The sequence below is a fragment of the Nomascus leucogenys genome, chromosome 11 (assembly GCF_006542625.1).
Source record: "Nomascus leucogenys isolate Asia chromosome 11, Asia_NLE_v1, whole genome shotgun sequence".
Classification (NCBI taxonomy): Eukaryota; Metazoa; Chordata; class Mammalia; order Primates; family Hylobatidae; genus Nomascus; species Nomascus leucogenys.
The window spans coordinates 33,776,140-33,920,318 of record NC_044391.1 but is presented as its reverse complement, the minus strand read 5'-3'; the positions used below and the strand labels follow the sequence as shown (position 1 = coordinate 33,920,318).

The 144,179-nt window shown below is 34.9% G+C and overlaps 1 protein-coding gene across 4 annotated transcripts; it reads left to right on the top strand.

The window, feature by feature from the left end:
- Positions 1-45,352: 45,352 nt before the first annotated feature.
- Positions 45,353-121,594, top strand: VWDE (von Willebrand factor D and EGF domains). Of its 4 annotated transcripts, XR_001116476.2 has the most exons (30): positions 45,359-45,633; positions 56,084-56,268; positions 60,478-60,709; positions 70,903-70,968; positions 73,757-74,004; positions 74,926-75,015; positions 76,574-76,718; positions 79,256-79,473; positions 79,716-79,789; positions 81,231-81,501; positions 83,659-83,867; positions 84,012-84,976; positions 87,061-87,197; positions 93,034-93,189; positions 93,310-93,414; positions 94,881-94,995; positions 97,051-97,301; positions 98,232-98,451; positions 100,086-100,753; positions 102,845-102,985; positions 108,398-108,493; positions 108,577-108,672; positions 109,685-109,780; positions 110,338-110,433; positions 112,065-112,160; positions 115,203-115,298; positions 115,392-115,487; positions 116,243-116,338; positions 118,899-119,002; positions 121,281-121,594. XR_001116476.2 is itself a non-coding variant. In XM_003252569.3 (29 exons), exons 1-29 carry the CDS (start codon positions 45,576-45,578, stop codon positions 121,293-121,295), a joined length of 4,773 nt encoding a protein of 1,590 aa, XP_003252617.1. In that variant the 5' UTR covers positions 45,433-45,575; the 3' UTR covers positions 121,296-121,594. The 4 variants fall into 4 exon arrangements, 3 of the variants coding, with proteins under 3 accessions (XP_030678943.1, XP_030678942.1, XP_003252617.1); XM_003252569.3 differs by lacking the exon at positions 100,086-100,753 and having other exon boundaries at positions 45,433-45,633; XM_030823083.1 differs by lacking the exons at positions 60,478-60,709; positions 79,716-79,789; positions 81,231-81,501; positions 100,086-100,753 and adding an exon at positions 60,879-61,035 and having other exon boundaries at positions 45,353-45,633.
- The last annotated feature ends 22,585 nt before the right edge of the window (positions 121,595-144,179 follow it).

Genomic DNA, 144,179 nt, shown 5'->3' with positions numbered 1-144,179 from the left:
TTGTCTGAGACTCAAGACCAAGTTCTTTCTACCTAGGAGCCTGTGAAATCAAAAACAAATTATTTACTTCAAAGATACAATGGTTGCACAGGCATTGGGTATACATGTCCATTCCAAAAGGAAGAAACAGGCCAAAAGAAAGGAGTGATAGGCTCCATGCAGTATGAAACCAACTAAGGCAGTTATTAAATCACCTTTGGCTTCCCTGGACACAGCTCATAGCAGCTCATAGCTACTCTCATGGATTGGAGTGGAATGCCTGTGGCTTTTCCAGGGGCAGGGTACAAGCTGCCAGTGGGTCTACCATTATGGAGTCTGGAGGGCAGTGGCTTCCTTCTTATAGCTCCACTAGGCATTGCTCCAGTGGGAACTTTGTGTGAGGGCTCCAACTCCACATTTCGCCTGGCACTACCCTAGTAGAGTGTCTACTAGGCTGCCAGGCCTCTTTCATGCTTGCATTCTGAGCATCTGCAGACTTAACACTACATGGAAACCACCAAGACTTATGGTTTTCACTGTCCAGAGCTGTGGCTCAATCTGTACCTGGGCCCCTGTGAGCTGATGCTGGAGCCAGAGCAGCTCGGATATAGGGAGCAGTGTCCCAGGGCTGTGCGGAGAAGCAGAGTCTTAAACCTGGCCCCCCAAACCATTATTTGCCTCTAGGCCTCTGGGACTATCATGGGAGGGGCTGCCTCAGAGATTTCTAAAATGCCTTTGGGACTTTTCCCCCATTATCTTGGATATTCACAACTGGCTCCTTTTTAGTTATGCTAATCTCTCTAGCAAGTGGTTGCTCCACAGCCCGCTTGGATTCTTCCTCTACCACAGGGTCATGCTGCAAATTTTCCAAACTTTTACACTCTGTTTCCCTATTAAATATAAGTTCCAACCTTAAGTCATTTATTTGCTTCTATATCTGATCCTAGGCCATTAGAAGCAGCCAGGGTACCTATTCAATGCTTTGCTGCTTAGAAATTTATTCCACCAGATACTCTTAAGTAATCAGTCACAACTTCAAAGTTCCACAGATCCCTAGGACATGAACACAACGCAGCTAAGTTATTTGCTAGCATGTAACACAAGTGACCTTTACTCCAGTTCCCAAAAACTTCTTCATTTTCACCTGAGACCTTGTCAGCCTGGACTTCACTGTCCATCTATCTCTATTAGCATTTTGGTCACAATTATTTAACCAGTCTCTAAGAAGTCTCAAACTTTCCCCCACCTTCCTGTCTTCTGAGACCTTCAAACTCTAGCAACGTCTGCTTGTTACCCAGTTCCCACGCCACCTCCATATCTTTACCTGTCTTTATAGCAATGCCCCACTCCTTGGTACCAATTTTCTGTATTAGTCCATTCTTGCATTGCTATAAAGAAATACCTGAGACTTGGTAATTTATAAAGGAAAGAAGTTTAATTGGCTCGTGTTTCTTCAGGCTGTACACAAGGAATAGTGCCTGCATCTGCTTCCGGTGACGGCTTTAGGAAGCTTATAATCATGGCAGAAGGTGAAGGAGAGCCAGTGTGTCACAAGGTGAGAGTGGGAGCAAGAGAGAGTGAAGGGGAAGTGGCACACTCTTTTAAACAACCAGATCTCATGTGAACTAATTGGACGAGAACTCACGTATCATCAAGAGGATGGTGCTAAACCATTCATGAGGAATCCCCCCTCATGAGCCAATCACCTCCCACCAGGCCCCATTCTTACATTGAGAATCACATTTCAACATGAGATTTGGAGGGGGCAAACATCCGAACCATGTCACTAATCATTTGCCCATTTTTTAGTGAGATTATTTGTGTTTTGGTTTTATGTGTTTGTTTTTTCTGTTGAGTTATTTGAGTTCCTTGTATATTCTGAATATCACTCCCTTGTTAGATGAATAGTTTGCAGATATTTTCTTCCATTCTACAGCTTGTCTCTTCACTCTGTTGATTGTTTCCTTAGCTTTGCAGAGCTTTTTAGTTTGATATATTACATTTGTCTATTTTTGCTTTTGTTGCCTGTAATTTTGAGGTCTTATCCATAAAATTTCTGCCCAGACCAACGTCCTGAAGCATTTTCTCTAAGTTTTATTTTAGTAGTTTTATAGTTTTGGGTCTTGTATTTAGGTTCTCAATTCATTTTGAGTAGATTTTTGTATCTCATGAGAGATAAAGGTCATTTCATCCTTCTGCATAAGAATGTCCAGTTTTCCAGCACCATTTATTGAAGAGGATTTCTTTCTCCAATGTATGTTCTCACTGCCTTTGTTGAAAATCAGTTGGCTATAAACATGTGGTTTTACTTCTGGGTTCTCTATTCTGTTCTATTGGTTGATGTATCTGTTTTTATACCAGTACTATGATGTTTTGGTTATTATAGCTTTATAGTATATTTTAAAGTCAAGTAGTGTGATGCCTCCAGGTTTGTTCTTTTTGAGCAGTATTAGTTTGCCAATTTGGGGTCTTTTTGTGATTCCATACATATATTAGGATTTTTATCTTCTATTTCTGTGAAAAGTGTCACTGGTATTTTGACAGGGATTACATTGAATCTGTAGAATGTATTAGGTAGTATGGTCATTTTAACTTTATCAATTATTATAACCTGTGAGCATGGGTTGCCTTATCATTTGTTTGCTCAGCATTTAATTTCCTTCGTCAATGTTTTGTAGGTTTCATTGTAGAACTCTTTCACCACCTTGGTTAAATTTATTCTAGGTATTTTGTACTTTTGTAGCTATTTTAGATGGAATTGCTTTCTTGTTTTTTTTTTTTTCAGCTAGTTTGTTGTTCGTGTATAGAAATCCTACTGAATTTTGTATGTTGATTTTCTATCCTGAAACTTTTCTTATTTCATTAAAAGTTCTAAGAATTTTGTGGTGGAGCCTTTAGGTTTTTCAAAACACAAGAACATGTCATCTGCAAAGTGGGGCAATTTCACTTCCTCTTTTCCTATTTGGATGCCCTGTGTTTCTCCTCCCTAACTGCTCTGGCTAGGACTTCTAGTACTATGCTGATTAAGATTGGTAAAAGTAGGCATCTTTCTCTTGTTCCAGTTCTTAGAAAAAAGGCTTTCGGCTCTTCCCCATTCAGTACAATGTTAGCTGTTGGTTTGTCATACATGGCCTTCATTATGTTGAGGTAAGTGTCTCCCACGGCTAATTTGTTGAGAGTTTTCATCCTGAAGAATGTTAAATTTTAACAAATACTTTTTATGCATCTATTGAGATACACATATAGTTTTTGTCCTTCACTCTGTTGATGTAATGTATCACATTTATTGATTTGCATATATTGAACCATCCTGGTGTCCTCAGGATAAATCCCATTTGATAATTATATGTTAACTTTTTGATGTGTTATTAGATTTGGTTTGCTAGTATTCTTTTTTGAGGGTTTTTGCATCTATGTTTATTAGGGATATTGGCCTGTGGTTTTGTTACTATTGTTGTGATGTTTTTATCTGGTTTTGGTATCAGGGTAGTGCTGGCCTTATAGAATGAGTTAAAAAATTTCCACCTATTCCACTTTTTTTTTAAAATTTGAGAATTGGTGTTAATTCTTCCTCATATGTTGGTAAAATTCAACAGTAAAGCAATCCAGGGCTTTTCTTTGTTGGGAGATTTTTGTTACTGATTTAATCCTTTTTACTTGTTATTTGTCCATTGAGGGTTTCTATTTCTTCATGGTTCAAACTTTGTAAGTTGCATATTCTAGGAATTTATTAATTTCCTCTAGGTTTTTCTATGTTAGTATATAGATGTTCATAATAGTCTCCAATAATACTTTGAATTTCTGTGGTATCAGTTGTAAAGTCTCCTTTTATTGTTTCTGATTTCATTTATTTGGATCATCTCTCTTTTTCTCTTGTTTTTTTACAGCTAATGGTTTATTGTTTTTGCTTATCTTTTCCAAAAGTCAATTTTTAAAAAATACACTTCTTGGTAAATTTTTTCAGTCTCTATTTCATTTAGTTCTCCTCTTATCTTTATTATTTATCTTCTTATACTAATTTTAGGTGTGACTTGTTCTTGCACTGTTAGGTTGTTTATTTGAAATCTTTCCACTCTTTTTTTTTTTTTTTTTTGAGACGGAGTCTCGCTCTGTCGCCCAGGCTGGAGTGCAGTGGCGCAATCTCAGCTCACTGCAAGCTCCGCCTCCCAGGTTCACGCCATTCTCCTGCCTCAGCCTCTCCGAGTAGCTGGGACTACCGGCGCCCGCCACCACGCCTGGCTAATTTTTTGTATTTTTAGTAGAGATGGGGTTTCACCGTGGTCTCGATCTCCTGACCTCGTGATCTGCCTGCCTCAGCCTTTCAAAGTGCTGGGATTACAAGCGTGAGCCACCGCGCCCAGCCTCCACTCTTTTGATGTAGGCATTTATTGCTATAAACTTTTCTTTTAATACTACTTTTGCTGTATTACACAGAATTTGGTATGTCATGTTTTCATTTTCATTTGTTCCAAAATACTTTTTATTTCCATTTGAATTTCTCCATTGACTCTAATGTTTATTCAGGAGCATGTTTTTCTATTTGATAAAGAGATTTTCTATGCCTTTGATCATCTCTTCTCTTTCTAAATCTCCCAAAATTTGAATATTTGGTCATGTTATTATGTCCTATATGTCATAGAGTCTGTCTTCATTCTCCTTTTTCTTATTTATTTTTGTACATGCATTTATATTTACATGTACATGTATTTATATTTATAATACACGTTCACATATATATTTTATATATTATAATACATATCATAATTATAATAATTATAATATATTATATATTACATATCATAATACATAAGATAATATAATAATACATAATATAATATATGATACACAATATATAATATATTTATATATTGTTTAAATGGATATGTTTATATATTTGTTGAAATATTCAAATATGTATTGTAATATATTATAGTATAATATTGAATATTATAATATTCAAATATATGTATGCTAATATAATATAGTATTGAATATTATAATATTCAAATATATGTATTATATATTATTTATTATCTATATTATTATTTTATATTATAATAAATATAAATAAAAAATTATATTAAGACTTTTCTATATTCATTAGAACTTTCTTCATGTACCATACATTTATTTTTAGGCTTGTTTTTTAGACATTTTATCATAATTCTAAAAATACAATATTTTGATAATCTAATCTATTTTTGTTTTCTTTTCTCCCTATCTTTCCTTTCTTTAGGCTGTTTGTATAATCCCTGATAAAATGACTATTAAAAGAATGAGAACAGACTTTTTTTAAGTATATTCTGGCTCTTTACTTTGGAAATTTTAAATCCTGGATGAGACAGAAAAATTGGAGGGCAAATAAAAATACTTTTGAGAGAAAGATGATAAGAACAGTAAATCCCCCTTTGCCTGTCACCTGACACAAACCCAAAGACACATGGGCATACCTGAAGCAGATTCCTTTAGAATTAAAGAGGAAGAAAAAGATAGATATATGGTCAGAGTGTTTTAAAGAGTGAATGTAGGGTAAGTCTAGACAGAAACATAATAATATCACCTTTTAGTAATGTATCCAGTGCCCCACATGACTATAAAGTAGCAGCAAGTGGGGCACTGGATACATTACTCAACGGTGATATTGTATTTCTGCCTAGACTTACGGGATATACACATCCGTGATGACCAAGACAAGAAGAGCAGATCCCCATGCCCTGACAAATCCTGGTCACTAAATAGAGTTCTCAGTGCTTAGAAAATACTGAAGCAATATGTCCACAAAAACCAAGCACTCTTCTGTGTTCCACAAACTCCTATGTCAAACACACACATGCACACACACACACACAAATATATTTATACAATATTCACATTTTTATATTATTTTATTATAGTATTTATTATAGTAACAATATATTTCTTTTTTTAGTGCCCTCCCCCTATTTCTGTTCTTTTGTAGACTCATCAGAAATAAAAGCATGGTACTACATTTCTCACTTCGCTATTTCAGATGGTAAATAACATATTGACATTTCAGTTGCTGCTCTCTAATTTTACTTAATTCTGTGAGTGTCTCAAATTTTAGAGTTATGTGTTACCTCAGAATTTACCATTTATTTAGTCTATATCTCTAGAGATTTGGGATATATTTTTTATAGTCTGAGATTTAAGCATAAGGTTATTTGTGAGTTAGATTTTTTTACATAAACCTTTTCATGTCATAGATTATTACCTACATACATAAAAATAAATAAAACAATTATACAATGCCTATTTGAGTCCACAGAGATCTCTCTGTTATAGCAACATAGTCAAAAGAAAGAGTATTGGTAGCAAATTTCTCCGATGCCCTCACCCTTGCAGGGCTGGATAGTTTAAGTAGAAGTAAGATTCTGGTTTATGGGTATGAATTATCAATGTGGCTGCTGTCTATTTATTTTTATTTTTTCTTTTAACATACAATAATTTTCACACAATAAATATATCCTCTTGGTATACAGTCCTGAGAGTGTTCATAAACATAAACAGTGTGTACTGAACTCTGCAAACAAGATACACATGTATTACCCCAAAATGTCCCTCTTTGCCCATTTGGACTCAACATATCCCCTACACCCAGCTCCTGGCAACTAATCATCTGTTCTCTGACCAGATAGTATTGCCATTGCAACAATGACATAGAAATAGAATCAAACAGCATGTAGCCATTTGAGTCTGTCTAGCTTCACTTAGCAGAGTACAACTGAGATTAATCCTTATAAAAGTGCCGTATTTGCTTTATAGCTTTAGGGCTGTCTGTTCAACAGTATTTCTTTTTTGAACACAAGCTGTCAGTATTACTTTTATATATTTGCAAGAAATAAATCATTTTTTATGTTGGAGAGAGTCATGTTAAAGTTTATTAAAATACAGCTTGGCAATCACCCTGCAAGCATGAATGAAGATTAATGGGTCCAACAATGAGGGGCATAGAGAGCAATGAATGTGACTCTGTGGAGACCACTTCTTTTGGCATGGAACTTATGACTTCTTCAACGCTGGATTTATTTCTGTTGATTCATTAAAGGGTCTGGTCAGTAAGAAATCCTGGGAAAGGTATCTTAGGAAGAAGAAATAGGATAAACAAAGAAATAGCAGTATAAGGACATCTGATACATTTGACCTCACAGTGTAATACATTGCAGTTACAGAAAGGAGTATGAATGAATCACAATTCTCTAATCTGTCAAGTGAATGGATTAAGGTGGATGGTCTATAGCACCTTTTTAGCATCTGATATTCTATAGTATAGACATAATGCCACTGAGTTGTGTCCTGCTAAACAAGTTTAATCTGCAATAGATTGTAGTGTGAGTTGAAAAACAATAGACAAATTCTTGATAACTTGTTTAATTATTATTTTTTAATTCATAGAGCCATTTGGCAATAACTGTTTATCAGCTTAGGTTTTCTCCTTTTTCAAAGCCGTTTTGTTGATGTATGAGTTATGATTAGCATGCAAAAAAGCTGGATTTTTAAAAAATGTATATGACTTGATTAATTTGGAGGTATGTATACATCTGTGAAACTATGACCAAAATCTATTTCATAAACGTATTCATCCCTACCAACTCTTGTTTGTTTTAAACATTTAAGAGAAAAAGTTGGAGAACAAAGTGGCTGAGTTTTTAAGCTTGGTCTCTCAGCTTAGGGGGTTGTGGAAGCAGCTCTGTCTAGTAAGACCAATCATGGGCCTTATTTCTAACTCCACTACAACCTGCTGAATAACTGTATCCATTCATACCATTGTATTCCTTATCAACACAATTCAGAGTTTTACCAGATTCAATTTTATCAGACCAATTTTTTTGTTTTAGGGTCATCAGTGACTCAGTTACTGAGCCATTCCCTGGGAATAACATCTTGACTAAACATAATCTTTATCTTCAAGGACCTCTCATTATTCAGTGGAGTAAAGACATGGAGAAATGGGGAATTTTCATGCAGTCGTTAGAGGTAAGAGCTGAAAATGTTAGGTATATGGTGCTATGGGAGTCCTTGTTGGTGGGTCAAGAAAAGACTGGAAAAACTAATATCTCAGCTGAGAGTTAAGCCTGAGTAGGTGATAGTCAGGTAAAAGGTAAGGAACAGAAAACCTTCTGGCCTGGGAAGCACTGTATAAAAGATATGAGGAAGAGCTTGACCAGATTAGAGAACTGAAAGTTGTTGAGTGTGGGAAAAGTGGTATATTCTCGTGGGAAAAAATGACAAAAATGGAGACGGGACCACTCTGAAGAGTCTTGTAGTTTTTGGACATGGGGCTTATGCAAAGGGCAATGGGGATGAACTGGTAGCTTTTCAACAGGAATGTGGGCAAAAGCAAGAAGAAAATTTAGACTGTTTGTAAACTAGATGAGAGGCTATGGTGGCCTAACCATGCAGTATCAGAAGGGAAGAAAATGAATGGAATTGAATGATGTTAAGGGAGCACAGAGGTTTTGGGGACTGCCAGGCAGTGAGAGCTGCAATGAAAAGAGGCAAGGATGACCTGAAGGTTTCCAGTTTAAGAGAAATGAGAGAATTATTCCTGCAATAGAAAATTATGAAGGGAAGTTTTTCAAGCAGTTGTGTGAATGGTGCAGGGTTGGACATATGCCCAGGGTTGGATATATTGTGGTCTGAGAGACCAGGAGGCAGCTCTTCAATAAGAATTTTAATCTATGAGTATGAAGTTAGGAGAGAGGTTTGAGCTGAGAGCTCTGGAAACATCATCATATAAATGGTGACTGATTACACAAGTTGGATAGAGTCAAGTGGCTCCTTTCATTTCTAAAATCCTGTGAATGCTGCAGAGAAAGTTTCTGACCAGATAGTATTGCCATTGCAACAATGACATAGAAATAGAATCAAACAGCATATCTTCTCCCTCCCATCTTTCTCACTGAGACCGAAGCTAGTGGGAGCACCTTCTGAGAATCACGGTCATTTTCATGGACAATCAAGAACTGGAGATAAGACAGTTAAGGATGTGTGGGCAGGGATGATGGGGCACCGTCCCTTCCAACTGATCCCTGTCAGGCTTCATCTGTGGGGAGCCCACCTCTGCAGTTTCTGAAAAAACCAACTCACCAACTCTTCTCCAAACACTTGTTACTTTCCGAGCTCAGAGGTGTCAAGGTACATCCTGTGAGTGTTCTCTCTGGTTGTGCACGGCCACCTGGACCTAATGCTGGAATCAACTGTAGGAGGGACAGGGCGCGTGGGCTGCTGCGGCTTGGGGAGGGAGGGAGGGGGGAGGGAGGAGTCAGGAAGGGGCAGCACAAAGGCTATGTCGCTGTCCACGGGAAGGGCCTGCTGAGCCAAAGAGTTATTAGCCACAGCTACCCTGAAGGTTTAGCAGGAACAAGCTGAAACGTCAGGGAAACAGACTGAGGGGGCCTTAGTGGCCCATCCTCCTTGTCCTGGCAGCCCTGGCACTGTGACCTCTTTGATTCTCACCAGGGCAGCAGTGGTGACTGGAGGAGCCTGGGTGCTGGTGCAGATGCCCCTGGCTTTGAGGCAAAGGCTGGTGGGATTGGAGGGTGGGAGCTGTGGGGAGAAGGGTGCTGCCTGTGGTGGAGGTGGGAGGCTGTAACTCTTAGATGACGTGTGGAAAGTCCCTGTCCATCTTTATGTCTAGATCTGATGATTGGCCCTGGCCGATGGCCGCCCTGCCCTATTCCTGCCTTTGCAATGGTCACTTTTCTCCACTGGTCTTTAGTTTTCCTTTGCATGCGGGCAGCTGTGCCGTCCTCTCCTTGGTCAGTTTTTGTTTGTTTGTTTGTTTTAGTTTTTTTTTTTTTGCTGATACTCTGTGTCTTAAGGCTCCTTCAGTCTGCTGTCAGAAACTTCTAATGGACCCTGTTAGGCTTCCAAGTAGCAAGGGAATTCTAACTAGTAGAAAGGATAATCAGACACTGACTCTTTTACAATCCCTTTTGCTACTTAAAGGGATTGCTACATTTATCTCCATAAAGGAACCCCTTCTCAGCTCCTTCAATCTAGTCAAAGAAAACATAGCTTAATATACAATTCAGTTAACACACACACACACACACACACACGCACACACACCCGTGCTCCTTAGGCATTTGTTCTTACTGTTTGGTATTTTATACTGACTGGAATATTAAATGAAAAGTGGTTTGCTCTTATTTTCCACATATTATGTTTTGCAAAAACTTAATCTGTCCGTCTATGGGAAGTACATCTGCAACTTAAAAAAATTAAGTGCAATACTTAACTGTTTAGGATATGATATTGCCTTTTTAATTATCCAGTTAATCTTAATCTATTTTATTATGGTTCATTTAATTTGTAAAAATGGAGTGCTACCCTCCCACCCATCATACCATTTTAAAATGAATATTAGACCCAAGTTATGAAGTCATATCATGCAAAAACACTCAAGAGTGTTGAATGGCTTTCTTTTTTCTAATAGAAATACCATGTCTTCACAAAAAAACTTCTAAAAATTGATGCATATTATATACAAAATATGTATCTATTATAATTAGCTAAAATATTTTGCAAAAATATGAGCACAATTTCAACAGAAAAGATACTTCAGTTTTTTCTACATGAAGACCTACCATGTTTTCTTAAAGATATTTTAAAAATACATCCATATAATATGGTAGAGATGCATTTATTACAGTTAGACAAAATATTAAAAAAATTAACCAAAATTTAAAAAGAAAAACACTTCATTTTTTACTATAGACCACCAGTCCCCTTCTTTTTAGTCTTAATATAAATAGCCCTGGTATCCTTCTGTTTAAGGCAAAGAGTGTCACCATGTTCTAAGCTTCTACAAAGGTAACAGGATAATTTCTATATGTTTAATTGAATAGAAATACGAGGGGAAATGAGAAGAAATTTTTGGTTACTAAATATCTATTATATTTAAGAAGCGTTACAAGGGCATTAAAATCTTTAGCTCGAATCCTCATTTAATTAAACTGAAAGATAGCTTCAGTTGAGATATGTTATTTACAAGTCATTAACTCCAGTAATATAAGAAGTTTAATCTGGCAGGGTGCGGTGGCTCACACCTGTAATCCCAGCACTTTGGGAGGCCGAGGCTGGTGGATCACGAGGTCCAGAGATCAAGACCATCCTGGCCTACATGGTGAAACCCTGTCTCTACTAAAAATACAAAAATTAGCTGGGCATGGTGGGGTGTGCCTGTAGTCCCAGCTACTTGGGATTCTGAGGCAGAATTGCTTGGACCTGGGAGGCGGAGGTTGCAGTGAGCCCACTGCACTCCAGCCTGGTGACAGAGTGAGACTCCGTCTTGAAGAAAAAAAAAAAGTTTTATCTTCGAGATGTGATATTGGCAAACATCTTATAGTGAATGCAGCTGACCATGGAGTCAATGACTGTGATAGTTACTTCTTAGAATATTGCACGTGTTTTCTCATTACTCAAAATGAGTTCGGTTTCAAACTACACTTCTTCTGTTGGAATTGTTAATTGGACATTTTAATCCCTGTAAGTCAATAGTGTTGTAGGTGGGATATTATTCATGTATCTTTCTGCTAGTGTAAAAGAGATCCCTTTCTAGAAACTATCCCTCCAACTTTTAAAATCTATGGCAACAGCTTTGTCATTATTAATCAATAACAAAGTCTGAAATACAGTGTAATTTTTTTTAATGAAAACCAAGCAACATTCATTAGCCCATACTTCCAGCTCTTGTGTTCTTACAGATAGGGATATGAAATAAATGTGGCTTGTTCTTATCTTCCAACCATCCTTACTTTTGAGCTCTGAGTTTCCCTATGCACAACCATCTACAGCATGAAAAGAAAACCATTATTTAAAACTGTTTGGATAAAATTTTGTCTATCATCTTGTTGACCTTAATCTGTTTTGAGTTTTGAACTTGTTAGGTTTTGTAAATAACAAGATTTTGGGCCAGGTGCGGTGGCTCACGCCTGTAATCGCAGCACATTGGGAGGCCGAGGCGGGCGGATCACGAGGTCAGGAGATCGAGACCATCCTGGCTAACACGGTGAAACTTTGTCTCTACTAAAAACACAAAAAAATTAGCTGGGCATGGTGGTGGGCGCCTGTAGTCCCAGCTACTCTGGAGGCTGAGGCAGGAGAATGGCGTGAACCCGGGAGGCGGAGCTTGCAGTGAACCCAGACCCAGTCACTGCACTCCAGCCTGGGCGACAGAGCGAGACTCCATCTTAAAAAAAACAACAACAACAAGATTTTGTGTCCTTTTTGCTTGTTTGTAGTGCTTGATGGTACTCTTTATGTTTTGCATACCCACTTAGGTATTTAGATTTATGTCTTTTGTCTTCTGCCATCTCAAATAATGCATAAAAGTGCATTTCTTCATTCAGCAATATTTACTAAACGTGTTGCGTGCTAGGTTTATATTTCCAGAAGGATGTATAATATATATAAACTGAATTTGAAAAAGAAAAAGAAATTTAAGTTCTCCAAGTGTTTATTTGTTTTCAAGAAATGGCCCATCTTCATGAAGGACAAATGTAAAACAACATATATGATTTTAAAAATTGCTTATATTAATAAGTAATTTGAAGATTATTCATGTGCATTGTTTAATCTATTCAATTTAGCATAAATTTTAAATGTATTTGATTGTTATTACAGAACAGGGTTTGGCAAAATAAGGTCCTTGGGCCAATTCTACACTGTCTTTTTTTGTACATCCTGCAGCAACACTGAAAAGGTCCTGGACTATGAACCATGAACACCAAGTCATAAATCTCTAGCACCTCGGTTTTCTGTTCAGCCCCCAGCATCTGAATCCCAGTGCTGGCCCTGCCTCTTTTTCATCATAAATATCCCTCATGAGTATAGATGCAAAAATTCTTTAAATAATTTTATCAAATTAAAACCAGTAATATAACAAAAGGATAGAATATTATGGCCAAGTGGGGTTTATGCCATGAAAGCAAAATTTTTTTTAATGACAAAATAAATCAATATGAATCAGATACTAATTAACTAAAAAAGAAACAAAAATAAATGATCATCTCAATAGACTGAGTGAAAGCATTTGCAAAATTCAAAATCTGTTTCTGCTAAAACTCATAGCAAACTATGACTAGAAGAAAATGTCCTCAACTTGATTATGGACCTCTACGAAACCCGACAGACAACATAGTGGTGAAATACTGAAAGCGTCCCCCTAAGATCAGGATCAAGGCAAGGATGGTGGCTTTTACCTCTGGTCTTAAGTTAGTGTTCAGAGAGGGAAAAGGATAGGGTAGCAGTTCATTTGTTGTTGCTTCTGCTCCTGCTGTTGCTGTTATTTTTAATATCGGTGTCATGTTATTGCAGAGCCTAGTTACTAATTCAAGTGTGAGAAAAGTCGGGAGAATTTATGAAGTAATTGTAAGGAAACAAAATTTCTCAAATTCATGTAGTGTATTGTTTTGATGTTGGTGTGGCTAGAATCTTACAACTCCAGTAAACTCAATTATTTATTGACTGAGTAAATAACTTAACTTGATAATTTGTGAAACATACTAAGTATCCAGTATGTAGTTGTAATTTAGATACTATGGCAAGTACAAAAAACTTGACTTGAGCACACAAATGATATATATGAAATTTTAGCAGACAAATTGATTTTTGCCTGTCTTCATAAAGAAGAAAAGAATGATGATCACCATTTAGTTATTATCATCAAACTTCATTATTATCTTTTGTTATTTACTTTAAGTAAACTCTTTGTTTTTCTACTTGACTGCCTATTCTGTAAATTTTGTGCATTTCTTATAATTTGCATTTACCTGATTTATACTTTTAATCACTTTGCTTTGGGGGCTTAGAACAAAAAGCACTTACATTCTTTATGGAATACAGCTGTAATGTATTCCATAAATCAACAATGTGACTACTTGTCACTGGTTATACAAAGGTATATTTTTAGAACTACAAAGATGATTAAGTATATTTGCCAATAGAAATGAGGTCCCTGCTACCAATGACTGAGGTGGTTTTGAATCAATGGGAAACAGAACATAAGTTTAGGAATAACAACTCTGGGGTAGATATGCCCCTGCAGGGTACCTTCCTTCTTATCTTCTGATGGTGAGAACAGACCTTGCGAACATGAGAGATAACTGATCCTCAGGCATGGACTGGGGCAACTCTACTGCATGTCACATTTATTTAGATTGTACATAAATACCTGATTCAAAACATTGCTTTTTTATTTTTTATTTTTTTTGAAATGGAGTCTTGCTATATCTCACAGGTGATCATGAACTCCTAGGCTCAAACTATCCTCCCACCTCAGCCTCCTGAGTAGCTGGGATTACGGAAATGAATCACAACACCTGGCAAAACATTGCGTTTCTCTTTGAACAAATGAATTGCTATAGGTGCCCAGTACAAACAAAAGCATGGCTCAGCAGGGCATAGTAATATTGCATTTTCAACAATCAACATCAAAAAGAGCACCTGGATCATAATCATGCTGTGCCTTCATTAAAAGGAGTAGGAGATTAGATAATGGGCTGCTGATACTAGGTCACTTCTTTCTTCGTTACTGCAAAGATAAATCTATATATCTATTTATGCTATACCTATGTCGATAGCTATTTATTTAGTTAGATATATAAATCTATGTCTTTCTATATATTTTGAAAGTCTGTTATTCAGAATGCTCTTGACTTCTCTCTTTGGCTGTATGAAATAGCTTATATTAAACTACAATTTCTTCTCAGACAACAATAAAAACCAAAATCAATAGCTGTTTGAGGCATTGTAGTACAACTAGGCAAACTGGATTTGAAGGACAAAGATGCCAGAGAGAGAAAAGTGCATTGAAATGAAACGTGCATTCACAGCAGTTATTATTTTTCAAGATTTTCTGCATTATGACACAAATACTTCAGAGGAGATAATTTATATCTTATCAGAAACTAATTGATGAATACTTTAGGAAATGGGTTATAAATCCTTCAGGGCTAGCCAGAGAGGGAGGTTTTGTTGTCAAGGGAAGGAGATAAGTTACCAAAAATAAATTTAACCAAACTTTACAATTTTGCTCAGGGATCACCAAACAAAAATGTAGAGTCCAGTACAAGAATCTGTTCATACAGCTTTTTATAAGGAGAAATCCTCTGCCTGTGACACAGTAATTCATAAAGCTTATCTGTTATCAGGGTGACAAAAAATTTTGTTTGGTAAATAATAATTTTGAAAAAATTACTTTTAAACCATGTAAGAAGATTTTGGCAAAAGTAGGTACTTTCAGTAAGCCTTCAAAATTAGGAAACCCAGATAAAATTTGGATGTCATATTATCATATGATACCTTTAGTGAAAAACAACTTTGGTCTTTGATAATTTAGCCATTGAAAGGCTTAATTCTATTGAAAGCCATTAAAGTCCTGATTACATAACATCATTTGTAAAAAGTCCTTGTTTCCTTAATGTGTACATTGTTTTGTTTACTCTTGTAGAGTATTACTTTGTTTTCTCATTTTGAACTGCAGTTTCTTCCTCTTCTACATGAGGCAAACATCAAACTTTTTGGGTGAACCGAGATGTGTAATGTTTTACTTGTCAACTGACAAAGACACTCTCCTGTATGACTTTGTGCACTTGGATGTTCAGTGTTAACTATGTTGTTAACAAGAGCTACAGTCTTATCCCACCCCTCTTTGGAAAGATCTGTGTAAATCCATGGGCTTGTTTGTTTATCTGTATTTATTGCAAAATAATGCCGAAGCACATATTTCTGATTCATGCTATAAAACTGGAGAGGTTTCTTCTTTAGGCCCATGGAGAAAAGCATGCAGCGCCTAGTCATGCTTATCCAATGAAGCTGATTAGGCCTGTACTTTCTTTTCCCACTAGCTCACATTTAAATTTTCATTCCTATCTAAAATTTAGTAATAGCTCAATTTATCAAGTGATTACTACGTGCAGGAATGGGGATAGTGGTTTTCATTCGCTATCCCATTTCACCCTCACCATAACCCTAAGACATACATATTTATACCCTTATGTTAGAAATAAGGGAGCAGAGACACATTGGGACCCACGACTAGGACTCTGGAAAGGTCCTCCCAGCCATAAAGTCTAAGCTCTTAATTTCTGCACAATCAGCTCAGACATCTCAAATCAGAAATCGCTATATTATTGAACTATCATTTGGACACTGAGGTCACAGAAACTATGCCAGACTTACTGAAGTCATGAAGATTTCTGATCCTCCATTCCCTCATCTAGAACCTCTTCAGCAGAAGTTGCTGATTGGCAGTTGTCTTATAGTGCTGTTTCTTTGGCTTGAACAATGTTTTTGTTTTTTAATTTTTTTTAAATAGTTACGGCTTTAAAATAAAAAGCATATTACAAACAAAAGAAGAAAAACAAAAGAAGATCTCTTTTTTTTCCAAGGAAAAAGCAGATTGGAGTTGTTCATGGCAAAAAAGTGAATAGAGTTTTTTATAGCAAAGTCTCAAGTGATGGCCAAAAGGGACTGGGGACTATGACTGAAAGAAAGAAAATAAGTTTGCTCCCTCCCCAAAGGCAGCCCCAAATCTGAAGATGGCTAGGTGGTTTGGAAACTATCCCCAGGTCACTGTGAGATTCACACAGCCATTGCTGAAGATGATAGATTCAAATGATGGAAGGATCTTGAGTCACTAGGTCACACGTAGTAGAGTCTCCCACACTCTGAACTGCTGGATTGTACTGAGACACGCTGGCAACACTGGAAATCCATGAAATGTGAAGACATTTCAGGTCTGGCTGATTTCTCCCAAATTCTTACAATTGAAACCCAAGCAAGGTAATACTTTTGCTGAAGCCTTCCATTCCTCAGTGTCTGGCAAAACACAAAGGAAGGAAGGTGATTCCTCCCAGAGGAGGGAAATTGCTATGATCTTAGTAAACAGGATGGATGTGGCATCTACATCTTGTAGAAGGAACTTTCAAAATCCAGAGAAGAAAGAGCATTACCCAGGGACATGGGCTCATGAATCCACTACTGCAGTCTGCCCTACAATTATACCTTGAAAAACTCATGTATGAAGCATGGGTTGTGACATGGTGCTGATTGGATCTCTTGGGTTCTGTAGGATCAGGTGTAGCCTCTGGTCACAGCTCACGGGCTAATCTGTTTAATCTGTTCTAGCTGTATTCAGCTCTTTCCATCCACACAATGTACTATACAAATAATAACCCTTTCTCTTTTGGCAGTAACAGGACTAAAATTCATGAGCACTAGTTTATAACACAAACTTCTTTTTAATTTCAACTCCACTGATGGTCGGTGCTGGTGCCAGGTACTTGGCTTGGTTTGAGGTAGAACGCTCACAATATTCCAGACAGGCAGTTATGGTTCACCAGTTGTTGGTCAGAGACAGAGCTGCAGTGCCCACACAGAGCCATGGAGAACCTACCGTCACCATAAAAATGTCCTTCTGGCTAGTCCTGGAGTGTCTGCAGTGTTCTGATGATGTTGTCTGGATCAGTCTTCTCTTGGAAATCTTGGTATATGCAATTTTGGTTGTTTTTATAGTATATTGCTGATATACACTGAAGGAATACAAGCTAGCTAAAAGATTTTCTGCCCAAGTTGAAGAATACAGTCATGTCAGTTTAAAGATTAGACTGAATATACATGCCTTTGAAGCCCTCAAGTCACCTGCAATGGAGACTAGTCCTCTAAACTTTTGAAATTTTGTGTTTGTCAGCACTTAATAAAGACGTGAACAGGTCCACATTTTCACTGGAAGATACAGTAGACCTTGACAAAGAACAGGCGGGAAAGGCCTCTGAAATGTCATTTAATAGAGTGATGATGGCTCATTTTCAAGGACAGATATATTCACTCAAAGAGACATCAAAATTCTACCAGTCCCATGATTGAGGCCAACAATATATGCATCTCCAAAGCCTGTATATAGAATAACATCAGAAGGGTATAACTAATAACTTTGATAAAACTGTACAGTTGTAGGAAAGCCTAAAGGTGCTTGTTCCCTTCATGTGAATGACAAGAAAGAGTGTAAGAACTGAAGGAGCAGAAAGAAATGCTTGCAAACTTTAGCACGTAAGAGAACAGGTTGTAAATGATAAGTAGAGCTAGCTAAAATCTCTGTCTAAACTGTGTTAAAGTGTGAAGAGAAGACTATATGAATGAGACAAAAGGAACCAGACTAAAACAGTAAGTCAGAAAATGAAGACCAAGAGTATCAGTCTCAAGCTAACATGAAGAAACTCATCAATACTGTTAAATTTTTCCTTTAAAAAAAACTTGAGAGAAAAAGAAGAATATTTAAAAGGTTATGTGAAAAAAATCAAATGTAGGAAGCACTTGTAGTTCAAGTCAAAATTGTCTAAGCAGAGTAAACACAGTGTTGACAATACACAGTTTGAAAGCTAGATTCAAAAGCTTTAGCTAAAGCATCAGTCACTGCTTGAACTACATCAAGAACGTGAAATGCAACTTTGCAGAAAATCAATAGAGAAGGGAATTAACTGCTTAGAAATAGAAACGTCCTGAGGTATATGCAAATATCTAAACTTTGACTTCTACAGAATGATGGCCAAAGACTTGGAGACACAATTGGAAAACACCATTTCCTTCATCAAAGTTGAAAAAATAGCTCAAGAGAGTTGCTTGGCAACTCTGTCAACTGAGAGAAAGCTCAATGATCTAAGAAAATCAAATGATCATAATAAGCAAAAATGGCTGAGTTAGAGTCTGAAATCCAGCTTTTTGCAGGTGACCTTTTAGAGCCTACTATTCTGTATGCAGCCTAGGGCAGTGGCCCTAGAGGGTCAGGGCATTCCCTGCATCCTCAAAACCCCAAGGCAGTAGGAGGGGTGAGCTGTGAGGGCTCAGGGAAGCAGGGAGATATGCAGGTTTGATTTAGGTTTAAAGCAGCAAACCCCTGAACATCCACAGGTAGAACAGGACATCTGATGTGTTTTCCCTCTTTAAAATAATTCTGATTCATGTCTTTTAGCTGAATGTGTTACTTGATGGTACGTTTGAAATTTTATATTATTTTAATTCCTAAAATAGTTTCCAAAATATAGATAGCTTTAATCTAATTTTTAAATATATAATATCAATTCTGGGAACTTATTAAAATTAAATCATGTAAGTATTGTTTTTTAATTTAATTAACTGACCCACTACTGTTTAAACCATAATTGAAGTTTTACATGACCAGGTGGAGACATCTAAAACATTAGAAACAGTTTCTATATTCTATGAATTGCAATAAGCAATCTATTAAAGTAACTTCATTTTTACCTCAATACTGACTGGCTTCAAAACAATACACAACACACACAAAAATAACAAACAAACAAAAAAACTATAAATACACCCTCAGTTGAACTTACTAGTGTTTTTATTAGATTAGCTCTAAATTCATAGGTGAATTTTGGGGAATAGACATTTTGCAAGCGTTTGTTTCTTATTTTGTTTTTTCTTTGTGACCTTTGTAATATTATTTATGATATTGTTTGATATTTAAATGTTTCCAAATTTTGCACAGTGACAATATTCTCTTTTGGACTTTGGACTTTACTTTATTTCTTTATTTTTTAGACAGGGTCTCACTTTGATGTTCAGGTTGAAATGCAGTGGCACAATCTCAGCTCACTGCAGCCTCAACTTCCAGGCTCAAGCCTGGAATATTTACGTCATCCTCCTAAATAGCTGGAACTACAGGTGTGCACCATCACACTTGGCTAATTTTTTGTTTCGTTTTGTTTTTTGAGGAGATGAGGTTTCACTGTGTTGCTTAGGCTGGTCTTGGACCTCTTGGCCTCAAGCAAGCCTCCCACCTCAACCTCCCAAAGTTTTGGGATTATATGTGTGACCAACCGTGCCTGGCTCGGGCTTAATTTTTGACTTGGAAAAATCTTCTGAATCTAATAATTAAAAAAAATTTATTTGTGTTATTTTTATTATTTTACTTTTTTATATTTGAGGTTTTGATCTTGCTCTGTTTTGTGTAAGAAATAAATTAGAAATTCAGCATTATTTCCTTCTCAAATGTTTAGCCATTTATCCCAATATAGTTTATGAGATGATTCATGTTTCCAATTATTTGAGAAGTTTTATTTCTTGCTTTCCAAATTCCCCTATGTATTCAAGGCTATTTACACCTAATTTTAAAGTAATTATTGCTTCCTAATATAATTTATAAGCTCATGGGAATAACTACCCTCCATTATTTTGAAATATTTCTTTCATATTTTTGATATATTTAACCATCTGGCATGTTCAGTACTCCCCACCCACATCATAGCAAACTTATTAATATTTAATTAGCGCAAATTTTATAGATTATTATAGGAAAGTGACTTTAAAATGTTGTTTTATTTCCACAAAATATCATACCTTCATATTTACTTCAACTCTTCTTCATATATTCATGTATACTTAAGCTCTAACTGAACCCTTCAGAATTAGATCATCTAAGTATTTTAATAGAATTAATTTTTCCACTACTACTGAAACCGTAATTGAGATTTTACATGACCAGGTGGTATTACTGAAATAGTGCAATGCTGGGAAAGTGTAGTCTGGAATAGACTACACCGTGACTTGAAACAACCAGACTCTTGAAAATGCATTTAACTATAGAAAATTTTCTATGCCTAACAGTGCCTAGAGGCAATTAGAGCCAATTTGGAAAGATCTTATGTATTAACTAGATTTTCTCTTTGTTTAGTAAGTATTTGAAGGGAACAATTTAACGGAGAGGACAAAGCAGTTCCGCTTTTTAGCAGGCAGTTTGGCGCCCTCATGCATCTGAAGCCAGGTCTCGCAGCTGGTGCCACACAGGCAGAGAGCTCCACCAGTCAGAGACTGCTGGAGCTCTGGCCTGGACTTTATTCCTAGCTCCCTTTTGAATCTGCTGAATAATTTTGTCCACTGAGGACATGGACCTATCATTTCACATAAGTAAAATTCATAGTTTTGCTAGACTCAATTAAATCAGGCAAGTTTGTGTTAAGTATCAATGGTGTCTCAGGCATTCAGCCAACCCTGGGGATAACGTTGACTCAGAAACAGTCATCTTCACAGACCTCGCAGTTTGGTGGATTAGACGGGAAAAGGGGGATTTTTAATGCAGTGGGTAATAGAGCTGTGAGAATGTTAAGGACAGTTGCCGTGAGAATCCTTCTTAGTGGGTTAAGAAAATTCTAAGGAGAATAAGATGTTACAGCTGAGGCTTAAGCTTAGATAGGAGAAAGCCAGGTAAAGGTGAAGAGAAATACTTGAGACCAGAGATCCAATATTGTGAGGAAATGTAGGAGGGATTGGTCAGTGTCCATAATCTCAAGTTGTTTACTGTGACTGGAGGGCTGTATTGGAGTAGGAGACTTAAAGAGAAATAAGGTTAAAGAGTAGCCAACGCTGTAGACTCCTGTAGGTTATCTGTGGAGCCACTGAAAAAGCTTAAAGAGGTGAGAGAGCACAAATAAAGAGAAGAAGGCGAGTTAGTGTCCTCATCAGCCTGGTGAGATGCAATAGTGATATAGGATAATGTATTGTCAGAGAAGGCAAAAAAGTGAATAGACTGCAGTGATATTAGGGAAAAGGACACGTTTTAAAAGCTGAATGGCTACAGGGATGAAGTAGAGCGGGTCAAAGATGTCTTCCAGGCTTCTGTTTCAGCGGAAATAAAGGAATGATTTCCTGAAATAGGAGATCATGAAGAGAAATGTTGAAGTGGGTGTGTGAATGGTGTAGAAGTCCTGATGGAACACATTGGTTTCCTGAGGTTTACGAGGCAGCTGCTCAATGAGCATTTGGATTTATAGGTCTTGACTCAGAGTAGTGGTTAGCACTGAACAAGCTTTTGCAATCACCAGTATATACACCATTATTAACCACATGTGTTTGTGTAAAGTGTCCTCTGTCTTCCATTTCTGAAACCTGTCATAGAGGCAGAGGAAAAGAGATCCTATTGTTGCAACATTAATATTTACTTCCTCCTCCTATCTTTCTTCCCTGAGGCCTAAGGTGACAGCAGAGTGTTATGGGAAGTATGATCACCTTCCTTGGCAAATCAGCATCTGAGAATAGATGGCAAATTATATCATGTGGCAATAATTGGTTAGCCGGTGATATGGTTTGGCTCTGTGTCCCCACCCAAATCTCATCTTGAATTGTAATCTCCACGTGTTGAGGGAGAGATCTGGTGGGAGGTTATTGGATCATGGAAGCAGTTTTCCCCTTGCTGTTATTGTGATAGTGAGTGAGTTATCACGAGATCTGATGGCTTAAAAGTGTTTGGCAGTTCCCCCTTCACTCTCTGTCTCTCCTGCCACCATGTAAGACATGCCTTGCTCTCCTTTCACCTTCCACCACGATTGTTAGTTTCCTAAGGCTTCCCCAGCCATGTGGATCTGTGTGTCAATTAAACCTTTTTTCTTTTTCTTTTTTTTTTTTTTTGAGATGGAGTTTTGCTCCTGTTGCCCAGGCTGCAGTGCAATGGTGCGATCTCAGCTCACTGCAACCTCCGCCTCCCTGGTCCAAGCGATTCTCCTGACTCAGCCTCCAGAGTAGCTGAGATTACAGGTGCCCGCCACCATGACCCACTAATTTTTTGTATTTTTGGTAGAGATGGGGTTTATGTTGGCCAGGCTGGTCTTAAACTGCTAACTTCAGGTAATCCACCTGCCTTGGCCTCCCAAAGTGTTGGGATTACAGGCATGAGCCACTGCACCAGGCCCATTTTTTCTTTATAAATCACCCAGTCTCAGGTAGTTCCTTATAGCAGTGTGAAGACAGACTAATACATATGGGAAATAAGAGAGGTAGAAATCTTGTGTTCATTTTTGTTATTGATTTTAAATTATTCTTGATTATGATATGATACATTAGTGGTATAATAAATGACTTCTTAGAAATTAATTAAGGCGTACTTAAGGAAAAGCAATACAGCATGATTGAATAAAACATATGGGGTAGGCAGAGTTTCCCTTGTCAAGATAAAGAGCTAAGATACCAAAAATATATTAAACCAACTTCACAGATTTGCTCAGGAATTACCAAACAAATATATAGAAGCCAGATCCAGAGCCTATATATAAAATCTTTTATGAGGAAAATCATCTGCAACTCATACACTAATCCCAGAATGTATCTGTGAGTAGATAACAAAGCCCATTGTTTGGAAAATAATTTTGAAGTCCAGAGAATATTAATTTTAAAGTATATAGGAAGATTTTTTTCAGAAATAGGAATTTTCAGTAGGCCTTGATAAATTATTTAACCCAGATGGAATATGGATGCCATATTGTTATTTGATAAGTGGAAAAATATGGTCTCAGATAATTTGGTGATGTGACATTTCATTTTAAAAACTAGTTGTTTCTTACAGGGTATATCTATATAGGCATACTTGTAGTATTGTAGCAAAATGGATTCCTGAGGAAACTGTTGTGTTTATATTAAAATAACTTGTTCATTATCAAAACAAGTTCATCTTTAAAAATCCCATATTGCTTTGTACACTTGTTATAGAATATCCAAAGAATTAGGAAAAATAGAAATTCAAATTATTTAAACTGAACTTGTATTTTGCTTTAAATGTTGGCTGAAAACTCTTCATATCAGTTTCTTCTAGATAAAATTGGCACTGAGTTTATACTCAAATGAGAAGGCTGAAAGGAGTGAGGAAGTGTTGTAGGTGAGTCTGAAAACTGAGTAATTAAGGTAGAAAAAAACATTTCAAAGAGCTCCTAGTTTAATAGATTGTATTCTCTTCTCCTTGCTTAATATTTCTGAAAAGCGAAAGCTTATGCAGTTGGTATGCATGAAAAGACCAAAATATAAATTAAAACAGGTCATTTTAACATTTTAACTTCCGTGATTAATTACGTCTAAACACAGACCACTTTCCCCATAATTTTAGGAGCTTACTGCCACCTATGGATATGACTGGGGTATTACAATTTTCATTAGTTAATACAGTTCATCAATATTTATTATCAATATTGAATATTGAGTTAGGTACTGGGTAATCACATATGAATGGCTTATAGTATATTGGATGAGATAAACAGACAAAATTTCAGCATGATGAAATAAAAACAAATGTATTGAGACAAGAGTAAAGTTTAGTTTTCACGATGCAGATATAAAAAGCAGGAACTATTAGGAGTGGAGGCTAAAGATTAGACACAGCTCAGATAATGGTCAGATGTGTAGATTACAGGTGGTATGCTATGAGTTGAATCTTGGTCATTTTGGGTTCATTTGTTGACGGTATGAATATGAAGCTCAGGAAAAAGATCAGGACTGGAGGAGATACATATGTATGAGCTGGTGGGTATGAATAATAGATAGATTTGAGAGTGAATGGAACATACGATAATATAAAGACAAAGTTTAGGTAAAGGAAAATTAGGAGAAACTAAGGAAACTGAGTTGCCCTTTTAATTATTATAACTGTGTCACATAACTCTTTAAAAAAGTGTATTAAAACGTATGGTTTCTTGTTTTACAGCAACCTAGCAAATGCTGATTCTAGAAAAAGCCAACTTAAAAAAGCACAAAAGCTTTGCATTATTTTTACTTGCCCTTGCCTCCCACCTACCCCGACTCAATGGCAGTTTTGAAGCCAGCAGCCTGCATTCTCAATAAAAGACCCTGGTTCCTGGTTCTGGAAAGGGCATAGTAGTAGAACTTATTCTTAAACATAAATATTATTACTTTATTTGGTAGTTTTGGCCTGTCGTGTAGCTTCCTGGAGGACGGATTCAAGGTATTCACCTTTGTTTTGTGCAACTCAGAATTCTCTTAGGGCAGAAAAATGGCTGAGCAGAGTACATTCCTCAAAAACATTATAAATGAAATGAAAAACTTCATGCCATCTGGGGTGAGAGAGTTCAGTTAACACAAATAATAGAAACTCTAAAAGCCTGGGGAAAAATGTGGAAAGAGTTATTTGGGGAAAATTAGGGCATTGAAAAGTGCTAGTATACTGTGGAATTTATAAAGCCACATACATTCCCAGGGAAAAAGGATGCTAAGAAGAGACCTGAGAAGACCTTCACCGCTGGCTGAAATTTAGTCTCAGAGCAAGCAAGAAGTGACAGATAAGGAAGCACTGTGAAGGCCTGGCCAACCATTGAAGCATTGCCCCAACATAGAGCCAATCTATAAAGCCTGGAAGAATTTTTTTCCTTCATTTTTTTTCTTTTTTTTTTTCTTGTTTTGTCTTTCTTCTTCTTTTTTTCCCAGGATTTCAGGAAAATCTCTTAAAAACACTAGCTAACCACAGGCAAAAAGAACAGAGATTCCTGAAACCATATATAACAAAGAATATAAACCATACAAAAACAGTACAGAAAAGTCACTAGATGAATAATCACAATTCTCAGAAAGCTACAGATCCAACATGAGGCATAAAAAGAACCTGATTTCTATAGTTAACACATTGTAATATTCAAAATGTGTAGTTTTCAACAAAAATTTATAAAGAATACTAAGAAATAAGAAAATATGGCCCATTAATTGGAGAAATTAGAAAGAACCTGATTTCTATTCCTGATGAAGCACAGACATTGGACTTACTTGACAAAAACTTTAAATAAAACTGTCTTAAATATGCTAAAATTGTTAAAGAAAAAAAGAAATTGGGGTTCTGTTCCAAGATGGCCGAATAGGATCTTCTCTGGTCTGCAGCTCCCAGCATGTTTGACACAGAAGACGGTTGATTTCTGCATTTCCAACTGTGTTACCTGGTTCATCTCACTGGGACTGGTTGGACAGTGGGTGCAGCCCACAGAGAGCAAGCCAAAGCAGGGCAGGGCGTCGCCTCACCCAGGAAGCACAAAAGGTAGCGGGATGTCCCTTTCCTAGCCAAGGGAAGCCGTGACAGACTGTACCTGGAAAAACAGCACACTTCTGCCCAAATACTACACTTTTATGGCGGTCTTAGCAAGTGACAGACCAGGAAATTCTCTCCTGTGCCTGGCTTGGCGAGTCCCACGCCCACAGAGCCTTGCTCATTGTTAGCACACCAGTCTGAGATCAACCTGCAAGGCTGCAGCCTGGCTGGGGGAGGGGCATCCGCCATTGCTGAGGCCTGAGTAGGTAAACAAAGTGACTAGGAAGCTCAAACTGGGCAGAGCCCACCACAACTCAGCAAGGCCTACTGCCTCTATAGACTCCACATCTGTGGGCAGGGCATAGCTGAACCAAAGGCAGCAGAAACTTCCACAGATTTAAACGTCCTGTCTGACAGCACTGAAGAGAGCAGTGATTCTCCCAGCATGGCATTTGAGCTCTGAGAACAGACAGACTACCTGCTCAAATGGGTCGCTAACCTCCATGTAGCTTAACTGGGAGACACCTCCCAGTAGGAGCCAACAGACCCCTCATACAGGTGGGTGCCCCTCTGGGACAAAGCTTCCAGAGGAAGGATCAGGCAGCAATATTTGCCGTTCTGTAATATTTGCTGTTCTGCAGCTTCCGCTGGTGGTACCCAGGCAAACAGGGTCTGGAGTGGACCTCCAGTAAACTCCAACAGACCTGCAGATAAGGGAATGTGTTAGAAGGAAAACTAACAAAGAGGAATAGCATGAACATCAACAAAAAGGACATCTACACCAAAACCCCACCAGTAGGTCACCAACATCAAAGACCAAAGGTAGATAAAACCACAAAGATGGAGAGACACCAGAGGAGAAAAGCTGAAAAGTCTAAAAACCAGAGCACCTACTCTTCTCCAAAGGATTGCAGCTCCTCGCCAGCAATGGAACAAAGCTGGACAGAGAATGACTTTGACCAGTTGACAGAAGTAGGCTTCAGAAGGCTGGTAATAACAAACTTCTCTGAGCTAAAGAAGCAGGTTCTAACCCATCACAAGGAAGCTGAAAACCTAGAAAAAAGGTTAGATGAATGGCTAACTAGAATAAACAGTGTAGAGAAGACCTTAAATGACCTGATGGAGCTGAAAACCATGGCATGAGACCTTCATGACACATGCACAAGCTTCAATAGCTGATTTGATCAAGTGGAAGAAAGGGTATCACTGATTGAAGATCAAATTAATGAAATAAAGCAAGAAGACAAGATTAGAGAAAAAAGAGTGAAAAGAAATAAACAAAGTCTCCAAGAAATATGGGACTATGTGAAAAGACCAAGTCTACGTTTGATTGGTGTACCTAAAAGTGACCGGGAGAATGGAACCAAGTTGGAAAACACTCTTCAGAATATTATCCAGGAGAACTTCCCCAACCTAGTAAGACAGGACAACATTCAAATTCAGGAAATACAAAGAACACCACAAAGATACTCCTTAAGAAGAACAACCCCAAGACACCTAATTATCAGATTCACCAAGGTTGAAATGAAGGAAAAAATGTTAAGGGCAGCCAGAGAGAAAGATCAGTTTACTCACAAAGGGAAGCCCATCAGACTAACAGCGGATATCTCTGCAAAAACCCTACAAGCCAGAAGAGAGTGGGGGCCAATATTCAACATTCTTAAAGAAAAGAATTTTCAACCCAGAATTTCATATCCAGCCAAGCTAAGCTTCATAAGTGAAGGAGAAATAAAATCCTTTACAGACAAGCAAATGCTGAGAGGTTTTGTCACCACCAGGCCTGCCTTACACGAACTCCTGAAGGAAGCACTAAACATGGAAAGGAACAACTGGTACCAGCCACTGCAAAAACATGCCAAATTGTAAAGACCATCAAGGCTAGGAAGAAACTGCATCAACTAACAGGCAAAATACCCAGCAAACATCATAATGACAGGATCAAATTCACACATAGCTATATTAACCTTAAATGTAAATGGGCTAAATGCCCCAATTAGAAGACACAGACTGGCAAATTGGATAAAGAGTCAAGACCCATCAGTGTGCTGTATTCAGGAGACCCATCTCATATGCAGAGACACACATAGGCTCAAAATAAAGGGATGGAGAAAGATCTACCAAGTGAATGGAAAGCAAAAAAAAGCAGGGGTTGCAATCCTAGTCTCTGATAAAACAGACTTTAAACCAACAAAGATCAAAAGAAACAAAGCAGGCCATTACATAATGGTAAAGGGATCAATTCAACAAGAAGAGCTAACTATCCTAAATATATGTGCACCCAATACGGGAGCACCCAGATTCATAAAGCAAGTCCTTAAAGACCTACAAAGAGACTTAGACTGCCACGCAATAGTAATGGGAGACTTTACACCCCACTGTCGTTATTAGACAGATCAACAAGACAGAAGGTTAACAAAGATATACAGGACTTGAACTCAGCTCTGCACCAAGCTGACCTAATAGACATCTGTAGAACTCTCCACCCCAAATCAACAAAATATACATTCTTCTTAGCACCACATCACTCTTATTCTAAAATTGACCACATAATTGGAAGTAAAGCACCCCTCAGCAAATGTAAAAGAAAAGAAATTATAACAAACTGTCTCTCAGACCACGGTGCAATCAAATGAGAACTCAGGATTAAGAAACTCACTCAAAACCACACAACTACATGGAAACTGAACAACCTGCTCCTGAATGACTACTGGGTACATAACGAAATGAAGGCAGAAAGAAAGATGTTCTTTGAAACTAATGAGAATAAAGACACAACATACCAGAATCTCCAGGACACTTTTACAGCAGTGTGTAGAGGGAAATTTATAGCTTTAAATGCCCACAAGAGAAAGCAGGAAACGCTTTTTCTCTTAATAAAAATATCAGCTCCCAAAACATTTCTTTCCTAACAGAAAGCAACCTAGAAAAACAGACTTGCAAGCATTGATATGCAAGCCACAGGCTTGCATATGTAAATGCAGGTGGCTAAGAGCCAGGTCAACCCAATATGATGGTTCCACTACTTTTTCTTTGTTGTCAAGAGTGCGGACATCATGGTGTTCAGCCAAGTAGAGGCCACGTGTATGGGTATCATAGCGACCAGCCAGGTAGCCACATTTACATATTAAAAGATTAGGGTGGGAGGGCCAGTTTTTTTGCTGGCTAAGTGAATGACACACCTGATCAAATCAATCCCCTGGGCCCTATGCAAATCAGACACCACCTTCTCGAGCCTCCCAATATAACTGCCAGCTTTCTGCTGGCAGGCAGGGTTATTCCATTCGGAGCCCTCCTCCCTCTGTACAGGAGAGCTGTTCTCTTCTCTCTTGCCTATTAAACTTTCTGCTCCTTAATCCACTCCACGTGTGTCCATATTGCTAATTTTCTTGGTGTGAAACCAAGGACCCTGTGTGTTTCCCCCAGACAACGGAGCCATATCACTATCAGACAAAATGGTTATAAAACAAAAATATGTTACAAGCTACAAAGAAAGATATTATATATTGATTAAAATGTCAACTCATCAAGAAGAAATTTGATATTGGAATGTGTTGAAATAGAGTGGTGGTGAGTCACTAAAGTTGGAGAATGAAAAGATGATGAATTCAGCAATATAAGAATGTCATTCATAATCTATGTAAATAACTCAGAGATATTTCAGATTCAAGGATAGAAACCTGTGGTCCAGATGCTGAAGTCCTCAACAAATGTAAGTAGACAGAAAGTCAGTAATGAGAGGAGGTAAAGAGTGTGTTTAGATCTCATGATCATCAGAGTTGGGAATCAGGATATTTTAAAGAAAAAATTTAATAAGAGAGACATTGAAAATTCAAGAGAATGCTGACACTGTAACTTTTCAAACTTGGTCTAATGAATGCTTTCCTTAGAACTGCAACACGGAGCGCTTTCCTCATAAGCAGTGTGGCCATACAGAGACAAGAGGGTAGAGTAAGGATTCAATGAAGAGTTTGAGGGTAAATGAGCTCAATTATAAAATGGGGTTACTGAGGACACAAAGAACATTGCTGGGGGGAAAAAGGATTAATTAGCAGAAGGAACAAAGAGACAAATGAAATAAGGTGGGGGCAACAGAAGGATTATTGGGTATGGCTAATATTTTGTTCAGGGGATTAGCTGGCTCCTTAACTTTGTCTTGGATATTGTCAGATGGCATTCAGCTTTCATTCCAACTTCCTGTTATTCTCCTTTCTTGTACCACAGCAGCTAAAACAATGAAATGCTTTGCGTCTACTACCTGCTCTAGGTAGTATTCCAGGTGCAAATTGGATTCCCACCATTTGACTTACTCATGTGGAATTTGAGAGGCACATGTGAAGCCATGTTCATCTTGTTGCTGCTTTTATGTCTCCACACAGAAAAGACTATGGAAAAGTAGGTTTTCTGTAGCAGTGCTCCATTCCAGTGCCCCGTCTTCAGTTTCATTGTGTCTAGGGGCATTTTAGTGAGGGTGGTGGCCAGATTCTGTTCCATTTTCCATTCACCAATGTTGTAGCCACTGAGAGCTGTATGAGTGTCTGTCTGCAGGGGCATTGAGAATTTCATCACATTCCTGACAAGGGCAGAGGTAGTAGCTCTCACATCAGGTCAGATCTTTGTACTCTGAAATGCCTGGGACCCAGTCTACATTATGTTTCTCAGCCCTTGCAATAACTTCATGATCATTCAATCCTTCTATTAAATCCCTTTCTACTTATAATATCACAGTGTTTGTTTCCTGCAAGAACTTTGACTAACACAGCCTTCTCACTATTGTTAAGTGACTCATGCATTATCATCTCTGTCTCAGCTGAGCACTGAACAAATCATGGCCTGCATAAGTATCTAAACAAAATATACAAATATCAATATTTCAATTCATTTGAAATGTTAATGCAATTAAGAGAGGTAAAAATTTAACTGTGTGTCCAATTTGGCACCTACTCTATTGCTTTTAGAGATTATCATTAGCAATAGGTCATACTGATTTATAAGAGCTGATCACTGTTTGGAATTGGGGTTTAAAGAGAACTATTAAAAAGATTTTTTTCTGCTAGTACTCCCAGGAATCTTCTTGTTCATATCCTGCCTCTATATAGTGTGCTATACATTTGATTTTAAGAAATGAAATCTGAACATAATAATTTATATTCTTTTGAAACCTTTCTTCATTTAATTCAGATAATATCCTCTATCATCTACAAAATCCTTTTATTATAGTGTGTTAGTGACATATGCTTTTTCATGACAGCCTGGAGTTGAAACTATTATTCAATAGAAACAATTTGTGGTTCTGAAAATATAATGAACAGGAAACTCAGTTCCCTAGTGCAAGACTAGGAATTTTCTTTGGTAGTTAAACGAGAAGAAAGAGGTGTTTTCAAAGGCTTCATTTTATTTGAAGTCTATCATTAAAGCTGTTGCTCAACATGATAATTTACAAGAATCTGCACGTTTCCTCAACATGACAATTTTGTTTGGTTTCATTTTACAGTAAATTATGTTTGTCTCTTTGCTTATTTTGAATTATAGTTTCTTCCTCATCCAGGTTGTGTCAGAATGTTAAAGGTGAAACTGAGATACAAAATGTTTCATGTTCACCTGGCAGATAAGCACTCCTATATGATTTGATTTCACATGGAGAGCTACAATCTCGTCCTTGGACACTTCTACAGAAACCCATATTGTTATTTTTTCTTAATTGCAAGCTAAAAAATTTTAGAAACAGTTCTGATTTATGTAAAAATTTTTGGAGACATTTATTCTATAGACTCAGAAAGACACAATACATACATGTGCATGGTCACACTTACCCATTGAAGCTAATTAGACCTGCGTTTTTCTCCCTACCTCATATCAACATTTTAATTCCAAACTAAAATTTAATAATAGCTCTGTTTATCAGGTGATTACCTTATGCCAGGAACTGGGCTAAGTACTTTTCGTTCACTATTCCATTTAATCCTGACCACTGCCCTGTGAGGTTTGCATTCATTTCTCTTATGTTACCAGTGAGGAAGCTGAGACATAACAGGGTCCAGAGCTGACATTTCCAGACGAGGTCTGCTCAACACAAAGTCAGCACCCATAACTGCTACATAATTAGCACAGTTTTCTTCCAAAATCGAAGATGATGTGCTAGTGAAAGTGCATTCCAACAATGGGGTCAGAGATCAAATGGCAGCCTTACTCAAGAAATGACAATTTCTTTAGAGACCATTATTCTAAGTGAAGTAACTCAGGAATGGAAAACCAAACATTGTATGTTCTCACTCAGAAGTGGGAGCTAAGCTATGAGGACACAGTGGTACAAGAATGATACAATGGATTTGGGGGACTTGAGGGAAAGGGTGGGAGGGGAATGAGAGAAAAAAGACTACACATTGGGTACAGTGTACACTCCTCAGGTGATGGGTGCACCAAATTCTCAGAAATCACCGCTAAATAACTTATTCATGTAACCAAAACCACCTGTTCCTCAAAAACCTATTGAAATAGAAAACAACAATAACAACAGCAGAAATAAATGACAATTTGTGTTCTTTCATCTCTTACCGATAAAATGAGGACTTTGATCTTGAGCAGAGGTTGCTAATTGGCAGCTGCTCCCTAGAGTTGCTTCTTAGGTCTGAACATTTCTTTTTTCTTTGTTTTAAACTAATTGCCAAATTTCACAATTGGAGTTTTTCACAAATGTAAAACACTAAAATTCAAAAAGAAAAAAAAGTTTTGGCTTTTATAAAAAAAGATTATCTGGCAAAATAGACCCAAATTCTGTCAGTACAACAATGAGCGGGTGGTAGCAGCTGTTCCCTTTACATGGCCAATGCATTCTTCATGCCACAGTCCCCACCTCTCCCAGCTGCCTTGCACCAAACCATTGATACACATTTGTCCCCTGACTTACCTCTGTGGACATCTAGATATCCATCCTACCCTCCAGCCATTTTTCAAACTTGTTTCTGCAGAGCTGGCAAAGCCTTTGATACATACACTTTTCTTTACATAGATTATTCCTAATCTTAAAATTAATCTAGATGACTTTTCCAGCTCTAAAATAGGTAACTTGGATTCAGATACAGATTTTTTTTGTATTTTTATTAGGCAGATTAGAAAATGCAATATTAAGGTAGGTTTGAAATGATTTTCAATTTAAAAAAATCATATATTTGGAAATTAAGGAAGAAAATTTGCTATGGAAGGCAAGTAGATAACAATACAAGTAATATTTTAGGGATCCATGCAGGATCTGCAAACTATGTCTCACAGGTCAAATTGACTGCTGTCTGTTTTTGAGAATAGTTTTATTGTAACAGCCACACCTAGTCATTTATGTATTGGCTATGACTGTGTTTCCTGTACAATGACAGAGTAAAATAGTCCCAACAGAGACTATAGTGTCTACAGAGCTTAAAATATTTACTATTTGGTCCTTTGGAGAAAAATTTTGCCAAACATAGAGAAAAAGTTGGGCAGTACCCATAGATCAATGATTCTGGCTCAGTTTGGAACTAAGTATTTAGACTTGCTAGGGCTAAGTGATGACTAGCATGGTGATTGTGACCATTTAGATCTCATATTCTAGTTGGTATATTTGCTCTGTCACAAACAACTGAACAGGATATTTCAGTCACTGTGCTTGTAAGAAATACAGAAATATACAGAAAGTATCTCTGTCAACCATTCAGTATTTGACAGACATTATGCTAAGTATTATACATAAATATATGTTGTGTATATTTATAATTTTATTTAATTTTTACACCACACCAATGATAGGTATCAGTATATTTTCATTTTTCAGATATTAATAGCTTTCATATCATGCTTAATGTCACATTTACACTTGGGCATCAATGTAAAAAGGTAGAGAATCATAAGAGCATATGATAGGAGGGGGGTTCTTACCCAGGCTTTGTGTTCAGGATAGTTTGCTAAAGGTGATGTATTGGCTAAATTATAAGAGGTGAGTAGGAGAAAACAGGAGAGAGGGAAACAGAGACAGAGAGAGAGAAAACAAAAAACAAAAAATCAGAGAATGACAGTGAGAGTGAGAGAGAGAAGAGAGAGTGAGAAAGAGAGAGAATTTGTAAAGGCCATATGCCATCTCTAAGTTTCCTGAACATTTCTTATAATTTCATTTTCCTCGGGCTACAATGAAAATATATACTGAGTTAATGGGTTTTCACTGATAGGTACATGATAGATAATAACAATAACAAAAGCTTCAGCCATTTATTGGACAAGTTCCGCATGCTGTACATGCTACAACTTCATGCGTATCGTTGGGTTTAATCCACAACATACATTTATTAGACAAGTACTGTTATTAACTATTTTACACATAAATAAAGAAGTCAAATGTAAATCAAGTATCTTGTCCAGAGTTACCTGGGTGAAAAGTGACAGAGCTAGCTGTCAAAACAAAAGTTTGATTTCAGGACTCGTGATTGTAACCACTGCACTGAACTTCCTCACATTGTTCAGTCTCTTCAGTATAGTGCAGTAGCTCTCCTAGCAATGGGGTCCTGGAAGGTGACTTTTCATGTTGAGATTTCACATTCTCCAAATGTGAAGATATATTGGGTTCAGAGAATCAGTATTGTCTTAAAGCCTTTCATTGGGTAGAATTTTAATGCCAAATGCCTTCCTGTGCATCACGCAGGGTCAACAGATTCACAATATTAGATTCAAAATATTATGTTACAGAGGTGAGTATGGCCATCAATTAGATAATCTTGAACACTTCTCTATTTTGGTATTAATTGGTTATGAGCCTTATTTTACTAATCAAGAAATAAATTTTATGAGTTGTTAAATAACTTGCCTAAAGTTATCTAGTTTTTAAAGTACTGGATCCCAATCTTGAATTCAGGTTTGCCAGTCCAGTAATTTTTTTTCATCTAATGAGAATTCACATATATGCACTAAATATTAGGAAATTCAGGAATTTAATTAAACACACTAAAGCCTTTGGTTTTCCGTTTAGTGTTATAAGCAGTATGAGAAGTCTGAAAGGGTTGCTAATAGGCAAATCATTCATGTAGAAAAATAGAAATATCAGCAATTTTGGTAAGATATTCAGGTGCAATATTTATAAGAGTTTTAGAATATTTTAGAGATTAACTTCAAGATATGTCATTCAAATTTTGCCCAAACAGAAATCTTTAAGATATTTTACTTAACTTTATTTCATGTAATATCAAATGGAACCACAAAAGACCCCAGATAGCCAAAGCAATCTTGAACATAAAGAACAAAGTAGGAGGCATCACACTACCTGACTTCAAAAGATACTACAAAGCTATAGTAACCAAAACAGCATGATACTGGCATTAAAACAGATACATAGACCAATGAAACAGAATAGAGAACCCAGAAAAATATCCATACATTTACATTACATTCCACTCATTTTTGACAAAGGTGCCAAGAGCATACATTGGGAAGAGGACAATCTCTTCAATAAATGGTGTTGGCAAAACTGGATAGCCATATGCAGAAGAATGAAACCAGACCCTTATCTCCTACCATATACAAAAATGAAATCAAAATGGATTAAATACTTAAATCTAAGACTTGAAACTATAAAACTGCTAGCAGAAAACATTGATAAAATACTCAAGGACAACGTTCTGGGTAAATATTTTTTAAGTAAGACCTCAAAAGTCCAGGCAAGCTAAGGAAAGAGAAAAATACAAATAAGACCTCAAAAGCCCAGGAGATCTAAGGAAAAATAGAAAAATGGAAAAAATGCTTGATTGCATCAAGCTAAAAATCTTCTGCATAGCAAAGGAAACAACAAAGTGAAGAGAAAACCTACAGAATGAGAGAAAATATTTGCAAACTATCCATCTGACTAAAGATTAATAACCAGAAAATATAAGGAATTCAATGGCAAAAAAACCCAAAGTCTGATTAAAAAATGAGCAAAAAAAAAAAAAACCAAAAAAAGCCTAAGTAGACATTTCTCAAAAGAAGACATACAGATGGCCCACAGGAATATGAAAAAATGCTCAACAACACTAATCATCAGAGAAATGTAAATTAAAAAAAATTAGATATCATCTCACCCCAGTAAGAATGGCTATTATCAAAGAGACAAAAAATAAGAAATACTGGCAAGAATGGAGAGAAAAGCAGAACTCATATACTGTTGGTAGAAATGTAAATTAGTACAACCACTATGGAAAACAGGATACAAATTCCTCAAAAAGCTAAAAACAGAACTTCCATATGATTCAGCAAGCCCACTACTGGATATACATGCCAAAGAAAGGGAATTTATATATTGAAGAGATATTTTTACTCTCATGTTTATTGTAGCCAAAAATTCACAATAGCCAATATTTGGAATCAACCTAAAGTACCCATCACTGGATGAATAGATAAAGAAAATATGGTATATATACATGATAGGAGTACTATTCAGCCAGAAAAAGAATAAAATCTTGTCACTTGCAGCAACATGGATGGAATTGGAGGTCATTATGTTAAATGAAATAACATAAAGACAACTATCATATGTTCTCACTAATACGTGAGAGCTAAGAAAGTGGATCTCATGAAGATAGAGGATATTTTAGTGGTTACCAGAGGCTGAGAAAGGTAGAGCAGGGGAGTGAATAAAGAGGGGTTGATTAATGGATACAAAAATGCAGGCAGATAGTGTAATCCCAGTTACTCGGGAGACTGAGGCAGGATAATTGCTTCAACCTGGGAGGCAGAGGCTGCAGTGAGCTGAGATTGTGCCACTTCACTCCAGCCTGGGTGACAGAGGGAGATTCTGTCTCAAAAGCAAACAAACAAACAAACAAACAAACACCACGCAGGCAGATGGAAGAATGTACCTAGTGTTTGATAAATTAATAGAGTGATTATAGTTAACAATAACCTACTCGAAATAGCTAGTAGAGAATAATACTAGTATATTCCCAGCATAAAGACAGAAAAATATTTAAGGTAATGGATACCCTAGTTTCCCCAATTTGATTATTATACATTATGTGACATGTCAAAATATCATATGTACTCCAAATATGTACATCTATTATGTATCAATCAAACAATTAAAAAAACAAAGAAAACAAAAAGCATCAAGTGGAGTGCATTGATATTTCTGAGGTAATCAGTTTTTAAAAAAAATACTTAATATAACATTGTAGCTAATACAGTTTCAAAATTAAATCATGGGGAAAAAACAATACCTAATGTTTTAATAAAACCATTCTAAGGAACTTTTATTTTGGAAAAGAATACTTAGAAGCTGAGAACAAATGAGAACAAATACTTACAAGCTGAGAACAAATTTTTTTCCATATTAAAACAAGTTTGTTTGGAGTACACCATGGAAGTGTTTTTTGTTTTTGTGTGTGTTTTTTTTTTTTTTTGAGATGGAGCCTTGCTCTGTCACCCAGGCTGGAGTGCAGTGGCGTGATCTGGGCTCACTGCAATCTCCATCTCTTGGGTTCAAGCGATTCTCCTGCCTCAGCCTCCCAAGTAGCTGGAACTACAGGCATATGCCACCATGCCCGGCTAATTTTTGTACTTTTAGGAGAGACAGGGTTTCACCATGTAGGCCAAACTGGTCTTGAACTCCTGACCTCAAGTGATCTGCCTGCCTAGGTCTCCCAAAGTGTTGGGATTACAGATGTGAGCCACCACACCTGGCTGGAAGTTTCTTAAACAATTAAGCAAAGATTTTTCTTAAAAAAATCTTTTTTTAAGAAAGATTTCACTTCACTTCTAGAAATCTACCCAAAATAATAAACATATAGGTTCACACAAAGACTTACATTCAAATGTTTATATCAGCATTATTCATAATGACCAAAAAGTAGAAAGAACCCAATATTTTCATTAACTAATGAATGAACAAAATGTGATCTAACCATACAGCAAAATATTACTTACCAATAAAAAGGAATAAAGCACTGATAAATCTATAACCCAGACAATATCAAAAAGTGAAAGAAGCCAGACACAAAAGAACATGTATGATTCTATCTATATGGAATGTCCAAAAAAAAAACGCCAATATATAGAGAAAGATTATTTGTTGCCTAGGATTGGAGGTTGGAATGGGGAGTAATTACAAGTTGGCATGAGGTTTATTTTTAGTGCTGAAAATATTCCTTTTTTTTTTTTTTCATTTGAGACAGGCTCTTGCTTTGTTGCCTGGGCTGGAGTGCAGTGGCACAATTTGGGCTCGCTGCAACCTCGACCTCCCAGTTTCAGATGATCCTCCAACCTCAGCCTCCCAAGTAGCTGGGACTACAGGCACATGGCACCATGCCCAGCTAATTTTTGTATTTTTTGTAGAAGCAGAGTTTTGTCATGTTGCCCAGGCTGATCTCGAACTCTTGGGCTCAAGTGATCTGCCCACCTCTGCTTCCCAAAGTGCTAGGATTACAGGCGTGAGCCACCAGGCCCAGCCAAAAATGTTCAAAAATTAAATTGTGGTCATGTGTGGTCAGCTCTGTAAGTATACTAAAATTCATTGAGTAATACACCAAAAACAGGTAAATTTTATTTTATATAAACTGCATCTCAACAGAACTTTAAAAAAATGAGATTGTATATTCTAAAATATCTGGCTCATTTCAAACTGAATTAGGGTGGGTTTTTGGGTCAGCAGGACAAAATTAAATATGCTTATATCTATGAGATTGTTTTGTAACTATAACTATCCATTTCTAGTTGCAAACTATCCATTATATTACAAGTTATAATTATGAGATTCAAAATGCTTTGTGATTTAGAAAGTGATGAAAACATAAATCATATAAACAAAACAGAAATGTCACATAGCTTTACCACCTGCTACAATGTTTTATTTAAGGCTTGTAAAAGAGTAAATAACATTCAAATAAAGCCATGACACTTACTAGCCAGAAACTTTGATTTCAAAGGCATTTTCTAATGTATACTTCAGATGCAAACATTGTTACTTTCTAGTATATATAGAGATAGCTGTTTAAAGGGAAATATACATCTTTTCCATCTACATTCAAAGGAACTTTAGTATTCCAATCTCATTTTAAAATCACAATGTGGAAAATGCTAAGTTGAAATAAGTTAATTTCTTTATTAAGAGAGCCATTTAAAAATTGCTTTTATTAAATAAAAATGTCAAAAACAAAACATCTGAAAAGTAATTTCTTAGTCTTCTGCAAAACATTTGGTATCATGGGTTTATTTTTCCACATTCAAATACTCCAATTTTATAGTAAAAAGAGCCTATTGCAATTATATAGTACAATTCTCTTATTTTTCTGGTGTGAAAACAATGCATTAAAGGTTTCTATTAATTTTTTTCCTGATAAATAAAATTTATGTTTCTACTTTTTGGGCTAGCTAAATACTAGTACATTAATGTGTGGTAGATAGCTGAGGTTTTGAAATCCTAGCTGTGGTAGACCAATAGCAACCTGCTAGTCCCCAATATGTCAAAGTGTAAATCCCAGGAGTTTGTGAATACATTATTTTACATGGTAAAGGAACTTTGCTGATGTGACTAAGTTAAGAATTTGAGATGGGAAGATTATCCTGGATTATCCAGATAAGCACAGTATAAACCCAAGTTTCCTTATAAGAGAGAGAAAGGAGGATCAGAGTCCAAGAGTGATTTAAGGAATAAAACAGAGGTCAGGAAGGAGAGAAGATACTATGTTGCTGGTTTTAAAGATGAAGGAAGGAGCTATGAACCAAGGAAAGCAGGAGGCCTCTGGAAGCTGGAACAGGCAAAGAAAGGAATTTGCTCCCTGGAGCCTTCAGAAGAAATGCAGGCATGTTAACATCTTGATTTTACCAGTGAAATTGACTTCAGTCATTTATATTCAATATTGTATTGATAGCCAAAACAATTAGGAAAAAGAAATAAAATGCATCCAAATAAAAAAGAAGTAAAATTATCTGTTTGCAGATGACACATTTTATATAAAAAACCAAAGCCTCTACTAAAAAACTGTTAGAACTAATAAATGAATTCCATATTCCATAAAATTGCAAGATATAAAATTAACAAACAAAAATCAGTTGTGTTTCTACACACCAAAAAGTATGAAAAAAATTTTTTAAAATCAGATTTACAATAGCATCAAAAAATAAAATACTTAGAAATAAATTTAATCAAGGATGTGAAATATTTGTATGCTTAGAACTATAAAATATTGATGAAAGAAATTAAAGAAGACAGAAATAAATGTGAAGATATACCATGTTCATGAATTAGAAAAATTAATATTTAAAAAATATTCATAATACCCAAAGCAATCTACAGATTCAATGTAATCCTTATCAAAATTCCAATGGTATCTTTCACAGAAATAGAAAAAAAGCAATTCTAAAATTTATATGGAACCACAAAAAACTCCCAATAGCAAAAGGATTCTTGAGCAAGAGGAACAAAGCTGGAAGCATCACACTGCTTACCTTGAAAATACATTATAAAGCTATAGTATACAAAACAGTATGCTATTAGCGTAGAAACAGACATATAGATCATTGGAACAGAATAGACAGCCCAGAAATAAATCCACCATTTACAGTCACTTCATCTTTGACAAGGTCTCAAGAACACACAATAGGAAGGTATAGTGCCTTAATAAATGATGTTGGGAAAACTGAATATCCACTTGAAGAAGAATGAAATTGGAACCTTATTTCACACTATACACAAAATCAACTCAAAATGAATTAAAGATTTAAGACCTTAAACTACTAGAAGAAAGTATAGAGGAAAAGTTTCTTTCTTATTGTATATATTTAAGGTGTACAACACTGTGTTTAGATATGCATATACATAGTGAAATGGTTACTATAATTAAGCAATTTAATACATTCATCATTTCAGAAGGTTACTTTTTCTTTTTTTTTTTGAGATGGAGTCTTGCTCTGTCTCCCAGGCTGGAGTGCGGTGGTACAATCTCTGCTCACTGCAACCTCTGCCTCCCAGGTTCAAGTGATTCTCCTGCCTCAGCCTCCTGAATAGCTGGGATTACAGGCGCCCGCCATCACGCCCAGCTAATTTTTGTATTTTTAGTAGAGATGGGGTTTCACCATGTTAGCTAGGATGGTCTTGATCTCCTGACCTCGTGATCTGCCCACCTCGGCCTCCCAAAGTGCTGGGATTATAGGCATGAGCCTCCATGCCCGGTCCAAGTTTACTTTTTTTTTTTTTTTTTTTTTTTGTGGCAAGGGCGCTTAAAAACTGCTATTTTAACAAAAATCCTGAAGACATCAGTATTATTAACAACAGACCTTATGTTGTACATTAGATCCCTACACTTGTTCATCCTACATACCTGCAACTTTGTATTCTTTGATCTGCACATCTCCTTATGCTCCCCTCTCCTCTGCCCCAATAACTACTGTTTTATCCTCTATCTCTTTATTTTTTTAAGATACCACATATAAGTGACATTGTGCAGTATTTTTCTTTTTGTGTCTGGCTTATTTCACTTGGTCTGAGCAATATGCATAAGCACAACCAAATATTTAATAATTTATACTTTCAAACAGGTTTTAGACAATATTCTTTTGGTTGTAAACAACAACGGCAAAACAAATTCAAAGTCACTTAACCTTAATTTATAGGCAGTGTATTGGGGGTATTTCGGGGAACTCCAAGACAGGAAACATAGGCAGTCCTCGAAAGATTCTGGAGCTGTTGAGTGGAAAGCCATCAGGAATTAGCATATCTCTCTTTCTGTCACTGTCTGTCTGTCTCTCTCCCTCCCTCTCTGTCTGTCTCTTTGTGTGTGTGTGCACGTGTGCACGTGTGTGGGTGCTTTTCTCTGTTTCTCTATTCTCACATGTTGTTTCTCACCTCACTTTCATTTTGGTTGTCCACTTTTGTCTTTTTCCTCCCTTAGCTGATCAGTTTTCATTACTCGACCACATTTATAGCCACATTCAATGAGTCCTCAATGTTGCCCATAGGTTATTGAAAACTGCGATGTAAAGTGAAACAACATGTAATGAAACCAGTTTTACTACAGACAAATTGATATCAACATGAATTAAATTACTATACCATATTTCTGGTCACAAAAACATCACCAACTTCTAAAAAAAGACCAAAATGCTTCTAATACTAAACAGTGAAATAAACTATACATACATTGAATAAAGATTAATGAAAACAAGATAATTATTTACCTCCTTACTCCAGTTCAGGATCACAGGTGGCCAGATCCTACACCAGGAGCTCAGGGCATGAGGTGTAAACCAGCTCTTTTCAGGAAGCCATCCTACCGCAGGGCGCACTCACATACCCAGCCACAGTCACTCAAGCAGGGCCTATGTAGACATGCCAATTCACCTAACACAGAGAGTTGAGAAGTGGAGGGAAAGGGGAGTACCCAGACAAGACCCACATAGACATGGAAAGAACGTGCCAATTCCACATAGACATTGGCCCCTGCTGGAAATCGATTTTTTCCATCAATGTTATAACAAAGTGACGTTAAACAAAATGACCAAGGACCTGCTGTATGTTTTAGCCTCTGCTTCTGAGTGTACTTGTGTTCAGCTCAAGTAAACCCTAGGAGCAATCCTATCAATTTTACATTTCTGGAAAAGGGCTCACTCATTTAGTAAAACATGGGATGAGGAATTCGTATGTTACATAAATACATATTTTCCAGGAAGGTTACTCCAAACTATGCAGACACTGTAATAGAGTAGTGCCAAGAAATGATGCACCTTTATATAATAAGATATAAGAGAAAGTATAATTATGTAGAATATTACCCTTGTTCTAATAACAGTAAACTGTTACATTCAACCATAATAGCTACTCTGGACAAAATGCTATTCTGAGTTCTCTTTCTCCAGATGCTCTTCCACGCTCACAGCCACACACAGGCATGCACACACACTTTTGATTCTTTAACTCTACGGGGTACTATTATTGTCATTTCTATTGTACAGAAAAATGAGGTTAAGAGGAGCTGAGTGTGCTGTTCAAGGTTACACTTCTGATAAATAGGTAGCAGAGGTAGAATTACAGCCCAGGTGTTTTTAACCTAGGGTTTGTGAACTTAATCACTGGGTTTTTCTGCCGCTTGAATTTGGTATTTTTTTTCACTCAAGCCCACATTTTGTAAATTAACCTGACAAAAACTGAGTTATCTCCTTTTCCTAGAAAATTATCACTTGAAAATTTTCTCCTATTAATCTTTTCTTTTAATTTAAGCTATACTGTACTTATTAGCACTTGGCTTCATTTCTTCTTCCCTCTGACATTCTTACTATTTGTCTCAGTGATATTTACTGCATTTTACAAGTGCTGTCAGTCTCTATATTGCAGGGTACCATGCATCCATTGTTTTTAATGTTCAAAAATATAAAAAAGAATTATACCAATTTTTGATTAACTTCACGAGACATAGATTAAAATATTTTTATTACTTTTTGTTTTCCATACAGTTCTATAACTAATTTTTTTTTTTTGATGGAATCTTGCTCTGTCACCCAGGCTGGAGTACAGAGGAGCTATCTTGGCTCACTGCAACCTCTGCCTCCTGGGCTCAAACGATTCTCTTGCCTCAGCCTCCCGAGTAGATGGGACTACAGGCGAACGCCACCATGCCCATGTAATTTTTTGTGTTTTTAGTAGAGATGGGGTTTCACCATGTTGGCCAGGCTTGTCTTGAACTCCTGACCCCAGGTGATCTGCCTGCCTCGACCTCCCAAAGCACTGGGATTACAGGCGTGATATAACTAACATTTAATTGGTACATTCTTGCAGATCCAAGCCAGGTTACTGAGACTTGAAAAAAAATTCTTAAGTTGCTTTTAGTTTTTTCCATCTTAACTTACTTGGAGGGAAGTTAGGTTTTGGTACAAGTCTATTGTAAACTCATAAACGCATAAACAATCGAAAACTGAAGAAAAAAATAAGGCCCACAATACTTGAAATTGTATTTTGATGGAAGTCAGATAAGTAATGTTGTCCTCCAAGAAAGTATAAAAGTTTACTACATTTGTATAGATACTGCTAGAAAATAAATTCACAAAAGACCTGCTATGATTTGATTCACATCAAATTACTTTGTTCCTGGTGATTTCACAAATAGATTGACAAAACTGACATTTAATTTCTGTCTCTGTTTTATTAGAATTTTTTAAGCAGAAACAAAAGACTTACTGTACACTAAGAAATCTCTGGGTTTTCATTGTGCCTACATTATATTGCCCTTCCATACTTAGGCCTTAAGATAAAAATCACCTGCCTACCGTCCACCAAAAAGTAATATTTTATTTTTAATCCAGAAAATTGGGTGCCCTTGCCGCACTTGAAAGAGGGCTACACACAAGTATTCTGTACCAAAAAGAAATTATTTTCCAATATGGGTTAATATTTTTACTATGGAGATGATAAGTTTTAAAATTTTATATGGTAATTTACCTTTTAAATTAAAAACAAATAATTATATACAATTAAAAAAATACTTGTTTATGCATTTGGACACCTCCTGTTTCCACCACCATGCCTAGGCCAACCTTGAACCTCCAAATTTGTGGGTGGAACCTTGGTGCCCACTTGGACCCCCAAACTATCCTCTTCAGGTAAAGGCTGTGTGAGAACCAAGTGCAAGGTGATGGATGGGAGACTCAAGGAATGAGACAGCCAGGGAAAAACTAGGAGAGTGAGGTTTCGTTTTCAGACATAAAAAGATGTATAATCAGTTGAAAAAAGGACCCTGTTCCTCTGCAGAGGCAACCACACTTCTGAAGACCTTAGACCTGGCATGGTGGCTCACGCCTGTAATCCCAGCATTTTGGGAGACCGAGGGGGAAGATCGCTTGACTCCAGGAGTTCAAGGCTCCAGCGAGCTGTGATTGTGCCACTGCACGCCAGCCTGGGTGACAGAGTGAGACCCTGTCATGAACAAAACAAAACAAAACAAAACAAAAACGAGGTTGGGGGAAGACATTGGAGCCCTCTGATCTTCTAATAACTCCCAGGTCAACCTTGGGAGTCGTGTGGCCATGTGCTAAAGCGTCCTGGGACAACTGTAAGAGCTCTGGGAATCACTGGCAAATACATGTGACAAACCTCATGGTTTGGCTAGTGTCTAAATGCAGTCCTTTCCACTTCTGAAAACCTGTCACAGAGGCAGAAGAAAGGGCATCTACTGTTGCAACGTTAGTGTCTACTCCCTCCTCCTGTCGTTCATCACTGAGATCTAAGGTGACAGGAGCATCTTCAGCGCCTTCGCCTTCGGGTGCAAACCAGCAGCGCCAATTACGCAGTTGGGAATCCGTCTGCAGATACAATCATGGGAAACTGCCCCTTCCAACGGAACCTCGTGAGGCTTCTTTTATGGGAGGTCCATCTGAGCAGTTTCTAGGATTACCAAGTTTTCATACAGCCTCTGTTAGAACAGCAAGACGCAGCGCGCCGAGAGCTACATCCCTGTAGCCTGACTCCTGGCTGTGCGACTGCACGGTGACATCCAAGGCGGCGGAGCCACTGCCAGTACACGCTGGGCTATGGGGACAGGTTGGGCGTGGCTTTCAGGTCAGCCGGCCGCCAAAATGGGAAGGGAGGAGTCGCAGATGGACTGCGCGAAGGCTCTATCCCAAAAAAGGACTGGCTGCGCCCCAGAACGAGGACGCGGAGCTTCCCTGTTCCAAGCAGGAGCAGACTGAGAAAATCCAAGAAAGGAGGCCCGAGGGGCTGCGGTGGTCCCATCCTCCTGGCACCCGCGGCCCGGGCTCTGCGACGCCCTTCGCCCCACCCGCGGAAGCAGCGATGCCTGGCGGAGCCTGGGCGCTGGCGACCGCGCTGATGCTTCTGGCCCCGGGGGAAGGTCAGCGAGGTAGGGCGCGCGCCGGTGGGCGTGCAGGGGCGCCGCGTGGGCGGTGGAGGGACTAGCCTAGACTTTTTGGATGACTTGGGGAGCGTCCCTGTGCGTTTTAAGGCAGCAAGCGATGTTTGTTCCTCACCCACCTCCGCTCTGTCCCTCCGCTCTGTCCCTCCGCTCTGTCCCTCCGCTCTGTCCCTCCGGTGTCTTTAAAGTGGTCGATTTCCAGCCTGTTACTCTTCAGTTGTCTTTTGCGCACATGTCGTTGTTGCCTCCTCTTACTCTACGATCGTTGGTTCTGTTTTTGGTTGTTTCCTGCTGTTATCCTGCTCTTTGAAGTCATTGTAATTTACTGTAAGAAACTTTCGCCGGATCTGCAACGTATGCTAGCCGCAAGTGGACCTGAATTCTCAGAACAGAGTTGAATTCCATACTGCACGAATTCCACCTCCAACCCGACCCTCAGAAATAATTCATTGGTGAACATGTTATCCCTACAATAAATCACCAAGTTAAGTTTTGTATATCCGTATTATACTGTATTATGGTTTTTGTATATATATGTTAGAATCAGTTTTGCTACTGTAAAAGAGGTCTCTGTGGAGCGAATACTCCCCTCCTACTTCTTTAATCCATGACAAAGAACACTTAGTTTAAACTACAGTGAAGTTAAACCAAAACTACTTTCATTAACCCTTCCTGCTTGTTTTTTGTGTTCATACAGATAGGAATATTAATGAAAGGTGACTTGTTCTTATATTGCAAGTTTCCTTACGTTTTTCAGAAATAAGTCTGATCTGTGTTCAACCACCTGCAGCTTGAAAAAACATTATGTACAACATTTATAACAGTCCAGGGTATAGTTTTGTCTTATCATTTTTTTATCTTAACCCATTTTACTGATGTAAGTTTGCTTTGTAAAAGGGAAATACAAACACTATCCCATACAAAACTTAAAAATAAAATATTAAAATCAAATTTATTATTTTCTGCAATGATATTTTTTCTGGTCCTTCTTTGGTTTGCTTACAGAGTTACTAAATCTTTATGAATAACTTTAAAAAATGCTTGTAATAACAGTTAGATACAGTTATAGTTAGATAAATATTTCCAGGAAAAAAATGACCAATGTTTATAAAGGAAGATGATTTCATGTTTACTATAGACCACATAACCCTTTTTTGCCTCTATATAATAGCTTTGTAATCTCTCTACTGAAGACAAATATTACCCATTACCAAGTTTTAAGTTCATAACATTGGTAACACTGATAAGTTCTTTATGTTTAATGGAGTAAAACTAGAAGACGAGGTGAATGGAAAATACATTTATTGAGACTTCTTTTTTTCAAATAGCTTTAGTAAGATGTTCATATACCATACAAATCACTTACTCAAAGTGTGCAACTCTATGGTTTTTCATTTTCACAGATATGTGTATATTCAGAGTATATTTACAGGTATATGCGACCATGACCACAGTCAATTTTAGAACATTTTTATCAATCAAAAAGAAATAGTATCCCCTTGGCTATCATGCCCCATGCCTGCTATCACCCTCCCTTCCTCCCCAGCGATAAGGAATTACTAATCTACTTTCTGTCTCATCGCATTTGCCTATTCTGGAGATTTTATATAAACTGAATCATATAATAGGTTGTCTTTTGTTACTGGCTTACTTCACCTAGGCACAGTGTTGTCAAGGTTCATTCATCTTGTAGCATGTACCAGTACTTCATTTCTTTTTAAGATAGAATAATGTTCCATTGTGTGGATATACTATATTTTGTATGTACATTCATTTGTTGATGAACATTTGAGTTGTTTCCACAATTTGGCTATTATAAATAATGCTGCTATAAAGCACCGAGGTACAAATTTTGTTTGGATGTATGTTTTCATTTCTCTGAGATATATGCCTAGGAGTGGAAATACCGGATCATAGGGTAAATCTATGATTACTTAAGGAACAGCGAGGATGTTTTCCAAAGTGGCTGTGCTGTTTTGTATTTCTGCAACAGTGTATAAAGCTTCTAACTTCTTCATGTTTCCATCAACACTTTTTATTTTTATTTTTATTTTTTTTGTATTTTTTATATTATACTTTAGGTTTTAGGGTACATGTGCACAATGTGCAGGTTTGTTACATATGTATCCATGTGCCATGTTGTTTTGCTGCACCCATTAACTCGTCATTTAGCATTAGGTGTATCTCCTAATGCTGTCCCTCCCCCCTCCCCCCACCCCACAACAGTCCCCCGAGTGTGATGTTCCCCTTCCTGTGTCCATGAGTTCTCATTGTTCAATTCCCACCTATGAGTGAGAACACGCAGTGTTTGGTTTTTTGTGTTTGCGATAGTTTACTGAGAATGATGTTTTCCAGTTTCATCCATGTCCCTACAAAGGACATGAACTCATCATTTTTTATGGCTGCATAGTATTCCATGGTGTATATGTGCCACATTTTCTTAATCCAGTCTATCGTTGTTGGACATTTGGGTTGGTTCCAACTCTTTGCTGTTGTGAATAGTGCCGCAATAAACATACGCATCAACACTTTTTATTAACTGACGTTTGGATTCTACCCATCCTCGTGGTTGTGAAGTGGTATTTCATTGTAGTTTGATTGTCATTTTCCTAATGGCTAATGATGTCAAGCATTTTAATGTCCTTATTAGAAATTTGCTTATTCTCTTCAGAGAAATACTTACTCAGATCCTTTGCCATTTTAAAAAATGGGTACTTGGCCTTTTTCTTATTGAGTTGTGTAAGTTATTTGCATATTCCAGATATAATTCTCTTATTGGATATGTGATTTGCAATTATTTTCTCCCATTCTATGGGTCGTGGAAATAATCTCCTGTGGATACTGAGGGACTACTTTACTTTAGTTTTTTAGTTGATTCCTTAGAATTTTCTATATGGAGATGGTATTACTTATTCCTTTCCAATCTGGATATCTTTTATTTATTTATCTTGGTTAATCCCCCTGGGTAGAATTAGCTATTCTAAAGTACAATGTGGAATTGAAATGGTGAGAGTAGACATACTTGTCTTGTTCCTGATTTTATAGGAAAGCATCCAGTCTTTCTTCATCACATAAAATGTAAGCTGTGGGCTTTTTGTATATATCCTTTAGTAAGTTGAGGAAACTTCCTTCTATTCCTAGTTTGCTGAGTGTTTTTATCATGAAAAGGTGTTGGATTTTTAAAAATGCTTTCCCTGTGTCTGTTGAGATGAACATGTGGATTTCAACTTTTATGCTGTCTATGTGGTATATTATAGTAATTAAATTTTAGATATTAAACCAACCTTGTTTTCCTGGAATAAATCTCACTTGGTCATAATTTTTATATATGTATGTTTTATGTTCTTGGATTCTGTTTGCTGAAAATTTTTTCACCCATATTCCAGAGATATGTTGGTTTATAGTCAACTTTTCTTGTTATATACATTTCTGGCTTTGGTGTCAGGGTAACCAGGATAATGGGCTGTAATACTGGGCTCATACAATGAGGTGGAAAGTGTTCCATCTTCTTCTATTTTTTGAAAGTGTTTGAGACAAATTGGTGGTAATTCTTTTTGAAAAGTTTGGTAGAATTTAGCATTGATGCCATCTGGGCCAGGTCTTTTCTTTGTGGGTAGTTTTTTGACTGATTTCATATTTTTACTTGTTATAAATCTATTTGGATTGTATTTTTCTTCTTGAGTTGGTTTTGCAGCTCGTGTCATTTTAGGAATTTGTCAATCTCATCTAAGTTATCTATAATTATTGGCATATAACAGTCATAGTATTCCTTAATAAGGTTTGCAGTAGTGTCCCCTATTTCATTCCTGCTTCTAGTCATTTGAATCTTCTCTCTTCTTTTCTCAATAAATCTAGTTAGAGGTCTGTCAGTTTTGTTGATTCTTTCAAAGAACCAGCTTTTTGTTTCACTGATTTTTCTCTATTGTTTTTCTGTACTCGGTTTCATCAATTTTATATCCAGTCTTTAAAATTTCCTTCCTTCTGCTTCCTTTAGGTTTAGAATGCTCTTATTTTTACAGTGTCTTAAGGTGCAAGGTTAGCTTGATGTTCATCTTTTTCTCCTATACCGTAGGTATATTCCTGTCTATACATGTCCCTCTAAGCATTACTTTAGCAGCATTCCATACATTTTGCTATGTTATGTCTTCATTTTAATGCCTCTTCAAGTATTTTCTAATTTTCTTTTTCATTTATTCTTTGACTCAGTGATTATTTCGGTTGTTTAATTTCCACGTATTTGTAGTTTTTTAAATTTCATTGTTATTGAGTTCTAATTTCATTCCATTGTAATCACAGAACATACTTTATATGAATTTCATCTTTTTGAATTTTAATTTTTATTTTATGTTATTTTATTTTTAGAAGTAGGATCTTACTATGTTGCCTAGGCTGGATTTGAACTCCTGGGCTGAAGCAATTCTCCCACGTCGACCTCCCTAGTAACTGGGTTTATAGGAACATAACACCATGCCCAACTTTCTGTTTAAATTTATCAAGGCCTGTTTTATTGTCTAGCAGATTGTCTATTTTGGCGAATATTCCATGTGCACTTGGGGAAAATTTATATTCTGATATTTTTAGGAATAGTGTTTATAGATGTCTGCTAGGTCAAGTTGGTTTATATTGTTGTTCTAATTTATATTTATTATGCTGCCTGTTTTTAAAATTGGTATTGAAAGTGGGATATTAAAGATTCCGATTATTATTGTTAAAATGTGTATTTTTTCCCTGAGTTTCTGCTGGATTTTGCTTCACATATTTTAGTGCTCCGTTTTTAGGTTCAGTTATGTTTACAATTGCTCTATCTTCCTCACAGATTGACCCTTTTATCATTATAAAGTGTCCCTCTTATCTCTGGTAAGACTTTTATGTTTCAAGTTCTTCTTTGTTTGATAGTAGTACAGCCACACCACCTTTCTTTTGGTTGCTGCTTGCAGGATATATTATTTTCTGCCCTTTTACTTTCAATCTAATTGTGTGCAGAAGAGGACCTCAGTTTGTCTTTTGAATGCAAAGTGATTTAGCAAACTAGTCACTCTATTTTCCCTTGCTTTTCAACCATTTGTGTTGCTGAAGAACCTAAAATTCTATTTTTTTTTTAAAAAATCTCAACTTTTATTTTAGATTTTCAAGGAGTACATGTGCAGTTTTGTTACAAAGGTACATTGCATGATGCTGAGGTTTGAGGTATGGATGATATTGTCACCCCGATAGTGAGTATAGTACCTAATAGGTAGTTTTTCAACCCTTACCCTCTTCCTTCCCTCCCCCTTCAGTAGTCTCTAGTGTCTATTGTTCCCATCTTTATGTCTGTGGGTACCCAATGTTTAGGTTGCCCTTATAAGCAAGAACATGCAGTATTTGGTTTTCTGTTTCTGCATTAATTTGTTTAGGATAATAGCCTCTGTTTGCATCCATGTTGCTGCCAAGGACATGTTTTAGTCTTTTTTATGGCTTCATAGTGCTTCATAGTGTATATGTATTACTGAAATGCCAGGGGTTCAGTCTATATCCTGCACAAAAAGCCAATCACTGAAACAATGAGTATTGCTAGGCAAGATGGCTTTATAGGGTGCTCCAGCTGAGGAGATGGAAGATCAGTCTCAAATCCATATCTCTGACTGATTAAAATTGGGTTTATATAGCAGGGAAGAAATATAGCTACATGTAGGAATACAGGAATTAGGGAGGAATACAGGAGTTAGGGAGGAATACAGGAGTTAGGGAGGAATAAGGAAGATGAGTTGGTCAACAGGAAGCTGATGATCAGTTAAGCAGTCATGATGGGTAGGGGTTTGGAATCTCATTTTCCAGATGTGGTAATCTGGTAAGTTTTAGTTCCTTGATACCATCTGGGAGGCCTGATGGTTGGTTTCCTGAGAAAGGAACTCAGATAAGACAGTTGTAACTTTTTGAAGTTTTAAGACTGGGAGGGTCAATTTCTATGTTTATTCAAAAGAAACCATAAACATCAGTTCTGTGGGACAATTGGACCAGTTTCAGGTATACTACATTTTCTTTATCCAATCCACTGTTGATGGGCACCATGGCTGATTCTGTGTCTTTGCTACTGTAAATAGTGCTGGGATGAACATACCAGTATATGTGTGTTTTTGGTAGAATAATTTATTTTCCCTGGGTATATACCCATAATGGGATTGCTGGGTTGAATGATAGTTCTTTTTTCAGTTCTTTGAGAAATCTCCAAACTGCTTTTCATAGTGACTGATTTAATTTACATTCCCACCAACAGTGTATAAATGTTCCCTTTTCCCCACAGCCTCACTGACATCTGTTGTTTTTTGACTTTTTAATAATAGTAATTCTGACTGGTGTAAGATGATACCTCATTGTGGCTTTGATTTGCGTTTCTTTGATGATTAGTGATGTTGAGCATTTTTTCATATGTTTGTTGGCCATTTGTATATCATCTTTTGAGAAGCATCTGTTCATGTCTTTTGCCCACTTTTCAATGGGGTTGTTTTTTGCTTGTTGAATTATTTAAGTTCCTTATAGATTCTGGATATTAGACCTTTTTCAGATGCATAGTTTGTGAATATTTTCTCCCATTCTGTAGGTTGTCTGTGTACTCTACTGATAGTTTGTTTTGCTGTGGAGAAACTATTTAATGAGGTCCAACTTGCTAATTTTTAGGTTTTTTTGCAATTGCTTTTGAAAACTTAGTCATAAGTTGTTTGCCAAGGCCCATGTGCAGAAAGGTACTTCCTAGGGTTTTTTTCTATGATTTTTACAGTTTGAGGTCTTACATTTAAATCTTTAATCCATCTTAAGTTAATTTTTTCGTATGGTGAAAAGTAGGGGTACAGTTTCATTCTTCTGCCTATGGCTAGCCAGTTACCCAAGGACCATTTATTGAATAGGGAGTCCTTTTCCCATTGCTTATTTTTGTTAACTTTGACAAAGATCAGATGGCTGTAGGTGTGTGGCTTCATTTCTGCATTCTCTATTCTGTTCCATTGGTCTGTGTGTCTGTTTTTGAATGACTACTATGATGTTTAGTTACTGTAGCCTTATAATATAGTATGAAGTCAGGTAATGTAATGCCTCAGGCTTTATTCTTTTTGCCTAAGATTGCTTTTGCTATTGGGACACTTCTTTGGCTCTATATGAATTTTATAATAGTTTTTTTTTCTAATTTTGTAAAAAACAACATTGGTAGTTTCACAGAAATAGTCTTGACTTTTTAGATTGCTTAGGGCGTATGGCCATTTTTATGACATTGATTCTTTTTTGTTTGTTTGGTTTTATTTTTGAGGTGGAGTTTCACTCTTGTTGCCCAGGCTGGGGTGTAATGGCATGACCTTGGTCAACTGCAATCTCCACCTCCAGGGTTCAAGTGATTCTCCTGCCTCAGCCTCCCAAGAAGTTGGGATTACAGGCATGCACCACAATGCCTGGCTAATTTTGTATTTTTGTATTTTTTTTTTTTTTTTTTAAGTAGAGATGGGATTTCTCCTTGTTGGTCATGCTGGTCTCCGACTCTTGGCCTCAGGTAATCCACCTGCCTTGGCCTCTTGGCCTGCCAAAGTGCTGGAATTACAGGCGTGAGTCACCACATCTGGCAGACATTGGATTCTTCTCATCCATGAGTATGGGATGATTTTCCAACAAAATTCTATTTTGAATGTCAGAAACTAGATTAGTTTTTATTTCTCATTACATTTGGGGATCAAAAGTGGTTTTTCTCTTTCTCAGATCTTTGAAGAAGTTATAAGATTTTAAAGACTAAAAAAATTCTTGAAATTCTTATAGGAATTCCTGTAGGATAATATACAGAAGATTTTGTAATTACAAATTCAGTTATTATGAAGTACCTGTCACCAAGGGTTATGCATGTTCATCTCTTAAAAATAAAATGATTTATTTGGCTTTTTAATATATTGTTTATTAACCAGTTCTGAATTTTGGAGAATTCTAGTCTTGGTCATTACATTAAACTGGAAAATAATCTAATACAGGTTGATCATTACATTAAACTGGAAAATAATCTAATACAGGTTACCTCATATATAGAAATAAAAAAAGGAAATTATTTGCATATGCTATCACTATGGATCTATTATTTCTAATTTGACACATTCTTCCAAGGTATTTGAAATTCAAGTACTGTAAATTCTATTATATATTACCCATCTTTCTTAAATCATATCAGGAAGAAGTCAGCATAAATAGAAGTGTAAATTTTAATGTATATTTTATATCTATTTTTTTTGAGGGGAAAAGTTTTATTGTCAGTTTGCCAGAAAGCTCTGTATATCATGCCATGAACTTGACTGATGAATGAGATGGGCTTGTAGAGCTATTCTTTTAGCATTTGTTGAGCAGAGTCCTCAGATCCTCAAATGAGAGCCCAAGCCATCAATATAATCCTCACTTAACTATATCATGCATTCTAGAGCTAAGGTTGGAATAAAATTTTGAAAATGTGGCTTGATTATTGCTAATAAGATTTCTAAACTTTCTATATAGTCCTTGAACACTGTAAATGAGATAAGTAGATTTTTAGAAAAAAGTTATGAAATAATAGATATAAAATATATGAATTTAAAATGATCCTATAAGGTAAATATTGAGTAAAAGTAAATAGATAAAATTTTGAGTTAAATATTACACAATTCTCTAATGTTGTTGATGTCACGCAGTGATTTCTTTTACACATCTTACATTTTCGGCTTTGTATTAGGGAACAATTATCAAAGCAGCTAAACCGGAATAAATGTAAGAACTACAAAGGTGCTGAGTAAGGAGGAATACTACACAAAATAAAGATGGAGTTTTTTTTTTTCCCAAGACAAAATTCTATTGTAGAAAAGAGATCAGAGAAAACATTTTAATAATTTATGCACACCTTATTAGGAATATCTTTCAAAATCTCTTTTTTAAAAGATTCTAACCAGGTGCAATGTCCTTGTTTTGAAGGGTATTAGAGATATTTCAAAATTAGATGAAATGATAGCACATCCCTTGACTCCTAACTACACATATTTTATAAAATACTTATTTCGTGTTGACATCGGAGCCTTTTGGGAAATTAACAACTGCGGAGGATTTAGAGACAAAAGAAAGAGGAGCCTTTTGTGTTGACTTCCAATATCTTGTACTAAAAAAAAAATTCTGTAGAGAGATCATTTGGAAAATAATATCTTTGTATAGTTTAATTGCCATAACTACAAACAAAATAAAAAGCAGAAACATAATTCTAATTATAATGACTTATTTTTCATAGGCTACACTTGTGAGATCCACTTGTAAATTAGTATCTCTTATTTTTTGTTCTCTTTATTAAAGTTGAGAAATTGATTTTGATTTATAAACACTTCTGTAATTTAAAGTTATATAATAAGTATTTGATAATTTTTTTAGTTAAAAGTTTTTCCACAATTAGGTATTTTTAGTGACTGAATTGTTTCTTTCACCTTTCTATTTCATAGATGCCATTTTTATTACAGTGTTTTCCATCGATATAATATAAACATTTGAAGATTTTCTATCAACTGTGCCAACAAGATACTCTGGTTTTCAAATGCAGACAGTTCCTTGTGGTGCTTATTATTTGAGTAATTTGGGAGCACAGGAGCCTCAAACAAGAGTTGCATTTTAGGATAACTGTTTCACTGCCTGCTCTTCTCTCCACTTTTAGTGCTGGAAAGTGGAGCTTTTTGTTCAGCCTCTGTGGATTTCATGGAAAAAGTATCTTCCAGGCCAAAGACTACTCAGATAAAAGGTTTCCTAAAAAAGACTAAAGAATTCTCCCTTTCGCCATGGGCTTTTCTTGTTTCCCCTTCAAACTTGCTCCCCTCCATCCCATTCGTTTTCCTGTGCTTAGTAGGCATACTTCCAAAATTTTGGAAAATAACTTTAAAATTTTTTAATGTTTTTCTGCATCCAAGAATGCAGGAAACTTTAGTTTGAAAGCACTTTACACCTGTTGAGTTAGCATTAGAAGATTAGTTCAGTTTGTTGCATTCCAGGATTTGGCAGAAATAGAATTTTTTAGGCGTGTGGCTACTTTGGGAGATACTGGTTGTAGAGAAACAATAGTGATATTCAAATCCAGAGGAACAGGCCCAAGAAAAATCCTTGTAGGTCCTGTGACTTGGCATCCTAACTCAAGAGCAACCAGCTCTATTGGTGGTTTGAATTAAATGAAAATAAAGTTCTTAAAGCTTAAGTGTTTCAAAAGTGCATTCTAAAGTGTTTTGTTCATTTGTTTATTGCATTTATGAAACATGCAAGTTAGTTAAGTCACTTATGACTTACTAAGAGACCCTGACATTTCAGAGGGTCTTTTGTGCAATAGTGAGTTTATTTGCTTTATTTTTTGTTTTGGGAATCAATTTTAATTGAGGACTGAACTGTGTCAACAAACAAAACACATTACATAAAAACACCTGTCTTTCTATACTAGCTCAGGAGTGCTCTCCTGGGGGACACCAGTTTCTTCGGAGTCCTTATAGAAGTGTCCATTTTGACTCATGGCACCTCCAGCAGTCAGCTGTTCAAGACCTAATATGTGACCACTCCCTCACCCCTGGATGGTATAGATTTCTCATCTTTGACAGACCTGCCGAGATGCCAACCAAATGTGTTGAGGTATGTCAACTCCCTAAGTACTACATGTTATTTTCCTTATGTGTTTTTCATATGAGAATTGTATCTTTTTACAACCAGCTTATTTCTCGTGCTAAAATGTTGTTTTAATTTTCTATTGAGTTTATCTGAAAGACTATTCCCACATTACCTAGTTTAATAATAATAGTAATTGTTAACGTTATGCTCCATGCAGTCCAGAAACACTTTTACCGACAATATCTTGTATAAAAATTTACAACTCTAGGATACAATCTATCATCATTATTTCCATCAAACAGTGCAGAAAACATATATTCTTAGGCATAGAGCTCTTATAGTCACAGGTACAGGTCAAAAAGCTGAGTTTTGAATACAGGCAGTCGTTCTCCAGGGCTCAGGTGCTTAGCTGTATTACTTGCAAACAGTAAAATACTGTGTGTCTAAAGTGCTTGTTTTTGTCAGTTGTTACCTGTCACTGCATTTCTTAACTGATGGAGTAAAACTTACAGGCTCAGCACCTCCTATTCTAAGACTAATAAGAACTCAGCCTGGCAGTGAAATCTCCAGGTATTTTCTGATCACAACTGAAAGACAGTGTACCTGCAGCACATTCAATACTCTGGAGGCATATGGCCTTATCTCACTGAATCTCCCTCCTCAAACCCCAAACTTGTGCAGCCAACATACCTTTTTTTTTTGTTTATAGTTGTGAACATATAAGCATATGTCTTTCAAACACATCAGGTTTAAATGGACAAAATTAAAAAGGTTTTGTACATGAACTCATATCGGATGTGTTTTATTCTGCAACTTAACTACATAAAGTTCACTCTTTTTACAACACGGTATGATTCTGATCATAGCACTGTCTTGTATAGTGAACTAGCCCAAGTGGCTTCTTTCATTCTTATTTCATTTGACAAATACATTTTCTTCCAAAATGCTTCAAAAAATAAGCAGAAGAAGAAACATAAAGTGTGATTTCTTGGGTTGTCCCTCAGCTATCTTGCATTATTTATCCAAGCCACTCTGAATTTCTATTGATAATTCTACTTATCCTTGGCATGATTTTCAAATGCAAGTTCCCCTAATTCATTCATAGTCCCCATTCATCTGATGATACTGTCATGAAATAGACATTATTTCTATTTATCATACTTTGATCAGTTATCCTTTCAGTTCAACTCTTATTATTGATACCACATTTTTATCCACATGATCTAGGGAATGAGACTAAGTCTAAATCTGTCAAAACACTAAGCCCATTAACTCAACATCCTAAGTTATATGATCAAAATGGTAAGAAGGGTTTTAATCTGACATTTATTTTGCAACTTATAAATTCCCTGCACTTGTGGGCATTATTGCATATGTAAACTCACTAGTTCTCTCAGTGATGCTTTGAGGTAGCTAGTGTGACTTCATTATAAAGATGTGGACACAGACACTAAGCATGAGTCACATGACCAGAGTCATGTACCTGACCTTCTCCCTTATCACAATCTTTCTCAGCTGACTGGTTTCTCAAGTGAGTTCTGCATAAATAGGTGTTCAGTTGTGATAGGTAGCTAATAGAGGCATTGTATTATTGAAGACATATGTCTGTGTCATGATTCCCAAATTACTGAAGTGTTCATCATCACTCGCAATTTTACCCTATATAATTATACACTTATTGGATGTGATTTCATGCTTAAAGTTGATTTCATGCAGCTACCATTGGCCCCTGGAGAGAGATCGCATCATATAAGATTATGTCTTAGCAAAAGGCTTGTTTTCCTTATTGTTATTCACATTTTATAAATACTGCAGATGCAGGAATCATTTTCATTTTTAAGCACTAATATAAAAAGATCTCTGGAAAGACATCGAAATTTTAACTATGTTTAATTTTAATGTGTGGCATTGTGGCTAAGTCTCATTATCTCCCTTTTGTTTATTTGCTCATTAGTCGCTTTTGTGACACTTCATTTGTAAGGAACTAAAAAAAATTCAGAATTTAAAAGTAAAGTTTGAGAAAATTGGAGGAACTTCACCACATTTAAAAATATTTGTGTTTTTCTCTTAAGGCTGATTTAGCTATAATTGTTTCTAGAACCTCACACAAATGTATAGGTGAAACAGTTTCCTTGGCTGTTTTCCTGGAGGTCAGCTAACCTGAGCAGGCTGTGCTCCAGGAGGAAGTGTTCCCTATCCCCACCCTCTCATTCCCTTTCTGTACCAAGACTTTAAAGCATTCAACCGGAAAATCAATAGATTTTTTTCTCTACAGGTTAATACATGTGGACTTACGTAAATTACTATTTGAAATGTTTTAAATAATGCATATGCATTACATAAAGCTTAGGAAATAAAGAACAGGAAATGAACAACATTTCTTCATAATCTATCCACACAGTCATAACTACTGTTATTAACATTTTGCTATTGTTTTATCTTATTTATATTTTGTAATGTTCATGTTATATGTTCAATTGAAAAACATGCCATTCTTTTTCAGTTACAGTTATGGCATTATCATTTTCCTGTTTGAAAATAATATTATGTCATACATGTATCATACTTATTTAAACCATCACCACATGTGTGGGCATTCAGGATTTTGCTATAATAAGTAATTCTGCAATTAGCAAATGTACATGTAATTATTGTTTTAATTTTAGTGTCTTTAGTAAGATTGATTTTTATAAGTTAAATTAGTAATGGTTAAAGTCTTTTTGAGGCTTTTGATACATATAGTTGTTCATTTAAAACATAGTGATAATTTTTAATTCCAATAGCAGTACATAAAAATGTCTTTTGCAACACTGAATATTCTCATGTATTTATTAGGCATTTGTGTTTCTTTTGTGAATTACCTATTTGTACGTTGTGCCCATTTGTAGTCTTAGAGTTTTTAAATGGATAATATTACTTGGTTAAAATAAAATAACCAATATAGTATAATTATACATAAATATAACACAATTAATATAGTACTATTTACATATAATTTTATTATTTAACTTTAATCTTATATTTTAAAAATTATAATTCAATCATATATATCAATATTTACTTTATGTTTTTCCTTTGCTTTTAAGCGTAGAAATAATAATAAGTATTATAACCTGGCTAACGATTTTTGAGCCATTACTATGTAGAAGTTGCATTGTACACATTACTTTATCTATACCTCACTATGGCACTTTCAGGTGGGTACTACTTCCACCTAATATAAAAGAGAAGGATGTTGAGTGCCTTGTCCAAGATCATGCATTTAGTAAGGGCCCTGGTTCTTCCCAAGTCATACATAGTTTCTTCTTATTTTTCCTGGGTTATTTTTCTATTTAATTCTATTTTTCATCTAAAAAGAATTTTGATAAATGACTTCAAGTGAGGTTTAAACTTTATTATTTATTTCTTTTCTTTTTTTTTTTTTTTTGAGATGGAGTCTCGCTCTGTCACCCAGGCTGGAGTGCAGTGGTGCAATCTCAGCTCACTGCAGCCTCCACCTCCCTGGTTCAAGCAATTCCCCTACCTCAACCTCCCAAGTAGCTGGGATTACAGGTGCACGCCACCACACCCGGCTAATTTTTTTGTGTTTTTGGTAGAGACGGGGTTTCACCATGTTAGCCAGGATAGTCTCTATCTCCTGACCTCAGGCAATCCGCCCACCTCAGCCTCCCAAAGTGCTGGGATTACAGGCATGTGCCACCGCACCCCACCAAACTCTATTATTTCTAAATTACTAAACAACTTTTCCATCACCAGATTTTGAGCAATACCTTCCTTCTCCCCGATTTTATTGCCTCCTGAACTATGCATTAACTTCTTGTACATACTATTTCAAGCAATTTTGCAAGAGCTTTCCAAGATCAGTTTATCTTTGTGTTATGTGTTAACGTAACTTCAGATTGACTTGTCTTATTTTAGAATGTATCAGCTATTTTAGTAAGGTATCTGAGATTTAATTTCTCTTGTTTACAATACAAATGTAATGAATGGAATAAATGTATTAATATTTACATTGAATGTGTAATTGAATGAGTATATTAATTATGAGATGTCTACCCTTAAATTTAGTATTCCTTAAAACTACTTTTCCTTGTATAGAACAGGTGCAAGCTATAATTTTTTTAATGATTAATAATATCTTAAGGGTTGATTAGAATAAAATGCAAAGTTGATATATCTACAATGGATGAAAATAAATTGAATTTTCAACTTTTGTTTTCTCTGCTACAAAAGACGAACCATTGTGGAACTCAGGCCCCCGTCTGGCTGTCTCTGAGAGATTCAGAAACACTGCCATCTCCTGGGGAGATCAAGCAATTGACAGCTTGTGCAACATGGCAGTTTTTGTTTAGCACTACAAAAGACTGCTGTCTCTTTCAAATCCCCGTGTCTGTAAGAAACTGTGGGAACTTTTTTGTATACTTACTACAACCAACTCAGGGATGTATGGGCTATTGTGCGGAAGGTAAGAAAACATCAGTAATTCACATGACTGTTATTCATGGAACTCTGCCATTTGTACCATTCTCTGGATAGGTTGTATTGAGTTAGTGCAAATCTCAGTAAGATACTTGGTCTACCATTATTGCTAGATTGAAGCTAAATTTCTGTTTACATTGGTCAGATTTCTTTAGGATTGTTTGCCAAGATTGTAAAGTCTCCCCAGATATTTGATGTGAAAGCATCAAAGCAGACATCTCACATTTTTCCACTGGACATAATGATTGAGTGTGTTAAAAATTCTTTGGTTTCCTCAAGTCTATTCCTCTTTTAATTAAAGGATGAAGAAGGGTGAGTAAAAGTTACCATAAAAATATCCACTTTATATTATTTCATCTTTCATTCGCCAATATTTATTGAATGTTTATCCTGTGCCAGAAATTATTTGAGGCCTTAGAGTTACAGTAATGAGCAAGATAAATGAGATCTCTGCCTTCATGAAACTTACATTCTAGTGGAATGCTTCAGACAATATCTAAAAATAAACTGAATATTATTCAAAGATTAAAGTAAATATCCCTAAGTCCTTACTATGTAAATATACGAGTAGATAATTAAATAGAGGCAAGGAAACGAAGCTTCTTTAAAGAATTACAAATATTTGTTGCTACTACTTCACCTAAAAGATTTTGAATAATTTCCCTCATTTTGATTGTTGGCTGCATTTGAGTTGTTTCCAAATAATTGGGCATGAGAAGGAAAAAAAAAACCTACTAATTTTACAGTGGAGAAATCTGGCAGATATTACATTAATCAAGTGATTGCAGTTAACTTTACTAGTGATAACGCATGTTGACATCACATGTCTCCTGATAACATGTAATAATAAGAGCACTTCTCTTTTGTAGTACTCTTCCCCCAAAAGCAATAATCCTAGTCTAATAATGAGAAAGTTTATATAAACCCAAATTAAAGAACACACTAACAAAATACCTGAATAGTACTCTTCAAAAATGTCAAAATTATGAAAAACCAGGAAAGAATAAAAAACGGTCACAGATTAGAAAATGATGAATAATGCAATGGGATATCCTGATTGGGAAAACTGAAAAATTCAGATTCATAAAATCTGAATACAGTCTTCAGTTTATTTCAGAGTGCAGTCCTAAGGTAAATCTCCTAGTTTTGACAAATATATCATGGCTTTGTAATATATTAACATTTGGGGAAGATTGATAAGTGCAAATTCTCTATTATTTTTGCAACCTTTATGTGAACCTCAAACCCCAATTTAGTTACCTGGGTTCAACCATATATAGGACACTGAAAGTTCTGGGAGATACTCTTGTAGGCAGTGTTATCAAAACAGACGAACACTTGATTCAGCAACAGTGATGATTACATGGGTAACACTCATGAACATTTTACTACTGAGGTTGTTAGACTCCCCAAGCTGGCCAACCCCAAATAACACAATTATAGCAAACAAGTAAAATCACTTAGTTGGTTATTATAGTAGTTAAAAGGAAACATAGTTTTAGGTTTTAATAACCCAATATATTTATATATGTGTGTGTGTGTGTGTGTGTATATACACACACATACACATAGATATGTATATATACACATATATACACATACATATACATAAATATGTATATATACACATATACATATAAAATATCCAATCTCAAAAATTATTTTTCTCATCGTAGCTTTGAAATTTAAACCAGTATTATTAGAAAAATTGATTCCTTTAAGTTTCTAGCATTCTTATTCTCAGAAATCTGTCTCTTAATGTCAGCAAAAATAATAATTAAAATAAGTTTTTTCCTATGGTTATTTCTTTGAGTTGAAAATATTAAAATAAAAATTTTAATATTTTGATGAGTCTGTAATGCAATCTTTTTTCTTAAAAACAATGACACACAATCCAATTTCACAACTGTTTTTAACTACTGTTTTTTTTTCCAAATGACATCTAAAGTTGATGTAATATATCATTATTGGCCATAATCTCAAAGCAAATAATGCATTATTGTCTACTTTACAAGATAATAGAAACTAAGAAAGATAATGTTCTCAACATAGAATTTTATTTCACTGTTTTGAAATACATACTATATTTATGGAAAACTGAATTGTTTAGATTTACTTTATCATTAACTGCAAGCCAGTAATTCTATCTTTAAAAAAGAAAGAAGACAAAATTATTGTGTATTATTATAATAAGATAGAAATAATAAACTTATAAAATGTATTAATTCAAATAGGTATTTATTGGCGGTATTCCACAAGTATAATAATAACGCACTAATCATTTCACACATATGTACTGCTGGAGTCATGCTTATTTTCTAATCAACACAGCATCTCCTTAGTACAGAGGGGTGACCAAAACAAATGTGGTCCCTGCCTACATGGCACAGAGTGTTCATGCAATTATAAATTGCAACTGATGAATTAAAAGATTTAAAAATGCTGTAGAAGAGAATACTGAAGGTGAGAGAGGATGAAATATATAATGAAGCGTCACCAGCGAAACGTCTAACAAAAGGGCATTGATGCTGAGAGCTGGAGGTTAAACTCTCCTTGGTCAGACAGAAAGCAAGGGGAAGAACGTCTCAAACAGCAGCTGCAGCAAGCGACAGGACCTAAGGCAATAAGAGTATGTTGTACTCACAAGAGTGAAAGCCGGACAGAAATATTAGATCTCAATGAGTGAGGGAGAACATAACAAGATGGGAGTTTGAAAGGGCAAGGCCTGATCATTTAGGGAGCTCTGCGTTTTGTTCTGTGTGCATTGAGAAGTCTATGGAGAATTATCCTGAGGGAGTGAGCTGGTAAACCTTCACATTCCATACACAGCTGCTGTCCAGCTAAAACTGGCAGTCTGTTTACTAAGAAAGGGCAGCATCTGTTCAGTTTAGTAAAGCTAGTGGCATTCATTAGGAAGGAGAAAATCCAGAGAGATGCATCAATCTTGTTGGGTGGCCAAGACAAAAGTTTTTGAAAAACTTTAAAAATATTTTTTGGCACTCTTGTCATAAAAAATATTTAATTTTTATAAATCTTCCTATAATATTGCCAAATATTTGTGGAAAATTCTGTGTTTCATAGAAAAACCAATCATTTATCTATATTAGTTTAAGAAACATTGACAAGTATTAAAAAAGAAAACGAAACTTTCGCACCAGAGAATAACACAAAATACAAATAATCACTTCACCAGAAATATTTTTTACATTGAATTTAAAAACATAATATTTAAGATTTGCATTTTATGACATCCCTTCCAAATTTAAAATATTTTCTGTTTTGTTAATGTCACTACCATCCACTCGATTTCCTAACCCAGAACATTCAAAAGTACCTTATAATCTCCACATTCAAGTCCTCTAAGTAATTAGGAGAAGGAATTCTGGGAGACAATTGTTATTTTTTACTCTTAATGTCTGTTAATCAGACATATGCATGAATTATTCTCTCTGATTTGCCGATAGAAGCTTACCTTGGAATACCACTTAGAACTTAAATTAGACTGCATAGATAGCAAACAAAAATGACGTCACTTAATCTACTAAAGAGTTTCTTTTTCTTGCTGAACAAATATCTGGAGCAGGTGTTCTCTGCTGATGGCGATTTGGCCACTTTACAATGTCAGGATGAGGTCTCTGAAAGTCACTAATCTTTTCCTTCATGGTGACAGGATGAAGCTCCAGTTTTAGCCTCTTTATCTGCATTTAGACAGGATAAAAGAGAAAGTTCAAAAGGTGAAAGAGAGCTTCTGCTAACTGAAATTTACTCCCTTTTAAGGAGCTTATTTGGAAAAAGCCTTCTTATCATAACTACTTTAGAAGAATTCCCAGGATCATCTTTATCTTCGAAGGCAGTCTATGAAATGTCATTTTTTACTTGGAAGTATTGCTGTCTGCAACCAATAGCCCCTATCTAGTTAGGAGTCATAATATTTAATTTTAAAATCACCAAAACAGCAAATAGTAGAGGGCAAAATTTCACTTTAATATCGTAGTCTCATGAAGATGTTTTGATTCTCACAGAATTCATACATATGTGTATATATTCACACAATCTACCTATCCCTAGAGCCTTCTAGAAGTCAAGGAAAATATTAATTCAAGATCATAATTGTAATCAAAGCAATTCTAAAAAAGGTTATATATTTGAAATATTATTTATTTAGAAGACTCTATGGAAATATACATATTTGTTATATTTTTTGTATTTCTACTTAGCAAGCTAGTTAGGTCCTTATACTACATGTGAAGTGTCATCGTATCAATTAAAGTTAGCCTATGTAGCCTATGAGAAGTTAAAAATGTATACTATATCCCCTAAAGTTTCCACTAAAATAAAACAAAACATTATAGTTAATCAGCCAACAAGGGGTATAAAATGGAATCATAAAATATATTCCATATTTTTAAATGCAGATAAAAATGAAAAATGGAACAAAGCACTAATAGAATAAATAGAACACGGATAGCAACATGGTGGATTTGAACCTTACAATATTGTTAAATAATTGTGGATATTGTAAGGTTTAAATCCACCATGTTGCTATATGTATTTATATATGATTTATATATATATTAGGTTGGTACAAAAGTAATATAAGGAAAATGAGTTCAAAAGTATAAGGATAGAAGAAGATATACATAGGTAACATTAATCACAAGAAATGTAGAGTGGGTTTATTAAATTAAGCATAGTAGACTCAAAACCAAGACATATTGCTAGGAAAAGCAAGGATCATTTCCTAATAATAAACTGTTCAGTTCAATAAAAGAATATGACAGTTCTAAATGATTAAACACCTAATAACAAATTCAAAATACATAAACAAAACTGAGAGAACTGCAAGGAGAAATAAACAAATTTGCGATTATTACTGGAGATCAATACTCATCTGCCAATAATTGATCAAGCATGTAGACACTAAAACAGCAAAAATGGAGGAGACCAAAATACTGTTTCAACCAGTTTGATCTAAATGACATGCAGAAAAGACTTTACAAAAAAGCAGCAAAGATGTTCAAGTAGATATGAAAGTATTACCATGAAAAACCATATTCCAAGCCCTAAATTAAGAAAATTAGAATATCGCAAAAATTGAAGTTCATTAAAATTAAAATCCACTAAGTGTCTATATTGAACAACAAGAAAAGTCGCAAATTGAAGACCCTAGTTTGTACATTAACTGATTAGAAAAAGAAGCACAAATAGACTCAGAGTAAGCAGATGAAAGAAACAGAGTAAAAATAAATGCAATAGAATATACAAAAACCAGAGAGAAAATTCAATAGAATAAAGAACTGGTTATTTCAGAGATTCAATAAAATTAATAATTCTCTAGCCAGTCTGATCAATACAAAAGAAAAAAAAAGACAGAAATTAACAATATCAGGAATAAGAGCAGTGATACAACCACAGATTCTGTATATAATAAAAAGTTATAAACAACTCTATGCCAATACAGTTGAAAACTGATGAAACAGACAGATTTATTAAAATATACAGACTACACATATTCATGTAACAAAACTTGCACTTATAACTTCTAATTCTATAAAAATAATATAAAATACACAGTCAACCAATGTTCAATCAAAAGTAAATAGATAACTTCAATGGCCCAGTATCTATTAAAGGAATTATATTTCTAGTTAAAAATCTGTCTCACAATGAAAACTGCATGCCCAGATGGCTTCAGTTGGGAATTTTTCCAAACATTTAATGTAGAAATAATACCAATTTTACACAAACTCTTTTCAGAAAAAAATGAATGGGGACTATTTCTAAACTTCTGTGGGGCCAGCATTACTCTAATACTAAAACTAGACATAGACATTAAAAGAAAACTGTATAACAATATCCCTCATGAATATAAATGCAGATGACATGATCACCTATTTTGCAAACCTAATGGAATCTATAAAATAGCTACTGGAGCTATTAAGTGGGCTTAGCAATGTTGAATGAAAACAAGATCAATGTTTAAAAATCATTTGTATTTTTTCATACCTAGCAATTAACAATCAGAACATTTATCTAAAAATACCAATTATAGTACCAAAAATATAAGACATTTAGTAATAAATATGGCAAAGGATGTGTAAGACCTTTACAGTGAAAACTACAAAACTTTGATTAGAAAAATTATATAAACCTAAGAAAATGGACAGATAAACCTTGTTTGTACATGATATTAAGATGTCACTTCTCCTCCAATTGACTATAGTTCCAAAATTGTCCTAATGAATATCACAACATGCTCTCTTTTAGAAATTGACACTCATTCTAAAACTCATATAGAAATATGAAGAACCTATAATACCTAAAAGTATTTTGATAAAGAAAACAGTTGGACAACTTATATTATCTGACTTCAAACTTACTCTAAAGTTACAATAATGTAGACAATGTGGTATTTGCATGAGGATAGATAAATAAATCAATGGAAAAGAATAGAGAGCCCAGAAAAACACCGACACACACAGTAAACTGATCTTAAACACAAGAATAGATCCAATTCTATAGAAAACAGGGTTGTGTTTTTAGTTAATTGAATATTCATATGCAAAAACTAACTTTGATTCATATCATCAAAATACAATAAAAAGAAAAACCCATCTCACAATCATCAAAGACTCAAATCTCAATTATAAAAGCTAAAAATACAAAACTTGAGAGAATACTTTCACTTTTAGGTGGAAATATTTGTGATCTTAGATTAGACAAATATTTTAAAAATATAATACCAAAATTGTGATTCATTAGAAAATATAAATTGGACTCGATCAAAATTGTGAATTTCTACTCTTCTGCTCATTGAAGGACACTAAAGGAAAATGAAGAGAGAAGCCATAGCTTGGGAAAAAATATTTGCAATTCATATATCTGATGAAGAATTGGATCCAAAATATATGAGTAACTCTCAAAACCCAATAATAAGAAAACAATTTTGTAATAAGATTTGAACAGACACTTCTCCAAATAAGACATAATAATGGAAAATTGACACATAAAAATATGCTTAACATCATTAGTCATTAGTTTAATGGATTTATATCCACAATGAGATACCATTATATTATATATAAAATTTAAAAAGATTGACCATACTACACGATGGCAAGGCCATGGAGCAACCGGAACTGCTGTATTCTGCTACTGGGCGTGTAAAATGGTACATTCAAACATTAGAAAATAATTTGGCAGTTTCTTAAAAAGTAAATGTATACTTCCATATGACACAGCCATTCCATTCTTAAATATTTGCCAAGAGTAATGAATGCAAATGTTTTTAAAAAGTTTTCTACGTGAATGTTCAAAGCAGCTGTATTCAAAATAGCGAAAAACCTGAAAAAAAACCACAAATATCCGTCAATGGGTTAATGGATAATCAAATTATGATAAGCCTGTACAATGAAATACTACTTTTCAATAAAAGAGAAAGAACTATATTTGTAGGATGACTTCACTGTAAGAAAAAAAGAAGAAACTATTGATAAGCCAAAAACATAGTTGAATCTCAAACATATATGAGGAATGAAATTTTCTAGACATAAAGTCCATAGTGTACAATTATATTTATGGTTCTAGAAAAGGTAATCTAAACTGTATGACAGAGCAGATAAGTTGCTGTCTACGAATGTGGAGGAGTGGCAGGCAGAAGGATTAGAAAAGGACAGAGAAACTTTTGGAGGTGATGGAAATACTGTTATCTTGATTATGGTTAGATTTTAGCGTATTCATATGTCAAAACATGTCATTAATTACACTTTAAATACATTCAATCAATTATACCTCAATAAAGCTATTAAAAAAGAGAGAAGGGAAGTCCCAAAGCTAAGCAAGCCACGTAGCCATCATGTCAGAGTAGAACAAGAGCAAAGACCCCTAGGAAAGAATTTTGCTAGCATGTTGGAAGGACGTAGGTGAGGCCATTGTGTTGGAATAGGATGCATGCAATAAATATTCCTATTCTATGGACAAAAAGAGTTGCTCAGAGAAAATAGGCACTTACCCAACATCACAGGTAGTGACTGGTAAAGCTAGATTGATCTCAGGAAGCTTGCATGCTCAACGAGGATGTTCTACAACCTGTTATTGATGTCTCACCAATTGCAGTTTTCTGCTCCGTGCTCTTCTCCATACCTTATACTTCTTCCTCCCTCTGCTTGAACCTCTTACAAATTTTTACTGCTTCATGATGCAGATCAACCATCTCTTTTCTTTACAGTGTTCCTTCTGCTAACCCAAGTTAGTTGTGCAACCCAACAATGTTCCACTACTGTGCACAGGACCTCAAATGTTGCACATCTTACATGCTTTGAAAATAGACTTCCACTTGTTTGCTTCCTTTCTTGACAACTACTACTTTATGATAGTTTAATTATTGGCATATGGTTGAATCAGGAAGAAACAGAAGGTTTTAAGCAGAATGGTTTCTTTTTTTCCTTGCTAATGTTTCTAGAGATTCTTAATTGTCTAATCCTAATATTAAATATTTGAGCCAGGGTGCTGGCTGTATTCTACAAAAGCAATCTGGGAAAAGCAAATAGAAGAAGAAAAGATGATAAAACCCCCCAAGCACAGATGGGGCACAGTTCTAGGGAGTGCTTGGGCAAGAAGATTGTGTATTTTGGCCCCATGCTTTATAGGAATACTGCAGTCTTTTATATATACATGTACATGTCTAGTGGTTAAGGTTATTTCAAGTCTGTTTGGCTTGCACATAACAAAAAACAACTGAAAATAATGTAAAAGATAATCACATCTAAGGGTTTTAGGATATGTCATTGGATCTGAAGAAGAGTTACATAGGAAAGTCTCAGAAAGTGTGAGAAATAGATCAGCTTCCAGATATTGGCAACAGTAGTCTAGACATTCATTTAGAGCTCCGTCATTAACTTGACTCAGCTTCCAACTTCTTGTCTTTTAGTTTAAATACGAAATTCTTTCAAGAAGCAATCCGATGAGCCTACCTTTGTTTAGATAGTTGCTCTTGTGCCAGTTAACTGTATTCAGAACATTGAGTTGTAAGTATTACCACCTCTGTCTTTGGCTCATTGGTGGTGTAATCCTGTAAATGAGTATGGGGAATCGATTACCAAGAAACTGGCATAACACCAACTGTTGCATACATTTCTGGAGATTATAGTGTGTTTCACTATTATTATAGATTTCACATATACCCTGTAAATCTCCCACATGCATAGTCCCCCAACCCCATTGTCAACGTCCCCCACCAGAGTGCTACATTTGTTATAATTGATGACCTACATTGACATACCATTATCACCTGGTCTATAGTTTACATAGTTCACTCTAGGTGTTGTAATTTCTATTGGTTTGGAGAAATTTCTCATAACACGTATTCACTATTATAGTAACATACAGACTAGTTTCACTACCCTAAAAATTCCCCATGCTCTGCCTGTTCACCCCTCCCTCCTCTCAACCCCAGAAAACCACAGTTCTTTTTACTGTCTCCATAGTATTGTTTTCTCCTGGATTTCATATAGTTGGAATCACCCAGTAGGTAGCCTTTTCAGATTGGCTTCTTTCACTTAATATTCATTTGAGTTTCCTACACGTCTTATTGTGGCTTGATAGCTCAATTCATTTTAAGGCTGAATAATATTCCACGCTGTCTATATGTACAACAGCATATCCATTTATCTACTGAAGAACATCATGGTTGCTTTCAAGTTTGGGCAATTATGAATAAAGTTGCTATAAACTTCCATGTGCAGGTTTTTGTATGGAAATAAGTTTTCAGCTCCTTTGGGTAAACATAGAGGAGCATGATTTCTATGTCATATTCTAAGAATATGTTTAGTTTTGTAAGAAACCACTAAACTGTTCTCCAAAAGCTGTACCATTTTGAATTCTCACCAGCACGTGTTGCTCCACATCCTTGCCTGCATTTGATATTGTCAGTGTTTCATTATTTAAAAATGCAGATTTGTACTTAGAAAATAAGATATTAAAGCTTTGTTTTGAAATATGATGCCTTATCTTTCCATTTGATCTCACCCTTAAAAGGAAAAAATGTTATGAAATAAGAGAAGAATTAAGAAAGTCTTAGTCTGTATTAAATCATCCTTCAATAAATTGTCATCTTGGATATATGTAGATTTATATCTTCATGCCCAACTGAATAATTATACAAACCTTAACCTTTGGCAGCTATTTCTGATGCACAATTACACCCATGTGGTTCTGATGAAACTGAAATAGGAGGTGATTGTGTTCGTAAGTATCATATTTTGCTTTTTAATAATGTTTTTATAAACTAGACTATTTCAACAGATAATTATATTCTGCAACTTTGGATGTTGAATTATATTGATATTTGATATAACCAAAGTCTGGTAGCTATCAAAAATAAAAATAAATTTATTGTGCCTTTAAGAAATAGTCCTCGAGTTGACAGAGGTATAGAGAGTTAGGCAAACGTGTGTATATTAGTAGAATCTTTCATAAGAAAATTTGGCAGTTCATATCAACATTCTTAAAACTCCATATGTGTTTGTACCTAACAATTCTACTTTCAAAAATATGTCTTAGAGAACTATTTAGGGAAGTGTGCGAGCACAATATTTATAACAGAATTTGTCTAATAATGTTTTAAGAAACCTGTAAACATCCAGTAACTGCTGATTGGCTGATTGATTCAATATTTCTGATACATAAACACGACAGAATATTTTGCAAACACCATTAAAATATAGAAGTACATTATACAATACAACAATACTTTCTTTTTTTAAGGGAACGATTGTATTTGTGTCAAATAAATCTTGAAAGGTAAACATCAATGATGTTGATACTTATTAAAATTTTTCTCTTCCTTTCAATGTATACTTTTTATTTTTTATTTTTTAAATGTTTTAAAGTTTTTTCAAATATTAAATCCTCCTACTACAATATGCCTTAAAATAAATTACTCTAAGTAGATTATCTATGTGATAAAATGTATGTCATCTGCCTACATGATGGGCAGAAATTGAAATTATTTATTGAACTATTAGCCTCTTATGGGATTATTAGCCTTATCATATTTTGTTGGCCAAATATGATATCCGAAATGCATGAGAGACTGTTGACATATAATTAATTTAATTAACAGAGGTGTTTTATGTGGTGGAACAAGCCACAAATACATAAAATAAATCAGGATAGATCATATAATGTTCAAATATCAGGCCTAGAAATTATTATGCTTGGTATTTTTAAAAGAGTTTTATAATAATCCTCAAAATTTATCACTCTGAATTGATTTTTCATGCTCTATTTCATGCCCTATTCCAAATGGTTTTTTCCTAGCCCTTTTTTTTTTGTATATTTTACACAAGCTATTATTGTATGTGGAGGTCAGTTTAATTAAGCCCTGTGATTTAAGTTCATAAAGTAATAAAACAATATTCATAATAGCAGCAGTAAACATAAAATGTAATTATTTGACTACTCTGCGTAATAGATATAAATTCTCTGTACTGTATATGTATTGTAGCAAAATCACTTTTTCCTCTTGAATAAATAAGTTTCACCTACTTATGCTGTTTAGAACATTTATGCAATTAATTAAAAAACTCTGCTATGCAAATTGTACACAATTTGGGGAAGTAACACTAAATGAAAGTGTTGAGTCAAAAGTCAATAAAGCTTCATGATAAAATGGAAAATATATTAATATATTTAATACATACTAATATTAGAATTGACAAAGGAATACTAATTTTGATTTTCTAAGTAGAAATAATTTATCTGTTGTTTCTAAACCCTTTTCTTTAAATATAACAAATTTTCTTTCATCTATACTGTTGCAAGCAATGATCAATCTGCCCAGATAGTTCTCTATTTGAAGTATTGATTAAAACATTTTAATCGTCATGAATTATTTTTTTCAGTTATTTGTCTTCTCTTATTCTTAATAATCATTTCCATAGATAGCTTTTCCCTGTTTTAAAATAAATGTCCTTTTCCTAGTTTATTTAAGGATAAATTTTTACTCAGATATATAATATTTAAAATCAAATATATATTCAAAAGTAGTTTACTATTTCCTTCAAGTTTGAATATACTGATTTGGTCTAATGTTTAAAATGTTTAGCAAAATATTTGTTAACTAGGTAAATTTGAAAATAATTCATTTGTCATTGGGACTATAACAAAATAACACTGTAAAATATCTAAAAGTACATTTTCTCCACAGAAAAGATTTCAAGGTCTTTCCAGAATTTTCCAAAATCTACTTGGCAAGGCTGAAAGATTATTTTGTGATTGTCCTAAAATTAGCATATTTATAAAATAGAAAAATTACACATTTTAGAACATTTTAAAATCTTCTTTTAAAAATTTACCACTCAGATATTTTTCTCCTTTCTAAAACAGAACAAAACTAAACAAAAAACTTATCCACAAAACTTTCAGATCTCCAGATTTGATTTTGCAAATGCCCAGAGTTCAAAACTATATAAAATCTTCCTGTGAGTTCCTAGAGGAAACTTCAAATTTCTTTAACCTCAGAAAAATGAAAGAAATATTTCACTAAGATAGTATAATCACCTCTGCAATGAATAACTCTTTCAGCCCAGAGTAATGATGAGTTGAGTTACAAGAGAAAACTATAACAGTAAAAGAGAAAGTAATTTGATTTTACATTCTTGTGGCTATTTCTCATTATAACAAGGAATTATAATGTACTAAACCTTAATTTTATTTGTTCCATCTTTTAGAAAAGATAATTGCTTCAAAGAATGCAAATTTCTTTTCAAGAGTTAGACTTTTCAAAGGCAGATATTCAACCTGCATTAATATAAGCTTGAGCTGATAGGTTGCTTGGCTATCAATATTTGTGTGATTATGGGCCAGAATATGAATGTATTACTTTGTTGATTGCTAGAAATAATCATTTTTCTAAATTTAGTTTGCTTTCTCTTAAGATAAACCCCAGAGTTACAGTCTTTGAGTGCTTTTTCCATAAGCCAGTCTCCATTGTCTAAGATTCCCAGTTACAAATTATGCATTTTCTCCCCAGGTCAGCTGGCTGCCTCATTGCCACCTCCACCCGCAGGAAGGCCAGAGGTTCTGGTGGAGTTGATTGAGTCCAGGCTTTTCTGTAGGTGTTCTTTTGATGTTCCCCCTACAAACAACTCAGTGGGATTTCACATAGCTTGGTCTAGGCTTTCTTCTCAAGAAGTCAAAGAGGAGCTGAAACAAGAGACCACAGTTCAGGCATTCTCTCTTTTAGAACTTGATGGCATAAATCTCAGACTTGGAGACAGGGTATGTTAAAAAACAGTTGGATTTTATTTTCATGAATGTATTGATTTTCAAACACAATTTTTAAACATCATATCCTAAAAATAGATTTTGTCCCCAGAGTATAAAGCCCTCATGTTTTTCTTTTTGTTTTTTTTTCCTTGCAATTGTGCTAATTCTACTGACAACTGGATGAGTCAGTGATCTTCGTGACTATATATGAATATATCATTTTAGTAATTTGCTGATTATTATTAATTAATCCTTTTATATATAGATATATATTTTTATTATACTTTAAGTTCTTACACATATATGTCCCTCTCAGGTTTTAAAATTATATACTTTTATTCTAGAAAAAATGTTTTAATTTTTTAAATGATGATGTCACGTTTTAAGTACTTTTCTTTTTTTTTTTGAGACGGAGTCTCACTCTGTCGCCAGGCCGGAGTGCAGTGGTGCGATCTCGGCTCACTGCAACCTCTGCCTCCCAGGTTCAAGCGATTCACCTGCCTCAGCCTCCTGAGTAGCTGGGACTACAGGCTTGCACCACCACACCCACACCCAGCTAATTTTTGTATTTTCAGTAGAGACGGGGTTTCACCATGTTGGCCAGATGGTCCTGATCTCTTGACCTCTTTATCCGCCTGCCTCGGCCTCCCAAAGTGCTGGGATTACAGGCGTGAGCCACCATGCCCGGCCTTAAGTACTTTTTAAAACATCCTAAATACAAAGCCTACTATACTTTATGTTGAGGTTTGAATACGTAATATTTTATAATGATGGAATTTTTCTCAAATATCAAGTAAGCTTTTAAATTATTTAATTCTTTTATTATCTTTATATACTATATGAAAAATTAAAATTAGGATTTTAAAAATGATAATTTACACATTTTCTCCAAAATTGAATTGCTAAGTGATTATTTTTAAATTATATCCATAGATATTCTGCAGCGCTTCTGTCTTTTTCTTGGAGAATCCTCATGTACAAAGTGTAGCGATTGAAAGCCAAGAATTTTTTGCAGGCATTAAGGTACGTAGCAGTGGGGATGCATCAGAAAGATTATTCCTCTGGAACTATGTTTCCCAAACTGTGATCTGTCCATGCTGGTTTCTGTACCTCATCACAGACTAAATCAGAATGTTAAGACCCGTGAGTCCCTATATTTGAAGAAAAGCCCCAATAATTCTAAAGCACAACAAAGTTTGAGGGGTCCTGTTAACTAAAGTTGAGATGTACCTTCATTTCTTAAAGAAATAGCTCAAATTAGAATAAAGCAAAAGGTCTATTCCTCTAATTCATTCCATCGTGTAACTACAGTTAGCCTAGTAATATTTAGTTATCATGCATTTTGGAAGACAGATACCAGGCCAAGTAGTAGAGTCTCTGACTAGAGTAGAATTGACCCAGAGCTATGAGTTTTATGGACTGCAAAGACTGAGCTAACTAAACAGAGAAGGAGATTTGGTTGCTGCTGGTAGCACCAGGATCCAAGAACTGAAGAGCTATTCTAGCAGATGAGCAGAGGTGACAGGGAATTAATAAGCAGTGGAAGAAGTGGGGGCAATTTCAAAAGGTCCAGGCAGGCAAGCACGGTGAACCTGGAAGGTCTCACCCACAGGACTCGAGTTGGACCTGGATTCATTTCTAGTTCAAGGACAAGAGGAGATAAATGATAAGATTGTGAGAATAGGACTCAGGACCAGGATAAATCCTGTTTATGAATAAAGTCCATGTACACACAGTAGGAACCAGGAAAAGAAGTGAGAAGAGTGGACCACGTTGTCAGAATTGCATAACTACAGTGTGAGGGGAAGCAGAGGTCAAGCCTTGAGAACACAGGAACATTTTGGTTTACATTGGTTAGCACTCAGCAGACAGTGTCAGGGGTCAATAGTCAGCACCCCCACCCTTGTACCGTTTCTGATTAGGCTAACAGAGAGAATATTCAGTACTAAGAATCATCTGTTTTGAGAGCTAGCCAAGACTCGAGACTGCATGAAAACATTCCTGCCTCAAAAAAGGATTGGCCTGTGAATGAGAATAGGGCCAGTCCTGGGTTGCACCAGTTCTCAGGAAGTTCAACTCTGGAAATCAGATGCTGAGAAATACGCTAAGTGTGGAGATATTTCAGGTGACAACAATAATTTGATTTATGTATTAAAAGTACTTAAATTTCTAATTGAGATGGTGGTATTAATCCCTAAGAAAAACCAGAGTCTTCTGTTGGTGTGTCAGTAAACATTAGCAATAAAATGGAAGAAAATAGAAATGTTTCTTTCTTCTTCACTTTCCAGTGCTCACCACAGAACCAGCATCATTGAGGCAGGCTTGGATATGATTTGTCAAATGTGTTGGGGAACCAAAGTGAGTCAGAGCAGTGCAGCAGCTCCATGTACTCCCGTGTGTGCTGCTTGTATTTTTATAGGTTTGATTTTAATGGTCTTGCTTAGTTAAAACATTCTAGGGCTTAAGTTATTACCAGCTCATTTAGCAAAATATGTGCTGTTGAGAAAATGCCCTTTCAAAATTGTGCCTTAGAAATAAATTATATTTTAACATCATTTTTCTACGTATTTTCTCATACCAGCTACAGCCTGAATTGAGCACTATATCAGAGGATGGGAAAGAATACTACCTGAAGATAGAAAGTACAGTTCCTATTATTTGTTCTGAATTTAGTGAGCTTGGTCAAGAATGCAAAATCTCATTAAAACTGAAAACTATTGATCAAGGTAATATACTAACTTTATTTTATCTTATTATTAGATTGCAAACAATAATGCTTTTTTTCCTGTAGGAAAAGTCACTGGAGTGTACTCATATAACAAATCATGTTGCATGTTGACATCAAATTTTAGCCCAATCATATTACTAATACTGGGCCAAATTGACGATTGCCAAAGCAATTCACATTTCTTCTTCTTGGCTGAAAGCATACATTTAAAAAAAAAAGGAAAAAATAGTGAATAATCTCCTTTTCATCATCATCTTTTTCCTCTCACTCCTCTTTTTTTCTCCTATTTTTTCTCAGTCTCCTGTTTATTCCTCTCTTTGCTTAGTTTACAGAAATCGAGGGAAAAACTGCTCTTTAAGATTTTTCAAATCATCCCCAATGAGAGACATTTGATAAGTTACGTTAAAAGTTCAAGCTTATGAAATATAGATCTCATGATGCATCCTTCAAGTTTCTCTCCCTAACGTACGTTTATGTTTGGGATCTCGTGTCTTAAAATTCTTCCATTTCAATTACTGATTATATGGATGGTGTGATACATGGCCACATATGTGTCGATGGATAGAGTGAGGAAATCCTCCCACATAATAAGATAGAATATGCGAGGACAAACCATGCATAGCAGTGATTGGCTTGATTATGTTCTTTTTCCCACTGAGCCTCTGATGTAGAGATCAAAGCAAGTTACAGACACATAAATTAAAATATAACCTTTAAGAGAGATTACAATTTCATCGGCATACCACATACATTTTCACCATAGAATATTACATTGTCTTTACTAAATATACCAAACACAAGGTATCTATAGACCTTCATGTCCATATTATAAATAATTAAATCAGAGAAATAAGAGGATAAAAAAGCCAGGAGAGAGAGAGAGAGAGAGAATCATTTGGAATGATGCACTCAAGAAAAGAGATGGCTAAAGAGATAGAGGAATTAAGAGAGGTCATCTTAGTATTGTTAACAGTAAACAGGCTCAGATAATACCCACCTCCTCACTCAGATTTCAGGAGCACCACCAGCAACATTATATTTTTAATTACAGCCCAGACATATTAAATTATACCCTCTCTCGGACTATTTGACACAATTCTACTTCAAGTTAGCTCTGAAAAGCATATTATGCAACTATTACTATAGTTTATGGAGAGAACAGAAAGAGGATGATGTTATCGATGTTTTCCAAAATCATGTTAGTCAAAGATTTCCTTCAGTTACAGGTATACTTTAAAATATATTTTCATGCTGTCAATTCTTTCATCAAGGCAAGCATTGCTAAAACAATATAATAATAGCCTAAATATATATCTACATTTTAGAAGTTTGCATGAATGTTCTTATTCTCTGAGAATTAAAAATGGCTTTTGTTTTCTGGAGAAAAAATTCTGGATTTCATTCTGGATACTCCTCATCTTGTCCTCTTTAAGTACAATAGCATTAAATCTTTACTTTCATAGGGAACCAGTTGTTGTCTGAGTGTTTTTCTAAACAGACTATGCTGCTATTCACAGGCTTAAAGAGAACAACCCCTCATATATTGGCTTGAGGAATTGATGTTATGGGCTCTAAGTTAGAAATATTCTGTATTCACCTTAGAGAGTTGGTTAAGAGTTTGAATGTTTCTGTTATTTTTTATGTGCATGGGAAAAGTATGTATTTCTAAAAAAATAGTTCAGTGTGCCTATATCTGATTAATATAATTTCATACCTAAAAAATCTGTATGGAAGAAAAGAAGATAGAACATTTTTTAACAACTTTTTTCCTTTTTGATTCTTAGGAGGACTTTGGAATCATTAATTGGATATGATAGCATACTTCCTCTGTGGCCAATTTTGGGGGCAAATCTGTTCTTTTTGTTTAGTTATACAAATTCCTGGAGTTCTTTTCTCTTTTTTTGTTACCATTTCCTTTCCAAGTTATTTTTTCTTTGTTATCGAAGCGAGGGAGCATCTCAAGGTTGTGAATATATTGGGACATTTGGGAGGTGAAAGAAGATAGCTTGTTACTGTTGTGAGATCATCTTCATTTGTTTTGATTTTTCCATTTTTCGACATGATAAGCCCTTTATCAATAATTAAAAGCCATTGCTACTATTCAACAATGGATGGAATATGAACACATATGCTAAGAAATATTACAAAAGTATCTGGGCCCAAGGTACAATCTTAGAAAAAATCATGTTAGTATGTATAATATGTAAAATTATAATATACGTAATATGTAAAAGAATAAATTTTATCATTCTTTTTGAATTTCCTTCAGTTGCATACAGTTTTATAACCTAATTGAAAATTATAATATGTATTTATGTGTACATACATATATATTATAGTTGATTAATTCTTTGTAAAAATCAGGTAGATTCAATAGCTTTGGCTTAATTTAGACAAAATTTGCAACCATATGTTTTAAGAAAGAGAAAATAATTTGAGAATAATCTTACAATTCAGTGTTTCATGTTAATTTATTACATGCTTTGGTTAGTATATTCTCTTGGAAATTTTTAAACCTATTTTTTCATTAAATAGGTAGAGAGCACCTAGGCTTAAATTTGGCACTGTCTTCCTGTCATGTGGACCTTCTCCAGACATCTTCCTGTGCTAATGGAACCTGTAGCCACACTTTTGTGTACTACACTGCTGTCACAGATTTTTCTCGAGATGGAGATAGAGTTACAAACATTGTAGTGCAACCAATAGTTAATGAGGATTTCCTGTGGAACAACTACATTCCAGACAGCATCCAGGTTGACAAATTACAAAACTATTACTGCAATTGAAGCTTTAAGAAGAAATGTGTATTTTATCATTACGTCTTATAAACTTTTTATGTAAAAAAATTTTGGTAAATTAGTTTTTAAATGATTCAATTTTCAATAACTATGATAAAAACAATAATTGAAGATTTTTTGAGATTGCTAAGCAATTTTTTATATATCACTAAATATAATTAATGGTAATATTTACCAAAAATATCTTTGCTTTTAAGATCAAAGTAAAGGATGTCCCAACTGCTTACTGCTATTCATTTACTGACCCACATATAATTACATTTGATGGCAGGTAATTTCCTGAAAATTTCTTCTTTTAGTAGTTTTGTTTGCTTTGATTTTGTTGTTTTATTTTAAACAGCATATTGTTTTATAATTTCTTAGTCCTAGTCACTGAAATTAGACAGAAAGGAATTACTGGCTTGTTTCAAGATACTAGTTTATGTAGAATTTTTTGCCTTAAAATCTAATTCTTAGTAAAAAACATGGATTATTTAAAAGACTGAACTTGTAAAAATAAATATTATTACAAATGCAGAGAATCTTTTTTGCTAGACTCTTTTTAAATTTTTAATAATGATTAAATTATTTACTCTAAAGATGTTTAGAACATTTCCGTATGACAATAAAACAATCTTTAAGTTTAGGCAAAATGATTAAACATATTAGAATTATTTTTAAAACTAGTTACTCCTAAGTCTTGACAAGAATACTCAGGAAAAGAACTATTGTAACTATTATGGATACCTGGATATTTGCCTCTGGAATTTAAAGTAAAATGGGCAAAAGACCAAAAAGTAATCTAAACTATTTTGTTATTAATATCTGCATAGAAAGATTTAAACTCAGTTATATCATTCTGGGAGATTCATGGTTCTGAGATGTCTGTAAGGAAAATGATAAGAATGTCTTAGTGTTGCATCAACATTTTTTTCATGATGCAAGATGGTTGTGGTTTGCTTAAAAAATTATAATATGATCATTGTCAGTAAAATTATTCAATATATAGAAACTGTTCTATAAGAAAGTTATACTCCAATGGTGTCAACAGGTGTTAAGAACCTGAAGGAACTGATCTCACAGGCAAGAATCCTTTATGGTTATAACTAAAGGCTTAGACATTTTAGTGGAAAAATCTCAAGAAAGCGTAGTAGTGATGAATTTAATCTGACAATTCAACAAGATGAATTATGCAACAACTAGGTGAAAATCCAAGTTCTAAGTACTGGGGGTATGGCAGTGAACAAAACAAACACTCTCTACCCTCATGGAGCTGACTTTTGCAAAGGGGAAGAGAGATATGAACACATTTAATAAGTAAAATATAAAGGGTATCTGAGGAAGATACTTGCTGTGAAGAAAACTAAATTGGGTGGAAAGGGAAGGCTGAAAACAGGGGTTGCAATTTATATTAAAATAGAGTGGTTAACAAAAAGCCATTTGGTGCGGGTGACATTTAACAAGTACTCAAAGATGAGGGAGATAGTCACGTGTGTACACATATGGGGAGAAGACCATCGAGCCAGCCTGCCCTGCTCAAGGAGAGCAGCTTGACTGGAGTGGTGAAAGGGAAGAAAGGAGTAGTGGGAGAGACTGAGGTGTTTATGACTACTTTGTTTCCTTCAGTGCATACAACAAAATGATCGTGATACATAAAGCTGTTGCAAATCAATAACATACTTTTGTGATATTTTACATGATTTTTTAATGCAATTGCCTTTTGTTAATGATAGGGTATATGATAATTTCAAGACTGGAACATTTGTGCTTTATAAGAGTATGTCACGTGATTTTGAAGTCCATGTACGTCAATGGGACTGCGGAAGCCTTCACTATCCAGTGTCATGTAACTGTGGGTTTGTTGCCCAGGAAGGAGGTGATATAGTTACTTTTGATATGTGCAATGGTCAGCTACGTGAATCACAACCATATTTATTTGTAAAAAGCCAAGATGTAACCAGGAATATCAAGATAAGTGAATCTTACTTAGGAAGAAAAGTCACAGTATGTATGATTCTTTAACATTAAAAGTATTTTTCGTTTTTCCCCTTTCAGATAAACATCTCTATTAAATTAGGAGCTATCATTTTTCAACATTAGTTTGTTTAACAAAATAGCATTTATATTAACCATTATCTTAGAGGGAATACATTTTTTTCACTTACCACACACAAATAGACACAACATCATTAAAACCATGTAAAATTTAAACTGCCTTATTTAAAATTTCAGTATGACAACTTGGTGGATTAGTCACTAAAATTTCTTTTGACAATGTGTAATAAATAGTATATTAGACAGAGATGACAGACATAATTAAGAATGAATATTTAGGAATAATCAACGAGTTTTTGAAATGAATACACTGTGGTACTACCTCAGGAATGGGCTGGTAGATAAGTGCAATAGAATATGAAGTCAGGAAACAAACCTAAGATTATATATTCACCAATATTTTTAATTCTTTTTCCTTTACTCCTGGCAGGCTAATATTTTTTTAAAGATTATACTTAATATCTGCGAGTAAACTATTTGTATTTTCAGGTCATAGCCACCTTCCATTCATCTTTCAAACAAGTAATTCCAAGTAAATCAAATTAAAATTTAAATAAAAGTATTAAAAATTTAAGTTTCTGTTTGTATAATATTTACTGAAGTGAAAAATCATTTCTGAAAATAAGTTATATATTTGAATTCCATCACTGAAAACCAAAATGCAAATCAAAAATTAGGAAAATATTTGCTATGTATAAAACATAGGTCAGATAGAAAACATTCCTGCATCACTAATGTATAATCAGCACTCCAATTAAAATGAGCAAATAATATAAAAAACCTTTTCACAAAAGAAATAAAACTGATATGTTCAAAAGTACAAAAACCAACAAAAATATGAAAACTTTAACCTCATTAGCAGTCAAATAGATAAATAAATAAAGATTGAACATCTTTCACACAATATCAGGAAGCATAGGGATAGTACATTTAGTAACAGTCTTTCCAGGGAACATATATGTCATATATAACCTGCACCTACGTGTGCTATTTTGCCAAGAAATTTTACTTCTGGAAATTTATTGTAAAAAAATAGTTAAGGATGTGAATACTCCCGGTGATGTTTATTGTATCTTTCCTTGTAAGATGAAAAAGTCATAGTTAAGTAGTGATCAATAAACAGGTTTAACTAAAACTCTAAATATAATGATGTCATATGGTAGAACACTTTGTAGTCATGAAAATGCTGGAGTAGGTGTGTGTGTTTATTGACAGGCAAAGATATGCCCAAAATATAAAAGAGGCTTTTGAGGAATTTGCACAAAGATCTTAATATTAGCTACCTTAAGTTGGTTTGGAATGTAAAATTTGTTTGTTTTTAAAATAATTTAATGTAACTAACACAGACCATTTTTGTAAAAAGAGAAAAAAAGAGTTATTTTTAAATTTTAAGAAAATTAAAAGGGGAAAAACAACCAGAAGAGCAAAGAGTGGTGTACCTTCAGTGATTTTTAGAAGAGATAGCTTCTCCACATACACAGTACATCAAAGTGGCCGGTCTGGAAGAGGTGATATTCCTGTGATGGGAGAGGTGGTTCACAGTTAGATTGCACAGGCTACTAGGGTCATTCAGCAAACTCTCCTTGCTCAGATCACCAACTCCCCAAGCTACCTTCTAGTTAAAATTTAGCTTCTGATTCTGTTTGTCTACTGGCAGCTAGAGAATGCTAATTAGCTGTAGGAACACGTACTCCTCTGAAATTATATTTATCTGTGTAAATTAATTACTTGGCAATCTAATTCTGTATTAAATAATTATTATCAGAAACATTACTTGGCAAACATCCTCCTCAGTATTTGTAATGTATTAATTGCATAAATTATCTCATTTTAGTTTAAATTATTTAAAGAAAGAAGTTGCAAGCAACATATTTCAATAAAAAGATCAGTATGGTCATCAAATTTCAGGTCAGCAAAATGCAAAAACCCATATTTTGATATAGAATGTTAAGAGGAAAGTTGTAGTCAAGAAAATCAGTATTTTATTCTCTTTTTATATTGAGGGAATAACTATTTCTTATTTTTTAAATAATACATTTTTCTTAATCCAGATTGAACACTGCTTCAACATCTTTTATTTCTGTATTGTTTATTTTTGTTTTTCAGATCTGGTTTTCTTCTGGGGCATTCATCCGTGCTGATCTTGGTGAATGGGGCATGAGTCTAACGATCAGAGCCCCTAGTGTAGATTACAGAAACACTCTGGGACTTTGTGGAACCTTTGACGAAAATCCAGAAAATGATTTCCATGACAAAAATGGGATCCAAATTGATCAAAATTTTAACAATTATGTTGCTTTTATTAATGAATGGAGGTAAAACACTATTTTTCCACTTGCGATTGTATTAATATTAAACTTAAAACAGGTGGTGGCTCAACACTCTGCTTTTTTGCAACACATATTAGGACAAAATGTTTATGTACAAATTACTGTTCTTTCTTGTTTTCCATCTGGAAGGATTTTACCAGGAAAAAGCATGTTTGACACACTGCCAATTTCTATGACGTCACCTGGAAAGCCATCCTACTGTAGCTGTTCATTGGACACTGCAGCGTATCCGTCTTCCGATGATCTGGACAGTGTTTCTCAATCAGAAATTGCCTTGGGTTGCAAAGACATCAGTCATGTCAGCTTATCTTCTTTGATACCAGCACTAGATGTCACCTCTGAATATATTAATTCAGACACTCTTTTCAGAGAGATAAACAAGCATACATCTCCAGAAGAATATAATCTAAATTTCTTTCCACAAGAAAAAAAACACATAAACCTGACTAAACGAGGCTTAAATGTACAAAAACATCCTGGAAATGAGAAACAAGATGCACTAAAATATTTGGACAATAAGAAATATACACAAGGCCGGGGAAGCCACAGCCAAGAAATGAGGTACAATCGACAAAACAGATGGAAACGGCAAAACTTTTATGAGTTTCTTCCTTTGTTTGCTTTCCCGAGTCTCAGCCAAACGGATCTGGAAGAACTTACTTATTTTTTCCCAGAGGACCATGCTGAGGATGTACAGCAAGAGTTTTTCCCCTCTTGGCCCACACCCTCTGGCATCACTGAGTATAGCACCTTGACCCTCTGTCAGCAGACTCTAGCCAACTCCAGCATAGGAAGGCTCTGTCTTGCTTTTCTTGGCAAGAGAGTAGACAGTGTTATAGATATGTGTGTGAAGGATGTTCTGTTAAAAGATGATCTTAGCTGGGCAGAAGCAGGTGTGGCTCTTTTAGAAAATGAATGTGAAAAGAGGATTGTGGAGGAGGGGAAATATAACACAGAAGAGTATGGCACATCAATTGAAGACATTCTCTTAGTATTAAAATGCCCCAATTTATGCAGCGGCAATGGGCAGTGTATGGAATGGGGGTGTGCATGTTCCCCAAGCTTTAGTTCCTATGATTGCAGTGATTCCCATGGTAAGTAAATACCCTCAAAGTTTGATATTGCATATGATATTTCATTATAAAAATGTATTTGATCTTTATTTCACCCTCAGTATCCTAACAGTGTTTATTCAGATTTTATAGAGAAAACCTCCAAATGATATTAATTAATACATTATTAATTTTCCAACAGCATCTCATCTTATTTGGAGTAAAAGCCAAAGTAACTTATAACAGCCTAGAAGGCACAGTGTGATCTGGCATTCAGTGTCTCTCTAAACTCATTCCCTACTGCTGTCACCCTGTTGTTCCACTCCAGCCCCTCTAAGCTGTCACTCGAAAATGCCAAGATCATTTAACCTCAGGGCCTTTACACACAAGTGGGCCCTCTACCTATAGAGAATCACTATTTTCCCAGAACTCAAATTTAGTATTTTTAAAGCACTGTGTTTATATTGTTTTGCTAATTATACTAATTTGCTTAAAACTCTTTTTCTCTAACGCATCTATCTATACAGTACAAACTATTTTGTCTTAATATGTTAGACAAAGAAACTGTAAAAAGTTTTGTTTCCTTTAATAAGTAAACCAGTAACTCCTGATTTCCCTCCCATTATTACCATCTTGCTCTTTTCCACCTACAGCCTTTTCCTTCTTAGTAAATGCAAAGTTCATTCCTATTTGCTCACATTAAAAACTTGTAGTCATTTTTGCCTGTCTTTTTCCTTCATGCCTCAAGTTTAATTCATTAGCAGCAAATCCAGCTCCAGCTTCAAAGCATTTCATTTCTTTCCCTGCTACAACCATAGTCCAAGCCACCATTATTTCCCCATCGGATTATCATCGATTCTCCCAAAACTAATTTTCTGTGCAGCAGCAACTAAAGTGACCCCACTGAAGTGTAAGTGAGATCATATTGCTCCTGCATTTATATAGCTCGAACGGCTCTCCATCTCCTTCAGAGTAAAGTCCACAATCCCTACCACGGCGTAGAAGACCCTAGGTAGTCTGAGGTTCCTCGCTCACTGAATTCATCTAGGATTCCTCCCCCAGCTCACTGCTCTTCAGCCACACTGGCAGCTTTGCTGTTCCTCAAAGGGAGCCAGGCCTGCTCCCACCTCAGAGTCTTTGCACTCACTGCTCCCTCTCACTGGAGGATTCTCCCACCACAGATCTTTATGACTTATTTTCTTTACTTCTCTGTTCAAATGTCGTATTATCAGAAAATCCTCTGTGGTCATTCAAAATAGACTTGTTTTTCTTACACAATTCCATGGTCTTAATCTCCCTTAATATAGTTAATATAATTTTTTCCATATTCCTGAAAACAATTGTGTAATATAATTTATATTTATCTTTCTGTTTATTTTTTTATCCTCTCATCTAGAATGCAAATTACATGAAGGCAGAAACTTTTGTTTTGTTCATTACTACATCCCCAATACCTAGAATAACAATAGATAAATAAAAATTACTAAACATTTGTTGAATTTGTGAAAGTATGGACTGAAGTAACCCAGGCTTTAAAAAAAATTTTCATCAAGATTTTTAAGGTTCTGAATACACATGATTTTCTACCCTACTGCTAGTACAGTTGTGTTCACTTAGGTTTTCCCAGTACTTAGGCAAAGGGTTTAATAACTTTTACACACTGCATGTGTCCATTTTGACAACCAGATGTTACTGATACAGATGACATTTTGAAATTTTAATGCATTGCATTACTAACTACTATATTTTATTACAGAAGTATTTTTTTCTATAACCCAGCTATATGGCACAAGCCAAAATGGCAAAACCAAAATGTACTTTATTGTAGTGGTAATTTCTTAATATTTGTCCTTAATTGATATAAAATATTATTAAACATTAGCAAAACCTGTGTTTTTAGGACTGGTAGTGTCTGTAATATTATTATTGGTTTGATGGTAGATACCTCTTCTAATACCAGATTACTCTTAACATTTAATGGCTTAATTAGTGTTGTAAGTAGCATTTTAGGTATACTTTAAAATATTACTTTCCATATGCTTTTAATTTGGGGCTTGGAAATAATTAGTTTTTTTCCTGAAATTAAATAAAATATATAGCATTTGTTATATATTTTTTTTCCAAAGACAAAGCTCCTGAAATTACAGAGCTTGGGAATGCTGGATTCTGTGATGTTCAAAAATATAATTGTATGATGGTGAGAGTTTTTGGCAGAGGCTTCAAAGAATTACCTTCAATTAAATGTGAAGTTACTAAGCTACAGGTATGTTAATTATAGAGTTGAGAAACAATAGAGTATATGAGATACTCAGATTAATATTATCTTGGATTAATTTGGTCTATCAGTTAGCAACATAAATCCAAATGATATTATATCTGGAGAGCTGAACAGGAAAATGATTAAGTTACATAATGTTGATGCTTCTTTGTTAACTTTATTAAAATACCTTTTAAACTTTTTATTGAAGTATCACCTCACTGTTTTCACTTATATTAAAAAGCTAAAAGAATATCAAGCTTGATTTATGTAAGCCTCTGTATTTCTTGAAATGTAAAAACATAAAGAAGAGACATTGTTTTTAGCCAAGACTTATCTTGCATAAACTGGATATGAACGTTTCCCTTTTACAAATCAAAAAAATGAGGACTAATTGCATTTATTCTTTATATTTTCCTTACTATGGATTTTAGACAGAAAATACCTACCTCTAAAAAATAGTATTTATCTTTCTGAAGGCCACAGAAACAGACATGATCAGTTTGAACATTAGTATATCAAATTATACCTTATTTTTGATGATTATTTAAATGGTCTTCCTTGTCTTTATTCAAATGGAAATTTTATTTTAAGGATAACGGTATGAATTTCAAAAGTGTATGTGGGTAAGCTGAAAACTTAAGACAGCAAACCACATTATAACATTCTTCTTACTTTTTCTCTAAATTGATGAAGCCAAATGTGATTCTGAGATTGAGAATTTACAGGAGGAAATAGGTTTGTATGTGTCTTTATCAAGTAGTTAAACACAAGTATGCTAACTTCAGGATTTTATGGGTGGAGCCTTTCTAAATAAGCCATGAAATATTTTAATCCCAATGAAGTAGTAAGACAAAATAGAAAGGTACATGTAAGTAATTTTAATATCGCTTAAGAGAATAGACATTATATTAGTCTTGGCAGAATAAATCATATGACATCACATGAAAATTAAGTGATTTGCCAGGAGCGAATTTTGTAGATTTATATTCTCTTAGAAAGCACATCTTGTACTTACCTTCAGATGCATTGTCTATTGTGATTTACTCTCATACTACATCCCATTTCCTCCAAACTTCTGATAAATACAGAGTAAAATCTGGAATCCTCTAACACACTATACAGAACTGTATTAGTCCATTTTCACAGTGCTATAAAGGTACTACCTGAGACTAGGTAATTTGTAAAGAAAACAGGTTTAATTGGCTCATAGTTCCACATGGCTGGGAAGACCCCGGGAAACATAAAATCATGGCAGAAGGCAGAGGGAGGCACCTTCTTCACAAGGCGGCAGGTGAGAGGGAGTTAAGAGGGAAGCTGCCACTTTTAAACCAGCAGGATCTCATGAGAATTTCCTTACTCTCATGAGAGCAGCATGGGAGAAACTGCCCTCATGATCCAGTCACCTCCCATTATGTCCCTCCCTCGATCCTTGGGGATTACAATTTGAGAGGAGATTTGGGTGGAGACACAGAGCCAAACCAAATCAAGTACTATAGAAAGAAAGATGTTCACTTGCCCAAACTGAAATTAGAATGCATATCTGTCTTTATTTTACGTTATGCTGAAGTTAAGTTTGTCTCTCCTAGCCCCAGTCTTGCCCAGTGCTGGGTTTTAAAGGATCTTCTAGCCTTTAATTCATACCTCCAGTCAAGCCTGTTTAATGTGCCACTATTTTAGGATCCCCAACCCTACCAACATGGGCCCTGCTCAAAGCCTTGCATTCACTTTGTATGGAATGTGCTTGCCCTGCCACTAAGCTAATGTCTTCTCCTAGCTCCCCTGTTACATGTTCAGTCAACATGAATCAATTCCTGCTCACCTTTTTAGTTCAAATTTCAGTTCCCTTCGAAGATTGAGTTCCTCTTTAAAATCTAGCATTTTGGAAATCACGTCACGCAAAATCCTTAATGACTTCCCATTTTATGAAGTAATTTTTAAAAACTTTTATTTTGGAATAACTTGAGACTTACAGAAAAGTTGTAAAAATAATGGAGTTTCCAATAATTGTTCACCCAGTTTCTCCTAAAGTTAATATCTTATTTATAAACCATATCCATAAAACAATTGTTCAAACTAGAAAATTCACCTCGATACAATACTATTAACGAATTTACAGACCTTGTTCAAATTCTGCCAGTTGTCCAACTAATAATGGTCCTTTTTCTGATTCAGGATCCAATCTAAGATTTTATATTGCATTTTGTCATGTTTCTTCAGTCTCTTTCATATTGTGACAATGCTCCATCTTTCTTTATCTTTTGCACACTTAGCTCTTTTGAATATTGTGACCGTGCTCCATCTTTCTTCATCTTTTGCACACTTGGTTTTTTTGAAGAGCACAGGCTAGTTGTTTTGCGGAATGTTCCTTTTTTTATGGTTAGATTGAGATCATGCCATGTTGTGCAATTCTTAGTGCCTCCTTTCATGATGCAATGTATCTAATCATGGGCAATGTAAATTTTGATCACTTACTTAAGGGGTTTTTGCCATGTGTCTTCACTTTAAGCTTCCTGTTTTTCCCATTGTAACTAATAAATATGTTGTAGGGAGACACTTTCAGATTATGCAAATATATGATAGCTCTTCAAACATTTTCTTCCTAATTTTAGCATCCAACTATAATTTTTGCTTGTAGCAATTATTACTATGGCATTTACCAGTGGTGATTTTCTATTTCCATCATTTCTTCTACACATATTATTTGGAATTCTACTGAAAGGAAGAGCTGTTCTTTGTTTCCAATTTATTTATTCATTTATTTACTCATGCCAGTATAGACTAATGGAAACTTCTTTCATGAATTATAACTCAATGCTATCATTCTTTATTTGGCTGTTTAAATTATTCCAGCTTTGACCACTGGGAGCTACTACAAATTGGTTCTCACATCCTTTTAACTTGCTCCCATAATTTTTTGAACAATTTATCATGTTCTGGCATCTTACGATATTCCAGACTCATATTTTTCCTAGCCCAACTCTAGAATCAACCGTTTCTCTAAAGACTGCAGTTCCATTTCTCAAAGAGGGTCATTTAAAATCCAAGACTTGGGTGCAAGGTGTGCTTCTTGTTACAGGGTAGTTACTGCTTCTTGGCCCTTTTAATGGACACAGTTAGAAAATCTATGTATGTACACTTATACACACACGTAACTACCTATCTGTTTATTTATCTGTCATCTCTGTGAGTTGATACTGATAACTCCTGATGTCAGTGCAGTGCCATAAGGTTCATTCTAGCCTTCTCCTTTCCTCATTTGTAACTCTTTTCTTTATAAGTGAAAACTGGCTCTCATCGTCCACAATATATTTATCTGGTTTCTCAATCTAAGTGTATATGTAAGTCAGTTTCAGAAATTCTAACCCTTTCCTCTGTGAAAAACAAATTCCTGAAACAAGGTCACAATATAAAGGCAGACAACTTTCCAAAGTGAGTTAGATTAAATATTTTCCACTCTGTTTAGAGTGGTTATCTGTTTTATTTATAATATAATTAGGTTTTAAAAATATTTGTCTTCCATTTTGAGTTTCTTCCACACTCTGGTTGATTATGGTTATTTAATCATTTGGAGGGTATATGAAATATTATCATAGTTCTAAGAGTTGAAGCTATACAAAGGTATACACATAGAATTGTTACTTTCTTGTCATCCCTGTCATCTGCTTTCCATCACTCCTTTTCATTAAAGTATGTTTCTACTGTCATTATTTTCTGGTTAATCCTTACTATATTTCTTTGGTACAAAAAATTGATAGAAACTCTTTTTTTAATATAAAGTGTAACATATTTTCATGCTTTTTTCTACTTTTGTATTAGTAGTTTTAAGCACGTTTTTAGCTAGAGATTCAACCACTTAAGCATTTCTTTCACTTCCTCCCCTAAAGCAGTCAAGATTCTACAAAATCCAATTTTAAAGTTGCGGATTTATAGGATTAAATACAAGATGTTATCCAAGAAATGGATGGCACATTATGATTTAGCTCATGGCTATATTTGCAGGCTTGAACTTCCTGTTTATGCTATTCCATGCATCCCTGTCTTTTTCCTACACTATTCCCTCCATTCATGTGAATTGCACTCTCTCCACTTCTGCTCCCAGTGTCCAAATAGCAGTCTCCTTTTTTATTTTCAGGAAGAGAAGTATTTGCTTTTTTGAAGACTTCTTTGACTTTACTAGTTAGTTAGACTTAATAACTCCTTTTGTATTATATCTTATTTGAGTCTCTTTTAATGCAATAATAAAATTATATGTTGTCTGTCATTTTCTTTGTGATCTTTTTTCACTGATGTATTTTCAGCACATAATATATACTCATAAAATATTCATGAATGAAAAGGAAATAGAACACTGTATATTCCTCATTTTGGGTAGGCCCCTTGAAACAGAAAGTTGGAAATAATCTCTATATTGCCAGTCATTGGCTGGAGCCTTCTTTCCACACAAGAAACCGAGACCCTACATTCACCTAAGTGTAGGTATCATGACTACTCTGAGAAATCATTGTCATTCTTCCTCTATAAGAGGGAAACGACTGGTAGATCTGCTAGGCTAGACTGCACACTCCCTTAAATATGGAGATTCGCAGCTCACTCTTTCAATCATCAAATCTTCAAAAACATAATTTCTATTAGCCACAGATTAGAGTGATCATGTTTTCCTTTCCTTTTCCTGCTTACCCACAATGTTGAAGCATCAGCATGCTCTATGACAAATTCTGAGTGGTTGAAAACATTTGACAGTAATAAGTTTCAAAGAAAAATCTAAATCTAAATTTTGACAGTAAAATATAGCTTTTGGTTTCCTATGTAGTTACCCATACTTGGAACATTATTCTGGCTTCTCCTCTTTTGACACCAATGCATTTTCAATACTGAAAAATATACTAAAAGTGTAGCTGAAGCATGATATGTCACTGAGTTATTAAGTAGGGTGAACTAGATAGGGTTTATTTAGTTTCAAATTACTAATAAACTAACTTGAGCAAAAATATTTATTATGACGATAGTATATTTTTTAGAGAATCAAGAACAAGAAAGTAGCTGAATTCTCAAGAAAAATCTTGAACTTGGGACTTGAACACCATGAAGACTCAGTATGTGTGCATTTTTATATGGTGTGTGTGTGTGTGTGTGTGTATGTTTGTCTCAATTTGGCTTTTGTTTGTGGGCTTCATTTTCCTGTTTCACTATATATTGGCTTTCTCTCCATAGTGAAAAAATGGCCACCATCCACTCCATAGTTTTGTGTCTTGCAACTCAAGCCATCAGAGGCCAACTGACATGACATCTCCATTGGTACAAAGTTAAAATATCATGAGTATTGAAATACTGACCTAGCTTAAGTCCGCCCCTGCACCAGTCAAGCATAGTCAGGGAGACTGGTCATATAGGAATATGAGAGACCCTGTGGGAACTGGGTAGGGGGCAGAAAGGACAGTTTCAAGTAGATGAGGTGATGGAAGCTTTTGCAGGAGAAATGAAGGAATTTCTGGGCAGAAAATCAATCCACTGTGTGTCATCTATATAGTCAAGTGTGTTTCCTCTTCTACAAAAGTCATTACATAGTGATCCATTGTATATGACCAATATTGGTAACTTCTTCTATTTGAACCGCAAAGAAATGCATGATTCATTGGGAGCAATTTGCATCATATTAACATATATATGTTTTTCATTATTCTGAATAAAACTCACTCCCAATGTGACTTTTGTTTCCCTGTTATATATTACATTATACTAGGCATATATTTTAAAATTTATGTTTTGATTATATGTAATTTACTAACAAAATATTTCCATAATTTAACAGAGGTTAATTGCTTTCTCACTGTGTCTTCAGTATAATAGCAGTGAATGGATGCCTGGAGAACCCATCTATACACAGACTATTTTCCAAAATAGCAGAGCTGTTGATTGTCAGCTGCCCACTGATGTTCAGCAGTTTGATACCATGGATCTGGTGGGTGGGAAACCAACTGGGAAGTGGCAGTTGAAGGTAAAAAATAAAAAGACATCTTCATATTTATAAACAAAGTAAACACTTATGTATAACATTTCATAATGAATTTAGAACATTTAGAACAAATCATCTCATTATAGAACTATTATGTTACAGGTATCTAATGATGGTTATAAATTCAGTAATCCCAAAATAATGGTCATATATGATGGTGCTTGCCAAGTTTGTGGTCTCTATAAAAATGACTCATGTACTATAAAGGTATGTATTTTTTTATGTGTTTTCACATTTACATCATAGATATTTTCATTTCCTATGCTGTTGGCACATTAATTGTAGTTTTTTCACTTTTATACCAGAAAAACTAATAGAGAAAAGCCTTCCTCAAGTTTATATAAGGTAACTGAAATTGTTACTCTGCCTGCAAGGAAGAGGTTCCTACCTTTAACATTTTGAAATGGCAGATTACTTCCAAAAAATTGTAAGAGGAAGTCCAGACTAAATTATTTACTACTTCACTCCTACCTACATTGTTTTTTCAGTAGTAATAATGACTTTCCCATAAGAGATCTTATGTTACCTACTCTTCTTTGCATCAAATGACATACATTTGGCTAAAATTTGTAAAATGTATAAAGTTAGTATTTTTATGGGGAGTATTTCCTGGCAACTAAGTTTATTAGAGCATGTAAATACCTGCCACTTGATGGATTACAGAACAGCAGTGCAGCCTGAGCCGAGTTGCAGTCACAACTTCTTCTTAATCTATATCCAGCCTTCTGTATTTATCAGAAGGGCTGTCTCACATGTGAACTGCTGACTTAACAGACACTTGGACTCCTCAAAGCTGAGGTGCATACAAATAATATTTATGTACATGAAAATTTTAAAGTATTATTTTTTCTAAGATTAAAATTTATTTTCTTGAGATTAGTCATCAGATCAAATCTCTGGTTTTGAGAAATTGTTTGATTTTTATTTTTCCCAAATATTTCATTTCCATATATCCATAAGTACTTTAAAAATATTATTATTCAAGATTTTTTTCTCCTCCTGGAGCTATTTTGCTCTAACTTTTATGCAATTTTCCAAGTGATATTAAAGGAGATTTTGTAAAATGAGCTAAGTTTATATCTCCTGAATAAAATTTTGTCTTCTCCCCAAGAATACTTGCTACATTTAATGTTCTTTCTGTGCTTATCAGCATCTCTTTCAAATGTTTGGTGTAATGATATCCATTATCAAGTGTGGATATATAATTATGCCAAGGATCTGGTCTAGTTGGCTGTGTTCACAGAACATAGTGGGCTGCTAGGGAAATGGAAAATAACTATAACCTAATGTGATTTTATAAATTGTGGAGGAAAAAAAAGAAGTTGGTTTTATTACTTTATGAATAAATCACTCCCAGGATGAGTTGAGCAGTGAAAAATACCAAAAGAGAGATTTTCTCCCATGTTATTTATAAATTATAAGCTATAACTTTGTAAAGATAAAACTTATATGTACTTTTATTACCTCCAAATCAATCAGTTTTATAGACATTTACATATTCAGGTAATTTGTTTTCTCATATGCGCTTATGATTATGAAGTATCAAAATAGATGTATGTGCTTTCTTTGGAATCATCAGTACATATACTGCCATCCTTCTATGTAGTTTTTTTCTATATGCTAACTATAGCTGTACTTTATTGATGTTTTCTTTTTTAAAAATTTTCCATTAGGAAAATGTTTGCATTATTGAGGGACTCTGCTATGTTGAAGGAGACAAAAATCCAACCAGCCCTTGTTTGATCTGTAGACCTCAAATTTCAAGATTTACTTGGTCATTTTTAGAAAGTAAGTTATTCTTTATTAATCCAAATATTTCCTATAAAGACATTTTAAAAGTGGTTTTCAGCCAGAAGTTACATAAATGTGTTTAAGATGAATGACCTTTGTGTTTAATTTAGCATCTCTCCTAACTGCAAAATATACTTTGAGGGTATAGGATATTTATTTTAATATTTGATTAGGAAAGCATATGTGATTTATTAATGGAAGAAATGGCAATTATTAACTCAGTTACACACAATTTCCCATGCTTAGCCTTACCTGTGTTCAGTTTTGTGAAGTTATTAACCATTTAAGCTCAAAGGCCATGGATTCAGCACCTGTTAAACAAGGTATCTGGACTTAGTAATCTATAAAGTGCCTTCCAGCACTACTGTTATGTGATGTGATGAGTATAATATTGGGTACAGATAATTTTGAGATACTTTGTTTCAAACAATACCCCAAATTATAGTCACGTACCATATAACTTCCTCACTTTCATAAATAGAGCTATGTTGGTTCCATATAGGTGTCCAAGTTCTCTTTCTTCACGGGGAGATCAGACATTATTAGAGACAATAGGGCACAATTATTCCCTGGCCCCATGTAATTTTATTTAAGGAAGTCATACAACTTTATATTTATACAATACTTTGTAATATCATTATAATTGTATGTGCATATTTCATTACTGTGTTTCATTACATTTGCCAGATGATTCACTGCTTAGGTTTAAGACTCACGGAATGCTGTGGGAAGACAATGGAAATTTGAGGAAAAATACAGTGCAAGAGATGAAAATACAATACAACTTCTGAATTGGTGCCTCTGTTTTTTCAATGGCTATAGTTTGACTGATCGATTCATTGTAGTCTCATAGTGTTCAAAGTCATAAAGGGTCATAAAAATATCATGTCTTTTAAATCTCTCATATTGAGGATGAGGAAATTAAGATCCATAAATTAGGCTGCTTGTGTAAGGATATGCAGCGGCGGAACAGGAGCCAGAGCTACAATCTCGGGGCATTAGTGCTTTGTGGATGCAAGCAGAATTTCTGTGCTCAGTACAATGTAATGGAGCTATTTGTTCCAACTATTAAGCCAGTGGGCTGGAAAGGTAGACTTTTTTTTAATATAAGACAATATAAAAAGAGATTTTTCAGTTGTTTCATGAGTGGAAAGGGAACTCTGCCTGTCCTCTAAAATAGCCACTTTTTTTTTTTTTTGAGACAGAATCTCACTCTGTCTCCCAGGCTGGAGCTCAGTGGTGCAATCTCAGCTCACTGCAAGCTCCACCTCCTGGGTTCAAGCAATTCTCCTGCTTCAGCCTCCCTAGTAGCTAGGATTACAGGTACCCACCACCATGCCTGCTAATTTGTATTTTTAGTAAAGACAGGGTTTCACCGTGTTGGCCAGGCTGGTCTGGGACTCTTGACCTCAAGTGATCCACCCACCTTGGCCTTCCAAGGTGCTGGGATTACAGGTGTGAGCCACCATGCCCATCCTGAAATAGTCTCTTTTTTAGTGTGTGCACTCAGTCACTGGAAGAACCTCTGAGGAGCAGAAGATAAGTATGACTAATGGCTTCCACATATTATAGCTGGGGAGGCAAGTACAGCGAGAAACGTTCAAAGGAGCCAAAGAAACGGAGCAGTCATGGGCAGTGAGGGAGGAATAGAGACAGGGAGTAGAGGGAGAAAGTGAGGCTTAAACAGAGTGCAAAGGATTCACAGCCAGAGAGAGAGAGAGTAGTGAGGCAGTCAACACCAAGAAGTAAGACAGAAGAGGCACAGCACCCAGTGTGGACAGTGCATGTGTATTTATATATTCTGTGCTGTATCCAAAGTGCTTTCATACTTTCATAATAATGCCTGAGGTCTTGCACCTGTCAGTTACTTTCACATGTCTAAGAATGGAATTGAACTTACTCAGAATGTTGAAAAAAAAAATGAAAGCAGCTAATAGACCTTTTAGCAGAGTTCAGTCTTTAACAAAATGCATATCTCTGTGGGAGCTCTCAGAAGTACACTTCATTCCTTTTTCTACACGGGTATAAAGTTAAGTGTTTTCTCTATCACAGACAACCAGCCCCCAGTGATTCAAGCATTGCAAGACAAATTACAGACATTTTATGGTGAAAACTTTGAGTATCAGTTCATGGCCTTCGATCCAGAAGGTTCTGACATCCATTTTACGCTGGACTCTGGTCCTGAAGGGGCAAGTGTTTCCTCTGCAGGGCTTTTTATGTGGAAAACAGAGTTACTAACTCCCCAACAATTTACTCTACGCCTTAATGATGACTGCGATGCTGAAACTAGAGTCATGATTGAGGTAATCTTTATAATTACATAAGTGTCACTGGATTCTTTCGCAATTTTAACAACTTTATTTGAATTTAAAATACAAGCCATATTCTAGTTGTAAAGAGCAACAAAGTTATTAAACATTGTATGGAAAATTAAAATGCCAAAACTTTGACTATTCTTTGTAAGAATTTAAAACTTTAGAGAGAGTCTCAAGCCCAGAAGCACAGATCTAAATTAATAATTTCTATACTGTTTTATTCGGCACTTCACTATGACAAGAATAAAGAACTCCTTCAGCTCCACCTTCATGAAAGATGTGTGATTAATCTAAGATGGATAATTATACCCTCTTCCATCAAGTGAAAGGACCTGAGATGTTGAACTAGAAATCAAGATTATAAATACAACTTGAGATAAATAATTGGCAACTATAATTCCTTTTATTATTGACTTTTGGTTATGTCAGTCATGAGCACTTAATACTTACAAACCCTGTATGTGTCCTTTGTTCATTTGAAACTTGGAACACACTTTTACACTGAAGTAATATTGTGAAGAGCAGCTGCGTTCTATGCCATATTAACCCAGTAATTCGGGAGATCGTTTGCTCTCTAGATTTGTGAATAACCCAGGTGATTAACTGCTTTCCACTTTAATGATTTTTTTTAAGTTGTTCTACTTGCATGACAGAAATTGATCATCTTGTAACTTTTTTTTTTTAGAAAAGTTATCCTTAGTATTATATTGTGGTTATGCACCTGGGAGTGGGCATAATTGCCTTATTAAACTATCTTTAATACAATTTTATATTACATTTTTGTGTGTGTATATATATCAAATATAAGTGATTTGGTCATACTTCTACATAAACACACATGCCTGTCATGATTTCTGGGGCATAAACTGAAGATAATTTTATTGAAAAATAAGACATTTCCTTTTTTTTCTTTTGTAGGTGACTGTGAAGTCTTGTGATTGCTTGAATGGTGGATCATGTGTGTCTGATAGGAACTTTTCTCCTGGGAGTGGAGTGTATCTGTGTGTCTGCTTGCCTGGCTTCCATGGCAGCCTTTGTGAAGTGGACATTAGTGGGTGCCAATCCAACCCTTGTGGTCTTGGCAGCTGTATTAGTGGTTTTCACAGTTATTCCTGTGATTGTCCACCTGAGCTCAAAGGTAAGATTTTGCTCCTCATAACAAATTAGAAAGAAAAGCTCCTTGAAAAACACATCTACAGATTACTCAAGCAAATGTGTGGTCGTAAAGATTTTAGTACACATCTTTACAATTTTAATAAAAGTTATTACAAATATAATTACTATCCATATCCCTTGTTTTTGTAAATTGTAAGTTCCATACACTATTACAGTTTTGATAATTTTTATAACTGTTATAGCAATGTAGGAACCTGTTTTGCAGGTCCCTAAACATTCTTACCTATATTTGGTAGGGAGAAGTGTATTAAAATGTATTAGTATTAAGATATAATATGGAAAAATAAAGCAATTATACCAGAGAAAATACAAAAGTTATCACTTAAGAGAGGTTTTACTGATAATTCATTGACTTAGAAATATCATGGTAAAAAGTTGAAATCAAATGAAATGTTAGCATATTTACTAACTCATTAATTGTCCTAAAATGTGTGATCACAGAAATAAATATATGACTGCCAACCTTTAATTTCCCACGGCTTTTTAAAAACTCATATGAATATTTTCTTTGTGTTTAATGAATGTAAATATTAAATAAGTAAATATATAGTTAATAAGTTGATATTTTTCTTGAAGACACCTATTTTAACAATACAATAGAACTGAGCAGAGTATTTATGTGTCTTCTAATTTTCTTTGGCACTTTTTCTTTTTTTGAGATGGAGTTTCGCTTTGTCACCCAGGCTGGAGTGCAGTGGCGCAATCTCAGCTCACTGCAAGCTCTGCCTCCTGGGTTCATGCCATTCTCCTGCCTCAGCCTCCCGAGTAGCTGGGACTACATATAGGCGCCTGCCATCACGCCCGGCTAATTTTTTTGGTATTTTTAGTAGAGATGGGGTTTCACCATGTTGGCCAGGATGGTCTCAATCTCCTGACCTCATGATCCGCCCGTCTCAGCCTCCCAAAGTACTGAGATTATAGGTGTGAGCCACCGCGCCCAACCTCTTCAGCATTTTAAAACAAAAATTTTATCATTTGGAACTATGAATATAGATCTCTTTTCTACTCCACTGTAGACTATATTTGAAATAATTCAAATGTTGATTGCCTCATATATTTTAGTATAATAAGGGCTACCATCCGTATATGGCTGAATTTACTCATTTAGATGAGTTGTTAAGCATTTCAAAGAGCACCACATCAACTCAAAAACATTTATTAAGGACAGACTGACTTTCCTAACACAAACAATTTTCATGAATTTTCATAACTAGTCTAAACAATTTGTCCTTAAGCTAAACAGACAACCATCCTAAATAACTTTTAAAAATTACTGACTTTTTAAACAAAGTTCAAATTACTGCTGTAATATAAAACTTTTTGCCTTAAATATTAATGGAATTCTTAACTTATTTACAATATAATCGTATGTACTTGAAAGGTCTGGTTTAATATTAAATTGAATGTAATTAGTGACTTTATATTTGATTATACAGTAAGTTTTAAAAACAGCATACTTCTATCCTCATTATTCATAGCAGCTCTTTTGGGGTTAGAAGGACAGACATAAAAAGTAGGAGTTATATAATAAGCCAATTGGACATACGATGTTTTTCAAATTAAATAATTTGAGCTCTTGATCTATATTTTGTACAGGCAAAAATTGCCAGGAAGATGTTGATGAGTGTGACTCCAAGCCTTGCTTTGAGGGAGTAGAATGCCTGAATACCTTTGGTTCCTATCATTGTGGTTCATGTCCAAAAGGATTTTATGGGGATGGAAAAATATGCCATGGTAAGAGTTCCTATTTTCTGCTATGAGATTGTTTATGCTGCATTTGATTATTTTTAATAGCATAATTTCTGTTTTTGACTCATGTATTTATTCAGTGTAAATGCATTAAGTGTCATGCATTGAACTAGATACAAAGGATGCAAAAATATTTAAGACGTGTTCTCTGACTTAATAGGTAGAGTGTAACAGCAGGGAATATGACTAGTAGTTACAGAGTACAATGAAGTGTTCTGTGTCTTTTGATAGAAATCACAAAAGGGCTAGTAGGAATACTACACAGGGAATCTTATCTACCTGGAGAAATAATGAAAAACTTTTAAAAAAGGAAGTGACTAGACTATACTAGACACATGAGAACTGAATCTGATAGATCAAGAGAGAGAAAGGCATTCCAGGCAAAACCAACAGCAGGAGCAAAGGGACAGAAGCAGGTAACATCACAGCACTCCTTGGGCAGCCACAGTGAATAGTTCAGCGTGCCTGGAATATAGGAAGAAAGGGGAGCTGCTACAAGAGTTGGAGTTAGAGAGGTAAGCAGTAGCAAGACCACGTAAAAACCATGGAGACTCCCTTAAAGTTTTGAAGTGGGAGAGAAACATGATACAGTTTACCTGTGAGATAGTTTAAGGAGTAGTGTGTAGGATGGACCACTTGTGGGTAAGGAACTATGTAAATCTGAAGGTGAGAAGAAGAGTTAAGAAAATATTTCAAATATATAGGATAAAGGATGAAGATATACTAACCTAAGATGAGGTAATGATGAAAGGGATACTAAAGACGCAAGTTGCTTGTACTTGGTCAGTGATTGGGATTAGCATGACAGAAAGAGATTCATTAAGTTTTAAGTGTTTGATTTTAGTGAATGGGTGCATAGAATCTGCATTTGCATTGCTATGGATGGAACTGCGTCACCTCAAAATGTATATGTTGAAGCCCTAACTCCCATTGTGGCTATACTTGGAGAAAGGAAGTAATTAAGGTTAAATGAGGTTATAAGGGTGGAGCCCTGATCCCATAGAATTGGTATCCTTCTATGAAGAGACACCAGAGAGCTTGTGATGTATGGACAGATCAAGAAAGTGGCCGTCTTCAAGCCAGGAAGAGAGCCTTCACCAAAAACTCAATCATCCAGTTTGATCACTTTGATCTTGGATCATTGAGCCTCCAGAACGGCAAGATAATTTCTGTTGTTTAGGCCTCCCAGTCTGTGGTATTTTGTTATGGCAGCTCAAGCTGACTAAGACACACAAGCAACGTAATGGAAGAACAGGTTGTTGTGGAGGGGAATTATAATGAATTCAGTCTAGATTCACAGAAACTAGGGTTACTATGGAATATCCATGTGAACTCAGAAAGGAGGATTAAGTTGAAAATATAATTCTTAGAATCATCAGCTATGTCATAGAATTGTCCAGGGAAAACCCTTAGATTTAGAGGAAAGTGGATAAAAAAAAATTGGTGGGCATCAACATTTTAAAAGATTAAAAAAGAAAAAAACTAAGTTATAGAAGACAGTGTCAAAGATCCATACCTTGGGTTTAATTAAGTGAATGGGACCCTCTTTGATGACAATTATGTACTAAGGAAGCAGCATCATCTTGTGCTTCAAATTGGGCTGAGCCTGCCTAGCCCACAGATACGAGCAATACAGTGTAGGATGGTAAGGGGAATTCTCAACTTCTGCTTCTCACATTTACTCCTGATATCCCATCCCTAATATTCACATCTTCCATTCTAATAAGTGATCTAGCAGTTTTCTTTCCCAAACAGGCCCGTTTCTTCAATAAAAACTTCATTCAGTGGCATTTAAGAGAAAAACAAGTGGAAACAAATCCCCTTACACATGAGTGACTAAATATGTTTCTTAACATTGTCAGAGTCATTTGTGTATTGTAGGAAGGGGCTTATTAATACAAAAGGATTTTTGGTTGTTGATGATATTTTCTTAGTTTTATGATAGGTACCAGAGTCAATGAATATCAACATGAATAAAGCACAGTTATTCTTGAGGTTATTGCTAACTAGTGGGGCACATAAGAATCAATAGCATGAAGGGCAAAGTTCTGTGGGAGAACCCAAATGGACAAAATTGATTGGGTGGGTGAATGCAACTGAAAGAAGATACATTAGCTTGGGCTGCCATAACAGATTGGGGGGCTTAAACAACAGAAATTTATTTTCTCACAGTTCTGATTGCTGTAAGTTCAAGATTAAGGTGCGAGTAGGTTGATTTGTGGTGAGATATCTCTGGTTTGCAGACTGGCTACGTTCTCACCAGGTCTTTCCTGCATGTGTGGTATCTCTTCCTCACCTTGTAAGGACACCAGTCCTATTGGATTAGGGTGCCACTCTTATGATCTCATTTAATCTTATTTACCCCCTTAAAGACCCTGTCTCCAAACACGTTCACGTTTAGGAGTAGGGATTTAACATATGAATTTTAGGGGGACATAATTCAGTCCATACCATAAAAGTGTGCAGAAGAGATGACATTTAAGCGAGTTATTTAGTCTAATTTGCAGAGTTTAATCCAAGTGGCATTTGTATTGTATGTTCTTATTTGTGGTGTTTGGTTGTCTAATAGTTTAAGTCTAATCTGTTTTCCTTGTTCTCATTTACAGTTGAAACACAGTTTTTAAATAAATTTACTACACAAACTGTGGTTCTCACAAGATCTGATAAAAGTGTAAATAAGGAAGAGGATGATAAAAATGACCAAGGGAGAAAGAGGCATGTTAAGCCAACAAGCGGAAATGCCCTCAGTAAGTAATGGTCATAGTTAAAATCTAATGACAAATAATTCCTCTTATTTGTTTTCTAGAAGACCAACATATTTATTCCTCAGGTATTTTTATTTTTAGAAAGATCACCTAAAGGTTATATAATGCGATTTAAAATTTATCCTTTCTCTTGCTGATCTATTCAATCATCTGGCTTATATTTTAGAAAAAATGCATTTATGTCCTCTAATGAACAAAGCATCATTTAAAGTGATTTCGGAGAAGCTTATGGTTGGAAATGACTACTTCAAACTTACATTTTATAAATCCCTGGAAATTGGCCATCCAGTATCTGCTCAAACCCTAAAAGTGATAAGAAGTTCACTATTTCACAAGGCCTTTCCTGTGTCATAGTGCTTTCTTAATAGCCCTCATTTGGTTCAATCATTCTGTGATTGTCTTCATAAAGTTCTTGTACATTTCACATTGGCTTTCTTTATGCCTTTGCATTCTGTAATATCAACTGTTATTGTGAATGGGATATCTCTCAAGATATTTTTGATTCCTAGAACATAGGAAATGTGTCTTGATTTTCATATTATTCCAGTGTTGTCACCTTACTGAATATTCTGATGTACACTATGGTTTATAGTGGATTCTCTTTCTTGATTTTATTGGCAGACAATAATTGTTTTTTGCAAATAAGGAGTTTTGTCTGCTATTCTTATTTACTTTCCTGTCTTAATAGTGAGATTTAATTTATATTTATAATGTGCCAGCACTAGGCAGACATTTTTGTATCTTACCTCATTCAATCCTCATAATAGCTATTTACAGTAACTGTTATTACTTCTATTTTACAGATGATTAAACAGAAACATAGAGGGCTTAAGTAATGTGTTCAGATTGTGGAGTTTTAAATTACAGGAGAGAGAGTTGAGCCTGAGCCATCTCACTGAAGAGACCAGGGTCTCAAACGTATGCCCTCATTGTAGTGTAGTGTACCTCTAGTACAAAGCCTGTAGGGAAGGGAGAGCTTTGTTAATGGTATGGGAATTCTTCTCATGTTTCACTATGATATCACTGAAGTTTCTGCTACATACCCTTTATCCAATTAATGAATTTTCCTTTTATTAGTTGCTTTTTCAGAATTCCTAGTTTTAAATCAGGAGTGGGTTTTAAATGTTATCAAATGCTTTTTCAGCATCATTTATTAGTTGCTATAATTGCAGTTAACAAAGTTTCCTTAGACTAATTTTCTCACAATATTTAAAATCAGTAATTAATGCATACTATATTTCAACATCATTTTATATTTTCCATATTATGTCTTTACGCAATTATATCATATAATTATATTAATAGGTACAAGTCTAATCCTGATATTTTTCCATAAATGCACTACCTTTGATCTACTAGTATTTCATTTAAATTTTTATATGTCACAAATATATTGACTACATGATTATGCCACTTTAATAAGGTGTTTATAACACTTTTCATCTCTTTTTGTGCATTGCAGCTGTTTTGAAAATACCCTTTCCTTAATTATTTGGTAAAATTTTTCATTAGATTATCTGTCCTAGCATTATTTTGGGGAGTAATTTTAGATTGTTTTTCTATTTCCATCAATGTTTTTGCCTCCTCTTGAGTCAATTTCATCATTTTTATTTTGCCAGAAAATCATTTGTCACATCTAGATTTCAAATTCTTGTATACAATTACATGTAGTATTCTTGTATAATTTAAAATTGTCTTCTTATACATAGCTATTTCACTTTTCCCGTCTCCAAAGTTGTTTAGTTATATCTTTCCACTGTTATGGTTTTTGATTTTTCCTAGATAGAAATTGCCAAAGATTATCTATTTATTTGGGTTTTTTTCAAATAATCATTTAGATTTGTTTTTGTGCTAATTGCTATCCTTTTGCTTGCCTTTTTTATTGATTTGTAGGAGTACTTTATATATTCTGGCCACCTCATATATTCTGATCCTATACGTAATAGGTACTTGAGATTATTGTGTTTATCTCTGTGGTTTGCCTTTATCTGTGTTGTCTTTTTATATGAAAGCAGTAAGATTTTATGTAATCAAATAAATATATTTTTAAATCTTTTATTTATAGCTTCTGTTTAAGGATCTCTCAAAGTTTAAGTTATAAATATGAACTCATATTCTCTTTTAGAACACTTACTATTTTATATTTTACATTTAGTTTTTAATTCATTTGCAATTTGTTATTTTATTATATGAAGCAGAGGTTCAATACTTTTTTTCTTCCAGATGAATAGCAATTATGTAGTATCATTTATAAAATAAGCCACATTGAATTTAAATATCATATATTTTATTTAAAATCCCTTATATGTTGAGATATATTTCTGAGCTTTCTGTTATGTTATTATTTTCTAATAGTCTTTTGTATGCCAGTAATACATTGTTTTGATTAGTGTGGCTTTATACTACATTTTAATATCTGTAAGGCCTATATCTTCTCGTGATTCTTGTATTTTGTAATTTTTATGATATCTCTGATATATACCTTCATAGGAACATTGAATCATTACATTTCAAAAGAAAAAATTTACTTTACTAGCATCTATTTGCTAACATATGCTCTTTTCTTACTTTCTTCAATGGTAATTTTTGCAGTCTGGAGTTTCAGTTCTTCTCTGCTTCTTTCTCCAATTCTGACAATAAAAACTCTCCTAAGGAGAAGGTTCACTTAAAACAATTTGGTTCTGGAAGGAGTCCCCTCTGTGTACAGAGGCTCAGGGGAGGGGACACTGACTTGGCCCAGATCATCTAAAGCAGTTCTTCTGGGGATTGCTACTCCAGGACACTTTTGCTATATTTTTTGACACTTAATTGTGCTTACCTCACTGCCCTTATTTATTTATGTTTGGGGCTATATTTGGTGCATTCTTGTTTCTATTAGTCTGAACCCATATGCTTTTTATGTTTCACAGAGTCCTCACATTTTTCAAAAATCTTTCGTTGCACTTGTTGCCAACTATGTTAAGGATTATTTTTATTGTTTTTGGTTCATTTTCTTCTATCTTTTTCTGGTTTTGATTTGATTTGGCTTGGTTTTCTATGTTTTTATATTTTAAGACCTTTGAGAAGAGCTTTGCATGAAGACACTGCAAAATCAAATCCTAAATTTGCAATAGAAAGCATAACAAGAAAAACATATCTAATCACTGCTTAAAATGTGTTCATACTCTAAAACCCATTAGATTTTTCCATACCAAAGAAGTAAAAATATGCAATAAGGAAATGAAGTATTTTGGCAGGTGAAATACATAATGATTCCCCCCAAAAAATGTGTAAAAATGTTTTAATTTCTAGTTGAGCAATCAAGAAAGATGGGGACATAAAATCTCATTTTATCACATTGGTAAAATTATTAGAGCTGTGGTTCTTTGCCTCTCGTATAAAATAGCATTTATAAAATTTCCCAATTTTTGCTTATACATTTAGTTCCTGTCTTCTTTATAGGGAAAATTACTTACTCTTCTGTGTTTCTGTAGGTTTCATTTTATATTTGTCACCCTTATAGTAGTTCTCAATGATTGTTTCTTAGTGAATGGCTCACATGTCTCTATCCTTGACAATATTCTAAGTTGCTCAGGGATAGGGACTGTGCTTTCCTTTGTTTTGAGTCTCGTGTGTATGAGGTGATCAACAGGTGCTTGTTAGCCATTTCAAAATCTTAATAAAATAAATTATTGTAATTTGACTTTTATACCATTTAATATTCTGGGTTATCTTGTGTACCCCAAAAGACTATAAGCTCCTTGAAGGCAGAAACAGTGTCATGATTTCTTATTAGTACACAGCTCCTACTACAGTGTTAGACATGTGTAGATACTAAATGAGGGAATGAATTACTTAACGTAAAATATTTCAGGTAGAGAAGACTATTTATAAATGCTATTGACTAACATTTTTTATTTTTTGGTTGTGTAGGTATAAATTTTCAGCCACCATCAACAGAATATTCACTAATTGGTACAAGATTTACTCCCACTCCCACTACTATCAAAAAGTTGTTGAGCACAACTAACAGCATCTCCCGCTCATCACTGAAATTAATTACAGCCCAAATGGGTAATTCAATAAAAGCTATTTCCCATCAGATATCAGATTTTGAACATGTGGATCGTAGCCTCAGTACAAATCTCAGTCTGGGTGAGTTGGAAGTTTCTATGAAGAACAGTAGCTCTTTAAGCATGAACCCAAACAGCACCCATGGCAAATCAAAGGATGATATCCAGAACACCATCCAAACAGAGACGGGAGGATATAATTCTCAAATTAGCAGGTCTTCCCAAGGTTACACACAGTATGAAGATGAGTTTGTGTCATCTATTACAAAAGCAATCACTATTTTGCCAGAAAAGTTTGGGTCAACCAAAATATCACCTTGTGCTGGCTCGCCTTGTTTTTTTGGTGTTTCCTGTGTGCCAAGCTCAGATGGTCACTTCAAATGTGGACGCTGCCCTTTTGGGTATTATGGAGACGGTATCAATTGTGGAGGTAGTATGAAACTCTTCAGAAGATACAAAGAAAATTATCTAATTCAAGTTTAAGTTATTAAAAAGATATGCTTTTCTATATACTAATTTCTATTTATTCTGCTGAGTTAACTTATTTCCATTTATTTTATGTATTGATCATTTATACTGTATTCTCATCACATTTTGAAAGAACAAAAGTGGGTTTTCTGAGTTATTTATTAAAATCATGTTAATATTATAGAGTATTACAACTATGTAATATATATTACAAATATATTTTGAGTACTTTCTGTGTTCCAGGGTCTGTGGAAACATTTTGTATCAACTGTGTCATATAATCCACATGGACCCCACAAATTGGGTATTATTTTTCCCATTATACAGATGAGAAAACAGAGCTTTGGAGTGCCCACTGAATTTCCCAGCATTAATCAGCTAAGCAGATAAAAGATGTCAATATAGATCTGATTAACATTGTGGTCTGTATTCTTTTCAGCTCACAGTGGGCATTTAGCACTTCAAATACTAATTCTGGCATATTTGCTTATTGGCGTGAACTAGGTTTCTCTATAATCTTTCCAACTCTTTTGAGATTATAGCAAGTTATATATCACTTTAATTTTAAAGGCATTGTTTCTATCTTCTCACAATTATTAACATTGTTTTCTCTGATGAAAATCAACTTTTTGGCTTTGACAACATAGAAGCTGTCTTGTGTTACTGTTTTGCTTTGTTTGTGTTTTGGCTTGTTTGTGACTAAACTTAAGCAAGAGAGTTGTTGGAGTATTCTTATGTCCTCAGTATTATCTAGAGGGACTATTAGTTAACTATTCAAATTTCAGAGACTTTTGCTTCTATTATAACTAAGTCTGTGGCCAATATGTATGTTCTGTTTTAGCAATCAACCTTTTTCTCTTTGATTTTTTTTTAGCCATTTGTAGATATCCATGTGGGAAAAGTAGGGAGTGTGTTGCCCCAAACATCTGCAAATGTAAACCTGGTTACATTGGTTCTAACTGCCAAACTGGTAGGTAACATCATTCATTAGTTTGCATGATAAATTATATTTGGTAATTGCTGTGTCTAAAAGTTGGGTTTTATTTTATACAGCTGTTTGTGACCCTGATTGTAAAAACCATGGAAAATGTATTAAGCCTAACATTTGTCAATGTCTTCCAGGACATGGCGGAGCAACCTGTGATGAAGGTGATAATTCAAATTAAAAATCAAATATAAGGCCTAAAATATAGCATAATTTTCTTTAAAAATCATTTTACAAGACAATTCAAGTTTACTGTGTATATACTAAAATATTCTTATCAAAGCTGGTATAGGACTCTACATTTTAAAATACTTATCAAATATAATCTATTCAAAGATACTGAAGAATTAAGTTTCTGAAATCAGAGATTCAAGGAGCAATAGCTTATTTGTTATTGGTAAAATTATCCTCTGAAATGATTTGAGGTTTAGTTATAAGGTACTATATATCTACAAATATAGCTTCAAGCAAAGACAGCTATTGAATGATCCACCAAATATGGTTCAAATAAAGTGTTAAATGCCAAATAACTAGAAAATGTAAAGTAGTAAGAAGAAACCTAAAAAGTGAATTTTTAAAAATACATCTGTAGCCATGTAATTGCATTGCTTTGGTTTAAATCTTAAGCAGAAAATTTATGAAATAGCAATCCTAAAGTGGTGATACTTTAAAGAAATAAATTGTTTATTTTAAAATAATATGTGAAAAGACAGTTTGGTAGATGGTGCATATAATTATGAATAAGCTGAGAGCCATGTTAAATGTTTTTATGGCAAGGCAAGCTACAAATTAACAAATTAAAGTAAATTTAGGGTGAACTAACAGAAACATTCAATATAAATAGCATATGAAAATAACTATGCAACTATAGAAAAGCTCTATTTGTAAGGCAGGAATATGTAAGTTCAAATCTCACTTTTCAGAAGAAGGCCAAGGTCCTATATTTCCTTCCAGTTAACAAAAAGTTTTATTAATCAAAGCATGCTGTTGATTTGTAAGTGTTTCCAGTGTGAATTAATATAGTCAGTCCCACAGAACTAAATTTTGTAGTAAAAGAGAACTTAATGTATTACAAATTGCTCTTACAACAAGATTTTATTGTGACAGTGCTTTATAAATATAAACTGACTTTTTAAAAATTAAGAACTGACTTAATAACATAATCTGTTTCTGCAGAACATTGTAACCCACCTTGTCAACATGGTGGCACATGCTTGGCTGGGAATCTCTGCACTTGTCCTTATGGTTTTGTAGGACCAAGGTGTGAAACAAGTAAGCAAAGGTCTCCTGCTGTCTGATATAATGAAACTGCTTCTTTGAATAGTTGACGGCCTTAATGCTACATGAAATGAACCCAAACTCTACGTAAAGAACACACATTGATGATTGATGACAACAGTTACCATCTTGCATAGCACTGGTATCAACCACAGTGGCCAGTACTAAGATATGATGCTATTCATGGTCTTTCTTTGAGAAAACAGGAATTCAAATTTGTTAAATTGCATATAAATTTCTTTTTAAATTTATGTCTATGATTGCTTTCATCAATAACTAATAATTTTCCCAAATAGCCAAGTCTTGTTTACCACTTGGCTCAATGGTTTTCTATTTTTTCCCTCTCTATTAACCAAAAATAAAATAAAATAAAATAACTGAATATGAGAAATAGAAAGCATTTTAAACTCGAATATAAATTGTATTTTATCTTTCTCGGTAATCTTATTAATTAGCAGATGTGATTGGCAGTTATGAGCTAGCTAGATAATAACCAACAATATGACTACTCCAAGCCTAATCTTTCTTTTCGCGTTATTCTGTGCTCTCAGTGGTTTGTAACAGGCACTGTGAAAATGGAGGCCAGTGTCTTACACCAGATATTTGCCAGTGCAAACCTGGCTGGTATGGACCCACCTGTAGTACAGGTAAAATTGGAAATATTTTCAATGAACATGTCAATTAAAAGTTAAAATATGCCAATATCCTGAAGATGTGCACCTAAGAAACATAAAACTGACCTGACAAGACAGGTATGAAGTTGTTATTTCAGACAGATTTTTAAAACTCTTTCATCCTCATTCCCTTTGTTTTTGTGTTGAACCATATGGTGTCTTACAGCTTTACTGTTATCTTATCCAACCAATACTTTGTTTGCTTTTATATTTCCCTCATTCACCTACCTTGTGGTGAAGAGAAGTGTGTTGAACCCTCTAGGTTTCTTTTAAGTTTTTCATCCAATAGAAACATCCAATAGACATTAAATATCTAAGCAATTCTGAATTAACTTCATACCTTTCATGTTATTCCATTTATTTATCATACTATTAGGCTTTTTTGTTTTTTTTTCTTTTAGACAGATTCTCACTCTGTCACCCAGGCTGGAGTGCAGAGGCGTGATCTTGGCTCACTGTAACCTCCGCCTCCCAGGTTCAAGCAATTCTTCTGCCTCGGCCTCCCAAGGAGCTGGGATTACAGGAGCATGCCACCATGCCTAGCTAATTTTTGTATTTTTAGTAGAGACGGGGTTTCACCATGTTGGTCAGACAGGTCTCGAACTCCTGACCTCGTGATCCGCCCACCTCAGCCTCCCAAAGTGCTGGGATTACAGGCGTGAGCCACTGCGCCTGGCGTAAGCTTGTTTCTTTGGCAGCAGTGTTTGCAATTATCTATGTTTGATCTAATTCATTATAATCTAATGACTTTTTCTCAATGAAAGTGTAATTCAATGTTTATAGCTGGCCAATTATTTGTGAAGCATGATGCAAATGGAAACAAGGCTGCATTTGATTTTTGCCCTGATTTCAAGTCGCATATTGTTAGTGACAGAGACATGGGATACAATTATGAAAAAGACTATGATAGAAGTTGAGTTATGATAAGTCATGTTATTGAAACACAGTTCCTTAGAAGCAGAGAAGGAAGAAATTAATTTTGGCAAGTGGAGTGAGGAAGAAAATAGTATTTGTAGTAGATGTTGGTGAATGGGTAGGATCTAGGGTGAAAAATAAAATTGGGGATGTCTTTCAAAGCAAAACAAAAATAAAGAAGCAAAAACAATGAATGTTTTCCAGTGTGCTAGGACTTGAGTGCAGTGTTCTCATTTTAATTGGGAAGGTGATAAAGAGGTGTGCATGGCTACATGTATTTGAGCAGATTACAAACCATCCTGTTAACACTGTTGAATTGAATTGTCTTCTCTTAACTTGCAATCATTTCTTCTAGCTTACTGATGGCATTCTGAATTGTAATCATAGCCTCTACATTCTTGATAGAGCAGGAGCACTGTCATCTTGGACAAACACCACACTTTAAATTCCAGCTCCCTTTCTAGCTTTTCTAAGCTTAGTGTTATTTGTAAACTTAGCATACGTTCAAAGCGATTATCCAGTAATTTCATTCCTCTTCTGTTTGGCAAAGTCTAATTAATTATACATTACGGGTTTTACTTGCAGTAAAAATAAAATATTTCATTACGCACCATTTTGTACTTCTGTGCAGCTTTCATTTTTTAACTAATAAAACTTTTATGGTCTCTTTTCCTCCTGCTGTTTATTAGCTTTGTGTGACCCTGTTTGCCTCAATGGTGGTTCGTGTAACAAGCCAAACACTTGCCTCTGTCCAGATGGATTCTTTGGGGAACAGTGTCAGAATGGTAATTATTCTTTCTTTGTATGTAAAAAGGGCAAATGGAAAGTTAGATATCAACAGAGCTCTGAGTAAACATGAGACAAGTTTCAAAGGGAAAGATGCGATCTTTTCCCCAGAATTCTTGTGATGTTTCAAGTATGCCCACCAAATTACTAGCTTACAAAAATATATCAAAGTTATTATGTAAAATGGTTATATTTACTCAAAATATTGAAGCTCATACCTTGGCACCTCTCTGTGCAGTTTTGTAGGCCCAAGGTGTGAAACAAGTAAGCAAAGTTCTCTTGTAGTCTATTATAATGAAATTGTGTCATTTTTGTTGCCTACACAGCAAAAATGTTTGATTTATGGTCAATCTACTGTCCACTATTATCCTATAACCTCTTTTCACCTTAGTTTCATTAAACATTTATGAAGAATCACCTACGCACAGCACTATGCAAGAAGATACAGAGACATAAAAATGCATTGTTTTTCTCTTTCATGGGCTTATTATTTTAACACTTTCCCTCATATAGTTAATATTACAGGTTATTTTCAGAATAATGGGGATGTCTTGAGGGTATGAATTAATGTCAACCAATAATATGTAATGTGTATTTTCTGTATCTTCATATTTTCGAGTTTATTAAAAATATAGAGTAGATTTTTACTATAGAACATGTCAGAGTATTTCCATAATTTAATTCCTAAAATTTAGGTTTTCCTTGCCACAATGCACTTTGATTTGCAATTCTATTTCTTTTATTTTGGATGTTGGCTAGGATTCTTAGGAAGGAAATAAAGCAGAAAAGAAGTCATCACGCTAACACAGGATATACGGGCATAGCAAATGAGTTCCTGTAATTCATATTCCTTTGAAGAAGCAGTTTGAGAAACAGAAAGAAGTAAAGACTAAGTTAAGGGAAATCTTGAAAACTAGAAGACTATGGTTAAATCCATGCTAGAGAGTTATATATGTAGTTTTGAATGGAGAATGTAAGGAAGGAAATGAAAACTTTACCTCTTTCATGCTACTTGAAGTAGATGTAAGATGAAGTAAGAAAAGTTCTCTAAAATGTATATGCCAGTTGTATAAGTGGATAAAGGAAGAAATATTTCAATTATTGAACTGAATTAAAAATTATCTACTGAACATATTCCATGCTTTAAGGGCCAGAGAACAGATTATCATTGTGGGAAGAGAGTAGGTTTTACAATTAGCTTGCCTCCACAACTTTCTTGCTGGTATTTACTGAAAGGCTCCATGCCTCAGACTTCCTGGCTTTCAGGTATGATCTAGACAGTTGCTATGACATGTAATTCTTATTAGATCTCATCTTCTTGTGAGCCTAAATGGTGGGAAGGGAAGATGGCACACACATTGAAAGTGATTGAATAAAATTAGTGGAATATAAAGTCATATGAAAAACGTATACTATGTGCACTATAGAATTTTCAAAGAGGAAGATAGAAATTGAGCTAGAAACATCACAAAAAAGTTAAACTACTAAACTAGTAAGCAAGGCTTAGGATGTGTGGCTGGAGAGATGTTTAAATACACCTTTCAATTTGCTTCACCTCTTGGATTTCACATGGAGAGTGAATCCAATTACTTAGCCCACTTCAGGATTTGGTGACAGAATGAGGCCTATAGATCTCATAAATATATGTGGAGGGTGGATTTTTTATAAACCTCCTTTTCCTAATGTGGGATTATGGGTAGACATGGCCAACCTTAAATTGTATGCCCTTTGTATATATTATTTTAAGTATGCATGCTTTTTTGTATAAATAATTTATTTCTACACTTCAAGTTTTTGTGGATAATTAATTATAGCAAGATTACCCATCATAAACAATTTGTGGAGCTTTTTTACGTTTCAAATTCCTAACCACAGGCATTTCCTATGGAGTTTTCGTAGTAGAAAGAATATACATTTTCTAATAAATAATAATAATCTTAAATTGTATGAAGGATACGGAGCAGAAAATGTAAGAACATTTCTCTACCAATAAAAAGTATCAATAAAATGTCAGAGAAATAACAGTAGACTCAAGCATGAACCAAAAAAAAGTTCAGCCTAAAATACTGGAAACTATCTGTTTGCTAAAAGCTTTCAGTTATATTGTTACTATAAAGTTCTATATTATTTCAATTTAAAAATCCATTTGAAAACAGTAAAATTTTTCTTACAATGTTTGGAAATAAAGGAAGCAGCTTTTCAAACAGGGTGTCAGTCCACACTAGTCCTATTAATACCAGTTAATTTGAAATTTATTTTTAAAATGCAAACTAACATTTATTTAGTTATTATTTGGGAAGAAATTAAATTTTGAATTTTCTAGAGAGGTTTGCCTGTGTATTACTTAAAAGAAATGCCTTCATTTAATTTTCATACCTGGAAGAAACATGAAGTAATCATAACCATCTCATAAGATTAATACATATTAACCTCTGAATTTCATAAAACAGAATTATACAAATAGGAACTACCAGTAAGATGTATTCAAAATTATCTAACAAATATTCTTAACAAAGCCAAGGATTTATTGTTAAAAAGATTTTTACCAAGGATTCACAGGAATAAGTCACATATAAAGCTCTGCCTTCATATCCTCAGTAAGTACTCGAAAGCTAATTTAAAAGTGCTTTCTAAGTATGTGGAAAATTGTTGAGATTTGTCTAATTTCCACAAGAACAGGCACATTCTTATTTTGAGCTAGGTTTTGACTTATTTTCTGAGTTTTGTCTAGATCATTCCATGCTTTATTGTATAGTGAAACATAAGTTAAGGTTTCTAATATATTCATTGTAATATGAAAGACTCAATTTGTTATGAACACTTAACCAATATATTTCAAATTGTGCTAACCCACTAGCAGCTTATAGGTATAAGCATTGCATTTCATGATTTAGAAAGGACAGGTTTAATGAGTGATCTTTTATTTTAATAGCACATTTCTCTCCCTTATGTCCTTATTGATGACAAGCACATGATGCAATGCATCATATGTAATAATTGGATATGTAATATTCACAGATTGCTGCCATGTGTTCTTTTAGCTTTCTGTCACCCTCCCTGTAAGAATGGTGGCCACTGCATGAGAAATAATGTGTGCGTCTGTCGTGAAGGATACACTGGTAGGAGATGCCAAAAAAGTAAGACATCACTAAATGTATTTGTCAACTACAGGTAAAGCAAAGACAAAACTGTTGAATTTAAGGGCTGACTTTTCATGCTTTTACCTTAAGGCATCTGTGATCCTATGTGCATGAATGGAGGAAAATGTGTGGGACCAAGCACTTGCTCTTGTCCTTCTGGTTGGAGTGGGAAACGATGCAACACACGTAAGAGGAATACTCTTAAAACGCTGAAGCTTTCGTCCTTCATGGGAATGTAAGGCAGAATGTAAAACAAAGAGCGTTTTTTTCACTTTTGTTTGCTTGGTCTTTTTAAAATTTTTGCATATTTATTCTTGCTTTAGGAGATACCTTTTTGAAACAGAAAAAGTTTTTACTCATCTGAACTCATTCTTTGAGGTTAGCAGAAGAGGATATCTTGTATTTTTCAGTTTTTCTACTGCACTTGCCAGGAAAAATAGCAAGTCCTTAAGTCCTGAAGTTGGGGTTGGGGAAAGGTTTTAAAAAATTACTGACTTCTTGGCTCCACCTCAAACCATCCAGTTCTGACCTTTCCAAGAGGAGGTAACAGTGCCACTCAGGCTGGTTAGCTCCTGAGGGTGGCTGTCTTTATTCAAATGTTTCAGTTTTTTCCTTTCTATAAATTATTTTAAATTAGACACTACTAGAGTGTTTTGATCAAAGTGAAAAATTGAGAAGCCACATAGATGTCCAACAACTGGAGAAAAGTTAAATCACAACGCATTCAAACAATGGAACATTTTGCAACTGTTAAGGTCACATTTTCCAAGAATATGTAGTGACATTCAAAAATGTTCTTGATAAAATATTAGGGAAAAAATTTCTTTAATCACTTACTTGTAATTATTTCTTTTTTTCTCTCTAATGAAAAGTTTTGTGGGTTATGGATAGGATTTGACTAGTAATTTAAAATTTTAACTTGTTTATATTTCAATTGGCAGCTATCTGCTTGCAGAAATGTAAAAACGGTGGTGAATGCATTGTGCCCAGCATATGCCATTGTCCTTCCTCCTGGGAAGGAGTGCAGTGTCAAATACGTAAGCCCACAGGATGTTTTTCCTACTATATGTTCTGAATTAGAATCTGTTATAATAATTAAAGTATAGCTTTAGGACAAGTCCATAGAGGGAAAAAAACTCCAGCATGCTGATCCTTTTTAAAAAATGATTTTAGATATAAAACAAAAACTTCCTAAATTTTATATCCATTAAAAAGAAGAAAGTGTAGTATAATATATTAATAGTTCGTGTGAAGAGATAATTTCAAATTATGGTCTGTGGATTACCAATAAAGTTTCCCCAGGTGGGACAAAGAAGGTGTTGATATACAGAAGTTTACGTATTATTTCATATTATAAGATAAATACATATTTATCATGGGTACCTTAGAAAATATGGAAATGTATTAAAAATTAATCACTCTAGGCCAGGCGCAGTGGCTCACGCCTGTAATCCCAGCACTTTGGGAGGCCAAGGCCAGCTGATCACCAGGTCAGGAGATCAAGACCATCCTGGCTAACATGGTGAAACCCAGTCTCTACTAAAATACAAAAAATTAGCCGTGTGTGGTGGTAGGCACCTGTAGTCCCAGCTACTTGGGAGGCTGAGGCAGGAAAATGGTGTGAACACTGGAGGCGGAGCTTGCAGTGAACAGAGATTGCACCACTGCACTCCAGCCTGGGCAACAGAGCGAGACTCTGTCTCAAAAAAAAGTAAAAAAAAAAAAAAATTAATCACTCTAAATTTCACCATCTAGAATTAATTTCGGTTGCTTTTTTAGAGTTTTAGTATATTTTCATCCAGTATTAGTCATAAATTTCTACACAGATGAAATCTTAAGATGTAGAGGAAGATCAAATTTTATGCAATTTTGAAATTTTTTGTGGAAACTTGAAATAAGATGTTAAAATATTAACAATGATTAACTTAACGGGAAAAACTGGAAATCCCTCAAAATATTTCCAAATGATTAATAATTATATAATTTAAAAATTGGTGGCCAAGTATATTGTAAACTGAAATTATAGTTTTATTATGATCATGCCTTTTTACTAGAAATAATGTATCCTCCATTTCAATGTCTTATGAACCACACCCTTGTTTCCATGCATCAGAAATTTTGCATGTAATTTTTGTGACTCTTAGACCCTATTTTATTAGTAATTGCTACTGTAATTTATACATTGCTTATCCTAGAAAAATATATCAAAGTACTATTAAATGCTGGTATTTACATAAGATATGTATACTCAAATATTGATAATTCCAATTGGAATTTAGATGTGATAAAATGCTAGAAAAAAAGAGTTAGCAACCTCAACTTGGGTGCTTGTTCTGGAGTGAGCTCTATGTGGACCGTAAGAGAGAAGGATGAGAAGATGTTAAAAGCACATTAATGAGGAAATATGCTTCAGTGGTTGCAGATTGAGGTTGTCTGAGCACAGCCTGAAGCTGTGCACCCTGTTTCTGCATCCTGCAGCATTTTTATGTGAATTTAAAAGTTGTCCTACTTCAAATTCTTTATTTCAAACTATTGAGAAACTGTCTTAACATAATGATATTTCTTAAACAAAATATGTTACTACCATCTGCTGGAAAATTGTTGTAATAAAAATTCAAATCTATGATATCTATCATGTGAATGCTGCTTTCTTAGCTGTGGAGCCCTCATGGATTATACAACCTGCCCAATTGTATACAGCAGCCCTGATGCAAACATACTCTGTTAATGTTGCATTTATCTTAAAGGACATATTATTCTTGAATGTGTAAGCTTCAAGTATGTGATATTGAAGCAGTATTTCTCCTATAAAAATAACTATTATATATAATTTTATGGTATGCTCATTTTCACTCAATATTATTTGAAAGAATTTATGTCGTTTAAAAACAAAATTTAAAGCAATATGTTAAGTTCCATAATATAAATACTACAAATATTCCCCTTGCCTCCCCTCTTATGTTTAACATTTTAGTTATTTACAAGTTATTATTAAGTATTATAAGTATTTTCTTTCTACAGGTAGTTGATAAATAGATTGAGATATTGAGATAGATGTAGGTATTTTTAATTGCCTTGGGAAAGATTTCAAGGAAGGAATGTATGATATAGACAGCATGAGTATCTTTCAGAAATTTTCAGCAGAGTTATTTCACATTAAATTTCCAATGATAGTATAAAAATTGTCAAATTTTCCATACACTAGCCAGTACTGGGTTGTCCCTTAAATTTTTGCTTAATGTTAAAAAGCAAATTATAGATGCTATCTTCTGTTAATGACTTGAGCTCCTCTAGAAAAAAAAAAAGATACACTTCAAATACTTCAAAATGTAGCCAATGAAATTTTTGTTTCTTTTAATAATCTCTTTATAGAATTTCAAAAGTGTTGTTTGAGTTTTGGGTGCTTTGTTTTTGATGTGTGCATGTGCTCTGAAAGATGAGAGTACATAGATTAGATCCATTCATTGATGGTTCATTAATAGATTCTTATGACTGCATTAGTGTCCAATCACCAGATAGTCCCAGACCACTAGGATAGAATATGCCACAAGCATTTCATGTCAAAAGATGGTCACTGTAAAAATTTGTGTATTGCAGCAATTTGCAACCCAAAATGTCTTTATGGAGGCAGATGCATATTTCCCAATGTGTGTTCCTGCCGCACAGAATACTCTGGAGTCAAATGTGAGAAGAAAATACAGGTATTTCAAAGTTTAAAGAGAAAATAAATATTAGACATTGACATTTGCATATCTCTTCTACTTAGTAATTATTACTAATTAATGTTTTATTTTCTCTTATTTCCAAAATAAAAAAAGCATTTATTTCCCTCTAAAATTAAAAATTGTATCATTTTTGTGTTATGGTAGAGTTATTATATAAAATTTTGATGTGTTTTTAAGGAATTTCAATGTATAGATACAACTGTCCATGTAATGCAGTATTTTATATCACCATAGTTGAGACAGCAAATATTCCACAACATAGATTCAAGACACTTATTTGTAGGGCCAGTGCTATAAAACATATATTTAAAAAGTTTCTGTGATCTTATTTCTTTATGTAGGATTAAACTGCATTGTGTTTGGTCTCTAATCTTAAATTTCCAAATATCAACAGCCGAGATATTATTTCAGTCCTAATTCCCATACACAGAAGGGTAGCTCTAATAATCTCTCTCTGCTTTGTACAAACACACAGACACGCAAATGCAGCAAACCTCTCAAAAATGTCTTAAAGTTAACATCTAGGAGTTGTAATTTAAAAAGTCATTATATGCTATTTAGCACTTCAAAATGCCCCAGGGTCATGAATATAAAAGTATGCTGGAGTACTAGAATTTGACAACTGATTAGAAATTTTCTTCTTGAAGCTTGATATGGATCAATCTGGCTTGGAGACAAAATGGATATATGTAGAGTTTTCTCCGATCACTGGTGTCTTCCTGTAGGATTGGCCCCCATTATGAAAATAACCAGATCATAATAGGGCTATGGCTTGAAAACTGGAAAGCAAAAGTTATTGAGTACTTATTTGATTAAATATTGTTTGAAAAAAATAAAAATAAAAGCTTGAGCTTCCTTGGGTTTGAAGGCAGCCTAAGTATGTATTTATTTGATTTGATTTGATGTGAGATTTTTATGGCACAGAAAACCCTATGACCTCTAAAGCCATTTAACTCCACTTTGACAGTACTAAACTAGGTGGCTGCTCTATATCTATTTTATGTATTTATTTGCCATCTGAATCCTTCCTCATATGATCAATAGCAAATCATCTTTATCCCCATTGATGTTGCTTCTGAGAATGCATTTGAAATCACACTAAGGGGAAAAAATGCCAGAAGGCCATGGGGAAGGAAAAGGGGATAAGAGGCTAAGCATGAGGACAATATATCCCATTCTACTATAACCTGCCTTCCAAAGCTTCTAACTTCAATCTCATTCTGGCTTTATTCTGTTGATCACTGGTGTCATTTTTTTTTTCTTTACTTGCTTTTAATATTTCTTTGGCTCCCACACATAGGTTAAAACATAAATTTCTCTTTAGTGGGGAAAAAAGCAACCACCATCCACGGGTATCCACAGAACCTTCTCCAACTCGATCCCTTCCTCCCCTCTTCCCTACCTTCCCCAAAGGAGGGTTCAGGCTGGCTAACTACCTCCTGGCTCTTCCTCAAGCAACCTGAGATAGTGGGTAAAAAAAAGAAATGGAGCTTACTGATTGGATTGCTAGAATTCCAATGAAAAAGAATTACTGGCTACAGACAAGAAACACAGAGAAAGGGAAAATAAGCAAAGGAAGAAAAAGGTGCTAAAGAGGGTGGGTTGATAAAAGGCTTTGGGAAGCATCATAACCTCCTGCTTGTGGCTGAGTGCACTCACTCTGACCCTGCCACTTATTTGCTCTGTGATTTCAGGCAAGTTTAACTCTCTCAGTCTCAGTTTTCTCATCTGCAATATGGCATTAATAGTAGCGCCTAATCATAGGCTTATTGTAAGGATTAAATATGTTAATATATGTGAAGTACCTAGAATGGTGCCTGGGACATAACAAGCACTATGTAAGAGTTTGTAACTAATTACATCGAATAGAGGAATAGAAAGAGGTGGAGAAAGAAAAGGATGGGGAAAGACACTTGAGAGAAATTCTGTAATGCATTATGAGTATCAGTGGTTTTTTCCTGAGGGATATCAAAACATTAATTAGTTTTACTGGGCACGGATGTTTCTAAAGTGTAACATTTTGCCACGATGGAATCACCTAGTATGCAAGCTCCATTTGGTTATGACTGCTTGGACCTTAAATATGATCTTGATTTGATTTCAATTTTTATGAAAACAGTATTGAGTCTAGTGGCAAACAGAACCAAAAGAGCTTTACGTATCATGTCAGAGGGAAGGAGGCAACAAATAATGAGCAAGGGTTAAATGATTTTATACTAGTCATTGAAACACAATTTCCTTCTTCCTACTACAGATAAGACGCCATTGAGTAGCATCGAGTATATGAATTACAAGCCTGTATCTTAAGAACGGAAATGTTTTGTTCAGAAAAAGTTGGGGATAACTTGAAGTTTATTTGAACATCATTCAAAAAATATCTTAAAGGCTGAAGAAACTAATAAAGTACATAATGATCTCAGTTGTAATCATTAGAGAAAAGCAGAGAAGAAATCCAGGTAATCTAAATTTGATGCTGAGATGGGATAGGATATTTACATATTGAGATGACGTATCTGATATTCCATCCATTCACAATATTTAATAAACTGAATATTTTCTCAGCCCTAACTGTGACTATGTCTGCATCATTACAAGTCAGTCAGCCTAATGGAAGCCACTTGATATGGTCCTGATAGATGATGCTTAATGCAGAATGAGGGGCTCACAGGACTATTTGAAGAATGGGGAATGAGGGTCCGGAGCTAGAGGTTAGGAAAGCCACTGCTGATCAGAGTGGGTAGTAATGAAGACGTTAGCCCAAAGCTCCAAGCAAGTTCTTTTCAGAGGCTTTCCTGGAGCTGCCACAATACTTGAGAATCTTTAAAAACTACCACCAACTGTCTCAGGCAAAGGGGATTATTCTCAAAATTTTGCTAGAAAGCCGCTGTGAATTTCATCTTTCCAAGCATCAAGCTGCAAACACCTCTGAAAAGACTGATGGCTTCCTCTTCATTTCCATCTTCCGACTCTCCAGCAAATTTTTCTCATTGGCAAACTCTGACCCAGAACCACACTGATCAGTGGATTCTGAAAAATGTAATTCCTAGCCTTACAAAAAAGTGGCAGTGGTGTCCTGGGCCCAAAAGTGAGAAAACAAACACCAGACATTCTAAAAGGTCTGCATCCGATTGCTCTTTCATCTTTCCATTTTTTCTGATCCATTTTGGTATATGAATCGAGAGAGATGATCACAAAACCAAACCCTTCTACAGATATCACCAGAAAAGTGTATGTGGATGCTTAATAAAAACAAAGTTAAATTACAATACATGAATAGTTGGGGAAGTGGGTAACAACAACACGGAATACACATATAATTAAAAGATTTGCCTCGGAGACCCAAATAATTGCAAGTTACCTGGGGTTATAAAGTTTCCTTTTTCCTGCTGTCTCATATTTTACCTCAGAAGTTTCATTTGACTTTCAGAAAACATGTTATTTTAATTTGAACACGACCATCTTAAATCACATACATTTACAAAGGCTCTTTTTTTTCTTTTAAGTAGAAAGATTGAGCATTCCTAAGCCATATCAAACCTGTAAGATAAAGTAAGATGCAATCAGAACAAAAGTATTGCTACATTTGCTAAGGACGCTTTAAGTATTAACATCCAATGTCAGAATTAAAGAGTTTTTATCATTTTATATTTACTAAAAGGTAGTTTTAATAGATTACTTAGGAGAACAATATAAACCAAAAATAAAATTCAAAGCCTCCCAACCAATGGAAAGAACTCTTCTCGAGTAATCGAATTCCAAAGTAAACCTGAAACATCAGTTCAGGACATCGTGGGAATGGATGGTCAGACACGCCTCATTATACCCTCATCCCTTTGGAATTCAGGCACAACCCACCAGCATTAACATCAAAACAGAGACCTTAAGAATAACAAAGCAGACTTTTTGTAGCAATAAGATGGCAACATGACAGATAACAGGCCCTGAAAGAAATTAAAGTATTTCACCCTAAAATAGATTTTTTGACATATTTTGAAATGTCCCTGCAAAGCTGTCTCTTTTGGGGAAAATCTACATTCTGTAGAGAATCCCACCCCTTTCCAGGTCTTTTTCCTGATCCAGGAGAGAATAAACTAAGAGTTTGGCACCTTTTTAAGCTTGATAAGAAACATTTGCAATCTCTTCTCTCTGAAGCCTCCTACCTGTGAGCCTCATCTGCATAATAAGAACCCCTTGGTCTCCACAACCCCTTATTTTAACCCAGACTGTTGATTCTGGGTCTTTAGATAAACTCAACCAATTGCCAATCAGAAAATTCTTGAATCCACCTATTATGTCTCCCTAAAACATATAAAACCCAGCTGTAGCCCGACCTCCTTGGGCACATGTTCTCAGCATCTCCTGGGGCCATGTCACAGGCCAAGATGACTCATATTTCGCTCCGAATAAATATCTTCAAATATTTTACACAGTTTGATTCTTTTCATCAACAATAACATGCTTCACTGTTTTATGTTACCAGAAATTCAGAAATATAAATGCAAAATAAATGTTAACACTTAGTGTATACTTAAATTCTTCAGCTTTTGTGAAAATAAGAGTATTGTACAAATATTCTTCAGCTTTCGTGAAAATTGCATTGTAGATAAAAGTGAATACTTTATAAACTTAGTAATTAGAATTAAAATACTATGAAAATAGATACATTTTTATATCAGTTTGACAATTTTGCTCAATATACAATTGTATGAGAAGAAAACAAATTCAGTTTCTTTCTAGTATATTCTCACAACAATCAACACAGAAGGCTTCTGTGATATCTGGTCACCAAGAAGTTTGTGGGGGAGTTCTCCCCAATAACTAATCAATTCTGCAGCAAACACCAGCTGGATGTCCTCTTAATTCAATGCAATTCTGACACTATCTACCTGTAGTAGCATCAGATGCCACAGGTTGAGGGCACTGTCCCCCAATTCCTCAGACTTACCCCTTCAGATGCCAGTCACATGCCCGAGGTTGTTTTACCTGTGCTTCTGACTGGCCAGTTATAAATTAGGGTTCCCACAATCTCCTCCTCTCAGGCTTGATTAATTTGCTAGAATGGCTCACAGAACACAGTGAAACACATTTACTGCTGTATTATAAAGGATGTTACAAAGGACACAGGTGAAGAGATGTGTAGGGCAAAGCGTGTGGGAAGGGGTGCAGAGGTTCCATGCCCTCTCCAGGAACCTCTTGTGTATTCAGCTATCTGAAAGCTCATCTGAACATTGTCCCTGGGCTTTTATGGTGACTTCATTACATAGGCATGATTGATTGAATCATTGTCCATTGGTGATTGACTTAACCTTCAGCCTCTTGCCCCCTTCCTGGAGGTTGGAGGGGCTAGGCTGAAATGCCTAAAACTGTCTTGGTCTTTCCTATGACCGGCCTCCTATGACCTGGCTGTCCAGGAGTCCCCAGCCATTGGTCAACTCATTAGCATACAAAAAGACACTTATCACTTTGGACATTATAAGGATTTTAGGAGTATATGTCAGGAATGGGATGAAGACCGAATATATATTTAACAATATCACAACCACATAGCAATTTCATCAATAGTCTTATTAAATTGACTTTCAATATAAACTTTTTATGGTTGAAAAGTAATAATTGCTTAAAGACTTTTTCTGAGATACCTAAACTAATGCAGTCATGCACCACATAATGAATGACGTTTCAGCTAATCACAGACTCTATATATGATGGTAGTCCCCTGAGACTATATTACCATATTTTTCTGTACCTTTTCTATGTTTACATCTACAAATACTTACCATTGTGCTACAATTACCTACAGTATTCAAATACAGTAACATGTTGTAAAGATTTGTAGCCTAGGAGCAGTAGGCTATACCATACAGCGTAGGTGTAGTAGGCTATACCACCTAAGTTTGTGCAAGTACATTCTACGATGTTAGTACAAAGACACAATTGCCTAATCATGCATTTCTCAGAACATATACTCTTCATTAAGTGATGCATGAGTGTACATTACATTTTTCATCAACATTTTTTAGATCTACATCAAGAATCTCAATAAAATTAAAATATTAATCAATACACTATCCATTTCTAATAGACTTAATGGACCTGTATATGTTAATAATGAAGAAATGCTGTGGTTTACAAATTTTATGTAAAATCATCCTTATGAAAGCTGACTCATGGAAATGAAAGTAATGCTTAGAATATAATGTGAGTTTAGAAAAGCAAGTAATTTGATAAATTTATGGCAAGAGATTTAATTTTTGGCTTATGTCTTGGTGATATTTCACATCAATTAATTTAAACATATTTTATTCACAGTCTATTTGGAAAATACTTTGAAAATAATGAGTGTTTAAAAATTAAGCAAAAGTACTTGAAAATATGTAACTTTCAATATTTATCTTATAATTTTATTTATTTATTAGGAATAAGGTCTTGCTATGTTGCCCCGGCTAGAGTGTAGTGTCTATTCACACTGAATTCTTATAGAGAATTCAGACTATAGACTTTGCTTAGTTAATATGTTTGACTGTTTTGTGTTTATTCATGCTAACATTGAAATGAAATACATGATAAAATTTAAAATTTCAGGTTAAAACTATTTGGGGATATTTGGAACCCATAATGACAATATAGATATATTGTATGTATTTTTTCAATTTTATTAAAATCCATCACAATTATGTAATTTTTGATGGACATATGTGCTAGAGTTTAAACCAAGCATATTTATATTAATCAAATTAATATAATATTTTGCCTTTATGCCACTTAATAATTTGTTTGTTTATGACTTATAATATGCATGCCATTTACTTCTAAAATGAGCTGCAGTGGCCTAAATATTAAACAATATGTTAAATAGGGGGAGAAATACAATACAGAAAACCTAAAAGAAGATATACTGTACTGCATATCTAAAATGTTATTCACTGTAAATAAGAAATAAATAATAAACAACATTATAAAATTCTGTTCTTTTTAAAAGAGAAGAATGGCTATTTGTTCACAGAAAGCAAAGTAGGGAATCTAAGTGGAGCTTGTTAATCAATGTTTATATAGTAGATATTGGACAGCACTGTAGCTGATGTTTCCTCAATCACCATTTGCAAAAGACACTGAAAATATCAACTCAATTCTTGTTTGTAGAAAAAGAAGTCTGGCAAAATTCCTAAAGATTGCATAAGTCAGGTGGTTGCAGTTTTCTGTACCTGTGATCTCGGCTACTTGGGAGGCTGAGGCAAGAGGATCACTTGAACCCAGGAGTTGAAGTCTGTAGTGAGTTAATATTCTACCTGTGAATACTGTGAATCGCTACTGCATTCTAGCCTGGGCAACATAGACCCCATCTCTTAAAAAAATTGCTTAAGTCTTAATACATTTTCCTTCTCTGATGAAGTAGATGAGATATTTATAAACAGCAGTAAAGCAAGTGTGCTAAAATCACTAATATTTAATGTTGAATAAGAAATAAGACTTATTTTCAGATGACTTCTGTTTTTCACAGAACTCAGCCCTTAATTTCAGAAAACAGGCTGCACAAACTGACCTATTGACAATTCTTGTCAAGTTTATTTCCTCCAGTTTTCAATTTGCCTCACAAGGACCTCATCATGTAACACTTAAACTCTTTGATGATGTTGAAAACTATGGGCAGCATCCTTGACACTCTCTTTCCTTTAAACAGTCATGGCTTGTAATGGCCAGGGCAAGTTGGCAGCAGACAGATATGTTGGATTGCTCTCTATCCCTGGCAATGCAGAGTGGGAAACTACCCTCAGTTTTTCTAATTTTCTATCTTTTTTCTAACAGTCCCACTTTAATGGAAACTGCCTCCCCTTTTCCAGGTGGGAGCCATCGAGTTAAGGTTTTTTTTTTTCTTTGATTCAACTCAATAAACATGGTGGTTAATTAAAAAGATACAGTATTCAAGACAAGAAGGGAGGCTGGGTTTAATGGGAGCCAGGAAGCAATCAAGAGACTTATTCTTTTATCTTTCTGGACCTGCATGGATTGTCTCTTCTTGGCTTCTCTGTAGATCTTTAATTCTCTTTGCCCATTGCTGTTCTTTATTGATTTTCTTCAGTATTCAATGTAGCCAGCAGATCAATGTGATGATCTTTTTGTTCCAGTTACTGCCACCCATTGACTAGAAAACATGTCATTTAGTTCAAGAGTCTTGAGTGAGAAAAATCTCAGAGAAATTGGTAGCACTGGATGGGCGTGAACCAGTGACCATCCCTAGGCAATCAGCCCAGATCAGGGCCAGCAGAGTCATGGCAGATGGAATTGGCTGTTTGCTAAGTTATGGTGAAGTTCATTATATTAGTTCGTTTTCACACTGCTGATAAAGACATACCTGGGACTGGGCAATTTACAAAAGAAAGAGGTTTAATGGACTGACAGTTCCACGTGGCTGAGGAGGTCTCACAATCATGACCAAAGGTGTTTCACATGGTGGGAGACAAGAGCATGAGACCCAAGTGAAAGGGGTTTCCCCTTATAAAACTACCAGCTCTCTTGAGACTTATTCACTACCATGAGAACAGTATGGGGAATATCATCCCCATGATTCAATTATCTCCCGCTGGGTCCCTCCCACAACACAAAGGACTTATGGGAGCTACAATTCAAGATGAGATTTGGCTAGGGACACAGCCAAACCATATCATTCATGTTCTGAGTTGGGAAGGCAACAGTTCTAAATTCAGAAAGTTCTCAGAGCTTGGTTGTCAAAGATTTTCAATTTTTGCTTTATTTATTGAAGCCAGGTAAACTAAAACTACTATGGACAAATATTTCTGTCAAAAGACTGCTAGGTATGATAACCTCTTCACTCAGCATCCACTTTATTTTCATAACCATTCAATAGCACACCATAAAAATCAGAAGTGCTCTCCTGAGTGGAAGTAGATCAATTATGTGATTATCAATTAAATAAATTAAGTGGGGATAATTAGAAGAAAGAAAACCAAAATGTATTGAGCATGATGCTAGGGATTTTAATTAATATTAATCTTTCAGACAGTCAAGTTTTTGAGAGAAAAGATTTCTCTCCATTTTACAGATGACAACACCAAAACCTAGAGAACTCCAATTGTTTCTTAAATACCCTGCTGCTTACACTTTGCCGTGATTGTATTTGAATGCATATCTGACACCAAGTCCTATTAACTACATGCTATCATCTATTTTTAGAAAAAGCCAAGAACATTTAATGGATCAAGATCACTTGATAATTTATTAAAGATGTTTCTTTCTGCTTTTCAATCCACATTATGGGTTGATAAAGATATGCCTGTTAAAATGAGATATTTATTAATTTGTTGGACAAAAATATTTTGAAAAAAACACTTCAAGAAGAATTTGAGAATTACCAGTTTGTTTTGTTCTAGCTGTGGATATACATTTATATGTGGAGAGGTGTCTGCTAAGAGCACCATGTAGAAATAGAACTGGAGGCAGGATAGCAGCAGGACACATTGCTCTGAGGCTTCAGAGTCAGGTGCGCCTAGATTTTAATTCAATCCCAAATCCTGGCTCTAACTCACCACAGTTGTGTGGACTTGCACAGAGAACTTTACCTCCCCCTATACGTGAATTCCCTCATTTGTAAAATGGGGATAAAAAATATTTATATCATGAGAGTACTGTGTAATTTTAAATTTAAAATGAGATTATTATTGATATGCTGTGGCTCTGTGTGTGTCCCTACCCAAATTTCATCTCAAATTGTAATCCCCACGTGTCGAGGGAGGGACTTGGTAGAAGGTGGTTGGATCATGAAGGTAGATTCCCCATGATGTTCTCGTGATAGTGAGTTCTCACGAGATCTAATGGTTTAAAAGTGTGGCACTTCCCCTACCCCCGTCCTCTCCTGCTGCCTTGTGAAGAACGTGCTTGCTTCTCCTCCGCCTTTCGTCATGATTTTGTTTCCTGAGTCCTCTCAGCCATATGGAACTGTGAGTCAATTAAACCTCTTTCTTTATAAATTAGCCAGTCTTAGGTAGTTCTTTAGAGTGGTGTGAAAATGGACTAATACAATTGTAAATAATTTTTCACAATGGTTGTTATCTAAATCCCCAACGCATGCATTTTATTATTTTTTGTTGTTGGTAAAGATGAATCAGTCATACCAGCTGAAGAAATGACAGGAAGACTCCTCTGTTTGGATTTTAGAGTTTTCCAGTGATTACTATATGTTGGTAATTTTGTTCACTGATTAAAAAGCACTAATTAAGATGTGAGATTAAAAACAAAGTAAGCAAACATAAACTTTAAATAAACTCTGGCATACAAGTAGTGAGAACCAGACTAAGAAGGCTAAAGGCAGCTGGCATACAATGACTAAAATTGAGAGCTGAATGCGTGCCAAGCTCTGTTCTAAGTAGTTTACCAGGGTTAAGTTGATTACCCTCCGTATTCACCTGTGTAGTTCTTTAGACTCTAGCAATCAGCCTCCAGAAAAGACCCTTTTGACCTTCGTGGGCCCTTGGCACTTTTGTCCTCACAGACCCCTCTCTCCATTTAAAAATATCAAAAAGTATATTTTATAACTGGGTTGATATAAAGATGAATATGTTAATATCATATATTAAAATAGCTTATTTGACCTAAAAGTTTTTTAATACTGATTTTAAAAGACATGAAACATTTTTATGGGCCTTTAAAAATACTGTGGGCCATAGCCGATGTACCTCCCTCGCTGACCAAAATGGGGCCCTTCCTGGCAGGAGTATTGTAGTCTTAAGCATACTAGTTCAGAGACTCCAGTACTCTTGTCAACGGCCACTGCAGATGCTTTGAGAAAATAAAAGAAAGGGAGGACAAAGCAGATGGCATTCCAATTTATTTTTTTATTGTAAGGACAGACTTATACATCATTGTCGAAAGAGTTTTAACCTGTTTTAAACTTCTGTAAAATTGTTTCTACTGCCAGATGAAATTAGCTTGTTTTGCCTGCAGATGGTGCTAGATCCTCAGTTCCCAGGTAACCCATCTTGATAAGAGAAAATATTAAATATTTAAGGCAAACATGACATTTTTCAAAAATAAAATTCTTCATAATTAATGACATCAGTTTTTCCTGTGAGCCTAGAGTCTTAGTTATACCTAATAATCTCCAATAATTATAGCCACTTGTCTGAGAGCAGTTAAAAATTCTCATTGTGCTTGTGAAAGGTACTACTTTCCTTCGAAGATTTGGTGACTTACTGAATCCGTCTGAGATTAAAATTTTTCTGAGTAATATTAGGTTGGGCACAAAACATTTTTTACTTCCTGTATACATTGAACTTGGAAAAAAACTGTGAAGACAGCCAGTACTTTCAAATATTTCAAGATTATACCTTTTCCCCTGTCACTGAGAAATAATAAGTCAATATGTAGCACACCCTGACAGAAAACAAAGTCTTTTTAAGGGACAATGTTTTCTTAAATATGCTTCTTCTTGACATCGTAATTTTGTCTGAAGTAAGTGGGTTTCTCCCAACTATATATCTGTACATGACTGTATCTAGAGAGTCTTTGATTTGAGACACTATGAGCTTGAGAACAATAATGAAACTTACTGGACATATACATTATAGTGAGAATTATCCCAATTTATTTTCTAATTTCATAGATAGATGATATGCAGGTGATGATAGACAAATAGGTATAGATACAATGTATATAACATAGATTCTATTATCAAACTTTAATCTTCCTCACCAAGGAATTGGTTATAATCCTTGTTAACATGGTCAAGCGATATTGTTAGGGTCTAGTTTGGTTTCTTCTTCTAAGATCTCAAGATAATCATCTGTACTTCCTTTAGTGTTTTGTTTTAATGCTGCCCAAGCTAAGAGGTTCCCTTCTTTGTTGAGGGCTCTGATTACTAAATGAAAGGAAATTCTTAGGGCTTGCTTATTTCATGGCCCAAAGTTGTGTCTTTAGGCACCAAGACCTGTCAATTATTTTTTGTGGACAATTTTGATGCTTCCTCCTAGTTTAGTTAATGGAGATGGTGACTGTGTGATACTTCATCCCCCTGATCTGTCTGCCTATTACATCAGCATTCTCTGATGATGAATTCTCACTGCTGGCTGATATTTTCTGAGGACTGTAGGAGGGGAGGATATTATTTTTCAACCCTCTTCTTGTGAAAATAATTATTCCTTGGGTTTTGACCTGCGATCTATCTCCCCATATCAAGGAGTCAAGCCATTTCCAGTGTAATGCCATAAAATGCCCCGGCTGCAGCATTACAGATGAAATAAATTAAACATTATGGACAAATATATTCTGACCACTCATTTCTAATAGTGATTGGCCTATATAGAAGACTTGAAGGAGACTGGCTGGTTCAAGCCAGGAAAATATTGCAAGGCAGCAATAGAGTTTGGTTTAACATATGGGTACTTACGTAAATCACAGGCAAATATTTTGAAAAACATACTTTATTTTTATTTCTATACAAGAAAAAAATAACTAGAGGAAATAGAATTTTGTGCTACCTGAACAAAACCTAAATTGCTCACTTTGATGGCTGTCACTGGGCTGTCTGCCTGGCTGTGTGTGTGGAGCAAGGGTGGGATTTTTCTAGATCAATAGGGTTGAACCAAGAGGGGCAATGAACTAGAGAGGACAGAAGGTAGTTTCCAGTTAATGATCAAGCCCTGATGCATAATATGTTCAAAAAAACTTCCAATCTTAGATTTGCACTAGAAAGGAAGAGGGTGACAAGGAATTTGTTTTTTTCTTCTCAGATGAGAGAACAGAGATCTCAGACAAATACCCGTCAGCACTGCTTGAGTGACTTATCTTCCAACCACTGTTAAACCAAACAAGGAAATTTATATATCTCATTGTTTTGAGCACTATTGTTGTCTTCCAAGTGGGTAAATATTGAGTTTCCACCAAAATGCCAAAATTCATTTCTAACCTTTGTGGGCAGGCAGATTATAGGCTCTGCCAGTACCTGTTAGTAAGCAGCAGTAAGACAACTTGCTAGAAAAAGAATGTTAGATTTCCCCACCATCAGGGGATACTAAAATGATGAGCATGGTTGAAAAATAAATGAGTAATCAGTTTTTAGCTTCTAATAGGACACTCATGCTGAAAATACACATGTAAGATTTTAGCTAATTAGGCCTCAAGCTCTTTTTAAAAGTCACATTGCAATTAATTAAAATGACTGCTACTTTTTTTTTAAAAAAGGTAAACTTTTTATTATACCTACCAAACTGTCAGAGAAAGTAAACATGCTTACACTCCCATATTACAGTTTTTGTGCTGAAATAAACTATACTATCAACTTTATTTCTTTTTTCTCAAATTTATTTTTTTATTGACATAAAAGTATATGTATTTGTCAGGTACAACACGATTTGTAGTATACATAAATTGCGAAAAGGTTAAATCTAGCTAACTAGTGAATGCATTACTTCATATAGTTGTATTTACGGTGAGAACACATAACATCCACCTTCTCAGCATTTTTCTTATTATTAAGCTGCTCATTTGAGTTGAAGTTGGCCCGAATATTTCAGCTAATATTTAACAATAATTGAATTAGATTAACAAATACAAATTAAAATTAAGATGTGTAACCTTTCATTGAGGACCAAACTTAGAGATATTTCCCCTTTAAGAGCAATGCTATAAAAGGAGACTGATCAGTGGAAATTTAGAAATAGCCATTTAAGAGAGACAATGCTTAATTAGAGTAAAATTATATCACCAAAAACATTTATTGTGGCATGGTTTTTAATACTAAAATTTACAAATAAATTATAGAATATGATTGTGATAAATTATAACAATTATAAAACAAAATGTTAAGTGACCATCAATAGAAAAATAGTTATGTCATTATATTTCAAGCCATGAGATTTCTATATAGCCAATAAGACAATCATTAATGTAGAGCTATATCTTATATTGTATGAAGATGACTATGTTAGATGAAAAGATGAGAGAAATATTTCCGGACAATAAATATAGTATACTCCAATTTAAAAATGCATATGTTTGCCTATGATGGGCCTCAGAAAACAGTATCTTAAAATGAAGTCCTCCACAGTAGCCTCAGAGCAAAAGTTTTTTTCTGACCTTTTCCTGTTCCCCTTTCTCTCAGTCCTGTTCTCCCTGGAGGCTAGCCATAAAAACTAGAATCCCTCTTCCCCAAAGCAGGTCTCAGAAATCAGAGACCCCTTTCTCCAAAGCCAGTCATAAAACCTAATAATATTACTCTAATTTTCCCTTGCCTTTCTGTGTAAAAACTGGCCATAAAGAAATTGTCTGACATACCTTGTTTGACTGTAGATCATGAGGCCCCCATTCTAGAGAGGGCTCTTCCTCACACCAAGGAAGGAATGCATGCTCAGAAGAATCTAGACAGCCAGAGTTTCCCCACTCGGCCCATTATCATTACATCTCGCCCTTTTTGTCTGATCATGTTTCTACATGGCTATCCATAACCTAAACATAAACATGGGCAATTTCTTCTGTTTCCTTGAGTCTTCTGAAAGCTCCCATGTATACATGTTAAATAGATTTGTATGCCTTTTCTTCTATAAATCTGCCTTTTGTGAGTTGATTTTTCAGAGAATCTTCCAAGAGCCTTTGGCCCCCACACATATATGTGAATACACATAAGTTTTTAGTATTATAGAAAATGTCTAAAAAGACTGATACCAAACATTTAAGATTCGTTACCTCAGGGGAGTGGGATTGGGAGGTAAGGGGTGATTTAAGTAGATTTTATATATTACTTTATATGTATTTGTACTACTTAACATTTTTATAGTTATCTTAATTTCATAATGTATCTTTTGCAGAATCTTCAATTAGCCTTAATGCAGCTTTTTGGAAATACCAGTTTAGGGACATTAAGAATAATGTGAGTTGAAAATTAAAGAATCATTGTATTCTTTTTCTTAATTCAAGAGGGGCAATAAAATTAATAAAAAAGTTAATGTTATTTGTATAAAATTTTAGTTGTATTTATAGTTATGCTCTTATCAGAGTAAAAGATTTTGACATTTCATCATTGCAGATGTATTAAAGTTGCAAATGATGTATTTAAATTAAGGGAAATGGTCTACAGTCCCACCAGTGTTATTGTAAGATTAAAATTAATTATGTAGAATTTTCGTATCAGGCCAAACTGGACAGGTAATCAGTCATAAGCTAATGTTATTAGCTTGATTCATGTTATCAAACTGTATTTCTGATAACACCAGACAAGGGGGTGGTGGGAGAGAGAGATACTACATATCAGAATGATAAAACCAAGTTCTTTTGTTTGCATTAGTTTAAATATTTACAGGTCACATTTATGGCAAAGAGTTTAGACTTGAATAATTCAAGCAAAAAGCTCACACTTGCCTAAATTTGTGGGAGCAAATATACCATAAAATAATGTTTCCTACTTATAAGTTTGTAGAGTGTCTTTTATGTAAAAATTCTGAAACTTTTAAAGGACTGAGTTTGAGAGTTCGAATTGAATTAATGAACATTTTATTTTAAAGATAGAATTAAAATGCACTGTTCAGTTCATACAGGTAATTTGAGGTGCACAGGGAATGATGCAACTTTCCCAACAACTCACAAATCAGATGGAATGCAATGGTTAATTTTCAGTAAAAACTGGACTTATCGAGAGGTCAGTCTCATATAGCTAGAGATTTGTTTTATTTTAGAAGATGGTGACTACCTTATTTTTTGAAAAAATTATGTGATTTTTATATATACAAAAGAAAAGGGTACTACATCTGTGAACTTATAAAGCATAACAAAATGGACACCCACAATTCAATCATCGAATTCAGAAATATGCCAAAGCCAATACAATTGTACTGATGACTTCTTTGCTTCTGTTATAATCCTGCTGTATTTTGTGTTAATCACCTGTGCTAGGCAACCTCTAAGATGGTCCTAAATGACCCCCACTTTCCAGTGTCATCTTTCCTTATGTAATCTCCTTCCCTGCAGAGTGAATTAGACTTGGTAGAAGTGATTCACTTCTAACAAATACAATGAAACAAAAGTAGTGAATGCCACTGCTGACATTAGGTTATAAAATAACTATAGCTTTCATCTCTCTCTCTATTTCTTCCTCTCTCTCTCCTTCTCACTTTCTCTCCCTCTTTCTCTTGCTTGCTCTAAGGAAAACCAGTTACCATGATGTAAGTTTGAAGTTGTCCTATAAAAGGCCCACAAGGCAAGGGACTGAGGGAGCCCTCAAGCTAACAGGCAGGAGAAATGAGGCCCTCAGTCTAAACAGCCCTGAGAGAATAAAATCAGGTCAACAACCACATGAGTAACTTTGCAGTGGATCATACCCAGGTCTTACCTTAGATGAGACCACAGCCAACACCCTCACTGCAAGCTCATGAGAGATCTTGAGCCAGAGGCACTCAGTTAAACCAATCCTGAGTTCCTGGCACAGAGGAATTGTGAGATAATAAATGTGTGTTGTTCTAAGCTACTACATTCTGCAGTAATTTGTTCATCAGCAGTACATAACCAATACATTATCCTTGCCTTTTATAGTTCTCTTGAAGGATGCACAATGTATTAATTTCTGTTATATTAGAACTTTAAATTGTGTCGCTCAATTCTTTTAATTTTTGTGGGTACATAGTAGATGTATATTTATGGGGTACATGAGAGACTTTTATACAAGCTTTCATAATGTGTAATAATCATATCAGGGTAAATGGGGTATCCATCACCTCAAGTTTATATCCTTGCTTTGTGTTATAAACAATCCAATTATATTCTTTTAGTTATTTTTAAATGCATGATAAATTGTTGATTGTACTGTTGTGCTATCAAACACTAGATCTTATTCATGCTATCTAACTATAGTTTTGTACTCATAAACATCCCTGCCTACCCACCTCCCCCATTACCTTCCCCAGTTTCTAGTAACCATCATTCTACTCTGTCTCAATAAGTTTAATTGTTTTGAATTTTAGCTCCCACAAATAAGTGAGAACATGCAATGTTTATCTTTCTGTGCCTGGCTTATTTCACTTAACATAATGACCTCCAGTTCCATCTGTGTTGTTGCAAATTATGGGATCTCATTCGTTAAGACTGAATAGTACTCCATTGTGTACATGTGCCATATTTTCTTTATTCATTCGTTAATGGAGACTTAGGTTGCTTCTTAATCTTGGCTCTTGTGAACAGTGTTACAATAATAAACATAGGAATGGTTATTCTGCTTAAACTGTTCTCAATAGTGGTTGTATTAATTTACATTCCTACCAACAGTATACAAACTTTCCTTTTTCTTCACCTTGTCATCAGCATTCATTATCGACTGTCTTTTGGATAAAAGCCATTTTAACTGGGGTGAGATGATATCTCATTGTAGTTTTGATTTGCATTTCTCTGATGCTCGATGATGCTGATCACATTTTCATACACCTGTTCGCCAATAGCTTTGGCTATTCTGGGTCTATTGTGGTCCCATAACATTTTAGAATTATTTTTTCTATTTTTTAAGAATGCCATTGGTATTTTGATGGGGATTGCATTGAATCTATAACTTGTTTGTGGTAGTATGGACATTTTAACAGTATTGATTCTTCTAATAAATGGAATATCTTTCCCCTTTTTTTGTGTTCTCTTTGATTTTGTTCATCGGTGTTTTATAGTTTTCAATATAGAGAGCTTTCACTTCTTTGGTTAAGTTTATTTCTAGGTATTTTATTTATAACATTGTAAATACGACTACTTAATTTCTATTTCAGACTGTTCACTGTTGGCATATAGAAGTACTACTGATTTTTATGTTAATTTTTGTATCCTGCAACATTACTAAATTTAACAGTTCTAATGGTATTTTTTTTAATGGAGTCTTTGGGATTTTTAAAAAATATAAGATCATATCATCTGCAAAAAATAATTTGACTTCTTTCTAATTTGCATGCTCTTTCTTTTGTCGGATTCCTCTAGTTAGGACTTCTTTAATTCTTTATCTTGCAAATTTTTTGCTTGCCTAAGCTTTTAGTAATTTAAAATATATTGAACTATGTCTTTATTATTTTATATTTGCCTACTTTTCCCTGTAGTTTTATCAAGTTTTTCTTTCTATGCCTGAGGCCATTAAATTGGGTGCATACAAGTTTATAGTATGCTAACTAAGCCTCTTAGACAGCATTGCATAATGGTTAAGTTCGAGGACCCTGGAGCCAGATTGCTTTCTGGATTGAATCCAGATTTCTCTCCTTATTAACTGTGTGACTGAGCAAATTGCTTAAGCTTCCTTCATCCATTACCTTGTTTGAAAAGATGGAAAGGTAAATAGAAATAATACCTACCTAATAAAATTGAAATGAGAATTAAATAAGTTAATACTTATAAGCCTGCTTGTATGCCTACAACAATGGTTGGCATGCATTTAACATTGTATAAGCTGTTTCTAAATCAATAAATGTTCTGACCTCTTTATTCCTAATAATACTTTTGCTTAAAGGTTATTTTGATTGATATTGCTATAGCTACCCTGTTTTTTAAATAAAATATTTTTCTAATCTTTTTCTACTGTACTTTCAACCTGTCTATCTTAGGTTTTATATGTACCACTTAAATTCAATTTCAACCTGAAATTCCTTTGCAAATACTAGGGTGGAAAGATATAATACCTATCCTCACCAATCATAAAAGTCACAGCCAATATTCCTATAACCAAAGACAGGTTAACAAGAGAAAAGCATAATAACTTTATTTAATCAAAGTTTTACATGACACAGGAGACTTCAGAAATGAAGACCCAAAGATCCAAGGAAAACTATCTATTTTTATACTTAAGTTCCATGAAAAACGAACAGGCACGTAGAAATGTAACTGGATAAAAGAGTTTCATCTAATATAAAAGGGTATAGTCTAATGGTAACTGAAGGGGGAAACTCGACAAGTCCTGTCTGTTCAGATTCTTAAGCTCTCTGTGTAGCATTTCTTCTGAGTATTGGACAGCACTCCTCTGAAATGAGGATCTTCAAGGGAGAAATGAGAAGTGTGAATGACCCTTCTGGGTTTTATGGTTTGTGTGTGGGGAGAAGAGTTCTAGTTTCTATGATTCACTTCGAAGAAAAGGAAGTCTGGTTTCTATGAATTGCTCAGGTGAATGAAGATGGGCTGGAGATGGGAGGATGGAAGAAGGTCAGAGAGACTTTCCTTCTGAGGTCCTTCTGAAGCCTTTCTGTTCAATGTGCTTAGCACACCAACACACCTTACTTTGGGTTATTGTGTTCTGAGCATTCTATAATTCAACTGAAAATAATTAAATTATTGTGGTTAAAAATACATTTTGACTTATTTGCAACATTTTGTTTTGTGTTGCTTTTCTTTTGCTATTTTTTTCTCCTTTCTTGCTTTATTTTGGACTGATAGAGATGTTACATTTGTTTGATTCTTGGTTCATCTTTTTTCTTTAACTGGCTTTTGGTTATTACCCTTGAAATTCTCATAACTAGGAAACTAAATGTAAACCACTGTCTTCATTTCAAAAATATGACTCACCAGTTTAACTCCTCTCAACTGTCTTGTAAGTTGCATGCTATTGTTGTAATTTATATCCTAAATTAGAAACTATTGCTATTACTTTACACAGACAATATTTGCTTAAATTTAGTTAAGTGTTGTCCAATTTTCTCACCATTCTTTCCTGACCCTTGACTTTTCGGAATTACTTTTCTTCCTCCTTAAGTATACCCATTTTGAAGCTCCTTTAGTTAAAGTTTTTTGATGATCATAATTTTGTTTTATCTTAAAATCTTACTATTATTCCTTCATATTTAAAAATAGTTTTGCTGGATACCTAATTCTAGGTCAATGGTTCTCCCTATATATCCAAGTGATTATTCCATTGTCTACAGTTGAAAATTTCTGTTGTCAGTGTAATCATTGTTACCACCTTTTATTGTAGCTATTTTTCCATTCTTTTTTTGTTTGATTTTCTGTAGTTTGACTTCAAGGTATCTGCATATCAGTTATTTATATACTCTATAATTATTGTGTTTCCTGTATCTGGATTCACACCATACTTATTCATAGGTTTGTTATAAAGATTAAATTAGTTAATGTCCAGTGCCATGGCACATCATAAATACTATGTATGTGTTTACCATTATTATTGAATAATTATTACTTTTATTATAATCTCCTTTAATATTGCCTACCACCCTCATTATTTGTATTCTGTCCTCTAGAATGCTCCTTAGAAATATAAAACATTTGTTCATTCCAATCTTCATGTCAATTCACTAATCTTTCCTATTGTCTAAATCCTTGTCTCTCTGTGCTACTGGGCAATTTCTTCAGACACTGTCTTTTTAAGTTGTGTCTAATCTGCTATTTAACCCATCTGCGCTGGTGGTTAGCCATTTGAATGCACATGCCCACTTTCTCCCTGATGCTGTGCCCTGCATATTGATCTTTATAGAGTGCCTCTTCTAGACTCCCTAATGGGGACAGTACAAAAGGAGTCAGCAGCAGCAAATCTAAGGTCGGGGGGAGAAAGGCATCAGGGTGTTTAGTCCCTTCTCTTTCCCTGTCTTAGCAGAACACTTGCATTTTAATAGTTAGCATTTTACTTCTTTGTGAAGCTGGGATTTATTCTTTGATATATGAAAGATATAAAGGGTATTTTACCTCAACCAAGATGAAATAGAATTCTGAAGAATCAAGACCAATTCATAAATAAATAAATAAATTTTGTTTCTTCTGAGTATTGCCATGCTCATCATCACTGAGTATTCTAAGTGAAATTGCTTCAAAAATGTTAAAGATTAATAAATGAATTCTTTTCTACTCTAAATAAGAGGAGCAGAGCAATTCTCTTTAGACATAGCACATCTGGTAACAGAATGGGTATTGTTGATTGAAGATGTGGCATCTGATTACAAAAAGGAAAAAAGTGTATAGATTGACATAATATGATCAAAATCTTTCAGAAAAGGAAAAAATACAGGAAAAAAAGTGAATTTTTGAGTGAATGTGTTAATTTCCCTTACATAGAGTTGGATAATAATCACAAAAAAGCATTGCTACTTAATATGGTTTGAATCTATGTCCCCACCCAAATCTCATATTGAAATGTAATCCCCAGTGCTGGAAGTGGGGCCTGGTGGGAGGCGATTGGACCATAGGGGCGGCTTCTAATGGTTTAGCACCATCCCCCTAGTGCTGTTCTTATAATAGAGATCTGGTTGTTTAAAAGTGTACAGCACCTCCCTGCTTTCTGTCTTCCTCCTGCTCTGGCCATATGAAATGCTGGCTCTCCCTTGCCTTTCACTGTGACTGAAAGTTTCCTGAGGCCTTGCCAGAAGGTGCTATGCTTCCTGTACAGCCTGCAGAACTGTGAGCCAATTAAACCTCTTGTTTAAATAAATTACCCAGTCTCAGGTATAGTGGTAGCCATGTGAAAACAGATGAATACACTACTTTTCCATATAGTTTAATTGTTTATTTACATGCAATTACTGTAATATTAATATGTATGTAAGTATGGTTGAAAGAGCAAAGAGGTTGGCTTTATAGACAGAAAGGGGCTGAGGAAAGCAGAAACAGAATAAAAAGTCATTGGTCATTTCAAATTTATTTTCCTTATAAAGGTTAAACAGGGACTTTCTTATATCACAGCTAAAACTGGCTTGTTTGTGGATTTGGCTATTATCTTTCATTCTCCTGATTTCTTGAAAGGTCAGATAAACAACTTAGTTTTGGCTTGGTGGAACTTCAGCATAAAGGAGTAGTGTAGAAGCTCAGTACAAACCAAATGGCCTTCTATAATTTTATTTTATTTTATTTATTTACTTCTTTAGAGACAGGATCTCCTTCTATTGCCCAGACTAAAATGCAGTGGTGTGATCATAGCTCATTGCAGCCTCAAACTCCTGGGCTTCAGCAATCCTCTTGCCTCAGTCTCCTGATGAGCTGGGACCACAGATAAAAGCCACAATGCCTGGCTAATTATTTTTTGTAGAGACGAGCCTCCCTATGTTGCCTAGGCTGGTCTTGAACTCCTGGGCTCAAGCAATTCTCCCAGCTCAACTTCCCAAAGTGCTGGGATTATAGGTGTGAGCCACTGCACCCAATCTACCTTCCATAAATTTTGCTTAAAACTTCTTCCCTTTTTGTCACACTCTGAGAGTGCGATTGAAACTTAGGTCATCAGTACTGCTCTCAGTCACCATCATTTTGGGTTTTGGTCTCAACATGTCTTGGGAAAAGCTGTCCACAACATGAAGTCATCAACTTCTCATCCTGGTTTGCAGGTTGAATGTCTCTGCTTATTGTTAAATTCTCTGTGTAGCTCACACATCAAACATGAGGTCTGTCCTTGAAATTTACATCAAGTTGTCCAAACTCAATTTATAGGGCTTCAGGAACAGAGCAGTTCTTGTAGGGTTGTAACCAGATATTGGAGGAAATATAGTCAGATATTGGATATAGCAAGATATTAGAGGAAAACAGAATTCTGGATCCAGTCTAGTCTACAGGTAGATTAAAAAAACAACCCAAAAACAATAAGCAGGGCTGCGGTCTAATAACAGGTACACTATAGTTTTTCTTCATCAGTTTAATTTTTCTCTTAACAGCAACTCCCCCACTTACACCAAATATAATCAGAGTAAGACTAATTTTGTTTGCAAAATAAGTCTAGTCTCATGAAAATTGGCCTAATTATTTAAGTGCACCAAGAATAGCAATTGAAAACATAGACCTTTTTTTTTCCAAGTTTGCTTTGCTAAACTTTTGATAAGCAATATCAGGCTGGACTTTTAAAGACCTCTTGAGCCTAGAAAGCCAAGCCATTGCATACTTGAGACTTTTCCTGCAGTACCTATAGATTCGTTCTATGTACATTCTGAAATAAGGCATCCCAGTCCAAGGCTTGGAAATATAGTCAATATTACCAATTGTATTTTATTATAAAGAAAGCATATTTTTTTTGAATTTATGAACATATATTGCCATAATATAAGAATATTCATGAATAGTTTCTGGATTTTGGAGGGATTAGATAGGAAAAAGTAAACGTTTCAATTTTTGATCACAAAGGTATATTTTACCAAATTGCTATAAGCTATAGATAGCTTTTTAAAGTTTCCTTAAATCTGAAAAACAAAATGTTAAAAGAACCAGCAATATTTCAAATTTTAAAAGCCATAAAAATCCATCTTTCCTCATAATTTTTTCATGTTTTCAAACTGAAACATGTTAAGCTTCTCTATATCACATAAAAGCAAGATGCCAAAAATGTATACTTTAAACTTAGATTCAGCAATTAATATTTCAGTTTAATTTAGAAATGACTTGAGTATTTCATCAATATCTATTACATATATTAGCATAACTTTAAGATTTCAAGTTATTGAAAAAGATGTTTGCCACTATGACAACTTCATTTATAAGCTTTTATCCCATTTATATTAACCTAATTTACTTGTTCTTAACAATTATGGTTGAATTGCTTCTTCAACAAAACTAGCCATTGAAGAAGTTTCCAAAATGCTATGCAAAATATGTTGTTTTGGTAGATCGATTTTTGAGCATACCTCATTTTATCATACTTCACAGAACTTTACAAATACTGTGTTTTTTACAGATTGAAGGTTTGTGGTAACCCTGAATCAAACAAATCTATCAGCAACAATTTTTCCAACAGCATATGCTTACTTCATATTTCTGTGTCACATTTTGGTAATTCTTGCAATATTTCAAACAATTTAATTATTATATCTGTTATGTTGATCTGCAATCAGTGATCTTTGTTACTATTGTAGTTTTGGAGTTCCACAAATTGCACTAATATAAGATGGCAAATTGAATCCATAAATGTTGTCAGTTCTGACTCCTGCCACAACAGGCAGTTCCCTCATCTCCTCTTTTTCTCAGGCCTCCCTCTTCCCTGAGACACAGTAATATTGAAATTGGGCCAATTAATAACCCTATGATGGCCTCTAATGTTCAATGAAAGGGAGTTGCACATATCTTACCTTAAATCAAAAGCTAGAAATGATTAAGCTTAGTGAGAAAACCATGTTGAAAGCTGGGATAGACCAAAAGCTAGACCTTTTATGCCAAACAGTTAAGTTGTGAATGCACAGGACGTTTTTAAAGAAAATTTAAAGTGCCACTCTAGTAAACACATACATGAAAATTACATAGCCTTATTTGCTGATGTGAAGAAAGTTTTAGTAGTCTAGATAGAAGATAAAACCTGCTGTAACATTCCCTGCAATACCCTAACTCTTTCATTCTATGAAGGTTCAGAGAGGTGAGGAAGCTGAAAATGAGATGTTTCAAGGTAGCAGAGGTTGGTTTATGATGTTGAAGAAAAGAAGCTGTTTCCATAGCATAAAAGTACAAGGTTAACCAGCAAGCCCTGATACAGAAGCTGTATCTAGTTATCTAGAAGATCTAGTTAAGTTCATTCATGAAGGTGGATACACCAAACAAGAGATTTTCAATGTTGATTAAACAGTTTTTTATTAAAAGTAGAAGCCATCTACAACTTTCATAGCTAGAGAGGAGAAGTCAGTGCCTGGCTTCACAGCTTCAGAGGATAGGCTTACTCTCTTCTTAGGAGCTAATGCAGCTGGTGACTTTAAGTTGAAGCCAATGCTCCTTATCCTTTCTTAAAATCCTAGGGCTCTTAAGAATTGTGCTAAATCTACTCAAGATAACTAGAATTAGAAGTGGAACCTGAAGATGTGACTGACTTGCAGCAATTTCATGATAAAACTTATGAAAAACCAAAGGAGTTGGCCTGGTGCAGTGGCTCACACCTGTAATCCCAGCACTTTGGGAGGCTGAGGTGGGTGGATCACGAGGTCAGGAGTTTGAGACCAGCCTGACCAACATGGTGAAACCTCGTCTCTACTAAAAGTACAAAAATTAGTTGGGCATGGTGGTGCATGCCTGTAATCCCAGCTACTTGGGAGGCTGAAGCAGGAGAATCGCTTGAACCCAGGAGGCGGAGCTTGCAGTGAGCCAAGATTGTGCCACTGCACTCTAGCCTGGGCGACAGAGTGAGACTCCCTCTCAAAAAAAAAAAAAAAAAAAAAAGGAGTTGCTCTTTAAGGATAAGCAAAGAAAAGAAAGTGGCTTCTTGAGAGGGAATCTACTCCTGGTAAAGATGATGTAAACATTATTG

Coding starts and splice junctions, on each gene's coding strand:
- VWDE (XM_003252569.3), top strand. CDS start 45,576: ATGCCTGGCGGAGCCTGGGCGCTGGCGACCGCGCTGATGCTTCTGGCC. Junction 76,719..79,255: donor ACTGAAAACTATTGATCAAG/GTAATATACTAA, acceptor TTCATTAAATAG/GTAGAGAGCACCTAGGCTTA. Junction 112,161..115,202: donor TGGGGAACAGTGTCAGAATG/GTAATTATTCTT, acceptor GTGTTCTTTTAG/CTTTCTGTCACCCTCCCTGT.